This window comes from Leptidea sinapis, chromosome 10, assembly GCF_905404315.1.
Source record: "Leptidea sinapis chromosome 10, ilLepSina1.1, whole genome shotgun sequence".
Lineage (NCBI taxonomy): Eukaryota > Metazoa > Arthropoda > Insecta > Lepidoptera > Pieridae > Leptidea > Leptidea sinapis.
In genome coordinates this window covers 11,498,281-11,642,459 of record NC_066274.1, presented here as the reverse complement: position 1 = coordinate 11,642,459, position 144,179 = coordinate 11,498,281, and the positions used below count along the sequence as shown (strand labels likewise).

The 144,179-nt window shown below is 35.2% G+C and overlaps 4 protein-coding genes across 8 annotated transcripts in view; 2 read left to right on the top strand and 2 right to left on the bottom strand.

Annotated features, from left to right (window-relative positions):
* LOC126966379 (DNA-directed RNA polymerase II subunit RPB1) overlaps positions 1–7,642 on the top strand; it is a 13,755-nt gene extending 6,113 nt beyond the window's left edge. Inside the window, exons 5-8 of one of the 2 annotated variants that reach the window (XR_007729725.1) lie at positions 1–2,012; positions 2,178–2,369; positions 3,346–6,102; positions 6,375–7,642. The exon at positions 1–2,012 is cut by the window's left edge and continues 1,416 nt beyond it. Coding sequence is in view for 1 of the 2 variants with exons in the window: in XM_050810368.1 (XP_050666325.1) it covers positions 1–2,012; positions 2,178–2,369; positions 3,346–4,445 (3,304 nt within the window). In the remaining variant the exon portion in view is untranslated. Of the gene's footprint in view, positions 2,013–2,177; positions 2,370–3,345 lie in introns of both variants that reach the window. The other variant, XM_050810368.1, reaches the window with a different exon arrangement.
* Positions 7,643–9,934: 2,292 nt separating this feature from the next.
* On the bottom strand, positions 9,935–18,903 carry LOC126966392 (acetylcholine receptor subunit beta-like 1). Its single transcript, XM_050810391.1, has 9 exons — positions 18,836–18,903; positions 18,309–18,445; positions 17,988–18,142; positions 17,805–17,895; positions 17,378–17,725; positions 17,110–17,303; positions 16,748–16,906; positions 12,296–12,554; positions 9,935–11,044 (listed from the first exon to the last, which is right to left on the bottom strand). Exons 1-9 carry the CDS (start codon positions 18,894–18,896, stop codon positions 10,880–10,882), a joined length of 1,569 nt encoding a protein of 522 aa, XP_050666348.1. The 5' UTR covers positions 18,897–18,903; the 3' UTR covers positions 9,935–10,879.
* Positions 18,904–22,607: 3,704 nt separating this feature from the next.
* Positions 22,608–42,019, bottom strand: LOC126966394 (neuronal acetylcholine receptor subunit alpha-7). 2 transcript variants are annotated; one of them, XM_050810395.1, is made up of 11 exons: positions 41,655–42,019; positions 34,607–34,746; positions 31,469–31,513; positions 30,840–30,949; positions 29,220–29,400; positions 28,786–28,861; positions 26,733–26,927; positions 25,927–26,123; positions 24,817–25,061; positions 24,481–24,583; positions 22,608–24,398 (listed from the first exon to the last, which is right to left on the bottom strand). In XM_050810395.1, the coding sequence occupies exons 1-11, from the start codon at positions 41,731–41,733 to the stop codon at positions 24,246–24,248; spliced, it is 1,524 nt and encodes a 507-aa protein (XP_050666352.1). In that variant the 5' UTR covers positions 41,734–42,019; the 3' UTR covers positions 22,608–24,245. The 2 variants fall into 2 exon arrangements, with proteins under 2 accessions (XP_050666352.1, XP_050666353.1); XM_050810396.1 differs by having other exon boundaries at positions 24,850–25,061.
* A 10,245-nt stretch (positions 42,020–52,264) lies between these two features.
* LOC126966380 (uncharacterized) lies at positions 52,265–133,232 on the top strand. Of its 3 annotated transcripts, none has more exons than XM_050810371.1 (8): positions 52,265–52,624; positions 72,111–73,827; positions 111,140–111,201; positions 126,582–128,872; positions 128,983–129,108; positions 129,352–129,424; positions 130,058–130,234; positions 131,862–133,232. In XM_050810371.1, the coding sequence occupies exons 2-8, from the start codon at positions 72,152–72,154 to the stop codon at positions 132,029–132,031; spliced, it is 4,575 nt and encodes a 1,524-aa protein (XP_050666328.1). In that variant the 5' UTR covers positions 52,265–52,624; positions 72,111–72,151; the 3' UTR covers positions 132,032–133,232. The 3 variants fall into 3 exon arrangements, with proteins under 3 accessions (XP_050666328.1, XP_050666327.1, XP_050666329.1); XM_050810370.1 differs by having other exon boundaries at positions 52,270–52,624; positions 130,055–130,234; XM_050810372.1 differs by lacking the exons at positions 52,265–52,624; positions 72,111–73,827; positions 111,140–111,201 and adding an exon at positions 121,514–121,928 and having other exon boundaries at positions 130,055–130,234.
* The last annotated feature ends 10,947 nt before the right edge of the window (positions 133,233–144,179 follow it).

The window sequence follows — 144,179 nt, the reverse complement described above, 5'->3', positions numbered from 1 at the left end:
ATTTGGGTTCCGTAAAAGAACATTACCACATTTTATTAAAGACGATTATGGTCCTGAATCAAGAGGATTCGTAGAAAATTCGTATCTAGCCGGTCTCACCCCCTCTGAGTTTTATTTCCATGCTATGGGAGGTCGTGAAGGTCTTATTGATACTGCTGTAAAAACTGCAGAGACTGGTTATATTCAGCGACGTCTTATAAAGGCTATGGAGTCGGTAATGGTTCATTATGATGGTACAGTACGTAATTCAGTTGGACAACTTATTCAGCTGCGTTACGGCGAAGATGGCTTGGCAGGCGAAACTGTTGAATTCCAAAACATGCCAACTATCAAATTGTCCAACAAAACATTTGAAAAGAAGTTCAAGTTTGATCCCACAAATGAAAGGTATCTCAAGAGAATATTTAATGAAGATATTATCAAAGAACTAACTGAGTCTGGTTATGTGATTGCTGATCTAGAAAGTGAATGGGATCAATTAAGCAAAGATAGAACAGCTTTGCGTCAGATATTCCCAAGTGGCGAATCGAAAGTTGTATTGCCTTGTAATTTTAAGAGAATGATTTGGAATGTGCAGAAGATTTTCCATATTAACAAAAGGATGCCTACAGATTTAAGTCCTATAAAAGTGATACAGGGTGTGAAGGAATTACTGAAAAAATGTGTTATTGTGGCTGGTGAGGACCGTCTCTCTAAACAAGCTAATGAAAACGCAACATTGCTATTTCAATGTCTTGTAAGATCAACATTATGTACAAAGTTTGTTTCTGAAGACTATCGTTTATCAACAGAAGCTTTTGAATGGTTAATAGGGGAAATAGAAACTCGTTTTCAACAAGCCCAAGTAAACCCGGGTGAAATGGTTGGAGCTCTAGCAGCACAATCTTTGGGAGAACCGGCCACACAGATGACATTGAACACTTTTCATTTTGCTGGTGTGTCTTCCAAAAATGTAACACTTGGTGTACCCCGTCTAAAAGAAATCATTAATATTTCCAAAAAACCTAAAGCTCCATCCCTAACTGTATTCCTTATTGGTGGAGCAGCTCGTGACGCCGAAAAAGCTAAAAATGTTTTGTGTCGTTTGGAACATACTACATTACGTAAAGTCACTGCTAACACTGCTATTTATTATGACCCTGACCCTCAAAATACTGTAATTGCTGAAGATCAGGAATTCGTCAATGTTTATTATGAAATGCCTGATTTTGACCCAACTAAAATATCCCCTTGGCTCTTACGTATTGAATTGGATCGCAAGAGAATGACTGATAAAAAGTTAACCATGGAACAGATAGCTGAAAAGATTAATGCTGGGTTTGGTGATGACCTAAATTGTATTTTTAATGATGATAATGCTGAAAAACTAGTCCTTCGTATAAGAATAATGAACAATGAAGAAAGCAAGTTCCAAGACAATGAAGAAGAAACTGTTGATAAAATGGAAGATGACATGTTCCTCAGATGTATTGAAGCTAATATGCTTTCTGATATGACCCTTCAAGGTATAGAAGCCATAGCTAAAGTATACATGCACTTACCACAAACTGAAGCAAAGAAACGAATTACAATAACAGACCAAGGAGAATTTAAAGCTATTGCTGAATGGTTGTTGGAAACTGATGGTACATCACTCATGAAAGTTCTGTCTGAAAGGGATGTGGATCCTATAAGAACATTTAGTAACGACATTTGTGAAATTTTCCAAGTATTGGGTATTGAAGCTGTACGAAAATCGGTTGAAAAAGAAATGAATGCTGTACTGCAGTTCTATGGTCTTTACGTAAACTACCGACATTTGGCCTTACTTTGTGACGTAATGACTGCAAAAGGTCATCTTATGGCTATTACACGCCACGGTATTAATAGACAAGATACTGGTGCCCTCATGAGATGTTCATTTGAAGAAACTGTTGATGTGCTGTTAGATGCTGCCAGTCATGCTGAAGTAGACCCTATGAGAGGTGTATCGGAGAATATTATAATGGGTCAGCTGCCCAGAATGGGAACTGGTAAGTACAATGAGCACTGATAAGTACATTAAAACTTTGCAGAATTTTCAAATGTTCTAAACATTTAATAAGTGTGACACCTTAAAAAGTACTTCTGCTTGTTTTCTTACTTTGTATAATTAGAATATTATATATTGAAAAGTAATTGAACCTAAATATTTTCAGGATGTTTTGATTTGTTACTGGATGCTGAGAAATGTAAGCATGGTATGGAAATGGGAGGTTTGGGGGTTGGAATGGGAGTTGGAGGTGGAATGTATTTTGGAGTCGGAACACCCTCAATGACACCATTGATGACTCCTTGGTCAAATCAAAATACACCTGGATATGGTAGCAGTGTTTGGTCACCTGGTCAAGGTAATTTATTTTTAAATTCCATAGATATGTATATTAATATATAAATAAAAATATAATTAGATTATATTGACACAGTTTAACATAAATCTTGCCCACAAACTAGGCAAAGCCTGTGCTATGGGTTGCAAGACAACAATATATCTAATACTTACTTAAACATACGTACATACAAATAATTATTATGATTTGGAAACAAACATCCATATTTATCATATAAATGTTTGCACCTACTAGGATTCGATCCACTGGGCCATATAGGACGTCTACAATGTGTTTGTCTAAGCTTAGTATTATTTAAAGTTATATATTACGGTCTCAGCTCATTTAAATTAATTTTTAATTTAAACCCATTACCAGCACCCTACTACCCTAGAAAGTCATCGTCCAAGTGCATAATATAGTATATTTTAAGCATTAACAAATAGTTATTTATGATACTAAAGCTAGTAGTAGTATTAAACAACATGTTACTCATGAGATGTTAGTAAATAAATCCGTATGTGTGTCCAACACAATTTAAAATATCGGCAAGAAAACAGTGGGTACAGTAATAGGTGATATAACAAGAATGTCAGTTGGAAAAATAGCAATAATAATCTTAAAAGTTATACTATGGAGATGACGTTCGTGGTGATAATTGGAACTAAATGTTTCATTTCATTAAGGTGAGACATGTATTGAGCAAAAACGCTCCCAAAGGGGTTCGATTATTCAGCCTATTCTCTTACTCTTCATGTGAAACTATAGTGGGTGGAATTCATTTATATATTCTATTAAAAAAACCATTAACGATGCGCACGGCTCTATTCAATGGAACCTGCGGTAAAATTGGTACTTAGTTGAGTACTATTTTTACCGCACGTTTGGTAGTATGGTGCGTAAAATTGAACTTTTAACAATGAATTTTCAAATAATTAAATGCACTTGTGTTCAACTGTTTTTTTTTACTAATTATTATAAATTTCCTTTATTACAGTTGGCAGCAGTATGACACCTGGGCCGTCGTTCTCACCTTCTGGCGCGTCTGATGCTTCAGGAATGTCGCCTTCATACAGTGCTTGGTCGCCCCAACCTGGATCACCGGGCTCTCCGGGCGCTCCATTGTCCCCCTATGCTTCTCCCGCCGGTGCTTCACCATCATACTCCCCAACTAGTCCTGTTTACGCAGCTGCGTCTCCCAGTCTTACTCCCACATCTCCACACTATTCCCCTACTAGTCCATCTTATTCTCCCACATCGCCAAATTATTCCCCAACATCACCTATTTACTCCCCCACTTCCCCCAGCTATTCGCCAACGTCGCCCGGATACTCTCCAACGTCACCCTCGTACTCTCCAACATCTCCAAGTTATTCACCAACCTCACCCAGCTATTCACCAACAAGTCCTGCTTATTCTCCCACATCTCCCAGCTATTCACCGACATCGCCGAGTTATTCACCAACAAGTCCATCATATTCTCCTACAAGTCCCTCCTATTCGCCAACAAGTCCTGCATATTCTCCCACGTCTCCTGGTTATTCTCCATCTTCACCTAGTTATTCTCCAACAAGTCCCGTATATAGTCCTGCATCACTGAGCTATTCTCCATCATCACCTAATTACACTCCAACTTCACCCGTTTACTCCCCGACAAGTCCTTCGTATTCTCCGACGTCTCCATCATACTCGCCAACCTCGAATAACTACTCTCCCTCTCCGCCAAAATATTCGCCGACTTCGCCGAATTACTCCCCAACATCGCCATCGTTATCAGGTGGCAGTCCGACATATTCTCCAACAAGTCCCCAATACTCTCCCACTAGCCGCAACTCACAGTATTCACCGAGCCCGGCTTACTCTCCATCATCTCCTCAACATCCCGGCAGCACAAGATATTCTCCGTCATCACCGAACTATTCACCAACGTCAAGCAAATACTCGCCGACATCACCAAGATATACACCAACGTCTCCAAATTATTCACCATCCACGCCGGCTTACTCACCATCGTCTGCTGGTCCTTCTTCTACATACTCTCCAACGTCACCTAACTACTCACCTACATCGCCTACATATGATGAGGGTGACGATTAATTAATATATAATATATTATAATATTGGCTACATATTATACCATTCCTTTTAGTTCGGGTTCATTAACTCATAAAAATTGTATGCTGTTTCACGTTATACTAATTCTTTATGTTAAATAAGTACAAACACATCTATTATTGTTAAAATATGAACTCATTCGTTCATTCATTATTTGACTTATTATTTTTAAGTAATGTGTTTTCGTAATATTAATTTTCTTGCTAGATGGTGATAAAATATTATATAATTTAATATCAAATTTGAAAAACATATACAACAATTAAAATAATATATAAGTTTTATTTATGGTAAACTCCGTTAGACTCCGTTGAGCTTATTTTCAATAATATTGTTACTAAAATTATTATATAAATCGATAAGTTTGTATTCTGTATGTGTTACCTAATTAAGTTCGTTAGTCCAAGAGACTCCTTGTTATATATATATACAATATTTTCTATCTAAATCCTTATACAAAATAAATGAAAATGTTAAAAAAAAGGAAAAATAGAGAGTAAAGTAAGAGATGGAAAAAAAATTAGCTATAAAAATATATAGTAGTAAAAAAATAAAGTTTAATGTTATTTTAGTAAATTGGAAGTTATTTTACAGTAATTATTTCAAATCTACAATTCATATCTTAGCTGAACACACTATAATTAGTAAAACTTATAATAGTTGATCAAGTACAACACACTTGCGAGGAAAAAAAAATTAATAAAAGTCCAATCTCACCTAAAAATGGTAAAATATATTGATGTGGCTTATTTTAGTTATTTAGCAACTGTTGTGTAATAAGGGGATTTAAAACACAAATGTGGGTTTGTTAAAAGTATCACATGAGTGTTTTAATACCTAATTATCAACAGTTGCATACAAGATTTTATCTACACTTATAATTTGAATCCTGTATAAAAGATTCTGAAACAGTCAGCTTACTGTTAACATTGAAAAATCCAGTCCTAGTAACTGTTATGTCACCAAACGAGAGTTGTAATGAAAACGGATGATATAATGTTGTACTGAATTTCATTACAACACTCGTTTGGATGATGTAATGGTTACTAGGATATTGGGTGTTTTAATGTTGGCAATAAGCTAACTGTTTTAGAGGTTTTAAAGCATGGGTGTAGATAAAATAATTTAACATTTTCTTGGATAAAGTCACATGCCATAATAGGTTTTGTAGGTAATAATAATATTACCTACAAAAGTAATTGTTACTTTTGTAATAAGCGTATTCCGGATACCCGCTTAGAACTTCCAATGAGACAAAATTAACCAAGTTTTTAAAAAAAAAGTGCCTTAGCGCGGTATTATAAAGTAAAGCGGGTAGAATGCTGGATTATGAGTATAAAAGTAATAAGATTTATCTACACCCATGCTTTAAATCCTCTATTAAAGATAAAAACAGTAAGCTTATGGCTAACATTAAAACGCAATGTCCTAATAACCATTACATCATCCAAACGAGTGTTGTAATGAAATTCAGTACAATATATCATCCGTTTTCATAATAAACACTCTCTTGGGTGATATTATGGTTACTAGGACTGACTTTTTTAATGTTAGCAGTAAGCTAACGTTTCAGAATCTTTTATAGAGGATTCATATTATGGATGTAGATAAAGTCTTGTATGCAACTGTTGATAATTATGTTTTAAAACACTCATGTGATACTAAACCCACATTCATGTTTTAATATCCCTTATTACACAATAGTTGTTTAAATAACTATTACATTACCTCGGTGAAGTGCGTAACGTACCATTTAAGATTATTGATATTTATGTTACATACCTCAATGGTACACATTGTCGGTAACATATTATATACTTGCTTGCTAGCAGTAAGCTGTTTTACAATCTTTTATAGAGGATTCATATCATGGGTGTAGATAAAGTCTTGTATGCAACTGTTCATAATTAGGTATTAAAACACTCGTGTGATACATTTATCACACCAGATATGATAAACTCATATTCATGTTTAAATACCCCTTATTACACAACAGTTGCATAATTTACTATTGCCTTACGGCAAGTGTGTTGAAAATAATGTATCAATAACATTAGTCGTTTAGATGGTTAAAATTCCCACGACATGCACGATTCTGTCTGAGGCTGAGATCTATTAAACAAACTATTACAACACAAATAATACTAAATTATAACAGTATCCAAAAGATATTTGATTATTAGTTTTACTGAAATAAGTGGAAATTAATTATGATTTATGCGAAATACAGACTTGTTAAGTTATGAGTCAGCCTAGCAAAACGTAAGAAAAAAGCGATTCACTCGGTTGTATGAAACATGTAGTAATTGATAGATTGACAGATGACTGCTACAGTCTTGTAAAAAACGGATATAGCCGAAATCCACAACGTTACTGTTTGCTTTCAAACTTAGCCGGATAATATTTCGTCGCCCAATTGTAATTACTATTTCAAACATAAGTCAAATTCATAATCAATTGCACGTTTCATACTAAACTAAATTTAAATTTAGGCAGTCCGCCTCTATTATTTACATACTCTTTGGTATGAGAAACGGAACGCATTTCTAAAAATACGTGATAGCTATGGGTGACAGCAGCAACATATTGGAATTTTCAAAATTAGAATAACTGCAGCTTTTGTGATGACGCAAGGAATTGTTCATCTCCTTTTTGTTCGGATTATAGTCTGTGTTTTTTCTATGTTCGGTGGTAATTGTCGTTATGGTGGACTAATGACCGTTTTCAATAACCTATCCTTAGTTTAACTTACTAGAGGTAGACAAATCTATCCTTTTACGCTTACTTACATTTCAATAACCTATCGACATAAAGCATTGGACATAACTATGGATAGATAAGATCTTGTCATTAAACGGTGACAGCAATAGTAATGTATCCGTAACTAGAGATACGTTATTGAAAACGGCCGTTAAGCGATGCACTCAAAGCGATATTTATAAATACAGACTTCGACTCAATTCGTTAGATAAGTTTGAGCAAAGTCTAAGTTCGTTCTATAGATCACAGACTGAGACTTATCTGTACTAAAAATTTAAAGTTTTAATTAATGATTCATCGATGATGACTTATATTTATCAAAAAAATAAATATAATTAAGGTGAAGGTTATAAGTAAAGACATAAGTAATTAGGTTTAATATATATTTTTGTAAATAAAACCTGTAAAAAGTAAATAAATATTGTTTTATTCAACTTGACTACAAACCTTTAAATTTAAATGTTACTATGGCGGCATTCCGATTACTTTAAATTCAAAGAAGTATTTTTGTAATATTTTTTATTAGGTACTTCATGCACTTTTCTTACAGTATCGTTATAAAGTATAATACTAAATACAAGGTAGTAAAACATTTTAAAACGTAACTATAGTCGATGGGTTAACAATAACATAAAAACTATATTTTAAGATAAAATATAAACTATTCACTAAAACAGATTTAGCACATATTAAGGGAAGCTATTTATTTTTTAAATACTTGGCTAAAGTTAACTTTTAAGCACATTATAAGTAAGGTATACACACATAAATAAATTTAAAATGATTGCCTATCTAATAATGCTGAATCGTAAATAATTATTTAAGTAAGTACCTAATTTTGATGAACTGGAAGCCGATCTTTATATCGATATTGTTTCGTGATCTAACATCTATTGTACTATGTATGTAATGTATTCCTATCAATTTAATTTTTAATTAATTCGATTTACCTTATCGGTTATAAATTGTGTGTAGGTACTTATATTTTTTATTTATTTTATATCATGGATTATTCATTCCAATAATTAGGAAACTAGGTTTTCTGTTCTAATTCATTTTATAACGCCAACGAATGTATGTACGGCGTAAATATCTACTATTTATTTATAATATTGGAGAGGGGGGCTATTTTATATATTTTTAATATAAATATAATATTTCTCATGTTTATAAAGATAAATTAGGAGGAGGATTATAAAAGGAGAAATAAATAACTCCCTACCCGCACCTCCTTTCTCGCTCAGTGCTATTAACGCTCCATACATTACCGCTTTTAGGGATTATTTGATTAATTCAATATTTTAATAAAATGTATTAAAAATGTTTGAAATGCCCTTGGGGTAATTTTGAATAACCAGGATATCGCGAAATTTATTCAACCGAGAGGTTTGATAGGTTAGGTACCTACGTGCGTACAAAACTTATTCTGATTCGTTGAATTATATTAGAGAGATTTAATTATGGATTTAATTTTAATCTATCTCTTAGCCTTCATACTTATGACTGATTACGAAGTAGGTAACTTTTGGATTCGATGCCGTGCCAAAAAGCTCTATCGTGTAAAGCCATGGGGACTCTTAGGGTCCTACTTAAGCACCTACCTTGAACTAATCTAATAATACTAACATACAGTTACAACAAACAACTTATAATATAGGTACCCTTTAATTTTTCTAAATTCAGATTTTGAATAAATATGTTACAAACCGATCTTTGGCCGCCATTTATTTTTTAGGTTATGTAGGTACAACATTTTCCCGCCTTATGGACTCATAAATTGTTAGTTCAACTATTGGTTGTAAAATGCTCATAATTAGGGTTCAATGTTCAATTATAGGGAGAAAACGCATTTTTTTAGTAATTTGATATTTACAGGCATTTGTTTTATATTTTGAATAATCTTACGTTTTCGGGCGTTCAAAATAAACATTTTTAACAAACAACAAACTTGGTTTGGTGGGGTCCAGACTCCAGAGAAGGGTTTACTTAACAAGTTATTACCTATATTTATATATTTCTAGCATTACAAACCATCCCAGCTTAATTCGAAAATGACGTTCACGACTCCAGTCATAACCTAGTTACCTATTAAAATTGGAGTATAAAAAAAAATAACCAAGCATTGTTTATAATAGCATAACAATGAGTTTTTATTATTATTATTTATGATTATCAAATAAATTAATGTGCCCGATTCACAAAAAGACCATCATCCCAGAAAGAGATCCAAAGTTTTTACATCAAGTAGGTAGGTATTATATTAAATATTTAAGATTGAAACTTGTCTAACTAACACTGAATCTCCACAACTGACTAACAATGTTGAAAAGATGGTCAGTTTTAGATATATGACATCCTCTAGAAGTCTGGAAGACGTGTTTACAGTCTCTTAGAAGATCGAGCCATGGCGAAATTTCTCAATGTTGATGGAAACGATTGATGAACCAATCCATACCTACTCTATAGATATGTGTCTAAATCTGCTAAGTTAGGTACTTAATTAAAATTACTAATGGCAAATCATAGTGAAATGTGGTTTTTCATTAGCCAAATTTATATTTAATCAATTGCAACACCTACTTATAGCCAAGTTTTGTTGAAAATAAAATATTTCCTTTGTTAACACAATTTAGGAATGGCCAGATTAAGAACCTAATCTAAACTATATCTAATAACTATACCTAACAACCTACTTAATGAAATGCCCGAAGTTCTTTCTTAAAATGTTTATTACCAATTTTAGCATATATTATTATAATGTACTACATTAAAATTGTATAATTTTGGCTTGTTTTAACTATAATTGTGAGCTGAGTAACCTACAGATTCGTAAAAGTTTTCTTTGAGCCATAAATAATTTTATCATCGAAGGGTTGCAGCCCTGCCTACATTGAGGCTACACGAAACATAGTAGGTACCTATTTATAATACTTGTGAGATATAATTACATATATAAAACTATTGTATTAACCTAAAACAATCTCATAATTTCGCAGCTACTTAAAAGTTAAAACATCTTGAGCAAATAAGTAACCATTAACCACCTAGATACCATTACCTACATAATATCATATGAATGAATTATCTAGCACAGCAGAATACCAAATAAAGTAATTATTTAAGTAAATAATTTGACAGCACTGAAATATAATTGTTGAGTGCATATAAAGACGATATCATGCCAACTGGTAAAAAAGTACATTTCACATAACAATGTAGATACCTATATACTTATAGCTTATATTATAATACATAATTAAGAAACTGTATGTAAGTATATACATGATAATATTATTGTTATCTGTTTCAATAAAACGAACACAGCCATTCATTAATTCTATAAGTTGCCTTGTTTTTGTTCTACCCGTGGATCTCTACCCCAAACAAGGTAGTCGATAGATTGTCACAAGCCGCGAAGTAGACAGATAATTCTAATTTGTATGTTATGATACCTAATAATTATCATTTTATAAGTATCTTACAAGCATGAAGATTAGCAGACTAATATAACATTATGTAGTATATCATTTGTAATAACTTCAATTTTGTGCAATTGTTAAGTAAGTACCTATAGGAATATAAAATATTGTAGGCAGGTAACCCTACTAAAACACCGCGTAAAATATTATTATGAGGATTGTTGAACAAAAGCAATCTTATTTTCCTCTGTATATTTCAATGATACGATCCTGATCCACGTATTCGAAGATATGTGGAGCATCCATCAGAATGCCGATTGTGCCGGCTGTCGTTACAATGAAGAATATGTAGAGCTGCAGTCTATCAATAACCATGGCCACATACTTCCAGTCCTCTCGAGTCTGAAATAACAAAATGATGTCGAGTTATATGGTGCAAAAAATTATACCCTCGCCAACGAACTTTGATATGTATCAGATTAATATAAGTCAGTTTTTATTATTTAGTAAAGTTTTTTGCGTTGTATTCTATTATTTAACTGACTTCAAGGAGTCGTTTTTGGATTTATTGTAATTGGCACGCCACGCACTACCTACCCACTTATATTCGTACCAAAATATGTCCGCATGAGGTTATGTCGCCCACATAGCCGCGTGTTTTACTTAAATACGTGTACGTATGATATTCTCGTCTTCTTTTTTTCATGATAATGGAGGACAACCGAGCGTACAGGTCACCTTATACCAAGTGATCACCACCGCCCACATTATCTTGCAACACCACAGGAATTTCAGGAGCTTACAGGAGCGTTGAGGTTTATGCGCTTTTTTTGAAGGTATCCATGTCGTATCGTCCTGGAAACACCGCACAAGAAAGCTCATTCCACAGCTTGGTTATACGTGAAAGTCCTTCAGAAAAAAATGCTTAAAAATCCAATGCAATGTGGAGGACGCCACACATCCAGATGTTGGGAATGATGTCGTAATATGTGATGTGTCGTGTGACGGTGGAATTCGGCGGTAAGAGTCAGGTCGAACAGCTCTTCGGAATTCTTCCCGTCACAAAGGCGGTAGGAGACACATAATGAAGGAACGTCCTCTACGCAAGGCTACGTTATCTAGCCATTCATAGAGAACTGCAACCTCCTACAAGCTGAGCTCCTTCGAGCTGCTTTGCGTTGCACGCGGTCCAATGGATCGAGCTGATAGCTAGGGTGCGCCAGACCAGAGATGACAGCAATACTTCATATGTGGCTAGACCTGCGCTAGGAAGTGGGCCGGCTTGACGTATTGCCGTGCTCTATTTATGACGCCCAGTTTCTTCGAAGCCAATTTGGCTTTTCTCTCCAGATGGCCGTGGAATTGGCAATTGCTCGAGATTTCGAGACCCAGTATTCCGATACTAGGCGAGGCTTTAAGTAAACTTATATATTATATTGTTAGCTACCTCACAATTTTATCTCCGACCGCTATCTAGATTACTACGAACATTTTGACTTTCTTCCACTATTAAAGCGTCTAGAAATATCGGACTTATGTTTCTTATAAAGAATAGTAAAAAAATACACGTTTAAAGAAAACCAAAGTAAGAAATAGAAAATAATTTTACGGATAGTGTGATTAAGTAACAAAAAAAAGTTCAATTAACCTTACCTGTATATAGAGGTCCTCGTTTCGAAGATGTTCTGCAATAAATTCCACTGCTTCGGTTGCCTTCGCCGCCTCGGGTGATAAAAGTAAAGAATCTGAACTTTCCGACTCTCTCCTTTCTCCCAAACCTAGCCCGCCAAGAGCTCCAAGGCCACCAAGGTTTCCAACCTCCCCACCAGCTGCACGGCTAATTTTGCAATTTGGGTGATGTAGGTCCGATAGTTCCATAGCTTCCATTTTGCTTTGTTTAGCCCCAATGGCACTGTAAACAATTTTGTTCTCTATATAACACTGACGTGTATAAATGCCACTGGACAGGCTGTCATATCTTTGACAACAACTTTTTTGTGCCTATTTTAAGCGCCACTTGCGAGCGTCCGCGTCGAGAGAACTAATTTTGACGTATAATAGAATTGGCTGCGAAGGAACATATAATACTCTGAAGTATTTTTGCATTTTGAATTAATTTCGTTCGTTTTCCGTGTTATTTATGCTTCAAGAATCAACGTAATAAAGTACACATTTTTTTGTAAATAGTTTCCCACTATCTATGTTGTCGACTAGGTTGTCATCACTTGTTTTAGTACCGCAGACTCTCGCTACATGTCCAACAACGCCAAAATGGCGAATATCAATCAGTCACAAAAGCACTTTGACAGCCGCCAGTGGTATATTGTAGAGGTCAGTGCTATATAATATTTAAATATTGCGCGTGGTGTACGAAGGAATCTACGTATAACTGAGCGTTACCCTGAAAATAATTTTTGCATGCATTCTTATAAAACTACTTTAGCTGAGGAAACGGCTCATAGACAAATTTAAATACTACAAACTTTGAGTGAGATTCAAACATAATATAATAGAGCAACAATAACATGGCGTTAGAATCTGAGTTGAGCCACTCTTATTAAGTAAGAGGTTATTGATACTACAATTTTATTTTGTACCAGTTGGAGCCCCTCAGTACATGATGCCAGTTCTTGTGTTTGAAGTGGGAGAGTCTCGCAGCCGTCTTTTGACGTCAGCACAATCGGGCCAGACTCGTCCGGGTTAATTACCACACTCGCACAAAATACCGGCGTGAAGTAGCGGCCTAGTGCCGCTATGTTTCGCATAGGTTAGTGTCGAGGACCGGAGGCCATGTCCCATTTTGAGGGTAGGGACCTGTCCACTCTCTGGCTCCGCGTAGATTTAGAGGACCGCGTCCGCATCTATGCGTGTGTCTACAGGTCCCATAGTGGTAACGCAGAAACCGATCATCTCATGGGCTGCGTTCAAGCGGCAATTGACGACGTGCTTGCACAGATCCCCTCCGCTGAAATCGTAGTCTTGGGTGATTTCAACGGGCACAATGCCGAATGGCTTGGATCACGTACCACAGACTACGCAGGGCGATCTGTGCATAATTTTGCATTGGCGTACGATTTGTCCCAATTGGTTGAGTCGTCAAAGCGGCTCCCGGATGTGGATAGCCACATGCCGTCCTTATTAGATCTTCTGCTGACTACACATCCCGATGGTTACCAGGTCATTGTCGACGCCCCTCTCGGAACGTCCGACCATTGCCTGGTCAGGAGTGTAGTGCCTATACGACGCCCACGTCGCAGACCACCAGCGACCCGTCGCGTTTGGCACTACAAGTCAGCAGATTGGGATAGGATGCGTTCCTTTTTTGCATCCTACCCTTGGAGCAGGGTTTGTTTCCCTTCGGATGATCCTAGTGCCTGCGCCGTTGCAGTAGCCGATGCGATACTACAGGGCATGGATATTTTTATACCAAGCTCTGTAGTACCGATCGGTGGCAGATCACAGCCCTGGTTCGATGCGTCAGTTAAAGCAGCATCTGACTGCAAAAAACAGGCGTATCGAACTTGGGTTGCGGCGCTGCGCACAAAGGATCCGAACTGCATAGTTCTTAAGAGGAAATACAACCGTGCTTCCAGATTTTTTAAGCGGCAAATCGCCCGTGCAAAGTCAAAACACGTCGTCAAAATCAGCGAGCAGCTTTCCAGTTACCCGACCGGAACACGCAAGTTCTGGTCGTTGTCGAAAGCTGCTCTTGGTAACTTCAGCCAGCCGTCCATGCCGCCGTTGCACATGAGGAATGACACCCTGGCCCATACAGCAAAAGAGAAAGCCGATCTCCTGTGCGCTCTTTTCGCCTCCAACTCGACTCTTGACGACAACGGAAAAACACCGCCGACCATCCCGCGGTGTCAGAGCTCTATGCATGAAGTACAGTTCAGACAGAAAACTGTTAGGCGAGCTCTGTTTTCGTTGGACGTCAGGAAGTCGAGCGGACCGGATGGCATTTCTCCAATCGTGCTTAGAACGTGTGCCCCTGAGTTGACGCCGGTGCTAACGCGTTTATTCCGGCACTCTTATTCCAAAGGCGTAGTCACTGACTCATGGAAGTCAGCCCTTGTCCATCCGATCCAAAAAAAAGGAGACAGTTCGGATCCGGCAAACTACAGGCCTATTGCTATTACCTCCCTGCTCTCCAAAATCATGGAGAGCATAATTAGCCGTCAGCTCTTGGTATACCTAGAGGGTCACCAGTTGATCAACGACCGACAATACGGGTTTCGCCATGGTCGGTCGGCAGGTGATCTTCTGGTATACCTAACACATAGATGGGCTGCGGCTATTGAAAGCAAGGGGGAAGGCCTGGCAGTTAGCCTGGATATAGCGAAGGCCTTTGATCGTGTATGGCACAAGGCGCTCCTCTCTAAACTTCCATCATTTGGGCTTCCCGAGAGTTTGTGCAAGTGGACCTCCAGCTTCCTCACTGGGCGCAGCATACAGGTCGTTGTCGACGGACATTGCTCGAACCCGAAGCCCGTGAATGCTGGAGTGCCCCAAGGCTGTGTGCTATCTCCTACGCTGTTTCTTCTTATATCTTTATTGCTATGCAGATGACAGCACTGGTGATGCCGTATACACGGGCCATGCACGTCTCTCTCGGGAAATCGTCGACCAGTGCCGGGAGAAACTTGTGTCTTCTATCGAGTCCTCTCTTGAGAAGGTCGCGGAATGGGGTAAATTGAACCTTGTCCAATTTAACCCCCAGAAGACTTAAGTTTGCGTGTTTACCACTAAAAAAACCCCATTTGTCGCATCACCGCTCTTCGACAACACTTCCCTAAAAGCCTCGCCTAGTATCGGAATACTGGGTCTCGAAATCTCGAGCGATTGCCAATTCCGTGGCCATCTGGAGGGAATAGCCAAATTGGCTTCAAAGAAACTGGGTGTCATTAATAGAGCACGGCAATACTTCAAGCCGGCCCACATTCTAGCGCTGTACAAAGCGCAGGTCCGGCCACACATGGAGTATTGCTGTCATCTCTGGTCTGGCGCACCCCAGTATCAGCACGATCCATTTGACCACGTGCAACGCAGAGCAGCTCGAATTGTCGGGGACCCAGTACTCTGTGAATGGCTGGATCACTTGGCGTTGCGTAGAGACGTCGCTTCATTGTGTGTCTTCTACCGCATCTATCACGGGGAGTGTTCCGAAGAGCTGTTTTACCTAATTCCTGCAGCCGAATTCCACCTTCGCACGACACGCCACAAGTTAGGATATCATCCTCACCATCTGGATGTGTGGCGGTCCTCCACAGTGCGGTTTTCAAGGAGCGCTCTTCCACGTACTACAAAACTGTGGAATGAACTTCCTTGTGCGGGACGATACGACATTGGTACCTTCAAAAAAAGCGCGTACACCTTCCTTAAAGGCCGGCAACGCTCCTGTGATTCCTCTGGTGTTGCAAGAGAGTATGGGCGGCGGTGATCACTTAACAACAGGTGACCCGTACGCTCGTTTGTCCTTCTATTCAATAAAAAAAAAAAGTTTTATGGGCACCACAGCGGCGCTTTCTCTTACCATCAAATTAATCATCATTAGTGTGCAAATACTACTTGAGATATCATTGCTAGTGAAGTACTAAACAATCTCAAAAATTTGGTTTTACAAGAATCCTGAGCAGCTCCACCAGTGGGAGGCTCCTTTGCACAGGAAGCCGGCTAGATTATGGGTACCACAACGGCGCCTATTTCTGCAGTGAAGCAGTTATGTGTAAGCATTATTGTGTTTCGGTCTGAAGGGCGCCGTAGCTAGTGAAATTACTGGGCAAATGAGACTTAACATCTTATGTCCCAAGGTGACGAGCACAATAGTGGTGCCGCTCAGAATTTTTGGGTTTTTCAAGAATCCTGCGCGGCATTTCATTGTAATAGGCATGGCGTATCAATTGCCATCAGCTGAACGTCTTGCTCGTCTTGTCGCTTATTGTCATAAAAAACTTCATTATGTATACCTAAAGGGGAAGGTGTATGTATATCTCACCAACAGACAAACGTATCATAAATTAATTATGTATAAAATTCGTCAGATGAAATTCACTTTCGTTTTTCTGAACGCACCAAAAGAAGTAGATGTATCATCTGAAATAATACCTTATATGCTTTGGTAAGTCATGTGTAGCAGCTGCATGAGGCGGAGCACCCATTCCAGGCATTTCCATCATCCAGCGAAGACGAGTTTTACGTGGACGACGCATGATCAATATTGTTGGCAAATAGTTCAGGAAGACACTTCGTATCCACAACGGCATCCTTTAATTGTTATTAAACAAAACACAGAGAAATTTAAACAAAACTCATATACGACTAACTTAAATAACTAACAATCGAACAATTATTGTTTTAATGAATGTCTTGAGTTAATAAATGTATCCAATCTTTATATAAAAGTGTTTTGAATGGCGTTTTGAAATCATAATTTGGATAGAAAGGGTAGTAAATTGATCACGGCTTACCTATGAGTTCTAGGGCCTCGGAAGTTCCAATTAATGATTATCACCGTAACTAGAATACTAACTGTATTCATAATGAATGTAAATAATAAATATTTGGCAATCAGTGGCAGCACCAATGACGTCGGTGGAAGAATTTTGGACACTAGGAGCAAAAACACAACCAATGACAGAAGAATACTGATACCCAACGTTACCTGTAATTAAGATAGTGAATATTAATAATGCACCAATAATGATATAGCCAGAGTAAAATATTTTAAACACATACCTTTTCACCAGCCTCAGCAGGCAAGTAAAATACAAGGACGCAAAGGAACGAGATCAAAACAGTAGGTAATATCAAATTGACTGTATAAAAAAGGGTTTTTCTTCTTATTATAATGTAAAATGTAATGTCAGTTTCGGTTGGATGATTTCCTTCGTAGATATTTAAATATGCTGGCACTTCTATTATGTCCCAAGTACCTGACTTCCAATAGTCCGAAAGATCAACAAAGTTTTTGTTATTGTATAACGCTAATGATACTTGATCACCATTGAAAGTCCAGGAACCAAACTTCATTATGCATGTTTGTTGATCAAATGGAAAATACGTTACATCAATAGTGCAAGAACTCTGCAAGAGGTAATGTGTTAAGATTTTCATGAACAATTGAATAGAAAAAATCTGAAATAAGAATGGAATACGTATATACCTGATAAATAGCGGGAGGAACCCAAAGTACTTCTCCGTTTGGATATATCAAAACATTTGACTTGTATCGAACTTCATAATTACCATCAGCACTGTAATTAAAAAAAAGTAAAAGTTGATTTCTCTCAAGATCTATTTTTCAATGGTTCAAAAGTGTAAAAACAATATAATAATAGAAACTCACTTATTAAATAGAACGATATCTGGTTTCCAAACTTTGTCAGGTGGTAACCGCAAGACCCCGATACCTCCGTAGTCAGCCTCGTCCCACATTAGTTGGTAATCCATCCAAACCAATCGCAACCATACATTAGATTTCATAATCTGGTTCTTTTCATTCTATAATATAAAAAAATCATTGTATTACGACGTAGGGGTTACGAAAAGCAAAAGTCTTAATTGTTTCTGTTATCTCTGTAGATTTTATCATAATTAGGTACATGATGTTATGAAGGGATGGGCGGGAACAAACCTGAATGAGCTTAGAGCTGTTTTTTATACTTACAACATTGATGAGTTGAACAAAGGCAAGGCCAAAGCGGACATCCACTTTTTGTGTCATGTTCTGGACGGGTCTTATGAGCTTGTTGTATCCGCGAAACAGATCGCGAACCAAACGCTCTTCGTCTTCGGAACACCATCCTGTTAATAAACGAAATATTTAGAGCAAATCTGTGTGAATAAATTGATACCTGTTAAGTATATTTTTCGATGCTTTCAAAAAGTTCGGAATTCTGTTAATCAACTGTAGGTAATATATTTGTAAAATGATTTTTGTAAGCACTTTGGAGGTTGGCTCTTTTAAGATTGGTTAATGAGATCTCTTTTGAAGATTTCAATTATATTATAGTGAAAGGTATTTAATAAGAAGACCTGGCACCCCTTGGTAATGTCGAAAGATATACTGATATTAAGGCATCAATACCTAGAGTTTTGAAATATATAATCACATTTGGACAATGTTTCTGTGTAGAATTAATTAGATCTAGTGCATTTTAAGAAATGTAATGATTTAATGCCTGTAAATGATACCTGAATAGAAAGCTGTAAGTAGGGCTAACAGAAGGATCGGACCGCGCGAGCGGGCTCTCATGGCGGCCGCGGTTACCACTGCCGTCCGCCGGCTCCGCGCGCAACCAGTGTCGCGCAACCCTACCACCCCAGGCCTCCCTACACCGCGACCCGCGACTCCCTAAACTGCGCGGAACTGTGAACTCCTGTCCTTCGTTCGATGTATTCAGAAGTAAATTCTAATTCAAATACTTTTTCAATTCGAAATTCAGACCAGAGAACGGGAGCTAGAAATTCAGCAGATTTTTTTTCGTTACAATCTATGTATATTTTACAATAAACATTTATAATTAAAAAGCCAGATAGCGCTCGCTCCATTCTCAGTCTGTGGTATCATATTTTTGTTATAGATATTTTTTTAAACTCTTTTTAACAACTCTCTTAAATTTCGTAACAATTCTTTTTTGTATTTTTATGGGATCATCTTGTAAAGATATATAATATATTACGCGGATAGGTGTTACGTTACATACATCGCCAAGTTGACTAAACAATTATGTTAATATGATTTAAAAGATGGGCTCGGAGTTGCATCAGTTCTTCTCCCCATGTCAAAGCCCTTGTACGAATTAATGTAACTTCACGTTTACCAAGTGTTGTTGCAGTATGTTATTGTCACTCCCTATAGTAAATTAATATATTTATATTCCTTGACACTATTATAGCTATGAGTTTTTTTCCCCTAAGATGTTATAAGTCGGGATATGCAGCCTCTTTTACGTTATAGGCGTTTTTCTGCTTTTTTCTGGTGCCAGTTTGCATTAATGTGTTATAGTTTGAAGGACGCCGTAGCTGAGAAATTATTGGGCTCCCAGCATTCTTTTTTTTGCGTTCTTTTTAATGAAATATAAAATATTGTACTATCATTGCTATTGCTATAAAATAATCATAATCTAGTCCCAGGCTGTCGGATCACCTAGATATTAAGCTGTGGAGCTTGGATAACCGCTTTATCTCATACATGCTCTTTGGACTTTTAAAGATAATTTTTAACACGATTTTAATAGCTTGGTATGCGTCTTGGTGTCTATGTAACAATCTATGTGTGTTTAAAACGTCCGATTTAAGTGAAACTTAACGCATTTATCAAGCACCGACGAAAAGGAAATAATTTAAATAATCTATCTTACATTTATTAGCTTGGTATGTTTGTACGTAAACTTTGAACTTAATTTTCCACCATTTCATGGACCGATGACATTCAACTATATTTGAATCATAGTTTGTTCCATTTTCTTACCACGATCTTCAATAATAGTGTTTTTTTATTAGCATACATTGAATTACATGCGACACCAAAAGGTCGATTACCCATTGCTACGAAATTATCATCGTTTTAAGAAAAAATGTGGCTAAGTGCGTGTCGGACCCGCCCATGAAGGTTTCCGTAGCAGCAAGTAACATAATATAAAAGTTCTTGTAGTTCGTTGTAATGATTTATAGCGTATTAAAAAAATTGCTTACTCTCTCTCGTTCTCGAACTCGATCTCGTTTAAACCAATTTTCGGTGGAAGTTATTACATTTTACCACTTTGGAAGTGTCTCTAGCGTTTCAGTTTCATTCAGTTAAGAAAAAAATTATACTAGAAACGTCTATCTAGCTATCCATAGATACCCACTTGATTTTATGTTAATGCGGTACACAGAATACATCGACTTACCAAGTTTCAACAGCATAGATCTTAGTGTGTGAAAAAAGTGGCTGTGATATACAGACTGACAGACAGACAGACATGACGAATCTATAAGGGTACCGTTTTATGCCATGTGGCTACGGAACCCTAAAAACGCGTATTATAACAAAAAATATATTTTATTGTGAAAAAGACATATTTTTAAAATACACGACTTTTACCAATATCTGTCAACGATATATTTATAGGAATTGACATCAAACATCCCATGCTTTATATCAATAACATACATTTTTTCTGTTAATCACACTATTCCTAATTTAGACTTAATGAAAATTATTGTCTACTTTTTAGTAATAGTTTTTAAAAAATCATGTTTCTAGGGTTTCTGTATCTCAAACGGAAAAAACGGAACCCTTATACCTTATAGGATCACTCTGTTTTCCGACCGCCTGTCTGTTTGTCATAAACCTTTTAAATTAAAACGGTATACTACAGTTTCTTAAATCTGTAAAAAGTCAAACTTCTAAGTTAAAAGATTATGTTTGTGCCGCAAATAATGAATATTTCATCACTTTTAAGGGAATCAAAATGAATTGGATATTTTTTCTGTTGACTTAAAACTAAGAAATTTGTAAATACCGTCTTATACAACAAGTATGGTGAAAAGTGTGATAACTATATATTTTTGATTTAATAATAAAAACAGGGTCTTTATGCAAGGAATGACGGTCCAAATTATGAATTAAGTTAGACGTGTCGCGTGGGGTATCATATTAAGGAGTTTCGTTGGCACAAGCTAAAACAGATTTTATATCATTTTGTGATATATAGTTTGTTTTTATTATAGTATTATAATAAATGGTGTATACCAGTGGGAAGCTCCTTTGCACAGGATGCCGGCTAGATTATGGGTACCACAACGGCGCCTATTTCTGCCGTGAAGCAGTAATGTTGCATTTTTGTGTTTCGGTCTGAAGGACGCCGTAGCTTGTGAAATTACTAGGCAAATGAGACTTAACATCTTATATCTCAAGGTGACGAACGCAATTGTAGTGCCAATCAGAATTTTTGGGGTTTTCAAGAATCCTGAGCGGCACTGCATTGTAATGAGCATTATCAGTTACCATCAGCTGAATGTCCTGCAGACCATTCCTCGAGCATTCCTTGGAAATATTGAATAATATTTGTTTATGTGGCTCTTGAAAAGAAACTTTTTGATCTTAATTTTTACGCAGTTAGGTGGTTATGCGTTGTTGGGTATAAAAAAATCACAAAGTGAGTACCTACTTCTATTGCCGCTAATACAGCAAATATAAAATATATTAAAATACCTAAAGATAAAGGCCTCATGAAATGTTATAATGTGTATTGTAAGAAAAAAAATGGTATTTATTTTCTCAAAATTGATTCCTTTACAACTACCGCTTCGGAAACAAATGGCGCTCTGAGAGAGCAGAAGCGGCGCAAAAAACTCTAAAATATATACAAAAAATATGTTATGAATATCCAACTCACAATAACGTGTAATAGTTACGTAAGAGGTGAAAGTGCTTCCAGAAATTAGAAAATTCTACCATCAGATGAGCCCTCATATTATGCGAGTCCTACCATCGGCAGTCTTATCAATTCGTGCCGTGTCAATGTTAGTGCCAGGTACGCACTACAATCAGGTGATCCCCATCGATTTATTTGAATAAGAAGTAGCTGTTTAAAATGATGCGTTATTCGCATATTTAAATACAATGTAGTGACCGATGCAGTTACTAATTGGTCAAGTAAATCTTAATTCCTTCATTATTCTATACTCAAGTCATTTAAATACCAAAAGTAGAAGAATCTCAATAATGTACACAAAACCAGCCGGTGTAAGCTGGTCGGGTTGTAGCCTCAAGTTACATAATAATCTTGTTATTCACATAAAGGGACTCTCCGCGCATGTGCTGTTATCCCTCGGGACTTCATCGATTGTCTTCAGCTACTCAGCATGCTCCCATGCTTCCAGGGATATTTAGGTCAGGGCTAAACACACCAAAATTTCAAACATATAACCGAAAAAGGTTTCGTATTGCCATTAGAAATTAAATAAAACACACGCATATTTTCTTTGGTTTATATTTAATAAACAAAGTGCAATTCAGAGTATTAACCCTAACAATTGAACAAGTCTGAGGACAAACGGCGTCCTCTAAGATGGAGTTGGCCGCGCTTTAGTCGGCCATTCAACAGATTCACAGTCCCGTCGCAACTCAGACCAGACGATGCGCGGACTTCCTAACAGTCACACAACTGTGATGACCGTCGGTAAGAATGACGATAAATAAACAGATGACAGAAAACATTGGCGAACAATCATAACCGCTCCGCAACTTCCAAAGGAGCGTGTATGAATGCAGCAAACATAATGCGCTTCGAACCAGGAAAACATGGAGGGAGTTCTGCGAGGATACAATAAATCTCTCTAGTTTGTGTCATCGCAGTAACTCTTAAATCTATTTAACGTTTTCCTTTTAAGAAGACTACGTTTTCTATAAACTTGACATAACATGAAGAACGAATGGATGATACATGAGTTTGAATGGATAACAAAACTTGATTATAACAATGTGTCTCTCCGTTGTTGGCTTATATAACCAGTAACAGGCCTGCACCTTTATAGATCCCGAATTCGCAGGATGTGATCTAAATCAGAAACATGTTTTGCAGTACGATGAGGTGAGTGTTAACGCAAGGTAATACAGATTTGGATTCGATGTCATGAAACTGAAATTAATAACGTTCCTGTATGATCAATCAATTTCAAAAGGTTAACTTTACGATTGTATCGAAAAAATTATTGTACGTACAAACGTGATATCATCATGTATTGTATAACATTGTTTCGAAAGACCGAGTACGGCTTTAATAAAATAATCACTTTATAAACTACAATTTTAACGAGCGTCTTATTAAGCTATAGCTTTGGATATTTTATTATTAATAACAATATCGTCTCGTTCTCAACGAGGCATATCACAACCTGTACCAATTGAAACAACATTGTTTGTAAAGTTCTATACTAGCTAATGACACGAAAATGTCCATAAATAAAGTTAGGGACAATAACGACGATTCACGGAATCGAATAAGAAACAAAAAGGGTCTGATTTTCGCCCCATCACTAAACTGTACATAAACAAGAAAGTTCTAATAACGATATAATAAATTTCAACGTGACAGATTGTATAAAGGTATGAAGGAAGACATTTTTGTGCTACACTTTTTTGGTTTCGATCACAGTTACAATAATTTGTGATCATCTGTTATGGCATCTAGTCTAGCGAGGTTCTCTAAAAGCCTGATTCTCACGCTCGTCGACAGACAACATGTTTACTGCCACATAATAATTCAGTCATAATCAACAGCCTCTCATACTAAACTGAAGGAAATGTTAAAATCAAATTACGTCAATCAACATGAGAGAGCAGTATACACGTTATGCTGAAAGTAAAGAATGGCTAAAGCCATTGAAAGATATAAGTGAGAGGTTGGAGAAAAAGAAGATGAATAGGCAGCATTATAATTTAACGCGTAGGGATGGCAGTCAGCGGTTCCTTAGGTCTAGGGCGCGAGCGGCGAGGCAGGCGGCGGCAACTCCAGCGCCGCGGCGTCGCCGCTCGCGGTCGCACATCACAACTTAACAAATATTCGCGGTATCACAGAACGTTACGCATGCGCAGGCGCAGGCGGGCGGGGCGCTACGACACCATGATGTGCGGAGCCGACAGCAGCACGGCTAGCGTGGCGATGATGGTGAACAGGGTAAAGATAATAAGGCACAGTCTGTCCACGACCATGGCGGCAAACTTCCAGTCGCGCGAGATGTCCGCATCTTCGTCGTCTTTGCGCATCTGCGACAGTAAAACGTTTCCATGTTATATGTGCTATAAACACACCTGCAAACATTTTACATGCATAACAATATTTGAATACCTGGTCGGTGATGACTCGAATCTCTTTTAGTATGAGTGAGAGCTCGTAATCAACACCAAAACAGCTGTGTGTAGCGAGACCCGCGCCGTTTTCTTCTCCACTTCTACAACAAATGATAAATATGTAAACGCCACAACATATATTAATTTAATGGAATAAAAAGAACTGGTTGGTCCGAGGAACGTAGGGTTCTACGGGACATATGCTGACAGATGACTCGCAAGACCCAGTGATACAATGATTGGTAATGAGAACAAACACGATGCTGGTTAGCTGTTAGGGCCGGGTACTGCGGAATGTTCGAGGCGGGGGTTTAATATTGTAACCGCTATTTACGGCGAGTAGTGTTCGTGTAGATCGTCGAGGGACCTGTAGTATCGGCAGCAGGGCGGCTGCTGCGCGTGCGCGTGTCGGAAGTCGTCATCGATGTCGAGCACGTTGGCTAACAGAGACTTCGAGGAACGTTCTCGAAGCTCCAGGTCCGGCGGAGGAGGCGCACGCGCAGGAGGCGGCGTCGTGGCGGAGCCTGGCCGGGACATGCGCAGAATCCACGGCAGCCAGTACAGAAACACGCAGCGAATCTGTTGACAAGTTTTTTTATTAAAATAACAGACGAGACGAGCAGAACGTTCAGCTGGTGGTAATTGATATTACAATGCAGTGCCAATCAGGATTCTTGAAAGACCCAAAAATTCTGAGCGGCACTACAACTGCGCTCCTTATCTTGAGACATAAGATGTTAAGTTTGATTTGCCCAGTAATTGCATAAGCTGCGGCGCCATTCAGACAGAAACACAGTAATGCTTACACATTACTGCTTCACGGTAGAAATAGGTGCCGTTGTGGTACCCATAATCTAGCCGGCATCCTGCGCAAAGGAGCCACCCACTGGTTATTAACATAAATTAACTCAAACACAAAACTAATACTTAAAAAATCTTTATTCGAGTAGGCTTAAATCTAATGTAAGTTTTTTCGAAATAGTAGAGTATGTTACCTATTGTTGTGAATTATTTTTACTTAAAGCACTGGAACAGCAGTTAATAACACTACATATATAACTTGTCAAACAAGGTAAAAATTCATATTATATTTCTTAAACAATGAACTTAATTATTTATCACAGGCGATGTAATAACACAGAAATATATTTTTACTGCAACACTAGATAGATCTCTCGTTCTTTTACTTTGAACAAAAATAAACCTAATAGGACATCTGGATTCGAACCGGGGTTTTCTCCATTACGGATAACCCAATTTCCCATCTGAGCTGTAATCTAATGTTATTGTAGCTGTTTCTCATTAAAACACGGATAAAACTACATTTTTTTAAATTGAAACCTCGCCCCCGAAATCCCCTGTATACAAAATTTTATGAAAATCGTTGGAGCCGTTTCCGAGATTCCGATACATAAGATAATTGTATGAACATTGTAGGACATACCCAGTCGCTCATTTCGTGTGTGTCGGCGTGCCGATGGTGGTAGTTCAAAATAAGTATTGTAGAGACGACTGAAGATGCCACCATGAACATGATGCAGTTGAAATACGTGCCCAGCAGCGGCACCGCATCCGACGTCGCGGGCATTGTCTCCGCGACCATGTTCAAGAATACCGTGAGTGATAGTAGAATTGTAACACCTGCAACATTTGTACCGTTCACTCTAAGTTGTTCAGAGATAATAAATTACTGGGCTATTGAGTGTGTAATGAAATTCTAAGCAAAGTAAAAGGTATTAACGACCTATGAAACTATTAATTGGAACTTTCCTTAAAACGACTTGCAGACGAGTTTTATTGTTCAAATAAGGAAAAAACATTGTGCCTTCTTTAACGCATGTATCTCTTAATTGACATTAGATTTAAATTTGCTTAAAATTTTTGACAAATACAAGTGCTCGTTAAATACCTAAATTATGGATAAATAATGATATTTATCCATAATTTAGGTATTTAACGTATCATTGTATTTACGACTTTTCTATCACTGATAGTATAAAATGATAAACTTGAATTTTGTGCACAAAATGTTTTTCCTATGACTACATTTTAAGGCTAGCTAAAAACATTAGGAGATAGTGAATGAGCTTCAAAAAGGCCTTCAGAAAAATTTATAACTGCATATATATTTCCCAAGGTCACATGGTTGCTGATAATGACTCCGATTACACGCTTTCACCTTTTCAATGAATATGAAGGAAATACCATCAAGTACCTGATGTTTTTACCTCGTTATTTGCCAGGACTCACCTAATGATAGTTTTTCTCCAGAATCTGGAGGTAGAGTGAAACCAAGTAGAGCCATGGAGGCTATCAACACGCATGGAACTATTAGGTTGAAGAAGTAATACAGCGTCTTCCGTCGGATCACTACTGCAAACGTGATGTCTATATAAGGTTCAGGGCAGCAGTTGTAATAGATCTCATTACGTTTACCGGGCACACCTGAGGACCAACAAATACTTTAGATTGTATGCTCTCTTAAATATATATAAGAAAAATTTTGCCTATTACTTACCGATGTTATGATATTATGATTAAATGTTATGTTATTATTATTTTCCTTAAATTGAAAAGTGTATTAGTTACTAACAGATTTAATTTCTATTTAGCAGATTTAATTATAAATATTTAATTCTCGAAGTCTGTGTCTCGGTGTCTAGAGAATACCAGCGTTGAGAAGTAAAATTCCCAACATAATGCTGACTAGTCACCATTTTGGTTCTGTAATGTCCATAATATTGTTATTAGTAATAAGATTTTTGTATTTGAACCAAATAAACCCTTTAATTATTTATTCTTATTATTAAATAACTAACAAAACTTCAGTACTTATTTGATATTTTTGTTTCCACGGCATGGCAAAACTAATGGACAGGTGTTGCATATTATACATATTTGCAAATATGAATGCTGTAATTCATTCAAAGAAAACAATACTATGATTACATACAATTTAAAACTATCATTACGGAGAAGTGTACCAAGAATACTGGCAGCATTTTCACGTTGGATAGCTAGACTGATCCGTTGATTGAAATAGCTGCCAGCGCTTGGGTTTACAGTAGTTTTATTGAGGTGCGAAGATAGTACTTTGTACATTCTCCGCGCCTATGGGCCCCACGGGTCTCGACACCACACCGCATAAAGATGTATGAGGCAGAAATTATTTTAATATTACAGATACACATGGTTAAATGCACATGAAGGGAAGTGCGAACCACCGTACATCTGATTTACCAGAGGTCAGTTTATAGATGCTGATTTGAAGTGTTTTACTCAAACACGTAGCCATGGTGGTTTCAAAATACTGTGTAGCCAGCTGAAGATTACATGGAGTGATGGAGCAAGGCAAGAAGTATCTTGCGAATCGCCCGATTGTAGAATGCCAGACATCAACATGATGGTGGTGAAACGTCGCAAAATAGCCTTTCCGTTCCGAGAAACTCTGAACGCGGGCGGTATGCCTCAGATAGTCGTCATTTAGGCGCGCGCGCAGCGTTCTGTCAATGCGTATTATTTTACGTGTATAAATAGATTGCTTATAATTATGATGATTTACGTGAATGTATCTGAAACCTATTTAAACATGCTATAAGACCATGCAATTTAAACTATCTTAATCAAAATAAGGGCCAGAACTTGGCGAGGGGATTGGGTGCCGTACGGCACACTATTTATTTATTTATTAGGTTTATTTACAATCACTTACAATAATACACACAAATATAGAAAAGTAGAACTAAAAACTAGGAACTCAATGTAGTGATTACTTACAAATAAACACAGCATACACAGAAGTAATTAATTTTAGGTATTATATAAAATAAGTTACAAATAAAATATTTTTTTTAAAAATTAATAAATGAGTTTTACACAATTACATCAATTTTCCAATTATAACCTTATTAAAGATTACCAATGATGCTGCAAATGGTCTTGCGGTAAGGAATCAGCAAATGTATCAATATCAGCAATGCTATAAGAATTTAAAATTTTACATAATCGAGGGACTGGGGAATTGGTACCTAGGATCGTTCGTCGAAGTGGAGGACAAAGTGGAGTAATAGGCTTACATGGAATTCTTACTGGTACTCTTAGACGAAATTTATTTAGCAGTTCGAAACAGTCGATAAAGCCGTTCAATAGTTTTATTTACTATTATAGTCTCACTCACTCAACGCAAATTGTACGTTGGGTGTGATCTGAGACCTGCACGCCCTCCCCTAATGAGATCCTATTTTTGACTTGCGCGCCTTAAATGACGTCATTTAACAAACATGTAATTGTTATTAAGGCTTACCTATTAATTCCCATTCACCGTTTGTAACGAAACTGCTGATGTCGCCTCCACCTTCATCTTGTAATTGAAGATCAAGCTACAATAAAAAACCGAATTAACAATGCTTACAAAACTTTGAAAAGTTGGCAATTTCTAAGTAGTATTTAAAATACAAATATTTTTGAAAATAGATAAAAAAAATTGTTCTGATTCCCGCGATGACATTTCACACATTTAAATTATTTTTTTACGGGTTAAGATTGACGGATGCAACGTGTGCGTTGGTTAATTAATGTTAAAATTCAGTAATCGCACGAGTTTAAATAATTAACAAAAATATTTTTAAATATATCTAGTAAAGATATTTAAATAAAAGGGCCCAAAAATGATTTAGTTAAAGAAGTTTACCATAGTATGATCTCTAAAAAATGCGATTGCGAATCATTTGTACTTACTTGGTATCCATCGTAAGTCCAGCTTCCGAATTTCATCTCACACCGTTGATCATCAAAAGGGAACCACGTGATGTCAATTTTGCAAGTACTCTTAAATATACCAGGAGGCACGTACAGGCAAGAACCATTGTTTCGTACAACTACGTTGGTTGGATATGTGCTGTCAAACCCTTCGTCGGCACTATTGGTGAAATTAAAATTAATTATGTTAACTCACACGAATCGTATTAAAAATTATCAGAATTTGGTGATGTACGAAGTTACTCGTACCGCGTATGATAATTAAAGGTGCTATGCCAGACGCGTTTGGGAGGGAAAGTTAATGGTTCCAAAGATTAAAAATTACTACGGCAAAAGATTGAATGAATATGTGGTGCCAGTCATATACAACGAGATAGCGTGGCTGAGGAGTGTTCTCAAACTAAAATGCAGTTAAATTTAAGATGAAAAATGCGCTGTTGAATGGCATTGAATAACTCTCACTGAATGTTGTTCAATTTTATTCAACAATGCTATATGCTAATTTAGTATATAGATTTGGTAAATCTTTTCTTTTGTCTAATATTAATAATTCTAATAATGTTTAGTTGTAAGTCCTAATAGTTTAGTTTAAAGTAAGTAGTAGTTAAGTATGTACACATAATTAAATGTTTTTTAAGCGCATTAACATGCCAACAAACTGTTAAAGTTTGGCAAGATATATTAATAAGTTAAAAGTGTAAAACTTATTTAATTTAAAAAAAAATAAAAAAAAAAGACAAACGGAGTTTATTGATGTATGTTATATACATACAAAGCAGATATATTGAACGCGGTCGGCTCCGGGCTTGGAAGCAACTGCACGCTTTAGGTTAAGAACGCGGAAACAACGACCGCATTGTGTCTGATAGGACCTTAAGTTTTTACCTTTGTTTTATTAAATTTTTGAACAGATGATGTATCTTACGAAGTCCTAAAAGGGAATCGGGGAGGGAAAATCTTCGTCCGCTAAAGCCCGGTCCATATATAAGTACACATTACATATGCGTACACCTTCCTTAAAGGCCGGCAACGCTCTTGTGATTCCTCTGGTGTTGCAAGAGAATGTGGGCGGCGGTGATCACTTAACACCAGGTGACCCGTACGGTCGTTTGTCCTCCTATTCCATAAAAAAAAAAAAAATATATAACAAACGACGCTAATTTGATCTAACGACCGAAGGAGAATGTGTGATTTTTATTACAATGTTTGATCGTTTGCATATTGTTTTTATAATATTAAATACTATTGTACTCTAAAATTGTTGGCGACAAGCTAAGTAATTAGCAACCAGCAAATGCCTTTATAATTGTGTGCCACTTTTAGATATTGATTCATTAAAGTTGAGTGAAGCTCAATTAAGTGAACCTACTTCTAATAATATTCAAGACGCGGTAATTCTGTTAGGCAAAAATTATGTACATTATGAAAAAATATATACCAATAGGTGACACAAAATCAATTGTTTCATAAACATTTAATGTTTTTAGCACACCATTTTTTTAACACTTCAAACGAGCAGTGAGCCATTGTTTTTCGTATGTGAACACGGCCTAATGCGTGAACATTCTAGGTGGGTACTAGATGTTTAATATTACTTACCTATTGTACATAAGGACATCAGGTTTCCATAACCTGTGTGGTGGTACTCTTAAGTCCTTGACACCGCCGAAATCTGAAGTGTTCCACCTCAAATTCATATCATTCCATTCCTGAATGTTATTTATAATATTAATATGAGAGGCTAACGAGATTCGTCCAAAGCAATGCATTTATACAAAGCTACTTAATAATTGAATATTATTATATATATTATAATTGTATACTAGCTGTTGCCCGCGACATCGTCCGCGTGGACGCTATTAATGCAGCTAAAATATTATGCCTGTATCTAGAGTTTCTAGAGCGATAATTAATATTGTCCACTTAATAAATTGACTTCTCATTCATTCAAATTTAGACTATATGTAAAATGTATTCTTATTTTGCGTTTCGCCCAGACAGACATTTACAGAAAAACGGACAAACTGACAAAAATTACATACTGACAATTATAAGCCTTTTTATTTTCTTTATAGTTTGAAGAACACACGACAAGTACTATTTAAAAAAAATATTTAATGGACAAGCCTCACTTTATTACGATCCTATTAAATAGGTATACATAATAACAATTATCTATTAAATTAAAGTAAATCAATAATAATTGTGATATATTTGAAAATACTTACAAGTTTCAACCATATATTTGTTATTAACAGTTGGTTCTTTTCATCCTGCAAAAAGGGAGAAAATAAATATTTGTTAGAAATAATCTGCATTCCATAACTTGGAGGCTATTAGCATACCCCTCTGACTCGTGAGGGTGGGGGGGGGGGGGGGGGGGGGGCGCGGGACGGCCGCAGGTTGCAACGTTTTACGACGCGGATGACTGGGCACAAGGTTTGTTAGTAATTAAAATGTACCGGCCACATTCCATAGCATTGAATATAACACACACTTTTATTTTCTTAATCCTTTGTATTCATTTCTTAAGGAATTAGGACAGCGTGGGTGACGCAACAGGTAAAACCGTACCACGTACCGAACTGAACCGAACGAATTTACATAAACGTTTAAACGATGTATCATAAGGTCGGCAACGCTCCTGTGGTTCCTCTGGTGTTATGGGCCGCAGTGATCACTTGCCATCAGGTGACGGATCACCTTAATGATCGTTTATCCATCTCTAACATGAAAAATTACGTAAAATTCTTCCATTTCATTGTTTATATCCCATGAAACAATAACATAAACATGCTTTTTATTTATAACAGTGAGGGACGAGACGAGCACGACGTTAATCTGATGGTAATTGGTATGCTCTGCTCATTACAGGGTAGTACTCAGGATTCTGAAATTTTGAAAATTGAAAATCCGAAAAATTCTGATCGGCACCACAATTGCGCTCGTCTCGTTGAGACATAAGATGTTAATTTTGCCCAGTAATTTCACTAGCTACGGAGCTATTCAGATCGAAACACATTAATTGCTGCTTCACGGCAGAAATAAGCGTCGTTGTGGTACCCATAATCTAGCCGGCATCCTGTGCAAAGGAGCCTCTCACTCGTAGCTATGGTGCGGTAAACAACTGAATATATCAATAGAAAAGCGAATAGAAAGGAAACTTGATACTTCTACAACTAGTAAATCATCAGAACTTTTTCATATTATATACATGGGTGTTAGAGTACTGATGAGCTCACAGATCCTGTAAGTTATCACGGCCAAACTTGTTACTCTTACTATAGATATTTTTATATTCACCTATACAGAAAATAATTTGTTGGTCAGATAACAAAGATAGTAGATTATCCACTGTAAAGAATTTTTCATTTCTCATACTCGGAAAGTAATGTTGTTTTGATCTGATTATTGGGTGGAAAAGAGAGAGGGAAAAACTCATATAAATTACTTCCCACCTAAGAAGGGCCGGAATGCATTTAAAAAAATACAACTGTTGTCAGCTCGGAAGAGTTTTATGTAAAAAAAAAAACTAATTAAAAAAAATACTGCGGCTATGTGACTTTCTAAACAGGCAGTGTGAACTTAGCGCCAACTTCTTTGAGCGGAATAAGCCGCAACAATTACGCGGTGAGTTCCATATTTAAAATTTAAATTGTCCTAATTTGACAATTAATTTTAAATAGGTACTACTAATATTATTATGTATTATCAATAAATAGTTAAGATAAACAACTAGTTTTATTTTTTTTTATATTCGAAATGAAAAGTAGAGTGTTTAACACGGGTAATAGAATCAATTCCTAGTCAGACTATAGCCGCTCTTGCTGAGCTCGGGCGTCTAAATACCTCGGGAATTGATTCTTTCGACCCTCGGTTAACAATCTACTATTATTACGTCATGGGCGTCATGTTGGATCCGGAGCCTATCCAAATAAGAGCAAAGAGAGTTACGTAGAGTCCTGAGTGGCTGAGAAAGAGTATAAGATTCTAAGACAAGCTTCATTCCTGAGGGAAATATTCTACTTATCACGTTTTTCGCGAAGAAATCAATACAGGACGCCAGCCTACCACCTAATTCGTCATAATGACGTTATTTTCTGGCGTCAAGCAGTAATGAATTGACAGAAACACAAAAATGCTTGCAGCATTATCATGTTTCAGTTTGAGGGCGCTGTGGTGAAGGCGCAGGGCATCACTCAGTACCAGGTGAACAACTTACTTTTTTTATGGAAGAGGATGACAAACGAGCGTACGGGTCACCTGTGTTAAGTGATCAACGAAGCCCATATTTTCTTGTTAAACATCAGAGGAATCACAGGAGCATTGCCGGCCTTTTAGAAAGGTGTCTGCGATTTTTATTTGAGGGTACCCATGACGTATCGTCCAGGAAACACCCCCAAGGAAACTCATTCCACAGCTTGGTTGTACGTGGAAAATAGTTCCTTTAAAACCGCACTGTGGTGGAGAACACACATGCAGATGGTGGGGATGATATCCTAATTTATGGCGTGTCGTGCCAAGGTTGAATTCCGCGGCAGGAATATAAATCAAATCAAACATGACAAAAAGCTCTTCAGAACACTCTCCGTGATAAATGCGGTAGAAGCCACACAATAAAGCGACGTCTCTACGCAACACCAAGTAATCAAGCCGTTCACAGAGTTGCTCCCGAGTGACCCAGTGGTCCACGATAACTCGAGGAGCTCTGCGTTGCACGCGGTCAAATGGCCCGAGTTGATACTGGGGTGCGCCAGACCAGAGATGACAGGTATACTCCATATGTGATTGGACCTGCGCTTTGTAGACGCTAGAATGTAGGTTGGCTTGAAGTATTGCCGTGCTCCATTTATGACGCCCAGCTGGGAAGAAACTTCTTAGAAGCAGATTTGGCTTTGCCTTCCAGATGACCATGAAACTGGCAATCGCGCAAAATTTCGCAACCATTATTCCGATACTGGGCGAAGCATTAAGGGAAGTGTTCTCGAAGGGTGGTGATAGGACAATAGGGATTATGATAGTTGTAAATGCGCAAACTTGAGTCTTCTGGGGGTTAAATTGGACAAGATTCATTCTACCCCATTCCGCGACTCAAGATAGGATTCGATAGACGACACAAGGTTGTTTCGGCTCTAGTCAACGATTATCCGACACTTGCTTGTCTCTTCTTTCTTTTAAAAAAAAGTTATTACATTTTACTAGAAAATTAATAGTATATTGGACACATCATCCAATGATCATCCAATTTTCTTTCAAGTCAACAGTGGATAATTTACTATTTCTTGGGACTCTCTGAATAGGAACTCAATAGTCTTCAAGTTTCGGTTCAGTTATACGTTATAGTACCTACAATTACAAGTTCATACCACATCAATGATTTGCATGAGTGTGAGGCCGAAGGAGAGTTGAAGCGGGTCACTCTCGTTGACGACAGGCCGCTCCAGCACGTTGTAGTGATCCAACAGATGATGCAATAGCCGTTTCTCGTGGTAGCCGCACCAAACTTCTGGCATGAACAAAAATACCACATCATGGAATAACAAGATCTGTAAAGCTACTAATGGAGAGGTGATGAAAACTTAACTACACAAATAAAATTTGAAAACAAAATTTTCTAAACGATGCAGGATTCGAACCCGCAACCTCTCGCATTCCATGCGAGCGCTCTACCAACTGAGCCCACCGTTCGAGTGACGTATCGTTGATAAAATCTTGTATGCTTTGTTCAACTCTCAGGTTGTGGCTTCATCTGCAGGATCTAGTTTACAGTTGATAACCTGTTCAACCACAATATTTGCATATTAGGAAATTGACATTGAAAAAAAAAATTATATGAGCGATGCAGGACTCGAGCCCGCGACCTCTCGCATTCCGTGCGAGCGCTCTTCCAACTGAGCCAACCGTTCGAGTGACGTATCGTTGATAAAATCTTGTATGCTTTGTTCAACTCTCAGGTTGTGGCTAACAAATTGCATAGCATCTTGACTAACAAACAAGAGCAAGACGAATACTTGACCTGAGAAAGTGACGCAAGTAATAGGAAGCCAATTCGGTCATGATAGGGAGCCAATCGCTTGACACAGTCCGCCGCTAGTGAATAAGAGGTTCTGGGTCGTAGCAGAAGAAAAATATAGAAATTATTGAATTCAAGTAAAAGGAAATCGGATCGGAGCCTGTACACCAGTAATTACAGATTACAATCCTGACGCACACACGTAGATTGTCTTTTGCCTCAGGCTGATTGTTTGGCAATAGCGACTACTGCTCCGTCTTGTTCCTGTTTATTCTGATTGCCACAGAATTTACGAAGATTCTTGTTTAAAATAATTGTTGCTATATTAACCCTTAAATATACTCAAGGAGATATTATTCAAAACATACGGACAAAATTTTTCTATTTGTCAATTTTGGTCAAACTTTACACAAAAAGCCTTTGGCACCAATAGGGTGCATTATAATGATGCCTAGGATGATTGCCTAGGTACTGTAGTGCGTCCAGCATGTTTGCAGATGTCGGCATCAATAATTTCTTCGCAATTATTAGATTATGTATAGCTTCCTTGTGGTCTCGTATACACTGTTCTTACAAAAAAATTATTGCTTCTTTATCTGGGTACTAAAAAAGTCCCATTCTTTAATATTAGTTAATTGCGCAAAGAACGATAAGTAGTTGATATCGAATGTCTTTAATTAAAATTAATAAATATTAATATTCTTAAATTGTAACCGTGACTTTGTAAAATAATGTAATATGGGTGTGTGTTTGAAATCATCATTTATTATTATTTATATGCAAATATGTACAAATATTCATGTCATGTTGTAACTCGTCGTTAGAACACCTTAATTTCTCCGATTTTAATCAAATTTTGCAAAACTATGTGCAGTTTGATCCATCTTGCGGGATAGGATAGCTTTTATTTCGATTATCGTCAGGTATTGCAATGATTGAAAATTTTCAAATTTCGTAATTAACAAAAAAAAGATTTTAAATTTCGATATGAAATTTTGAATAAATGTTAAGAGACGCGAAGAAACAGAAAATAATATGTCGATGGATTTGTTCCTCTAAGAAAAGAGATAAAATGGGACAAAAGTCAAAACAAATAAACATAACTTTATAAAGATGCATGCACGCCTGTTTTCTAGAAGGAAGGCTTTCCACTTGCTATGATTCATACACACTTGAATGGCATCTTCCACTTATGCCAACCCTTTTTTTCAAACTCTATGACACTTTGTACGCTTGACTTTATCCTTTTCATTAAGCCTCCGACTCCACTCTCAGCTCCATTTGAATAATTTTCAGATTTTTCAGACTAATTTATAAAATATTTAAATTTAAGTATTACAGTAGTAGTGAAAAAAGTACCTATACAGTCACTAAAAGAAAAATTTAAAGAAATAAATATTATGTCTGTCAATACATTTATGAAAATTTAATATACGTTCACAAAAATTATCACCTTTTTGCTCCAAATAGCGATTTTCATTTTTATAAAACTAAAAATAAGGCAAGGTAACTAACTCTAGTAGGTTAATGTATACTTTCACAATGAAGTCCCAGCCACTATTCTGGCATTATCTATAAATAAATTTAAATGTTTTATTAAAAAATGGCTCCGTCGTAAATCCTACTACTCCACAGCTATATACGAATACATACGTGATCGGATAGCCTGGGACTAGATTATGATTATTTTATAGCAATAGCAATAACAGTTGTATATTTTATTGAAAAGATCGCAAAAAAAGAATGCTGGGAGTGTTTCTTGCACCGCTTCTTCTCTCTCAGAGCGCCATTTGTTTCCGAAGCGATGTTAGAAATGATATCAAAAAGAAGATTTTTGTTTCGATAAATTATATTCGCCAGTTTTAAAATGAGGACGTGAAGATTCTCGAAGCTGTTGAAACCACTCGAATACCCGAACGAGTAACAGCTGGCAACTCTCTCTTGGTATCATACGATAAACGGTCTTCAGATACCTCCAATAAAATTACACCAATTAAAAGCACATTATTAACGTGGAATTTTCAGGAAATATTGAATGGAACTCTTTAATGATACATGTACTCTGTTAATAATGCGGGTATAAAGTAATTTTGTTATAATTGCAAAGATACATTAACCGATGGGTTCCATAAGTAAGTCATAAAATAACCTTTAACGGCCGTTCCCAATATTCAGTCTATCTACTACTTGAGATAAAAATCGTAACTATCGTTGACTTAATACTCCCAATAAACTTATCGACTGTAGCTCACCTTACTCGTACATGCTTACTAGCGATATAATTTTGTATGGAAATTCCAATTCACGCGTCCCAATATAAGGCGATAAGAATGACTTTTCGGTTATATTGGGACAGCTTCAGATTATTTACAGCTAATTACTAACAGTAGAAGGTAGTAATTTATCTCTATCTGTAGATAGTATATTGGCAACGGCCGTAAGTGGATCGATACTTTCAATGGTAGGACAATAGAAGGCAATTTAAAACATTATATATTGCTTTATAAATATTTTCAAAAAATATTAACAGATAAAACCTCCTCACTCTATGGAGTTTTCAAGATGGTATTATTCATGACATACATGCAGATCTTTAAATAAATGCCGATTCGTTTTTAGAGGAACCTCAGCTCTACCATAAACATCTTTAGGATAATATGTCAAAGTCGCATATTTATCAGCGTTATCGTTCAGAATATTCTGCTGAGGAGTGATGATATTTTTTTTCTTTATTTCTTCAATTATTGCGTCTAGAATTCAAAAAATTATAATATAGTAGGTAGGTAGGTGGGTTTCATAAAATTTGCCTCGATTTGGTTTTGGGTTTCAATGATTAGATCATCATTCATATAATTGAAGTTATTCTTTCTCTTTTTGGATAAAATGTGAATTGTAGGTTATTATCATCTTCACGTTATTATTCCCAGAACAATCAAAACCTTGAATGATTTTTAAGTGTTGAAAGACAAATGATAGGATACTGCTATTGTATGTACATGTTGAAAAAAAAATCTGAAATAAACTGAGATGTGAGCGTTAAGCTCGAAGGGCTCTACATCACCTGCTTATCTAGAAGTCGTGCCTTCAGATGCTTTTTTTGAGGAAATTTAGAAAGATTGTATGCCAATAGATACCGATTCAACATTATTAATTGCAGCGAAAAAGTAAAAAAACAACACAAAACAACCCAATAAAAAATAAAATCCAAAATAATTTAATATGCACTAGAATTATAAAAAAATTGCGAATTCTTCTACAACTTAATAACCAACTTATTTTTAGAGTACTCCTAAGTAAGATGAAATGAAAAAGATTAGACTACCTAAAAGTCAATCAAATTTTTGTCGCTTTTAGCTTTTGATAGAGTCAACCACAGTATACTACTAAAGAAGCTTTACGCAGTTGGAATCAGAGGGGAACCTTCTTAGATGGACAGAATCGTAAATAAGAAATCGCTGTCAGGCCGTCGTCCTCGGTGGTTTTAGATCAGACTTTGTTGAGGTGACTTTTGGTGTACCTCAGGGATCGCACCTGGGTCCTTTGTTATACAATATATATGTATATGACATCAGTGATTGTTTTGCTAGTTCAAACTTCTTGCTGTATGCTGACGACAAAAAGATTTATAAAAAGATTTCACAAATAGACGATTGCTTTATGTTACAAGATGACTTAAATAGACTGTCACAATATTATAAAATAAATAAAATAACAGTTAATATTGCTAAATGTCAAATTATTACATTTTCACGAAATCATAATAACATAAAATTTTATTATACTTTAAGTAACGAAATTATTCCAAAAATTACTCAAATAAGGGATTTAGGTGTGATCCATGATAGCAAACTAACCCATAATAACCACATCGAAATAATAACACAGAAGGCTTATCAAAATCTAGGGTTTATTCTTCGCACTTGCGAACCTTTCAATGACATCTTGTGCCTAAAAGTGCTATATTATGCTTACGTGCGAAGCATCCTAGAATTCGCGAGTCCTATCTGGAGCTACATATCAAGTCCTATCAGGTCCTACATATCAATGTTATACTGACCGCCTTGAAAATATACAAAAGATATTTATGAAAATATTGAATTTTAAATCTCAATTCATTCCTTTAGACTACAAAGAAGCCTGTAATTATCATAAAATCGATACTTTGGAAGATATAAGAGATGTAATTGATATGTTGCTCCTTTATGATATATTACATATTAAATTTGACTGTCCAGTTATCTTAAACAAAATATTATTCCAGGTACCAACATTGCCTACTAGGCGTACTATTTTATTTAACATTCCCTTTGCTTCTACTAAGTATCTTAAATATTCACCTCTATTTCGAATTCCTGACATATATAATAAGAAATTTTCTTCCGTCGACATTTTCAACTTATCACGTCTGAGGTTCAAAAAACTGATATTAAACTGTTTAAATTGCAGGAGTTAATCATCAGTATATTCAGGATAAATTATTAGGCTCACATCGTAATTTAAACATTATTCGAACACTCACATTCACTCACACCACTCACATTCACTCACACCACTCACATTCACTCACACTACTCACATTCACTCACACCACACAACCTACTCACCGTTTCAGTTACTGAATATGGATACGATTTCTTCTTTTCTTTCTATTTAAATTTTTCTTGTAAGTTTTTCTAGTATTTTTCGTTTTTGTCTTAACCTACTTTGTCACATACTTATTGTACTGTTAATAGTATTCCTTTTAATTGGCGTATCTATTCTGTATTATTTTTAATATACTCTTTTCATTTTGTTAGTTGTAAGGAATCATAAATAAACAAAGATAAGATAAAATTATAACGACAATATAATGTAGTTACAATTATTGTTATTTTTGGAATCGTTGTCAGCCGAGGTAGGTATGTAAATGTAACTACAAACATATTTATAGGTGAGATGTGCTTGTATCGCAAGCGCGACGTGACGAGGCAAGAGGCGAGAAGGGGGCCGCGGCGTGTTAATAAGGGTCTGTTTTTTTCCTTTTGAGATACGGATCCTAAAAACTTCAAGTGAATTCAACAATAATGTGAGAGTGAATATAAGAAAACCTAAAAAGAAAACGATATTTTAAGAGCCGTCACATGGAATGAATAATCTTTAAAAAATACTGTTTTAATGCAAAGTAACATCTTCTTCTTCTTCAGCCGTTCTCAACCTCTAAGGTGTAGGCCTCCTTCAGCTTATGCCATCTTTTCCGGTCTAAGGCAGTTTCGAACCACTTTGTTCCCGCCAGTCTTTTTATATCGTCGTACCAACGCATCTGCGGTCTTTCTCTCGGGCGTTTCTCTATGTTGTTTCTTATCCAAAATAACGTTTTAAGAAAAAGAATCAGCCTGTAAGAACAAAGAAACGAACTTCTTGCATAGATAATGTTTCCAAAATGAGAAGATGAAGAACTATTTTATCATCATAATGTGCTAGGGATAGTTCTACTAAAGTGAGAGAGCACTGGCGAGCATGCATGCTCGCTAGCTAGCTAGAAAATGGTTATTTTTGAGCAGAAGACCCGAATGAGATTCCTGACAGAATGATCGTGGTAGTTACTGCAGGTTCTGTGGCTTGCTTACTCGCTGCCGTCCTAGTACATTCGTACATTGATCCATACATAGTTGCTTTATTTGGTCAGTCCATATCAATATCCCTGTTACTTAACATAAAAACAGTGTATTTTCTACAATTTAAAAGTAGTTAAGTCTCTTTTGTGAGTAACATCGGTGTTACTCTAAATTATGAATTTCTGTCAATCTACTATGCTTGCTGTAGAGCCTGAAGTTTTTATCGACTAGCTGCTGGATTCATCTTTCATACTTACTATGTTGTCAAATTTATATTGTTTTGGGTGTTGTTAGCTGATAGATACATTATTTATGGATTTCCGTAAATCAATTCAATAAAGTTATAATGCTACAATAAAACTAGTGGTTACTAGTCCTACTACGATATCTTTGTGGGAATTGAGGAGATAAACTTGCATGCAACACGAAATTTTACTATGGACCATTTTTCAGTACGCAGTATACCCGGGGGGCTTACCAAAACTGTGTCTTCCGGTACGTGGTCGCCATTCGACGACTTTACTGCCGCAACTACTGACATTACTGGCCATCTGTCCGTCGAACTATGTGCCCTGCCCACTGCCACTTCAGTAGGCCGCCGAAGATCGCCAGAATACCTTGGATGAGGGCAGCGCAGGACCGATCATCGTGGAAATCTTTGGGGGAGGTCTTTGTGCAGCAGTGGACGTCTTCCGGCTGATGATGATGAAACCCAGAGTTTCCACCATTCGCAGATGAAGAGAGTTTGTTCAACGGCTTGCTGTGGGAATGGCCCGAGTGGGTGGTCGCGGCGCCAGTTGCGGTTACCTGGTGGCCAGAGCAGGAGCAGCAGGAGCAGCAGGGCTGCGGGCGCCGCCAGCCGCTCGCGGCGCGCCCGGGCCGCCATGTCAGCGCCGCGAGCGAGCGCCGCGCGCCGCGCCGCCTCGCCGCGCCATGTGCGACACGGGCCCCGCCTCCCTCGCGCGGCTCCCTGCACTGATCCTTATTACACGATCGGTTCCCTAATATTACTAGTTATCATGTATCGAGGTGGACCTAGCACCGCTCGCCGACGGCCGCGCGTGCCGGCCGGTTCTCGAGCATCGCCGTGCGCCGCCGCTGGGAGCGAGTTACGTGCTGGTCGTGGGCATTGCTGTCCAGCGGAGTGCGGCCGACCGTGGCGCAGCGGAGCCGCCGGGGTGCGGACTGGCGGAGACGCCGCGGGCCCTCGCCGCCCGCGACCCGCTACCACCCTCCCCCCTACCCGCAACCTCCCCGCCCCCCGCCTCCCCGCACCTCCCATTGAGCCCCGCGCCGCACACTCGCACTCCCAGCGCACCCTACGCTCCCAAACAACGCTGCCGTCGCGCCTACAAACTCTTTTAACTATGTTAATTTTACAACCCTTAACATTCTCATATAACAAATTACTGAAATATTCTTAAATTATAAACTGCACTAAACATTTTGAATTATGATGACAAACAATACTCTGGGACATTTCGTTAAGAAGATAATCAAATAAGGAATAGCTCAAAAGTTAACGTCAGTCGTTACATGATTGTTAAAAATATCCAGAACGATTTGAAAGCGAAGAGTACACAAGTTTAAGCGATTCCAATTTGAAGTACAGAGTGTATTTAGTGGTAAAGTGAGCAGAGTAGGAGGGTTGCGGGGATGCTGCGCGGCTCCCGATCAATGAGGGACACCGGTCTGGCGTCCCCCTTCTCCCTCCCGTGAACCCGCACCGCGCCCCCTGCGCACTCTCACCCCTGCCTGTGTGCCACCCTCTATCTACTGCATCCTAACATCCCTACTTCAGCATTCCTCAATTCTCATTCATGCGGAATCAGTAGAGATAGCCAAAAGATCTCCCTGCATAAAATTATTCCGATCAAAATTTTATAACAACTTAACTGGCATGGTGTAATAGCTCACTCAAAACTACATAGAAAAGACGTCTTCTTATCACGGCAATCAAACTCCAAGCTAGATGCTACCACACATTAGCATCGTAGCGACAATCTGCAGTGTACCTATACACCCCATAATCATCAGATCACATGTCAGACGGAAGGCATACAAGTCTACTCACACTAGCTACACATACTCTTTCTCTTTCGTCGTCATACCTTCATTGAGTCGCCGTTCGTTGTATATGACCGGGCTTTATGGGAACCCTATTTAGGGTCACTCACGGAATATCATATATTTTCTGTAACAAGTCTGCTATAATCATAACAATTTTCCGCCAGGGTTAGAGAAGACAATAACATCAGGGATGTGCTTAGCATAATGGAGGAATCATTCTTTGTATTAAGATTCTAGAGACCCTAGGACTTTATAAACAGGAATGAAAATGACAATGAAAAATGAAAATTGTGGATGATATCTTGAAGAATTTCGATATCTTTGTGACAGAGGAATTTTGAGTATCCTGATGTTTCAGCCGCCCAGTGACTTTTGAAATAACGTAGGACAATCGAGAATCTCAATAATCTGTAGCAACATTATTTTGAATCCTTATAATTCAAACCCCTATTGGTATTGGTAATTGCTACTGTCACCAAACTCTTTGAAATAACTACTTAACCACGCGATTCTTTATCAAAAGCAACTCGGGATATGCGGAATCGAGATGAACCAGAATGTTCAATTGATTAAATATATAAATATTTTCTCTCTGGAGTCCGTCTCTCATGTCAGAGGATCTTGGTCAGCATTAGGGTTGCATATGGAGTGGATGATCTGCCTCCACCTGTTTTTCTCCAGCACGTCTCTTACAACCGTGAAGATTTTGAATGACGAGTCATTAATTTGGTTGTTCCATCTTATAGAATGAATGAATTTATGTCATGTCATGTAATGCTTATCGTCGCTCAATGGCTCTCCATAGCCCTATAGCTATGCTCGGATTTTCCCTGCGAGATCGAATCAGAAATGGGGAGATCCGTAGGTGAAGTTCAAAGTTACCGACATAGCCCAAATGATTGCAAAACTGAAGTGGCGTAGGACAGGGCACATAGTTCGACGAACAGATGGCCTTTGGGGAACCAAAGTCCTCGAATGGCGACCACGTACCGGAAGACGCAATGTTGGTAGACAAGATGGACCAACGATCTGGGCAAGAACGCCGGAATATGTTGGATGAGGGTAGCGCAGGACCGATCGTCGTGGAAATCTTTGGGAGAGGCCTTTCACCAGCAGTCGACGTCTTCCGGCTGATGATGATGATGATCTTGTTGAATAACGACCACGCGATCTTTTGAAACTTTCGTCGCCTCAACGCTTTGTGTGGCCAACATACAAAAAAATACTTTGTCTGGATAAGGTGGACAAGCGAGTTTTTATTCGGAGTTGGTTCAGGATTTATTTATTTTTTACTTTTTTATTGATGCATTCGTGCGTTACACCATCCAATGTATTTTTAGCTTTCGCTTCCAACACCACATCTTGAATACATCAATCTTTTGCCTTTGTCGGCCCAAGATTGGCCACGTTTCTACACCACACTCCAGAAGAACGTGAAGATTAAACCTGTACGATATTAGGCTTGCATGGTACTGTGATAACTTTTAATTATTATACGATCACTTACAGGGTTATAACCCAGAAATGCCAAGTGCCTTTATGGATCACGGTACAATAAAGGCCACCCCTCTTCTACTATCTTCTCATGGGCCTGAAAAATACACTGTACTTCCGAGATCAGATGGAAAGTGTATGTTCATAGGCACATAAGTGAATCTGCTAGAAACTGTCATAACCATATTGTTAACACCAGGAACAGACATAAACTTATAATGCCTTCTACTCGGCTAAGTCGAGTTAGTAAGTCTTTTTTGGGACGATTTTGACGAGGACTTTGCTGTTACAACAAGATCCCAGAAAATGTTAAAAACAAAAGTATTACGTTATTCAAAGGAATTGTTAAAAAACGTTTGTGTGGTAAAGGTTATTATTACATAAATGACTTTATTAATTATACCACAGATTGGGAATGGAGTGACTATTAAATAATAAGTTTAATTGTACAATATTACTTTGTAAACATATTTTTTCGATGAAAAAAAAGCCGGCTGAGTTTATTGCGCCCGTTCTTCTCAGGTGGCATTCATTTTGGAATGGGTGGTAGCTTTTGACTTTCAATAAGTGATGTTACATCCCATTTTGAATAAAAATATTTGAATTTGAAGTGGCCTCGACCTTTCCAGTCTCTTTCGCTGAGCCCTAGTAGGTGAAGGTTCCTTCTCTGCAGTTTATTTTCCAAAATTTTTAAGTTTGCCAGTTTGTTGAGGCTGAATACATCAAAATTAAACTTTGTTTATTAATATTTGTTTGCGCCCTATTTCCAAGACGATACGAAATGGGTACCTTCAGAAAAGCGTGTTTCCTTCTTCTTGTCCGGCAGCGCTTCTATGAATCCTCGGTTAATCACGTGACGTAGAACGTGGGCTAAGGTGATCTCTTAAAATCCCCCATAGAACGGCGCCCATTCTTTATTTAAAAAAAATATATTGAAGAAAATGTTTTTTTAAGAGCAAAACAATACTAGGAGCGATTACTTTGTCTTTTCTTGTATTACAGTATTTATTTTGTTTCTCGTGTTTAATTTACATCAAAAACAACTCCAAATGAATCAAGTTTGAGAAAATGAAATATTCTTTTACGTATTTAAAAGTTTAACGCCTAAGTGAACTTTATATATACGAAACTTCCACCCAGTTATTTATATAGTGTTTCGTATGTAATCGTTTCACTGCATAACTTACGTAATAGCAGTCCACATCCTTTGGCGTAGGGATTTCTAAACCCATTCGACTAATGACCCCAGTTATTCGGCTTTGTGAAACAGATCCACAGAGATATAGCATACCTCAGCATCCATTAACGTAACTCAGCCCATCATTAATTATTCGTTCTGTGCAGACCATAAAACAAAGGCAATTCTTGACATTTACGATCTAGTTTCGTGCTGGAATATAACCTTCCATATATATGAAATAGTGGTTAATGGCAAATGTGTTTAATGTCGGAAAGTTTGCGAAACTTCGAGAAAGCGGCTAGGAGTATTCCGAATGGCTGAATGGCATAATAAGAACAAAAGCCTTTCATTAGGTTTGATGTCGGTGCAGTAAAGAGCCACAAAATGTCAAATGTAAAGGTTACAATATCAGGGAATAGCGTTCGTTGATGTGTTGTAATATTGCGTAGGTATTTAAATTCTTATTTTTTTTATGAAAATAAGGGATGAGAGGAGCAGGATGTACAGCTTATGGTAATTGATACGCCCTGTCCATTACAACGCAGTGCCGCTCAGCATTCTTGAAAAACCCAAAAATTCTGAGCAGCACTACAATTTCACTCGTCACCTTGAGACAGAAGATGTTAAGTCTCGTTTGCCTTTCACTAGCTGAAACGCCCTTCAGACTGAAACACAATAATGCTTACACATTACTACTTCACGGCAGAAATAGACGACGTTGTGGAACCCATAATGTAGCCGGCATCCTGTGCAAAGGACCTCCCACTGGTACTTACTGGTGTGGACTTTTGAAATTATTTTTTATTTATGAATTACTTTTGCTACATTTTATATAGTTTTTGAGTTCGTTGACAAAGTTATCCAAAAATACGCTGAAGCTCGTGAACATAGACTTCACCATCACGTAAATGTCGATTCAATCGAGCTCCTTGACAACACTGATACAGTATGGAGACTAAAACGAACAAAACCATTTGAGTTAGTGTAAGGCTAGTGAATTAGTGTAATACAATAGAAAAATAGTGATATTATAAAAGACATTTTGCAGTCTTATGTATCTTTTTGTGTTTGTTACCGAGTGTGTCGTTTATAAGTTTCTTTAATTTGTTAGAAATTTGTTTCTTCTTCTTCTTCAGCCGTTCGCATCCTGTAAGGTGTAGGCCTTCAGCTTATGCCATTTTTTCCGGTCTTGAGCAGTTTCCAACCACTTTGTTCCTGCCAGTCTTTTGATATCGTCGTACCAACGGTCTTCCTCTCGGACGTTTCTCACCCCACGGTCTCCATTCAATCTCTACCTTGCACCACGAGCCATGCTTACATGACCAGCCCACTCCCATTTCAATTTCGCAACACGTTGTAAGAAATTATGTACTTCCAATTTGAAATATCAGATCTGATGAATAATTATTGAAGACAAATACATATATAATTTCCCGTATAATAGACCAGGGTCGATAATTTTTGAAACCAAAAAAAAGCGATCTGAGGTGGGGAAGTGGAAAAGGGGGGGTGTTATAGGGTAAAAAACGGTTTATCTCGATTTCCGGCAAAACTACAAGTCCTTTGGCAAAACGTTAATTGGCAAAGTTGTAGGTAATAAAGAGATCTACAACTTTTGTAATTACACTTTTTTCACATAACCTAAAAATTTAGGTGAAAAATTCTTTTTCAAAAAAAAAATTCTACGAAAAATGGTGAAAACTTACCTTATTGTGTCCCAAATACACTGTAATTGTATTTGATTTAAAATATTTATCTTTTCGCCTTATTTTAACTTAATATCAAAAAAGCACCCTAATTTTCAATCGAAAATTCTGACGTCAAAATATCAGCTTTTTTTAAAGTTCGGGGGCTTTTTGTTCGTTGAAATATCTAATCTCTATCAATATTTATACCCTTTAACAACTCTATTACTTTTACATATTTTTGTAAATGGAAAATTCCAATTTCGCGTTATAAGAATGTTATCAGATTAATAAGCCGAAATGAACGAAATCCGATTTAGGCTTCCGATTAGATTCCTATTTGAGATGAGTATTAACAAGCGGTCTGCAAATATTAAAAATAAAATAAATTAAAGATAATACGAACTAAGCAATTAACTTAGCCCACAATACTATCTCTTTACTTATTAGCCTAGATTACTTAGTCTGAGAACACAATCTAGCTTCATGTACAACCTTACTATTTATAAGACTTAGAGAATACGAAATCTACATAAAATTGAATGAGTTAAGTATTATTCACGTTATGTAATTACATTTTATGACGACTTTAAGAATGGGGCATTAAAAGCTTGTACGTAATGAAGAGGAACAATAGCTCGTCTCTATTATATAACGTAATTTTGATTTGATTTAAAAATGTAAAATACTACGAGCTATTAAATTTAAATAACACATTATGTCGTACATATTTAAACCTATATACATTACACAAATTAAATTTGAAAACAAAATTTATGAACGATGTGGGACTCGAACCCGCGACCTCTCGCGTATCGTGCGAGCTCTCTTCCAACTGAGCCAACCGTTTGAGTGGCGTAAGGTTCATAAATATTGATGAGTCCTGTTCAACTCTCAGGTTGTGGCTTCATCTACAGGATCTACTTTACAGTTGATAACCTGCTCAAACCCAATATGCATATTAGGAAATTGACTTGAGATGTCGCTCTTTCAAGTCTAAACAAGAAGGTTGATTGATTATCAAGATTTATGAACCTTCACTTAAACGGTTGGCTCAGTTGGAGGAGTGCTCGCACGGAACGCGAGAGGTCGCGGGTTCGTTTCCCGCATCGTTTATAAATTTTCTTTTCTTTATCACTTTAAAAAATAACAAATTGCCTATATACATAATATAAATAGCATAGTGTGAGTATTCTGGGTTTCCAATTTAGGTCACAGAGTATAAATAGTACTTTGTTATCTGTCGTTTCAATTTATTTGACAATTTCTAGACCTGTCTAAATTGAGATTGTTAATGAATTAATTATTTAATGCAGTTTTATTACAAAAATAGTTTATTTTTTGTGTAAAATACTTTATTCTTGTTTAATATATTTTGAAATTCTTCTAATAAGAGATAGTTTCGTATATATTTTTCATACTAACCGTCAAGTATGATCAATATTTTATAGAACCTTTTTACCAATGGGAGACTCCTCTGGACAGGAAGCCAGCTAGATTATGGGTACCATAACGGCGTCTATTTCTGCCTTGAAGTATTACTTATTATGTGTAAATATTACTGTGTTTCGGTCTGAAGGGCGCCGTAGCTAGTGCCACTCAGAATATTTGGATTTTTTCATGAATCCTGAGCGGCAGTGCATTGTAATGGGCAGGGCGTATCAATTACCATCAGCAGAACGTCCTGCTCGTCTCTTCCCTTGTTTTCATAAAAAAAAAACATGGAATAAAACTAGCCCATGGGTCACCTGATTAAAAAGGTCGCTATACTTGTAATAATGAAATGTTTCTAAGTTGTATGAGGCAATGTTATAAAAAAAAACTAAACATATGAAGTACAACTGTATTATAAAAATATTATGTGTGTCTTTATGTATACGCGTTAGAAGTTATACTTTGTCTTTCCAGTTCGTTGGGCTTTTTCCAATTTTCCGTTCTTTTAAACAGAGGCAGGGGCAAGCAAAGTGATGAAAGGAATATACGAATCAGCAGATTAAGTGACAATAAAGAGAGAGAGAGAGAGAGAGATAATTTGGACATATATACTGGTACAAAATAAACAACGACCTTCATCGTGACCTTAAGTTGGATTTAGTCGTAAAAATTCACCATCATGTGAACAACGTGTTAATACGAATGTTTCTACCTATATGTTATTATTATTATTGAACCATTAGAATGAGAAACCTCTATATTAGTGTATTTCAGTTATTTTCACAGCATCATGATGTACGGTATTTTGCTGTGGGGTCATGCTGCTGACATTGAAATAGTGTTTGCTCTAAAGAGAGCTGTTCGTGCTACATATCAGCTTGGTATTGACAGTCACTCAAAGAAACACTGCCAAAAACCATCAGCAAATACCACCTCCGAGGCAATAAATGATGCTAAACTTTATAATGACAACTATGACAAATACTATCTTGACTCATTTCATCTGCTGTCTCCCTGAAAACGAGATCTGGAAAGGTCTTGAAACGTCGGGTTAACTAAAATAATAATAAAAAAAAATAACTTTTACGCAAAATCTAATGTAAAACAGTTACAATAATTTTTTTTTTGGAATAGGAGGACGAGCGTACGGGTCACCTGGTGTTAAGTGATCACCGCCGCCCACATTCTCTTGCAACACCAGCGGAATCACAAGAGCATTGCCGGCCTTTAAGGAAGGTGTACGCGCTTTTTTTGAAGGCACCCATGTCGTATCGTCCCGGAAACACCGCACAAAGAAGCTCATTCCACAGCTTTGTAGTTCGTGGAAGAAAGCTCCTTGAAAACCGCATTGTGGAATGTGGAAGAATTCTTTAAAAAAGGGTTTTATTTAAATATTATGACTGTTGATTGTCAGTACATTTATGAAGATTTAATATACGTTCACAAAAATGGTCACCTTTTTGCGCTAAATAGTGATTTTCATTATTATTACACTAGAAACTATAACCAATTCTAGTAGGCTTCATAAGATACATAATAGCTTTAGGGATAAATGCATATACTTTATAATAGTCCCAGTCACTGTTCAGGCATTATCTATAAATAAATTTAAATGTTTTGTAAAAAAATGGCTCTGTAGTAAATAAAAATTCCACAGCTGAATACCTAAGTGATCGGACAGCCAGGGACTAGATTATGATTGTTTTAAATAGTAATAACAATGACAGTATAATATTGTATATTTTATTAAAAAGAGCGCAAAAAATAATGCTGGGAAAGTTTCTAGTGCCGCTTCTGCTCTCTCAGAGCGCTATTTGCTTCCAAAGCGATGGTAGTGCTAGAAATTACATCAAAAAGAATTTTAAAGGAATCAATTTTGAGAAAATAAATGTATGTATGCCTTTTATGTACTGGCTAATGGAATGAAAATCAATTCTAACTCTAGAAAATTAGTTACTTCTGTACAATGCCATTATTCATCAACACTGTAGCATCCAACTTTGTATGTGGTATTACCAGTGACACCAACATAATTTGCCTGCAAAAAGCACAAAACCCAATCTCGCTGACAATTGTTAATACTCCCTGGTATGCTTGCAGTGACGAGTAGGAACTTGGACATACCATAGAGGAGGAAAAAGAATACACTAGACGCAACGCCGAATGCCTCATCCCTTGGCTCCTACACTGTTTAACTCCTTACAAACCATGCAATTGATGACCAATTTCAACAAGACTCGTAAAAATCTCATTGAAACGAGGGTTAGTCGAGGCGATGTTCTCCAAGCCACCATTAAATAATGCGGAACTGATTATACCAGTGGGAGGCTCCTTTGCACAGTATGCCGGCTACGTTATGGGTAGCACAACGGCGCCTATTTCTGCCGTGAAGCAGTAATCTGTAAGCATTACTGTGTTCCGGTATTGCCACTCAGAATTTTTGGAGTTTTTCAAGAATCCTGAGCGGCACTGCATTGTAATGGACAGGGCTTATCAATTGGACATCAGCTGAACGTCCCGCTCATCTCGTCCCTTATTTTCATAAAAAAATACTCGCTACCGATTACTGGAAGTAATTAACAGAGAAAAGAAAAAACTGAGTTAAAAATATCTAAGTAGCGTGCCTAAGTTAATATAGAAGAAATCTCTTAAGTGTTGGTTGCGTCAATGCTATTATTAAGCACGTGAACTTAAGCGCACAAAGAAAACACCGTGACCTACGAAGCCAAGCAGGTAAGAAATTATCTAATTTAATTAAGCCGTGTGTGGCTTCCTTAAGTGAAAGGTTGAAGACGAACGTATGAAATAGGAGGGCCAGAGAACAATCAGTACGGACAGTTCTTTTAACATTTAATGCGGTACATAAAGTTTGTGTGTTTTTAACACGAGCAGTAAAAATTAGTCAGTTATCTCTGTTAAAGTCATTTGAATAGCTCACACATGTTTATTGAAGCATTATCGTTTACTATTTAGGTTGATTCATGCCTCAATTAATGCATTTGAAGCGCTCAAACTAAGTTTTTTTCTATCTATATGAAAAAATTTGTAACAAAATAATAATTTAATTACTTACTAACTAATGTTTTAACCAATTTCATTTATTTAGATATCAATTTACTGACATTGTGTGTATTCTTTAACAACTTGTTATTAATTATTATTTGTACGCCACAGCAGATCTGTAACATCTTATGTATACACATGACTACAAATAAATAATGAAATGAAAATGAAAAAAAGTATGTGGAATTGGCATTTAGCGGTATTCCCGAATGCTGGGTAACCATTGTCATGCCAATATCACACATTTTGGAGTCACGATATTATATTCTGATTCGTGCGGAAAAAGAATGAGATTTGATCGCTATCTAAATCAAAAACAAAGGTGCTGATGAGCAGCGGCGCAGCATTTATTCAGTTAATGTAATATGTATGTGAAAAAAGACTGCAATAGTGAGAAGTAAGCAGAAGCGACGCCATTTGTAATCCCATTAAATACCAGCCGCGCGGGCATGTCTAGGGCTCGCTCGGAGAGTGAGTGACACAGAAATGTGAAACTTTCTTTTATGTAGGAACACGGCGGCGCGGCGTGTCAAGTGCGACAGTGGCAGGTCGAGAGAGAGGCGTGCGGCGTGCGGCAAGCGGCGCGGCCCGGTTGCGACCGGTCGACCCCACCGCGCATGCGCAGCGGCGGCCGCGCACGCTCCGTCACCGCTCAACAACGACCAAGACGTCGCGACGCTCGCTCGCTTCCACAACCGCGGCCGCGCACTCCAACTGATTGGGACCATTCACTATTAACGGAGCTCGAACAACTCCGGCGATGTTATAAGTGCATTCATTGACTAAGTGACCGTTGAACGTGAACCGAACGTGTTTTGCTTGTGACATCTGATTTTAATTTGTTTATTGCAGTAAGTATTTCAGTTAAGAAATTTAAGTTATCGCATATACAATAAATAGGTGTTTGCGGGAAGAGAGTTCAGACGGGAGTAGGTGCAAACGACCCATATGGCTGAAGCGCGGGAGCGGGCGGTCGCGAGCATGCGTGCAATAGTCCTTCTCCCTACTATCCAGGATAACGCGCTCCGCGCTGTGTGGCGAGCCTTAAGCGACCTATATCAATGAGCGCACTCGTCTTGGTGTTTCTTCGTGCGCGCCAATAATTATGTCATTATATATTCTAATTTATATTTTCTTTTATTCCATATTATTGGGAGAGGTTGATACTATGAGAGAGTTGATATATTGTAATGTTTCGTTTCCTGTTTACATTTATTATAAACCATAATTTATTTGTTTTTGAGATAAGTATTTTAAGATACGATTACTAGTTAAAGCGAATTAATTGACTTTTATATCTACTTCATGAAATTTGTTTCGTTCGATAGAAAGTCATTTAGTTTACATTTATGTACTATCTGAATTGTTTATTCTTCATTAAATCATAACATCGGAATTAAAATGTCTCAGTAAGACTTTTTTAAATATATTATTTTTAAATCAATCAAAATATATTTTGAACAAATAATTTTTGATAATCTGTTGTGTGTTTACAATATATATGTACATAAGTAACGATGTAATTCAACAGATGTGTCACAAATTTAATACTCTGAGATGAAATCATCAGTCATTTGTATTCTAATAATGACACAACCGCTACGTTTATGTCATTTTTATCATAATATTTATGATGCTAATAGGATCTGGTATAACGATTTACTGTTTTATCACACGACTACAGTACGAGGTTAATTCGTGCTAAACCTGTTACTCGTTGCATTTTGTAGAATATCTTAATAGATATAAATCCAGTGTCCTGATGTTTGTTTCCAGTGAACTCCAAAACTAATGAACGTATTTTAATGGATATTAATTACTTCACGGATAAAACTGACACGTTTAGTCCAACTTGAGAGAAAGGATAGTTTTAATTTCGATTTGGGATTGATAATTATTTTTATTCCCAATATTTGTTTTGTATGGACATATTTTCTATGAGAGAATTTATTGACGCACGGTTTGACAATTCTGCTGTGAAACAATTTCATTATAATAACAGGCAGAGCTTATTTTACGAAATAATTCTAGATGAATGAAATGTTATTGACAAATTCGTAAAAAAACAGTATTTTATTTATTATGTAAAGAACAACGTCTGTCGGGTCAGCTAGTGTTAAATATATTTTTATTTTGTCATAGCGCTGTCTATAGAACTAAGTTTATTTGTCTTTAACGCTTTCACGACTTTTCTACATAACCGAATTTCATCATGATATTTTTCACATACATTGTCAAGGGTACAGAAAAGGATATAAAATTTTATATTCACATTTTTAAGGTTTCGTTAGCGTAATACTTACGTAGTTTAACATCGACGAGTACGGTTATAGTAGTGGATAATGTTAGGTGAAATTTTTAATTTACTTTGATGACTATTTAAGCTTTCTTAATGATACCACTGATTGAGAATTGAGCGACCGCCCACAGGCTATTAAATAAAAAAAAATAGGTATTGTACGATTTTACATTGTAACCATGTTTTTATATAAAAAAAGAAGCCCGCTGAGGTTGTTGCGCCCGGTTTCTTGGGTTCAGACCATTCCAAAATTCCTTTTGCAATGGGTGATAGCTTTTGACTTTCAATAAAATATTTCAATATTAATAGGGTTGCGAAAAATATTTAATTACATATTTATTTATTTGCCTTGTTTATGAGTTCGCTTTTATTTTATTGTATTATTATAATGCTCTATTAGTGAAAGTAAAGACAGACGCTGAAGTCTCTATTTTACGGATTTAAATGTTAGAATCTCAACAGCCAATTGTTATGGATGCCATGAAAAGATATCTATTTTTGTATGGGAAAGAGGCAGGTAGGGTTGCCAGCTCTGCTATATAAATTATTATCTTACTATTTAAGGTGTCTACATACTATTATTATAAAAATATGATACGTAAACTTCTATATTTTATCAGCTATCGAGTGCAAATTGCTGTGATGAACAAATTGGGAAGATGAACTGATAAAAGCAGAGTTAGTGGTGTTTTGTTATTTAAAATTAGATTGTAATGATAGTTACGAAGGGTTGCTTTAAAATAAAAACCCAACTATAAATGCTCAAAGCAGTAAAAATATTCATAGAAATGATTTAAAAATATATTATCTTAATAAGATCCCTGTCTACTATATTTTTAAGAGTACTGAATTATTCGAAGTAAATCCATCGAACAGCATTATATTACAAATATTGCTTAGTAGATAAAATTAATTATTTATAACCATTTGTTGCCTTTAGTAAGGCAGTACGCGTGTAACCATTGATCGGGCTGGTCCCAGTTACCATTAACCATTCGTCTATAACCATTACAGGACCGGTCCGAGTAACCATTTTAACCAATTAATAGTAGAGATCCGCGTACTCAGAAGTAGAAACATTAATTAAAGTTATTTAACGTTTCATATATTAATTTAGTACCATAAGTAAATAAATATTTTAACCATAAAAAACAATATATATCTACCCCTAAGTGCACCCCTTTTCATGGTCCTTCGAGCCGGATATGAAACTATTGAATTATTTGTGCTTGCATTAAACTGGGTTTTGTATTAGCTTATCAAATATTGCACCCGACAAACTTTACATACATATATCACATAACTAATGTTTAAAATTATGAGTATTGAATAGGTATATAGCAAATATACGTTCCGGAAGACGTAGTGTTGGTAAACCCCCCGCAAGTAGGACCGACGATCTGGTCAAGATCGCCGGAATACGTTAGATGAGGGCAGCGCAGGACCGGTCGTCGTGTAGATCTTTGGGGGAGGCCTTCGACCAGCAGTGGACGTCTTCCGGCTGAAATGATGATCATGATAAGTATTTATGTATCTTTATAAATTATGGAAAAGTTATTCCCGCATAATGTGTTCTTTATTTTATGTGGTAGTTTGTTTTGCTTGTGTCAATATTACTGGGTTAATTATAAGAGTGTGTTTAATATTTTAATACGTATATAATTAAAAATTTCCGTTATTTTTATATTCTTTAATAAACGATCTAGCTGCCTCATCAGCCTAGTGATTCGAATTGTGAAATCCAACAGTATGATAGGAGAGTGTTGGTACTTTGAGCATAATTAGCGAAATTTTACAAAAAAGGGACGCAGGTATTATTAATGTGTCAATAATCATCTTGTAGACAACTCTATGACATATTTTGCATGTCAATTGACGAACATTTTTTTTTAATGGAATAGGAGGACAAACAAGCGTACGGGTCAACTGTTGTTAAGTGATCACCGCCGCCCACAATCTCTTGCAACACCAGCGGAATCACAGGAGCGTTGCCGGCCTTTAAGGAAGGTGTACGCGCTTTTTTGAAGGTACCCATGTCGTATCGTCCCGGAAACACCGCACAAGGAAGTTCATTCCACAGCTTTGTAGTACGAGGAAGAAAGGCTCCTTGAAAACCGCACTGTGGAGGACCGCCACAGATCCAGATGGTGAAGATGATATCCTAACTTGCGGCTTATTAATAGTATTATGTTAACATCTTAAGTACAATGTTTCTTGCAAAAAAAATAATTAATTTTAAAATTAATAATTAATTAACACAATTTTAACAAAACTCTTTTTGCTAGCTTTGCTTTTTGACTCTTTTATGACTCAATTAGCTTTTTAGGATGATTATGATTTCACATCATCCCGGATATTAAAACGTGGTATTATGATGATGATGCATTCAATAACAGACACAATGAAAACATAAACAATAATAATTAATGAATGTATTGTTATTTATTAACATCGAGTAAGTACTGACGTACAAACATTAAGAATTAAACAATGTCCTACGTTCTTGGGGATTTCATTAGTTTTGAGCTTAGATCATTTATGCGTCTAGATAGACCGTGACAGCTGTGAAAATGTCGAAAAAAATTCAGGTTAACAGTTAACCTCTATTTTGAATAATGCACGCACACTAACACAAAGTGAGATACAAATCGCGAGTGTAAGACGTACGCACGCATTGTTACGTTGTCACGCACACTAATAAAACACCTGGCCTGTTTTCATCGGTTGTCTAGCAGCAAGGCTCTATCTAGACGTATAAATTATGTAAGGTCTTGAGTTATCAGCCCTTATTAAAACATTGACGACCCCTATATCCCAGTGGTTAGTGACCCTGCGTCCTGAGCTAGAGGTCCCGGGTTTGAGTGGTAGGTGCAAACATTTATTTGATGAATATGAATGTTTATTTCCGAGTCATGGATATATTGTAAAAAATATATCGTTGTCTTGTACCCATTGTAGGTACAGGCTATGCCTAGTATTTGGCAATTTACGGTGATATTACAAAAACATAAATTAAACATGGTTTAGACACGTCTTTTGTTAAACAGTGACCTAACTATAATAAGGTCTAAAATGGAGATTATCTTTTTCTATTACAAAGCAGTGTTTATCTCGTGCTTAACTAAAACATCGCTAAGCACAACATTGTACAGGAACAATAATTATTATTAAAGGAACGGAACGCAATTTTTGACAGCTGTCATCTATCTGTCATCATATAATCAAAATCTTCCATATAAATATTATCTATCCGTTAGACACACCTTAGACAAGCTTCGTCTCGTGTTTAAATGTAAGCAATGTCTAAAACTTGAACGCTAAACAAAAGAGATACACAGATTTGTAATGTAACTTTTTTAAAACAAGTGTTCAACACATGTTTAACTTTTTTGTAATAACACAGTTAATAACTCAATGGATACCTATAGCATGTTTAAGTACAAAATTATTGAAATTAACAATTCTTTGGAACTTAGAAGAAAATTCAAAAATTCTTTATATCCATTAGTTTATGGAAATTGATTATTACCTAAAGTATAAAGTAACATTTAAACGAAAACTATTGAATGTTGGTTTTTTAGTTTGTTACATACTATTTACTATATCTGTTAAGATATATTCCATTCACTTAAGTGCTGGAAAAAGAATAATATTTATTTTATTAAATCAGCTGTTAGAAAAAATATAATTGAACAGTAATTATATGTATATATATTTTCTGACCACTGATTTAACAACAATTATATATTTTTAATATTTATACAGCTAATATGTTTTTCTAACAGCTGATTTAAAAAGAAATCTTTTTCCAGCATTAAAGTGATTAAATATATCCATGATATAACAGATATAGTAAACAGTAGGTAAATGGGTCAAGCTGACCTAAGCCAGTAACCCACAAACGCATTCCTAACTCCTATATGTACTTTAGAAAATAATTATTAATATACATATTCTAATTCTATAATTTGATGATTCTATAAATGGTCCCTCCACTAATCCACGACGAATCCCTCAACTATCAAAAGTTTTATAGAATATTACTAGCCGATCCCGCCCGCTTTGCTGAGCGAAATTTCAAAAGGAATTAAATAAATTGACGTTGGAATTCGAAAAATAAGTAGCCATAAACTATCTAGGATAAATTTCGTATCGAATGGTGGTAGTTTCATGTAGATACGATCAGTGGCTTAGGCGTGAAAGAGCCTCAAACAAAGACCATTTTCATTATATACATCCCAAATTTATGGGACATGAAGTGAAAGTACCTTAAATATCGTAGATAGGGTATTTTACTCAAAGAAGACTTTATGTTATTTTTAAAAGTTAGTAATTCTGCATTCAATGATTTTCTAAAAATTACTTGCCTCATCTGGGACTCAAATCGACTTAAGTGTAAACACCCCTACTTTTATGATGCCAATCGAAAGAATGTCCAAAAACTAATAACTTCTTCTTAAGTAGCCTAGTATTTTAAAAGAAAGGAGCAACGTTAAATGTTTGAGTCGAATTTCAATAAAGTTATTTATTGCCGACGATGACATTCGAAAAGTGGAGATATTATCATTCCATAGATAGCATTGTTTATTCGTAAATAAGTACCTACTTCGTAATTGAAATACTAAAGTATTTAAATTTATAGCATAGTTTTCTTTTAGTTTAAAAGTGATACGAGAACCTGGGCGAGTTACAAACAGAATTGTGCCATATCATATCGAGTATTCACCATAAAATCATAAGAAAATCAAAAGGCAGCGGACTCATTAAAAGATTGGCGATTTTCGTAAGACAGGAGGGATCACATTTTGACCATTTCATTAATTAATTTACAAAAAAATACACACTTAATTGACTACTTTCTCATATCTACATATCATAAAAGTAGGGGTGTTTTTCACATTTGAGTCGGTTCGATTCCAAGACGAGGCAAGTTAGTTTTAGAAAACTTTGAATGAAGCATTACTAACTTTTAAAAATAACACAAAGTCTCCTTTCAGTAAAATACCCTATCTACGATATTTAAAGTACTTTTCCTTCATGTCCCATAACTTTGGGACACCTTGTATATATATTGAAGGTAAATATTTAATTATATGAGTTGAAAAATATTGAGTGAATCTGTTAATAAAGAAACACGAGATATTATTTGTAGAGTCATTTATAATCTAGGATAAGGTTATTCGTATTTGGATGCGGTATAAAGTTATAACGAATTTATGAGTTCCAGTATCCAATTAATAAGTAATAAACAGTTATTCGATAATTAATAACTGGCATATGTTTTATACGTATCTAGAAGATAGTAATGTAATGAATAGTAAATTATGTTTTGTATTTTTAGAAAATTGGATAATTATTCTCTGAATCCTCCTGTTTTTTTTTCTAGACAACACAGATCTTTCAAAATGTTTTGATAATAGGTACACGGAATTAGTGAAACGGTTAATTTTTCAAAAACTATCAAAGTCAAATATCTCTCAGGTCAGGTTAGTGAAATGACAGTTATGAATGTCAAAAGCTGTACATTTCATCATATACCAAAAAGAAAGAGATTTTAATGAGAACAAGATGTGATAAGCAACTCTCAAGCCTCTGTCCTACAAATAATTTGAATCACAGTCTATAAAAGTGATTCACCGTAAATAATCAAATCGAAACTTACACGATGAAACCTTTAAAAATAAATGTAAATTAATCCACAATAAAATTATTGTTCGAGCAATACATTAACACTTATGTAAATCTACATTGTCATAAATTAGTTTGGTGTAATTATTAACATACTACAAATTTGTTCAACTCTAAACAAAAAGTGAAAAAACTAATGTTGTAACTGTTGATGCGAAAATGGCATATAATGTATGTTATATAATTTGTTTTAACTGTTAACTATAATCTTTAACGGTCTTACAAATAAACTTGGTCTAAAGTTATAACTGATGATAAACAAAGAAAATGCAAAATGTTTACAATATCGTTGACAACACTGTCAATACAATGATAATTCTGAAGTTTTTCGAATGACAAGCTGCCTTGCTAATAAACGCGGGAAACGTTATACGTCCGAACAAACCATTCGTAGGCAAAATGTCTATTTGTAAACATATTACATATTCTTGGTTTATGCTTAGTTATAACTATATGGCAATATTATTTGTAAGGCTGTTAGACGCACTTTTATTCATTTTTATATTAAGTTATTTCTTTTAGAATTAAAATAAAATGTGATAATTTGTAGCCTTCTAAAAAATTAAATTACTTAAGTTGATTACATAACCATTATTTTTATTTAGTTATATGATTTTGGATTTAAATTTTACTGCCTAACCAAACTGAGTGATGTGTAAATCTATTATAGTAATATGTATCAGTGTTTGTTCCTTTATAAAGTAAGACTCATTAATTGTTAAATATAACACGATGTTGATGTTACGTATAAAAAAAATAAACATATTAAAGAGCATCTGAAACCTTATAAATTATCATCTCAAATTGTGGCGGCACGTAAAAAGATTTCGTTATTAAGTTTTGAAATAGATTTGTTCGACTTACCGAGTCGTGATAGGATAATAACCTTTCTGAGCTTGGCTTGGCTTGGCGACGTGGCCGAAGCGAATCTCTGATGTCATGCGAAACACGCCCACACCTCTCGCTATGTGGCCATTCGCGGTTCTGACCTCCGCTTTGTTTAGAATACGATATTTTATAAAAATATTATATATTACTAGTTGACCAGGCAAACTTTGTATTGCCATATAAAGTAATAAAAAAAAATCAATTATAAAATTTTCTGCGGTATAAAAAATAGATGACGACCGATTCTCACACCTACCAAATATATCGTACATAAAATTTATCGGACTACAATAATTATTATATTTAATTGTCATCTTGCAACTCTATTGCGTATCTGAGGATGGAATAGAACAAATAATATTATTATAATCGCGATACAACATACGTAGACGGGTGAAAATTTGAAGTTGTATGTATTTTCTAATGCTGAGTCATAAAAAAATAAGTATAAAATAATTAAAAAAAAAACATTTTGACAAAATAGATGTTGGCATCGGCCAACTGAGAATCGTCTCAGACCTACCTGATATACACACAAATTTTCAAACAAATTTGTTTTGCTGATTTGGAGGAGCCTGGTAACAAACACCGGGACACGAGAATTTTATATATTAGATATAACATAATAAACAAGACATTCTTTAACGCTTGTACTGGTTCTATACTGCTCTTACGGAGGAGACTTGAAGATAAATTTTTCAATAATTTGTTTTATGTTTTGCAATTTCATCTGTGTGGCCTTATAATTAATTTTATTTGTTAACCTAAAAAACTAAGCACATATAAAATAAATGTCAAGCTTACTACGAAACATCACTCAAAATCGCATCCAAATCGGTCCAAAAGTTTCATCTCAAAATATCTTTACGAAGTAAAGACACCCCGCGAGCGCTATCGCACAACGTCCTATCCGAATCCGATGCATACCCGTGAAAATGCGATCCGGAGTAGTCAAAGAACTATTTCTATGGTTTAGTTTATGCACTAGATCCGGCTTCCGTCATCCGATTTCATTCCGTCACCCACTAGAAATAGTTCTACTACACCGGACCGTGTTTGCACGGGTACGGATCGAATTCGAATCGGATGTTACATTAATGCATAAAATGTACAAGATAATAGTATTCAACTTTAATCAACATCAAATTATTTCAATATTTGAGTACTACTCATTCATCTCTTATTATTCTATCCATTGATTTATTATCCTTTTGACAGGATGTCGCCTTGAATGGATAACGATGAAAACAAATGAGATGATAATGTAGCTATATTTGATTAAGTTTGATTTAAATCTATGGCACAGTTATAATACTATTAATCCGCTCCGTCTTCACTCGTTTCTTCAACTTCACTCTTAAGTGCTGCTTGTTTTTAGTAAAGTATTTGAAAAAATTTAAACACTTTGATGCCTTAACTACTAACAGATCAACATTAAATTTGCACATACGTTGTTAAGGAACCGTAAAGGTTATGGGGTATTTAATTCAGAAAGTTTTGAAGTGCCATACAATCGAATTTGCGGACAGAAGCTAGTAAAAAATAAAAATAAAATATAATATTATGTGAAGCCAAGCTTAAACAAACAACTCATTTGGTTGTATTCTATTCACCAAAGCCTCTGTTCTTTTTTCTGTATTCAAAGCACAATGATTCAAGTTATTTGTGTCAGTATGCTGGTTTGACACATCGCACGAAGCTCTGCCCATTTCTATAAGTACCCCAAACAACATGTTATCGTATGTTTAATTTCATTATGTTCGGTTTCATAAATCGAAAAATACAAAATACGTAAAATCGTAATTTTATATTTTAATATTGGTATGTACTATAAAATGTACTTGACGGGGCAATGCCGGTCGTATAGTGAAGACCTTCATGGTTGTCCATTGTTGTGGACGTTTTTAACACATAGATACACGGACACATAATCAGCAAGAAATTCGCTTCACAAAGCTTATACTTCACAGTTATAATATATTACGTGATAAGAACGTAGTGTTCGAGGCATGCGTGAGAGACAACCACTTCGATCGATGGTTCTTCCCTCACTGCCTGTTCGGCGCTCGCCCAGCGCACGCTCTCGCCCATACTAGCACCGCATATACGCTTATACAAATACCAAATCACTTTGGTACTCGTTTCTTCTGCTCGATGTTCTTGACTATCATATAATATTAATATAATGATATTATATATTCAAAAAGATTCAACAGACTTGAAATAATTACCCAATTAAATAAAGAAAAGCCTCTTTAGAGCAACTATTATTTTCTCATAAGATTTAACAATAAAATGTACGGAGTAATTCACCGGAGATAACTCGACAGTCGGCTTGTTACTATATCTGAGAGTATTCAACCATCAGGAGACGCCATGTAATTATATATGATGTAACAAATAACCAATTGGGTCACTATATAAAATTTAATTGTGTAGTAAAAATTAAAAAGAAACACGGAGTGGAAGTTAGTTAGTTAGTTATGTTTGCAGATCAGTTTTACCTCAAATATCACCAAAAGATCTGTCACATGCATCATACAAATAATATTTAAGCATCTATACTTATACAATGTGTCCCGGCATATAGTAATAAAACTTAAGGAGTACTAAATTTAAACTATTTCATCGAAGAAAATACCCCATATAGGGGTTCAATTCCAAATCCCTACCAGTCAGCAGCTACCTTTTATTTTTGTCTTAATAAAATTCACCTTAGTTTGTAAAACAACGGTGGTTTAAGTTCTACGTAATGTAGGGAGTCAACATTGGTCTTATTTTAAAGGCAAAGGTGTAGAGTAACTAATATTAAAAAAAAGGCAAATACCGTTTTTTTTATTGCCGAAGGGAGAAAGTTTATTTGTAACAGTATTTTAGCACATCTGGGCTCTTTATTTTAAAATTGTGCGAAAACTACATAACCCTTCTTTTTTTTTTACTAATTTCACAATAATATTTGAGTAGCTGAGAACTTTGTGAAAATATTAAGATAAAAATGTTATGCAAGTGAAACTATTTTTATAAAATAACATATTAATATCAGCATAATGGACGCAACCAAAAATATCAGCATATAAAATCCAAATGTATCTAAATTATGCTTTACTTATTCATAAAAAAAAACTGCGTGAGATTTTGAACCCACGCTCGGGAGCCAGAGCTTAAATCTGGCGCCTTAGATTACTTGGCATACCTGATTCGAAAGCGAATATTGAAATTAACGATTAAAGTGATTTTCGAAAATTTGTGTAGTAAAAGTTTCATTTTTAAACCTTTGAAATTCTAAAGAAAAACCGAGTTATTCGCGGGTGACATACAAGGACCAGTTAAGTTTATGGGTAGATGGTAGGCTAGATTATGGTTACCACAACGGTGCCTATTTCTGCCGTGAAGCAGTAATGTGTAAACATTTCCGTGTTTCGGTCTGAGGGCGCCGTAGCTAGTGAAATTACTGGGCAATTAAGACTTCACATCTTATGTCTCAAGGTGACGAGAGCAATTGTATTGCCGTTGAGAATTTTTGGGGTTTTCAAGAACCCTGAGCGGCACTGCATTGTAATGGGCAAGGCGTATAAGCAGAACGTCCTGCTTGTCCCGTCCCCTAGTTTCATATAAAAAAAAGGAGACAGGTATGAGCCAATTGTTTTAAGTACAGATTGCTTGTAAATACAAATGATTTAAGTTTTCTTTAATGTTAATTCCGCCAATATTTGTTTTTAAAACAATTCGACACGTGTTTCGCTCCTACACGAGGCATCCTCAGGACGTGTTGTCGAGACACGTGTCGAATTGTTTTAAAAACAAATATTGGCGGGATTAACACTAAAGAAAACTTAAATCATTTGTATAATTATGGATTTCCGCAAACTAACGCCTAATTCAATAAATTTTGCTTGTAAATGCCGATTCCGGTCTGTTAAATGCTCTCAGACATTATTAGATTTCTACTAACGAAGTAGCGACATAGCGAAGGCAACTGACTTGCCGAACTGCTATGTAAATGTCGCGTGCCTTTGGAGTCACAGGTTCGAAAGCTAAATCAATAAATTGCAAAACTCCAACAATTATTATATTTTACATAATAAACATCCGTTATGTTGTTATGTTTTATTGTTATGTTGTATCGATTTCTTCCGATGTTTGTTTGAGCTTAAAACTAAAAGTTTTCTCATTTTTTATTATTATTATTTTTTTATTAGCTTCACCTGTATGTGTGTTTGTTTGTAACCGACTCATTTGGGCGCCATTTTGACCCACTTTAAACAGCCAGATTTCGTTCAAATTTCGTAGACTTATCGAGGACCGATGACAATACATTAATTTGATAGAATTATTACATTGTTCAATTTGCAAATAAGATTTTTGTTAATTTATATAATTTTCAACCAACCTCTATAAAGGCATTGATGTTTATTTTAAATTTCAAAGTAAATTTGCTATTTTTTAGTTCGGTTTTCTATAAAAAGCTTGTTTTTTAGTTTTTTTAACAACTATTTATTTCTTGAACGATTTTAAAGGAAACACTGCGTTATTTACCGTATGTATGCATAAATTGTATTATTCTTATTTAATTTTTATATAATAAAAATAATAAATTTACTTAACATTAGATTCTCAGTCAAAAAACCTTTTTGCTGTTTTTGATTGCAATTAAACTAACTTCACATCTTACAGAATTGTTAAAATTCTATTGTAGTTATAGTATACTGGGTTCCCGATTATAGACTTACGACTAACAAAAACTATTAATTTAAAACTTATTTGTAACAGACAACTACTTGTCTAATAATTTACTTAAATCCCAAAAGCTACAGAAGACAATCCCACAGAGAACAACCAATTTAGTTTTCTCGTAGGGAATTTATTAATAACATAAAATTGGTAGTCTATTATGGGGAACCCAGTATATATAAGTAAAAATACTGTAGCTTTGCAAATCGTCTGTGTGCATGCATATCTTATATATAAAATTCTCGTGTCACAATATTAGTTACCTTCCTCCTCCGAAACGGCTTTACTGATTTTTACCAAATTTTATATGCATATTCAGTAGGTCTGAGAATCAGCTACTATCTATTTTTCATCCCTCTAAATGTTAAGGGTGGTCCACACCTAAATTTTTGTTTTATTTTTTTGGACGTAACTATTTTTTTTATGATACAACATTAAAAAATAGATACAACCCTAAATTTAAAAACCCTCTACGATCAACCCCTATTTTTGTATCGCGATTTTATATTATTCTGTTCCATCCACAAATCCGCTATAGGATTGCAAGATGGCAATGTTTGATCCATTATATTATCCTTACAATATTGTTTATATTAGTAGAACGATAAATTTGGTAGGTCTGAGAATCGGTTGCATCTTCTTTTTACATCCCAAAAATTTTTTATTACTTTATATGGCAATACAAGGTTTGCTGGGTCAGCTAGTACATATCTATAATACTCCTTTTTATCAAACTTTTTCAAAATCATCCAATTGCATACATCGTTTACTTAGCCACGGAATAAGTACTAAACCACCAGCTGTCGATAGAATATAGATATTGTCATTTGCGAAATCATTCAATTATCTGCAAAAACAAATTCAATTCGCAACTAGTTTTCTATTTAAGTTGCCGCTATGCGTTTTGTAATACGATGTTCGCTATTTATTAGGAAAGTGTGAGTATTGCGCTATGTTGCAGTAAGGCAACGCTTGCATAAAGAAACGGAGATATTAATCAAAGTGGTTAATAGCGTGTTCTTGATACTTTGTACTTCTTTGTGTTTTGGACTTTTTACTTGGATTTTGTGTATTTTTTCATATCTGTAATTGTAGACACTTAATAGTAATATAGATGATTCCTGTGATTTCATTTGATTGGCAAATTGAAATTTGGTTGAATTTCTATTGAAGGCTTCGTTATGCTCGTTTGTATGGGCGTCGTGAGGCGGGTCGTTCCCTTCCTTAATCATGCATTATGTATAAGCGATGTTTGGGATGACTGGTAAATCTTGTCCTCGCAAATTCTGCTTTTGTTGGTAATAAGAAGTCGAAACGATCGAGTATTTGTGTTCTTTTTTAATGAAAATAAGGAGCTAGGCGAGCAGGACGCTCAGCTGATAGTAATTGATATGCCTTTCCCATTACAAGGCAGTGCCGCTCAGGATTCTTGAAAAACCCTTAAAAATTCTGAGCGGCACTACAACTCGTCATCTTGAGACGTAAGATGTTAGCGCCCATCAGTCCGAAACACAGTAATGTTTACACATGTCTGCTTCACGGCAGAAGTAGGCGCCGTGACGTCAGATTTCTGCATTGTATACTTAAATATTATTTTGTTAAATGCTTAAACTGTAAATGATATTTCAAAAGAGTGCCAATGAGATTTTTTGAACCCTTTTCACATTAAAACTCAACTTGTCTCAAGTGGTAAATTTTATTATAAAAGGTAGGTATGTACTCTGAGATTATTTTATAATTTTTATTTATTTACACACAATAAGATGGTTTACGATTTTATTATAATCTAAGTACATACATAAAGGCTCCCCCACACAGCCACGTTATCATAGGTCGATAATATCGCCTGCGTTATTGCGATAAAGCGTCCCGATTCCTTGAACACAGCTGCGTTTTTATCGTCCCATATTTCTTACGAGAGAGTGCCGCGCCGGCACTATACCATCTCATCAGGTCTATAACCAAAATCGACTTGCGGTCCGAAACGAAAGAACGACGAACTTCGAATTAAATCCTATTACGAAAGTACTTCGTATCCGAATAGTGCGGACAGATTTCGTTTCGGAACCATAGACACAAGTGAATTTGGGAATAAAGTAAACGAAAGACAAAATGTCTAATCGCAAACTTCGTTGCGATCTTTGGATCTGAAACACTTTCGTAATAAAAAAAAGTAAATCCGTGAACCGAAACTTCGAATTTCGATTTTCTAATAGGGCTGCAGATCTCAGGTATGCAAAAAAGTCAACGCAGCGCATGCACATGCAAGCAGGACTCCAACAAGTCAGTGCTTATTTATATCGTACAGATATCATAATAACGCATGCGATATCATCGACCTATAATAACGGGCCTGTGTGGGGGAGCCTTAAACCCATTCGCGTTTACTGCAATCGTCGATCGTTATAAATAACTAGCTGACCTGGCAAACGTTGTGTTGCCATATAATTTATATATGTAAACCTTCCTTGAGCTTCAACGAATCTATTACAAAAGATTTCATTGAGATCGGTCGAATATTTAAGGAGTTATTAGGGAACATACAAACATACATTATCTTTTATATACAAACTATCTGACCTGGCAAACGTTGTTTTGCCATATAAATTATAAATGTAAACCTTCCTTGAGCTTCATCGAATCTATTACAAAAGATTTCATTGAGATCAGTCGAATAGTTTAGGAGTTATCAGGGAACATACAAACATACACTACAATATGACTTCAAATCAAATCAAATCATCTTTATTTGCAAGATAAGGTAATAATAAGATGTTGTTGGCTTATAATTAACAGATGCTCTTATCCTAACCCATAAGGCATGCAAACTTATAGTGGAATACATAGTCAGTTCACGTTTTAATTTCTGTAACAATTATAATACTTAAATATATATTTATTATTATACCTTTACAAACTTATTATATTATATATGAACTGTCAATCCCTTCCTTTCCTTCCATTTACGTTTGTGTAATATTATTCTTTGTTGAGGGTAAGATGGTTTAGTTACGACAAATACAGGTTTGTGTTTCAAACTGATGAAATTCACTATCTTATTATTTGTACTGTTACTATCAAGAAAATACATTTTTTTTTATTTACCTTTTATTTTTTTTATTGTTATGTCTTCTTATAGATGTATGTCTCATCATTTTCATAACGCGCTTAATGAAGCATAACTTCAAAAATATTCCGATCCGAAAGTGGCGGAGATATGAGTTAAAAAACATTCCAAACGAGAACTTTCTCCTATTTTTGTAGTCTAGTTTGAAAACACATGATTCATGTTACATTACATAGTACACCTCTTGTCAAATTATGTATATTTATCATCACACTAATTATGAAGTTCTTGTAACAATCTTAACCTTGATTTAACCATCTGAGCCTCTTTAGCCTACTTACTCAGCCACTGTGAAACTATCATATTCTCATCTGAACAATACAAACACCAAACATAACAAATTATGAATATTTATGATTCAATGAACGACCATACTCAGTTGTATAGACCTTCATTTATATTGAACTTGATCATTAACGGCCGTTCCCAATATTCAGTCTATCTCTTACTTGAGATAAAAATCGTAACTATCGTTGACTTTTCTGTCCCAAGAAACTTATCGACGGTTCTATCGCTGGTAAGAAGCTTACCAGCGATTTAATTAATTTAATATAAATGTTTACATGGAACTTAAGCCAGAAAAAAAATTTCTGTTCGCGTTATCTTTTTCGAATTTTCAGACACATTACTCATATAGACAATAACTCAGGCTATTTTACACGCTTTTTATTTTTATTTTTATTTATTTAGCTTTACCTGTATGTATATTTGTTTGTTTGTAATCGACTCATTCAGGTGCGATTTTGACCCACTTTAAACCGCCACATTTCGTTCAAACTTCTTAGATTTATCGAGGACCGATGACAATACATTAATTTGATAAAATGATGACATTTTTCAATTTGTAAAACAAGATTTTTTGGTAATTTATATAATTCTAAATCTATCGTTGATAAGCCGCGAAATGATACTAATTTTAAATTTCAACCATTATCTTTAGCTTTAAATTTCGAATACCAAACAGAATTTTGTGCGTTTTATCTTCTTTTTTAGTTCTTTTTAAAACTAATTTGTTTAAATTATATAGTATTATTTAATTCATAAATTCAGATAATGATTCCGCGCAAGATAATATAGTAAACTCTCTACATTGTGATCAAGATACGAATCATTTGTCAGATTGTCATGTGAATGAAGTTTATGCAGGCGGTCGCGTGACATCTAATCCCTAATAATATACTTAAAAAAATCATATTAAAATAAGCCTTGATAAAGGTTTCTTTTCTGTTGCTGTAGTCTGCAGCACATGACGTTTTATATTGTTTGTTACCGATTAAAATGAAACAAATACAAAATGTAACTGAGGCCTTATCATCCAAGACATCAAACCAGTTTAGCCGTTTCTGAGATTAACGTACACACATAAACATACAAATAGACATGAAGACAAAAGATCTGAAACTTTTCAGCTTAGTTAAATAAAGGTCTTGATTATTTGATCAATTTGCTAACTTTTTTTTACAAATATAATAGAAGTGATGCAATTCGCGTATATCGGTTTCTATATATTTCTTTTATGACATCAAATACGTAATTAGTCATACGACTAATAATTCACATACGTGAATCATTTAATTTACCAGTGGGAGGCTCCATTACACAGGAAGCCGGCCAGAATATGGGAAACACGACGGTGCCTATTTCTGCCGTGAAGCAGTAATGTGTAAATATTACTGTGTATCGGTCTGAAGGGCGCCGTAGCTAGTGAAATTACTGGGCAAATGAGATCTTAGGTCTCACGGTGACCAGTGCAATTGTAGTGCCGCTCAGAATTTTAGGGTTTTTCAAGAATCCAGAGCGGCAAAACATTGTAATGTAAAGGGCGTATCAATTACCATCACCTGAACGTCCTGCTCGTCCCGTCCCTTATTTCATTAAAAAAAAACCATTCACGGATGTCAAGTATAACATTTGAACTTGAATTTAGATCGTCTTGACTGAATCTGTTAGGTGTACAAATATCTGAATATGAATTTTTAACAGTATTCATATGATAATAATAATATGTAAGTGACTCGTTTCTTTTCTTTGTTTATCGCGAAATATCAGACAACAGTGATTCAACGTTCCCATTTTGTCGAACAACAACCGAGGTCAGTTGTGTAGCACAGAATGATTTTTGCGCGAATTGTTTTTAAATTACAAACTTGCTATCGAATCCTACGTTCATGCCAAATATATTTTTTTTTATGAAAATAAGGGACGAGACGAGCAGGACGTTTAGCTGACGGTAATTGATGCGCCCTGCCCTTTGCAGTGCCGCTCAGGATTCTTGAAAAACCCAAAAAATTCTGAGTGGCACTACAGCTGCGCTCGTCACCTTGAGACATAAGATGTTAAGTCTCATTTGCCCAGTAATTTCACTAGCTACGGCGCCCTTCAGACCCTAACACAGTAATGCTTACACATTACTGCTTCACGGCAGAAATAGGCGCCGTTGTGGTACCCATAATCTAGCCGGCATCCTGTGCAAAGGAGGCTCTTCCTCCCACTGCTAAATATTACTTGACAATAAGCACGATAAATATTTCATAAAAGTCTAATGTCAGCTTTAAATTGGTATCATATACAATCTACAAAATTTAGTACAGACTGATCCATAATAACTGATTGCCTTCAGACAAAATTTATACAATAAATCTGCAAGTGGCCTTTACTAAAGGTATAGTTTTCCATCGAGCCATAACGTTTCACACAATCTAGGTTGAAGTAATAACAATAATTTACTGATGTAGATATGAGAGAGGTTCACGCTTACCGTGAAAACGATTGAAAGTCATGAGAAAAGCCCATATTGGAATCTGGATAACTGGTCGTGGCTCGCAGCCCCCGGCGATATGTTAATGTATCGATATCCGCAAACTTGCCGTGAGCCGGACAGTGTCTGGTAATGCCTCAGTGCTCAGTCCACTGACCCACATCTCTGCCATCCAATGAATGTTTGCGCTTTTTAAAATACGCTCGTTATACTTTCATTGAGCGATGAAAGTTTTACTCAGTCACATCACGCACGTTTATTTAATTGTTATTAATTACTAGATCCAGTATCTAGTAACCTTAACTGGCACAAATTGGTTTGAAGGCCGGTATAGATCCTTCTCGCAATGAGATGATATAGGTACTTACGGAATAACATTAGCTAATTGCTCTTAATAGTGATTCTAATTATTATATATTTAAATGTTTTGTTAAAGAATGGCTCTGTCGTAAATCATTCAACTCCACAGCTGAATATCTATGTAATCCGGCAGCCTGGGACCTTCTTTTTATAGCAATAACAATGACAGTACATATTGTATATTTCATTAAAAAGAGCGCAAAAAAAGAATGCTGCGGGACTTAATTGCTCCGCTGTTTCTTTCTCAGATCGCCATTTGTTTCCGAAGCGGTAGTAGTATACATGTAGTAGTATATATGTACTATACTAGATATTGGAAATGATATTATCAAAAAAAGTTCTTAAGGAATCAATTTTGAGAAAATAAATGCCTTTTATGCTTTAAATATGAAAATAAGAAGCTGCGATATGAAATGAATGCATTTTTTTATATGTAAATAGAACAATAGATATGAAGACTAATTTTAGTTAATTTTTTCTTTGCAGATTTGAGCTCACAGCCATTCAGGTGGGGTGTGTGACGCGGAATGGAGAAAAGTACAGATGTAGAGGAGTTCATCACTATAGTGCCAGTAGGGGAGAGTAAACCTGCGGAGTGTGATCCTGGATTTGTAACCGTTCTCACAGTTGGTGACGTAACTGGAGCCGCAGAAGTAATAGTTCATAGACCAAAAGGAGCTCGGCTTGGGCTTGGCCTAAAATTTGAAGGTGGTTCTGCTGCATCAGAAAACGTTCGGCGACTTCTTGTTCAGTCATGTGCGGAAGATAGTCCTGCAGCTAAAGCATGCGCTCCATGGGGTAAACTAATACCAGGAGATGAAATATTAGCTATTGATGGAATGCCAGTTTTTAACTTGACTAGAATAGATTGTGTGCGCAGGCTAAAAGAATCCGATGAAAAACTTAAACTATTAATAAGACATTTTGATTCTGACCAAAAAATGAGCTCGCAATCATCAAGTGAAAAGGAAGTACCCCATACTAATGGTTGCCTTGATGATATACCTAGACCAACAACATTACCTCCACCTGTTCCTCCTCGCAAACTAGGCAAGAAAAATTCGTTCAAGGATAAATCAAATCTCCAGATTGCTGGTGAACCAAGTATTGATAAGCATGTTGAAAACTCAGCAAATAACCATCAACAAATGACTAACTCCAGACCTACTAATCTATCAAGGAAATCATCTTTTGACAGTCATTTATTTAGACAAAGCAAGGAAGGCCTCACTTGCTTAAAGAAAGGTTCACCAGAAGAAGTTAGGCGATTGGTACGAAGACTATCAGATGGTAAAACAATTCCACCCGAAGCAGAAGTGTACCTAGATCTTTTGTCCAATGAGTGGGAACGTTGTCTTGCTTTAGCGGATGGCGAGTCTGATGATACGGGCAGCTCGATTTCCACAGTAATAGATAGATTAGGTTCAATGGCAAATTCTGTAGAAAATAGTATACCATCAACTCCGATTATGCAGCAAAAGTCTATCGATCTTAAGAAAGTTTTAAATAGTATTGAAAATATTGACAATAGCATATTTAGAGATACAATTGGGAACAAGAAAATTATAGAACAGATGTATATGTATGAAGCATGTAAAAAATTGGAAAACTCAGAATCGAAAAACATAGTTGCCTCCGAAAACATTAACTCTATAGAAGAATCGCGGAAGATACAGAATTTTCAAAAAAGTGAAGATAATAATAATAATAGTATCAAAGAAAATGATTTAAAGCTGGAGCCAAAACAAGAGAATGAAATTAAATGCGTAGAAAACGGTGATACTGAAGTTTTATTAGTGAAGCCAAAGCCAATGCCAAGAAATACAAAAGTTGAAAGATCTATGAGTGATAGAAGACGGAGACCACTTCCAATTCCTGAGGCATCGCTTCCCTCCACACCAGATCAACTTCTAACACCGACAAAAAAGAATTGCATTGAAACTTGGTTACAAAGGTCTGAAGCAGAAATGAATAATAAAATAGTTGAAAAGTTTGAAGAGGTTGCTGTACCAGAAATATTGCCACGCTTAATCGATTTCGTGCCAAAAACTCAATTCACTGAAGTTACTAATGAAACTAAGTCATGTCCTCGACCCACTTCTGCTCCGCCCCCTCCCCCTGTCGAAACAAGAGAAGATGGATCCGGTGCATCTCTTGACACAATAGGAGAGCTAGATGAATCCTGCGACGTCACTGATAATACGTAAGTACAATAAAAATTAATCATCATTAAACATCAGAGTTCAGCACTGTATTTAATTATAATTCAGGGTTTATTAACACATATAATATATCGTTTTCGCCATTTTATGTTTAACGTGTGAATTACGTTTGTTTACAAAATTTACGAGCAATCATATTTAATTGCTTTATCACGATATCAACCTCAAGGAGCTCTAGAACAGTCTAATATTATGATAATTTATAATTTTATGTAGTAACTAGCTGACCCGGCAAACGTTGTTTTGCCATATAAAGTATAATTCACACGATAGTTTTATAAGTAATAAAAAATTGCCTATATTATAGCCTGTACATCATTTTGTTCTATTGTCAATAGTTTTTGCAGCGCACGCAAAAATAGGTTTTCGATTTTACACCTTGTGTTACAAAATAGCACTTTTATTACGGATCCCTAATTTTGAAAAAAAAAACATAGCCTATAGCCTTCCTCGATAAATGGACTACCCAACACTGAAAGAATCATTCAAATCGGACCAGTAGTACCAGATATTAGCGCGTTCAAACAAACAAACAAACACTGCAGCTTTATATATTAAGTAAGTATATATAGATAATAAACTTAGCCAATCATTACGTATCTAAAAAGCGTTTCCTGATATACTACTGAACTTACGGCCGTTCCCAATATACTATCTACAGATAGAGATAAATTACTACCTTCTACTGTCAGTATTAGCTGTCAATACGTCGTCCCATTGACAGACAGCGTGTACGGTGGTAATAAGGTGAGTTACCGTCAATAAGTTTATTGGGACAGAAAAGTCAACTATAGTTACGATTTTTATGAAAATATATTGAAGTAGGCGTTACTTTGCGGAAATCCATAATTATACAAATGATTTAAGTTTTTTTTAGTGTTAATTCCGCCAATATTTGTCAATTCGACACGTGTGTCGCCTCTACACGAGGCGTCCTCAGGACGTGTTGTCTCGCCAAGACAAATATTGGCGGAATTAACACTAAAGAAAACTCAAATCATTTGTATACGATTTTTATCTCAAGTAAGAGATAGACTGAATACTGGGAACGGCCGTAGACGATCAGTTAAAAATAGTGCTTGAGGTCTACACTCTACGTGACCGAAATATTTAATTAGGAGAGGACTACTTATATAACTTTTTTAGCTATTAAAACTCAATTAATTTAATTGCCAGGTACACAAACATGCGCCTATACCAAGCGGTGGAATAGTTTAAAAAATTGCGTTTGGCTCCATACCTACTGTGTGTAATGATTAATGATATCACAGCAATCCAGTTCTCTTTATCGTCCCACTCCATTTCGATATCACAAGCTTATTTAATAAGGATTGGCGCGAAAATGAGAAATCACGACGAATATTGAATAAGAATGACAGGTTCTTGATGTAAACGCAATATTACCTATTGGTTTCTTTTATCGTAACGTTATTAATGGCCAGAAACTATAATATTATTCTAGCTAAGCCCAGCCATATTTCGCTGTGACTCAATCTTATGGAACTTTAATATTATAAAGAAGAAAATCCATACAATAGTGACTTAAAAAAGGTAATTGGTCATCCCAGTAAGTTCAATAGTTCTGACTGCACCTCAAAGGAAAGTAGTTTTTATTTAATATATACTAGCGTACCGAATTAGAATTCGAGAATAATGTAGTCTAAATCCATTGGAAAATTAATGATTTTATAATATGTAGAAATAAACTGTTCAGTATTAATATCGTATTCGTGTAAACAGCTTTCACATTACCGCTTTATATGTAATTGCTAATTTTTACAGTATTAACGATTTATTTTCAACGAGTATGTTATCCTTAAGAGATAGACATATTCCATCGCGTACTTTTCTGTAGAACTATGTAAGAAACACAATTCCATCATACATTATTATGTTATATCTCAATGGGTTTAGACAGTGTTATCGTTAAAACATTCCCAGACGTCTTATTTTGCTCTGACGAAAAAAATAAACATATTATATACTAAAACCTTGCTCGAGAATAACACAATGCATTTGTGAAAACAGCACGACAATCGATGCAGTAGTTTTTGAGTTTATCTCAGACAGAACAGACAGACGCGGCGGAGGACTCTGTTTTATAATATGTAGTTATGTAGATATAGATACGTATGAAATTCATTAAACTTTCTATTCTATCTAATGTACATAATATATACCTAATCCTCATAAATAATTCATATCCCATACTTTATTGAAGGAGATACACAATAATTAAAGATGTCTAAAGCAACTGTAACCCCACTATTTATCCTAGAATACATCAACCGAGTGCTATTTGATATAACTGTGTGAACGTAGCAGCGCCATTGATGTTATTATCTTTTCAAAGGAACTCTATTCATGAGTTTAAAGCTCGTGATATCGGCAGCACGTTGTACGCGTCTGTATACACGTCGGTGGGCACAATAGAGGTAAAGAACCGGCTGGGTACTGAAAACGAGGGGGTACAACCCAACTACTCCCACCATTGTACAAAAACATAGAAAAACTTTCCATGTGTGTCACCACTCCGAATCAATGTTGCTTCTACAGTGTGTTCTTCACGAGTGCACGATGTAGCCCATCTTTCATGTTTGTATTCAATAAATCGTCTTCGTATACCGTTATCTATATGCGATACATTAATTACACAACTCCAGCGTCTATCAATAAGAATAATATCCAGTTTTATAAACTATGAATATTTTTACACGTTGTTTATTAGCTTCACCTATATGTATGTTTGTTTGTAACTGACTCATTTAGGAGCGATTATGACCCACTTAAAGGGCTTTGGTTCAAACTTCGTAGATATATTGAGAACCGACGAGAACACTCATTTGATAAAATTATTTCATTTTACAATTTGCAAAATAAGATTTTTGTTGATTCACATAATCTTAATCTATCGTCTATAAGGCAGGAATTGATGTTAATTTTAAATATCAAAATGAATTTTCTATTATTTAGTTCGGTTTTCTACAAAAAGCGCGTTTTCTAGTTTTTTTTTAAATTACTATTTATAAATCGTGACAATGTTTCCCAGCCATTTTTCAAACGATGCCTGACCTTAACATTTTTTAAATTTTTATGCATACATTTATTTAACCTATAAAAATTTTTACTTACAATGTTTTCAAAACTTTCAAAACATATAATGAAAAACTGAAATACAAAATAATTATAATATTGATTTTTCTATATCCATTAATCGCACCTTGCGCTTGTTGCTTGCTGCACAGAGATTTTATATTAGGCTCCAATTTACTTAGCTTTAATCTCAAGTCTCCGTGTTGTGTTATATCAATTTAGTTATTTTTTTTTATCAGTAAATCATTTACAGTGCTAAATACACATTTAGCTACATATGAAGATAGAAATGGTAGTAAAATTTTTCTTGCACATTCTTGGAATTTGCCTTTTTTATTAAAGTAGCAACCGATATCTAACTTTGAATTTAAATAACCCAAAGCACAGTAGACATATGTACCAAAGTGAAAGGGTTAGAGTCGTGTCAAGTCCATTTTTAAATTGCCCCCCTTACAATCAAATTGCCCCCTCTTAGCATCTTGTTGTAAAAGCATATACATCGGGCCCCACAAAGGACTTTCTGACTCCAATTAGCTAAGTAGTAGGCATAATAACTTTATGTCTATTTGCTGGTGTTAATTTTAAAATAAATAATATAAAAAATTAAGGTTATGACAGTTTCTAGCAAATGCACTTATTTTTTTTTAATTAATATTATTTATTTACTTATTTTTATTTTAACTTATGTGCCTATGTACCTACATAACATTATGAAGAATATATTGAGAGGCAATAGTCCAGATGTTTATTTCTTTAAATTATGCTCTCAACGATTGTTTAGGACCTAGCTTATAAATAGCGCGAATAGCCCTCTTCTGCAGAACAAAGATGGTATTGATATCGGCAGCATTGCCCCATTGCATTATTATAAAACTCAATATTATTTTTATACGCAGACGCCATATCTTATAGTATTTAGTTGAATCATTTATATATATTATATTGTATAGTTTAATACTGAATAGTTTTAAAATGTCCGAAAGTTATATCGGAAGTTGAAACAGGCAGTGCTATACGAACGAATTGTAGCGTCAATTTTGTTATGCAAATAAAATACTGCGCTCACACAATGCGGTTTTATTAAAATTGGAATATGAATTTGGTTTTTGTTGAAAATTCATTTGGCTTTCGTTCGACAAACGTAAAAACTGATCGGTAACGCATAAATGACGCAATAGGGCTATTCACCTTCACGCTTGTCCGATTTCATCTCACTTCAATGTACGGGGACTTCGTAGTCTTAAACCACGTTGTCGCCTAGTAAGCTTTATAAGAATAAATAGATTAAATTATCATACAAAATGGAATAGAAAAAAGCAGCTTTGAAAATTTTTGCTCATATAATAAAGCTTTTAATATAATCTATAGGGCTTTGGAATTTATTTCAATGTGTCTAGTTGGGAGGCCATTTTAAAGCACTTTATGGAGTTCAAATTAAATTTATTTTAAAAATACTCTCTGTTAATATATTTTTTCAATAATGTCGTATAAATTAATTTTAAAGTGATATTGCAAGAGCTTCTAAAGTTAAAAAATTTTGAACAAACTTATTTTTATAAGATGGTCCATCGTCCGTCCTAATTAATTTATTTTTATTTCGTCTTTCAATATGAATTATCTATTAAGTTATATGTATACATGATAGTTTAGTACAATTCAGTCGTTGTAGTGTTCGTTTGACTTGTTTTTTGCGAGCTCGATCATTTATTTAACACTTAGATAATTTAAACGAGTGGGACGCTCATTTGCACAAGATGCCAGCTAGATTATGGGTACTACAACGGCGCCTATTTCTGCCGTGAAGCAGTAATGCGTAAGCAATATTGTGTTTCGGTTAGAAGGGCGCCGTAGGTAGTGAAATTACTGAGCAAATGAGACTTAACATCTTATGTCTCAAGGTGACGAGCGCAGTTGTAGTACCGCTCAGAATTTTTGGGTAACTGCGGCACTGCATTGTAATGGGAAGGGCGTATCAATAACCATCAGCTGAACGTCCTGCTCGTCTCGTCCCTTATTTTCATTAAAAAAAAAATACCGGAACAAATGATAACTAACATTCTTCAAACGACCAACATTGATTTCTATTTCAATGTATAAAACATAATATAGTTATAATGTTAAACAGCACTAAATATGTTATTTTACGATATCAAAGCACGGCAAATGGCCTTTTCAATTACGGCCAACAATTATTTGCAAAGTGAAAATATACTTTCTTTTTCTGGCCGCTAACTGGACTTAAAGAAAAAGTTTTCTCTTGAGAAATGCCATGAAATTTTACTGGAATATCTGTGATTAAGTTTGATCATCTGGTACGTTTTAACGATCGCAGTTGTAAAATATTATTACCAACTATGGGTTCTGTTGTACTTTAGAGTTCATAGGTCTATAGTATCTATTAAAATTAGTAATAAAAAGATTTTGTACTGTCATTTCTAAATCGTCTGTCTGCCTGTTTAATCCAGCTTATCGCAGAAATAGATGAACCAATTTTGACAGGACTTTTACTGGCAAATAGCTCATGGAGTTACTTTAGAAACAAAATTATTCAGTCTTATTAAATACCAGTAGATATTGAACTATGCGTCATTCACTAACGTTAACAGTAACAAGTTAAAAATTAAATCGTATAGATCTACCCATAGTACATACCTGTGATACAAACATCAAAATAACAAAAAATAGTTCACTAAGCGATTAGATGTATATTATGTACCTTAAAAAGAAGAAGAGTCCATTTAATTAATTAATTACAATCAAAACAATATCCAGTCAGGCATTCTGCACAATAAATACCCTGTAACACTTCTACAAATGGTTAATTCTTTGAATAGCAATAATAATAATATATTTATTTCCAAAAAAAACATAGTATACAATGGTGTTAAAATATTATAATAATGTGCTTATATGTTTTGCTAGCACTATTCCTATTATGCAAATATTTCCTCCTCCTCGCGTCGTTTTCCTCATTACTGAGGGTCGTGACTCCCCCGCTGCATCAGATTCTCCCGTACGATTCCCCTCCATCTGCTGCGATCCTTAGCTTTATGAATATGCAAATATTTAGCTTAATACAATTGATATCAGAATTTATTATCCATGAATTCTTTAACACTATAAAAATTATAAGCATTTAGCCAACTATAAAGCTTATTCTTAAGGCTGGGGACTGAGCCAACGGCCTTGAGGAATCGAGCGGACCTAGGTTACCTCTTCTGTACAAGATTGCCATAATTTTAATTCAGAATTAGAAGCATTTTTAATTAATTACATACATTATTTATTATTATTTACATACACGTATTTACTTTAGTTAGTTAGTTGAATTAGGGCTACTTTGGTGATATTTTCTGCAATGTCTATTAAAGAAAGAAATGTAAAAAAAATGAATTTTCTTCTTATATTCTGTAGACATATAATTATTCAAAAAAATAAAAACTTTATAGAAACGGTTAAATTTTAGCGATTTCTCGGGAAAATTTAAATGTTGAGGTAAAAACCCGCACACGTAGAGGTTTGCATTATTGTTAAAAAAATTCTATTCAATAGTCAATTTAATATGATAGTGAAAAAAAAAATATGTACAGAAGGTACCGACCGACGGACTGACGGACAGTGGAGTTTTATTAATAAGTTTGCTCCAAAATGTTAGCATAAGTTTTCATAGTATTTTTTTTTATTTAAGCGAGTGTTACACATTTAAAGGATTTAAACGCGTGTAATTGGTACTGTTTTTACATTAGTTTTTTGCGTAAAAGTTACATTTTTATTAATATTTTAGTTTTATGGGGACAGTCCCCCTGAAAACGAGATCTGAAAAGGTCGGGTTTACTAAAAAAATTGACTCGAAAATCTAATGTAAAAACACAGTTACAATTACACGCATTTAAATCCATTAAAAGTGTTTTATTTAAATAAGTTTCAATCCCAAATAAATTGATCGATAAACTTTAATCTTCTACCTCCCATCATATTATTCATATTTAAAAGCAATTTACTCCGCTTGCACAAAACTATTTCTTATCTTCTTAATATATATAAATTACGTGATACGTGGTTTGTCCGCGATGGACTCCTAAATTAACTATTGGATTTAAATTGGGATAACTTCATGGAGCGCAGTTTAGTCCAACTTGAGAGATACGATACTTTTTATTTCGATTTGGGACCCATAATTATTTTTATTTCCAATATTTGTTTTGTATTGACATATTTTCTGTGAGCGAATTTAGTGACGCACGATTTAACAATCCGGCTGTGAAATAATTTCGTTATATCAACAAGGAGCATACGTTACGAAAAAAATCTTGAGCTTGTGAAAAATTATTGACAAATTCATAAAAAACAATATTTTGTTTATTATTACGTACAGAACCACGTCTGTAGGGTCAGCTAGTTTTATTATAAACAAATAAAGGGGAACCTTTCATTCCAATAACGCGGAAGAGAAATAAATTGCGGATCAAAATCGAGATACCAACTAGACGCATACAACATGCACAAGGAGGTACAAATCAAAGTTGTAAGAATGCGATTGATTGTATCTCGCATTACAGAACCGCTATCTGTTCGCTGATCAGGTTTTGTTTTCGTTTCTATTGTAAATTCGACTTCGTGATGTGATTGACGAGTGACCGCCGTGACCCGACCTCACTCCGGCATAATGCGAGACTGAGGGATACTCAAACAGTTATTCTTGTAACGGGCTCCAAACAGGATCCAAACTGATATGCACATGATTTATCGACAATAGGATCATAGGTTTCCTTTACCAAAAGTTAATAAATGTGGATATTGTGGATTTTATGAAGAGGCGGTTAAGACACAAATAAAATTTGAAAACAAAATTTTATATACGATGCGGTACTCGAACCCGCGACCTCTCACGTTACATGCGAGTGCTATTCCAACTGAGCTAACCGTTCGAGTGACGTATCGTCATCAAATCTTGTATTCTTTGTTCAACTCTCAGGTTGTGAAAGCATAACGTGTTAACATTATTGAGTTTTGGTCAGAAGGGTGCCGTAGCTAGTGAAATTACTGGGCAAATGAGACTTAACATCTTATGTCTCAAGGTGACGAGCGCAAATGTAGCACCGCTTAGAATTTTTGGGGTTATTCAAGAAACCAACATACCACATTTTTATTTGTGAGCAGACAATTGTGCCGCACTAAATAAAAATTGGACGCTTTTTACAGCTATGCTCATCAATGAATCTAAATTATTTCGAAATAAGCGTGGAATTTGTTTACTTTATAATGTTTGAAGTGTTTTTTAAACTAAGGCTCGTTTGTTAAGACTGCATTTATATTAGTTATGTAACTTTAAGACTTCGTATATTTTTTGTGTTAGTATTTTACGAGAAAAGGAAGTCGGGTCGAGTTATATTCGTTGTGCATTAGTTGCACCTGCCTAACAAATAGTACACCTGCTCTTAACGTATCGTGGTGACCTTTGTGTACCTACACATGTAAAAATACCTTTGCACGGGATGCCGATTTTCTGCCGTGAAGCAGTAATGTGTAAGCGTTATTGTGTTTCGGTCTGAAGGGCGCCGTAGCTAGTGAAATTACTGGGCAAACGAAACTGAACATCCAGTGCCGGATTAAGCAAGCGCGGGGCCCGTAGCTAATTCTTTGAAAGAGCCCTTAATCTATATTCGAAATAGTCTGTTACCGAGTGTCTGACTATTGTCTTGGTAGAAAAGTTGTAAAGTTTGAAGTTTTTGTGATATCAAGTAAATTCAATATACCAAAATCTTAAAAAAATACGCTCAGTTAGAGATGAGTGGGTTTTAATATGCGGGGCCCCCTTTCTCGCGGGGCCCGTAGCAATTGCTACCCTTTCTATGCGATTAATCCGACACTGTTAACATCATATGTCTCAAGGTGACGAGCGCAATTGTAGTGCTACTTAGGGTTTTTGGGTTTTACAAGAATCCTGAGTGGCACTTCATTGTAATGGGCAGGGCGTATCAATTACCATCAGGTGTTCGTCCTGCTCGTCTCGTCTCTGTCATATAAATACATATTTTTTTTCAGTATAAGAAGAATCAATTAGGCACCTATGGGATGTTTTCATAAAATTGTAAAATAACAAATATTCAAAATATAATTTTACCAATAATCAGATAATATAGAGTTGAGTGAGTGTGTATGTATATACACACTCACGCCTTGTACGGAGAGACAATAGAATGCCATTTGCTTCTATCCTTATAAACCTCACGCGCTTCCTCTACATTCATTACTCTTTTCATACATGCTCGCCGGTTGCGGGTGCTTCGGACCTCTCCTTTTCTCATAACGTCCCCAATTTGGTCGACGAATGTTATACGAGGTCTCCCGCGACTGACTTGTCCACACACACTTGCCTTATATATTTGATGCGTCATTTTTTATTCACTAATTCGCTCCACGTGTCCAAAGCATTTCAGCATTCCTTTTTCAGTACTTGTCACAACATCCTCTTTCAAACCACAGCGCGCTCGTATTACCGCATTCGGAATTCTATCAGTCAGTCTTACCCCACACATACTACGCAGTGATCGCATCTTAACTGTGTTAATTCTGCTTTTATGCTTCTTCTGCCATACCCAACTCTCACTTCCGTAAAACGTGGCGCCAAGCACTCCATTATGTACAGCCATTCGCGCTTCTATTGGCACAGTCTGGCTGTTTATAAAGGCATGCAGCGCTCTATTCACACAGTTTCCCGCTGTCACTCTCCTTTCAATATCACCTTCATATCTTCCGTCTCTTGTAAACATGCTACCCAAATATACGAATTCTGTTCTACCCTTTCATCTTCAATCGTGATAGTATATAACAAGACAACGATATATTTAATATAATATACTTACTTAAACATACATAAATACATATAAACATCCATGACTCGCAAACAAACATCCATATTCATCATATAAATGATTGCACCTGCCGGGATTAGAACCCGGGACCTCTAGCGTAGTAGTCAGGGTTACTTACCATTCGTCTATATGAGAGTATTTTACGTGGCCTAATGCAAATACTAGAAAGAGACAAGTAATGGTCTCATGTTTGATATATCTCTTCACACTTTCAAACCTTTCTTTGGTTTACAACTGGTGGGAGTAAACTCGGTCTATTCTCTATGGCGAGTGTATTGATTAAGATCGTGAGGAATTTCATTAAGATTGAGTTCACTCCATTTAGGTTACACTTATGTGAAACGAGCTCTAGCCGACTTATTTTGCAAATTTTAAAAATCGAAAAACTTTATCAAATTAATATATTGTCATCGGTCATCGATAAATCTACGAAGTTCGAACGAAATTTGGCCGTTTAAACTGGGTTAAAATCGCGCCCAAATGCGTCGGTTACAAACAAACATACACACAGGTGAAGCTAATAAAAAACGTGTAGAATAGACAAAAGTTTCAAATAATAGTTGTTATTGCGTTTAAATATATTTTGTAATACCTTTTTTTATTAAAACAAGAGACGAGGCGTGTAGGATGTTTAGCTGATGGTAATTGATACGACCTGTCCATTACAATGCAGTACCGCTCAGGATTCTAGAAAATCTCCAAAAATTTTGAGCGGCATTACAACTGCGCTCGTCACCTTGAGACATAAGATGTTAAGTCTCATTTTCCCAGTAATTTCACTAGTTCAGACCAAAACACAGTAATGCTTACACATTACTGCTTCACGGTAGATAAAGGCGCCGTTGTTGTACCCATAACCTACCCGGCCTACCTGAGGGTAGTGTATATTTTTTCTGAAATATCTTTAATGTACAGGGACCAATCAATTGCATAGTATGTTTGGCTCATATCAATCCAAGTATTACATTTATATACATGTATAAACAAGTCTTATGTTTAGGCACTGTGAATATTTTTTATAAAGCAATTCCATCTATTTGCCAGCCCCGATTTAGAGGCGAGAGCTATTGAACCATCGCATACTGCAGTATACGAGCCAGCATTTCTAATTGCTACTGCGTTACACCTACTGACTAACTGTAAATACTCGTACACACTCAATACGGTTGCCGCGAATGTTGGCCAAATCTTATTTTGTAACCGAAGCCTACTTTCGATAAAGACATTTGGTATTATCTTAACACTGCATAGCTGCAGCCGTTTCCTTTCACATATTCTTGTGTATACTTCATGTGGTATTCCATTTATCTTAATTTTTTACGATCATGTACCTATACATAATATAAATTGTATATTTTGGATATAGTTGTGATAGTTTATTATTAATACTGAGAGAGAGAGAGTTCTCTCTCTTAGCTCGCCATTTGTTTGATAATGTTAATGGTGAAAATTAGTGGTAAAGGAATCAATTTTGACAAATAAATATTTTTTTAGTATTTTTTTTACGTGGCAAAGTGTCCAGTTACAGTAATTGATAGTATTATGCGTATTGCGTATGCAACAAAAATTATTTTACTAAAAATATAACATATTTTTATTCGTTAACTAAAATAGAACTCGACTAAATAATATATTAATTACTCCTAATAATGTGAGTTAGGTGCCAAAGTCTCGTCAAAATCCGTTCCGAGATCAACCAAGACAGACAGACGGTAAAAATAATTTTAAAAGTATAGATAAGTACGTACCATTCAAAATATGAACTAAGTGTTATTTTGATAATATACTGACACTTTAGTTTTATCAATATAACTAGCTGTTCTGCCAATAGACAATATAAGGGAATAATATCGTATTTATCCAATGGGTTTTTTATTACCGCTTTATAATTGCCAATTTTGAAAACATTAAAATGGATATAGTACATTACGTATAAGATAATAACAATTTCACTGTACATTATTTTGTTATACCTTAAAATCACCCAGACGGCTTATTTTTCCGACATCTACAAGAAATTTCCTTAAAACCAAAAATGTATACAAAAACTTAAGTAATATTATACTAAAACCTTCTTCGAGAACCACGCTATCCATTGGTAAAACAGAGTGAAGATATGAAGATAGGTGTAGTCGTTTTTGAGTTTAATGCGAACGGAGGTGCATTCGGGATAAATAAATAAGTTTATTTTATACAAATACTCGTGTAATAGGTACTTAACATGCTTAAAATAGGCTGTACAGTCTAATAAATTATGTTTTATAAACGAAACTTAGCAGCGAATTGATAAGTGCGAAGTAAAGTTGGAAACAATAGCACTGCAGTATTTGATCGATGGAGCTTCTCTCAAGAATGATTCTAAAGTCTGTAACAACTTTTGTACACTACACGTTATCTAACACCTACATTAATTTAATTGCAATTTTTGATTTGTACAACTTATAGGTAGAGAAACAGGTATAAAATTTTCTTCAGTGAAGACGAAATGTATCTTTGAAATAAATGTAATTTTTATAATTTGTAGAGATATAAAGTTTACGTATTTACGTAGAGTTTCTGATACTTTGTATTTAGGTAATTTTTTCACGCTTTTTGTGAGTTTCACCTGTATATATGTTAATTTGTAACTGACTCATTTGAGCGCGATTTTGACCCATTTTAAACGGCCAGATTTCGTTCAAACTTCGTAGATTTATCGAGGACCGATGATAATACATTAATTTCATAAAATTATTCCATTAATCAATTTGCAAAATAAGATTTTTGTTAATTTAAGTATATAATTTTCAACCATCGTCTATAAAGGCAGGAATTGAAGTTAATTTTAAATTTCAAAATAAAATTTCTATTTTTTAGAGCGGTTTTTTATAAAAAACAACTATTTATTAAATTTGTAGCATTGTAGAATCGATAGAGGAAGATTAGCAAATTTTGATGAGTATGCACGAGATAAAAACAATTGCAAAATTTTAATTCCGATTCGCTCCTTAAGACCGCTATCCCAAGGAATCGCCAAAATAGCGCATAATTGAAATTATTTCTTGACGGCTTATATTTTTACAAAAAATCATTATATTTAAATTTATTTTTTCTTTACATTTCTATTTTTTATAAACAGTGCGAAAAAAATCACTAAACTACCCCTAACTTTTAGAGTTGGAGCCATGCTAATCATTCAATCTCGATAAAAATTTTACGAAAATTTATTATTTAAATAAAACACTTTAAAAGGATTAAAACGCGTGTAATTGTAACGGTTTTACATTAGATGTTTGCGTAAAAGTTACATTTTTATTTTAGTTAACCCGACGTTGGACTCGGGGGGGACTCAACGAGACTACGAGACTAAACGAGATCTGGAAAGGTCTTGAAACGTCGGGTTAACTAAAATAAAAATGTAACTTTTACGCAAACATCTAATGTAAAACCGTTACAATTACACGCGTTTTAATCTTTTAAAAGTGTTTTATTTAAATGTGTAACACTCGCGTTATTCAAAGAAAATTTATTAATTGCACACCAATACTACGAGTATTTAACATCATATAGTTTTGTTAAATTTTTCTTCCTTCCTTCTAATTCTGAATTAAAAGTATGGCGATCTTGTGTGAGAGAGTTATTCTAGCTCCGATCGATTCCTCAAGGTCATTGGTTCGGTCCCCAGCCTTAAAAGGGTCTTTATTTGACGTATGGTGTCGCAATAATAAGAGATTAATTAATCTCGTTTCCGCAATGTTTGGTGTTTCTTTTTTATTAAAATAAGGGAAGAGACGGGCAGGATCATTCAGCTGATGGTAATTGATACGCCCTACCCATTACAATGCAGTGCCACTCAGGATTCTTGAAAAACCCAAAAATTCTGAGCAGCACTACAATTGCGCTTGTTACCTTGAGACATAAGATGTTAAGTCTCATTTGCCCAGTAACTTCACTGGCGCCCTTCAGACCGAACCACAATACTGCTTACACATTACTGCCTCACGGTAGAAATAGGCGCCGTTATGGTACCCATAATCTAGCCGGCTTAATGTGCAAAGGAGCCACTGGAATTGTCTCACTTATAAATTTTCAGCGAATCGATAATGTTGCGGCACTACATTCGAGTAGTTGTTGGAGGCGATCAGGTAACGTCTGTATCGTGACCAGGCCGTGGCCCACATTCTCAAATTTGAAAGAGAAAACGTGATGAATACGGGCCATTCGATATCAGTTATGATGAAGCTCGTAATTGATAAGTTTAATGTAATTGATCGTTAGAGAGAGAGGGAGGGAGCGAGCGCCCACTGCGGTATACTTCATAGCACCGTTGCATAAATTATAATAATAAAGCGCTTTTTGTTTGGATTTAGCAACCGCAATCATTAATGTGTATGTTGCCTCAAGTATTTGTGATTTGAAAATAAATTGCACGATTCACTGCAGCATACATAGTAATAAATATTTTTCCTTGTTAGAAATACGTTGATGGATGCTTGGATAGTTATTATACCTCGTTGTACCCTGCCAATGACTGTCTATTAAACGAGATATTTTTAAAATGCGTGATATTAAAACACCGCGCGGTGTAGCGCAAATGGAACCTTGTCATATTAAGATGCGTAACGTCCGTGCTTAACTTTTGTTCCGTGATTTTTAGGGTTCAGTAGCCAAATGGCAAAAAAGAGAACCCTTACGGATTCGCCATGTCTATCTGTCTGTCCGTCCGTATGTCACAGCCACTTTTTTCCGAAACTAAAAAACTATACTGTTGAAACTTGGTAAATAGATGTATTCTGTAAACCGCATTAAGATTTTTACATAAAAATAGAAAAAAACAATGAATTTTGGGGGTGCACCATACTTAGAACTGAAACTCATTTTTTATTTACATATATATTTTTTGAAGTTACAACGAACTACAAGAACAGTTTTAAATATTACATTTACATAACATTAATTACGTAAACGAAGTTACAGGAACCCTTACGTATTTTCAGAACAGAACCCTATGAAACAAGGAAAGCGACGTTACAACAACCTAATAAATAGTAACATTTTGCATATACTGTTCGTGATTTACATTAAATATTTTTGGGATTAATACGCATGCCGCTCACGGTGAGGTATGCTGCAAAGTAAACGAAACGTCGAGTTAAGTAGATAATGTTATGTATCCGCAAATACAAATGCTATAAATTCAGTTAAAAGGCATAAAAGGCATTTATTTTCTCAAAATTGATTCATTTTGAATTATTTTTGATGTCATTTCTAATATACTAAATACCACTACCGCTTTGGAAACAAACGGCGCTTTGAGAGAGAAGAAGCGGCCCAAGAAACACTCCCAGCAATATTTTTACTAAAATAAACAATATCGTACTGTGATATTGCCTGCGACCCAGCCTGTCTGATCACTTAGATATTCAGCTGTGGAGTAATAGGATTTACGACAGAGCTATTTCTTAAATAAAAATTTAAATTAATGTAATTTATAATAATGCCTGCACAGTGGCTGGGACTTTATTATAAAATTGTATAAATTTACCCTTAAAGCTATTATGTGTCTTATGAAGCCTACTAGAATAAGTTACAAGCAATCCCTAATATCTAGTGTTATAATAATGAAAATCACTATTAAGAGCAAAATTACATATGTTTTAATAAAAGAAAATATTATTACATTTTATTTTATCTATCCATATAAATATCTCGTAACTGAAGAAACAGAATATAGCTTGGTATAAAATGGAAGGGTCAGATGCAATAAATTTTATTGTCAAGGAGGATTGTGGAGTGCTTTCCATATAACAAGTAATAGTTTGCCAACAATCTGCTGACACAAGTCGCTATTTCTAGGACAATGGTGTGTTGTGGTGATCAATTGTAAATTCCGCACTTTATTACGAGGGGTCAGTGAACCAGGTGCTTGCATGTTTGCTGATAACACTGTGTGCCTTTAGACAGTGGAAGGATTTGCCTGTTTATATTTAGAAATACACAACTGGTGTTTGTTTCCTGTTGTTTATGTGGTCTATTTGTTGAACACGTTTCCTTTGTCTGGCTACGTCTGTGAAGGCAACAATATTTGACTGTTTTACGGCCGTTTTCAGTAACCTATACATCCTTAGTTTAACTTACTAGAGGTAGACAAATCTATCCTCTTACGCTTACTTATATTTCAATCACCTGTCAACAGATAGCATTGGACTATTACTAATAATATAACTATATTGGACATAACTATGGTTAATTGGATAGATAAGATCTTGTCATTGAACGGTGATAGTTGATAGATTGACGACCTGTATAGCCTTGGTTAGCGATCCTACCTACTAAGCTAGACGTCCCGTGTTCGAATCCCGGTAGGTGCAAGCATTTATATGATGAATATGGATGTTTGTTTCCGAGTCATGGATGATTATATGTATTTATGTATGTATGTTTAAGTACGAGTAAGTATATTGTATTAAATATGTCGTTGTCTTGCTACCCACAGGCTAATATATGCCTAATTTGGAGCAAGATAATTTGTGTAAAAAGTGTGTCAATATTATTAATATTATTATATTAATATATCCGTAACTAGAGATACGTTATTGTCAACGGCCGTTATTGACATTCGCCAACCGATAAGTTTTACCCTTAATATTACACTCTCTAAACAATTTGTTATGTTTTTAAAGTGATAACCCTCACTTCTAGGATTAATAAACAAATAATAGGTCCTATAGATGAAACCACAATCTGAGAGCTAAACAAAGCAAACAGAATTTTATAACGAGGCGGTACTCGAACGGTTAGCGCAGTGGTTTATAGAACCGGCACTGAACGCCGGAGGCCGTAGGTTTGAATTCCGCATCATTCATAAAATTTTGTTTTTCAAATTTTATTTGTGTATTACACTCTCGCTCTAGGGACTCTCAAAAGTTTGATAATCTGTTACACTTTTATAGATATTGTGTGCCTGGAAACCGGATTCTTATCAAAGGAATATTTTATGATTTGTTTCGGATTCTTGATCAATACAATAAATTAACTTCATTATTATTATGATGTAGGGATTTCAATGCACTTAAATTCTAGGATCTATTGTGCCCCATTCTTGGGCTAGCGCGCCTACCCTCATCTCAAAAGTTAAGGAGGAGAATCGAGGCTACTAACTAGGAAACGTGTTACTGTGCCGTGATTTTTAAAATAAACCTTATATGAAATTGGAAGTATTTACCTCGTATTATATAACTATTATAAGAAATATATTATCCAATTGTATTTAGGTATGTATACAAAAGCCATTTAAAATCGTAGAGTTGTAGTTTTTATACATTTTAAAGGCTTTATCATTACCTAGTTAATTTGTAATAGACTATCTACCTGGCGTACCTAAGCAACATGTTTTAATTAGAACGATGATATATCTACAAACAATCCAATAAAAGCCTATCACTGACTGTAAAATATTTATACAATAAAATAATTCTCGCATGTAACATGAGCTCGTAGACAGTATGAAGTAGGCGCCATCATCTCATTATAAAACCATGATCAATATTATCTGGCGTCATCTAAAGATTATCTCGAGCTAAGTAGTTTGATTTCAAAGCAGTGGCATATAAGTATGTGGCGAGAGGAGTGGAGAGGCGACCGCTAACGGTACCCATGTATGGGCGCCGGCCCTCGTGCCTCGTGAGGAGTGCGGAGTGCGGAGTGCGGACTCCTCCGACATCTAATACTGTTATTAAATTTATGCGTGTACCTCGCCGAACTTTCTCCGCGCTTAATAATCACGCGCATCGATCACAACGATAACGTGGCTGTTCTGTTGTTCTCCTCACATCCAAACACCCACGAAATCCACCGCAAGACTGTCTTACATTAACAATGCTGAGGAATGCCATTGATTCGAGCACTAGCAACTCTTTTTTTTAATGAAAATGAGGGAGGAGACGATAGTGACGTTCAGCTGATGGTAATTGATACGGCTTGCCCATTACAATGCGGTGCCGCTCAGGATTCTTGATAAATCCAAATATTCTGAGCGGCACTACAATGACCGTAACACAATAATGTTAACACATAGTAATGTATTTTTGCTTCACGGCAAAAATAGGCGCCGTTGTGGTACCCATAATCTAACCGGTGTCCTTTGCAAAGGAGCCTCCCACTGGACTCTCCCTGACTTAAACTCATTTGAATTTCAGAGTTAAAATGCTGAAATGGTTGAAAATTGGTGATATAAATTTTATAGGATTCACTATTCAGGCGTACAATTTGAACTTGAAATGCAAGCGGAGAGCTTTTATGATTCAGTTGACAAATGTTATTTTTTTTCGATAATATATAAATTTCGATCGAGAATTTATAAACTTTTTGGATGATTGATGATGACGGTGTTAATAAACTGTAAGATACACTAATAATTTTTTTATCGAGAAGGACAAACACACGGATCACCTGATGGTATACCTCACCACGGCCCCCACACTTGTAGCACCCGAGGAATCATAAGATCGAACCGGGAGCGGCGCGTGAAACAACGGTTCTATCTATTGCGCCATCGCGATCGACGCTTATTTCATTTGGGGGAACTTAATGAAGTGAAATTATATAGTATAAAAAAGTTTGTGTGTAGTTTATGTATGCACGCAGGAAGTTATACTTCTTTAGCGTAACAATGCAAAAATCCTCAAAATTATTTAATATTTATTCCTCATGCTATTCTACGTTTGTAGAAATAACAATATTGTAAAAATCTTGCAACGATGGCTTTAATTATTAAATAACGAATACGGCTGCACGTGCTTGAACCCTTTGCCTATCCTAATAATGGGCAAAGAAACCAAAAAAAAAAAAACGAAAAATTACGAATCTCGCAAACGTCAGAAAATTTTAGGAACCAACTTCACCCTGTTACTTCTGTGTTACAGTGATACGCACGCACGCATCTTAAAATTTCACTTTATTATTTTTTTCATAGCGCGCCTAAAGAAGTATAACTTCAATAATCGAGAAAAGAAAACATAATGCCAGCACATACGAAATTTATTTAAGAGTACTAAGATCAACAAATAAATATTGTACGTGTAGGAAGCTGTGTGGCTTGTAAATCCCAGTAGGTACTAGGTAACCATAAATACAGACGAGTTCTGAAGCTTTGTGCACGTGAGAGGCGGAAGCGACCAGCTAACAGCATGCCTTGATTTAATTACATTAAAGTTTGGAATGAACGCGTTGAAGGTGACAGCAATACTTGCGGCCCAGCACGACTGCTCTCGTTCGCACGTTTTGTGCCACTCATTATCGATCTATTGACTTATTGGGTGTCCGCTTATGAAAGTCCATTTAGATATTTGCTCATTGAACAGTCACCAAAGCCAACTAATTTACTAATGGAATGTTAACATGTTTACCTAAATTGTTAGCGGTGAACTTTATTATTATTATTATTGTAAAAAAAAATGAAATTTGTTTTCATTACGTGAGTTATTATTACCGATATTTTCGAGTAGGTACGTAGAGAACCCAGATGTAGATTAGGGTGAGTTGGGAAGAATCGCGAAATAACGGATAACTTAAGACGGGTTGTCCTTATTGTTAGAAAGTATTTAATATAAAATTTTGGAGAAAATGTTTCATTGCATTATATGAAACTCAAGAGTTTTTCCTTTCACAGTTTAATTACGGGATATATATGCCTTTTTCCGTTCTAGAAATTTTGAGATTTCTGATAAAAAACATGCGTGCAATTCATACTTGGTAGAAGTGAAACCTTAAAAAATTTTCGCTTCAGGATAATGAGACGAATGTAAAAATTCAGGAAGAGGATAGTTGTAAGTTTTAATAATGATCATACCATATACAAAGTTTAATAATTATTTTACATTTTATTTGAATATATTACATAAATTTATTCATACTGAGAGCTTACATTTTCGATAAACGAGTCTTATGTTAATGAAAGTCTGAAATAAATACTTTGGTCTTAATATGGTCCATATATCTTTGGAATACTGCGGCAATTACTGTTTTTGATCTTGTTGCTGGATACAGTGCTGTACATTTTCAAATTAAATTTGGCGTCCAAAAACTCAATCACCGGAATCGCAGTATACGATGCAAAATTTACATTAAACCTCTAAACTTCATATGAAGTCCTGGTGGATGCCACTTGCTAGGATGACACATGATTTCAATCGCTATGAAAGACATTGCTATCACCGCTACCATATTTGTATTCTCCTGGTCTATGTAGTAATACGTTGAGCGGATGACGTCAGAATGTATTAAGGTATACTCGCATCACACATAAGACAATCTTTTCTTCAACTATGGTCGCCTGGTACCAAAACACTATATAATGCTTCCTAACTCATTCCCTCGCCGGCAGAAACCTATGCATTTACCTGTTTGTGTCTCTATCGTCTCGCTTTTTCGTTTCACCGAGTTTCAAATCACAACTATTCTAAAGAAGTTTCACTTCAAAAACGCAACAACAGTTCTGGTAGTCCTTTCTTGATATTAATTAACCTGACATTAACCTAACACTGCCTAAAAGATTCTGAATAAAACGAAACAGGCGTGAGTCCTTTAATGCAAGGTCAGTCCTATTTGGCCGTCATCTTAATTATTACTGAGTGGCTAAAGATGTTTGTCTAGCGTGAGTTAGTAGTGTGGATCGTGATTATTTCGGGGTAAATCATAATGAACAATGAACTCCCAATTCCACCATTTACATCACCTTAATACCAGCTAACCCGGATTTAGTGAATATAAAAATAAGAAAACAGATTAGATTTTCTGTTTAAAAACCAGTGCTTTGGACACATATCTACGACTTTAATATCTCAAATGCTTTCAAAACGTTCTTTTACGAAATATCGAATACCAGTCCATACCAAAAATGAAAATGCATGTCAGATAAACTGTACCAAATCCTTATGATAATATAGACTGACTTAAAACTCATGTAGATTGGGTAAAAAACATTTATTATGTGTGTCAGAATCAATTAAAATGCATTGCTTAAATGTTACTTCATTTATACTGGAGTTCGTATTTGTGGGCATTTATATGTTAGTCGAGGTAGGCACATTAGCTTCAAAAACTCCTTGGACACACTCACAGGCTGTTTCTATTTTCAAATATTATGAAAAATGACGTATTTATTATTTTTGAAATAAATAAAATACAAAATAATATTTGAATACACATAATTCAATACTTACAATTTTTAACTTTAGTTATAATGGGCATTTTATTAATTATTTACCATCAAAAACATAACTTGTGAAAAAAACAAGTCTCGCAACTCATCTTCTCTTCGCAAGTTCTTCCACCCTAAAAAGTTGTGAGATTCATGTAATAGCAAGTCTGTCAATTTGTTTAGTCTCTGCTTAAGAGTCCTTCTGTCTTAACTTATTACATAATTAATTAATCTAACAACAACTTATAGTGACACTTCAAATTGAAATTCAAATATTTTTATTCAAAATAGGATCTAAAATTACTTAATGAACGTCAAAAACTTCATTCAAAATAGTGTGCCTCAGACCTGAGAAGTTCAAGAAGCGCAAGAAACTCAGTCCTTTTTCATATAAAAATATGGATTAAAATATAATATCGTTCAATATCCTTTCTAATAAAAAAAGAATCATCGAAATCGGTTGGCGCGATACTGCGTTATTCGTAAATATATCATCCACTTTGCTATACGTAAGTATAGCAAATTCAAGACTTTTATGGTTTTTTCATGGATGCCATTGTCAGATGTGGACCAATTACAATGGGACCACACGGGAAGCACCAGCTTTCAAATAAAAAAAGAATTATCAAAATCGGTTCACCCAGTCGAAAGTTTTGAGGTAACAAACATAAAAAAAACATATCGACGAATTCAGAACTTCCTCCTTTTTTGAAGTCGATTAAAGAGAACGATTTCTTAATAGAAATCGTCTGTTAAAAATTATATACTAACCTTTATCACACAAACGTTTTTTAATAATTCTCTTATTTTTGTAACACATTTGTTTTGTAAATTATCTGGGATCATATTTTAAAAGCATCGCCCAATAAAAGACTTACTTACTCGACTTAACCGAGTGGTATGCATAACGAGTTTATGTTTGTTTCTCGTGTAAACGATTGTCGCAGTTTCTAGCAAATTCCTTTATGTGCTTATGAACACACAGAAAATTATCAAGGATATATTGAGATGCAACAGTCCAAATGGTTATTTCATTAAATTGTCTTAATGATTCTTTCGGACCTAGGTTATAAATAGCGCGAATAGTCCTCTTCTGCAGCACAAAGATGGTATTAATATCGACAATTTACCAGTGCCATAACGTCTATTAGTGCCGTGAAGCAGTAATGTGTAGGCATTATTGTGTTTCGGTCTGAAGAGCGCCGTAGCGAGTAAAGTTACTGGGCAAATGAGACTTAACATATTATGTTTCGAGGTGACGAGCGCTATTGTATTGCCACTCAGAAATTTTGTGTTTTTCAAGAATCCTGAGCGGCACTGCATCGTAATACGGCAGGGCGTATACAATACCATCAACTGAACATCCTGCTCGTTTTGTCCCTTAATTTCATAAAAAAGACTAGTCACGCCGTATCTATGTCAGTTATTTATTGTCAAATGTTCTTAATGGAAAACTAAGACATAGTTCTGCAGCATACGCGTTGTATATTCTTGTCTTCTGTCTTGTACGTGCTATTATAAACGAGCAATTAATTCAACAGCAAAGCAAAACTTTCTATAAATGTATGTGAACTAATAAAGGATCGTCTTGTAAAAGGTCTTGTTTGTCTCATCTCAAAGTGTAGGTATCATTGAAGGCCAAGTACACCGCGATTAGTACGACAGTTACCAACCAACACGTGAGAGAACGCAATTTTTTTGCGTCGAACACAAGATAAGTCAGGCTTATATGTAATGAAGTGCAAACTGCAATGAGATTCTGCGAAGCTGTGCTAACGGTACGACTGGTCTCGTTGACCGATCACAACTATTTTTTACTAATCCTGGAAGTATGATTTATGTGAGACATAACGTGCCTCAATTGTTAAACTTGCTATTCCACCACCTGCGCTTAACTCAACAAAACATCCTATCCTATTTCTTAGTTTCTACAACTAACTGTATTAGTCTGCTACGTTTTTTTGTATGATATGAAAATAACGGACGAGACGAGCAGGACGTTCAGCTGATGGTAATTGAAACGCCCTGCCCATTACAATGCAGTGCCGCTCAGAATTATTGAAAAAATTCTGAGTGGCACTACAATTGCGTTCGTTACCTTGAGACGTAAGATGTTAAGTCTCATTTGCCCAGTAATTTCACTAGCTACGGCGCCCAACAGATCGAAACACAATAATGCTTACACATAACTGCTGCCGTAGTTAGTGAAATTACTGGGCAAATGAGACTCAACATCTTACGTCGAAAGGTGACGAGCGCAATCGTAGTGTCGCTCAGAATTTTGGGTTTTTCAAGAATCTTGAGCGGCACTGTATTGTAATGGGCAGGGCGTACCAATTGACATCAGCTGAACGACGTGCTCGTCTCATCTCTTATTTTTTTAAGGAAAAATACGGCTCGCATAGTTTAGATATTTTTGTAGCATTAGGAAAGCCCTAATGCATATTATTATGGGGTAACAGCAGATATTAAAACCATATTTTAGAAACTGTTTTTCTGACATCATAAAGACGACACTGCTGGACAAAGGCCTCCCCCAAAGATTTCCACGACGATCGGTCCTGCGCTGCCCTCATCCAACGTATTCCGGCGATCTTCACTAGATCGTCGGTTCATCTTGTGGGAAATTATTGTCCATCTCTTTTCCAATACATATGATAATCTTAAACACAGTAAAATTATGTTTCTTACAAAAAATATTTTGTCATAAAAATATTTAAAAGATAGTTAGCAAACCTATTTTCAAGTAATACTAAGTACACCATATTAGAAAGAATTTTGGTAGCTTGGAATATATAATATAGGGAATAGCTTATTTTATAAGTATCTTTTATTTTGTATTCCAGATATGGTATATTGTTACAAAGATTCCGTACTAATCGTTATCTTTTGAGAAACTTAATATAGATAGATACATTGATGATGGAGTTGGAAGCTGATCCCGCCAATAGACTAAGAAGATATATTTATTATATTATACCTGTATGTATATTGTAACGGAAGCTATGAAAATTCATGTGTGTGGAGATTAATACCCACTCCAAAGGAACTATTCAAATCAAAATTAACACACTTATCGAGGATCGATGACATAAAATATTTTTATTTATTTTGTGTATTATTCATAAAGCAATAACCGTTTGACGAGTCCATTGATCGGTTGTTTCTGCTTATTTAATAACGAGTTCGAACCCGACGGGGAACATTTCATATTTGTCTCGACCCATGATAGTCTTCGACTTGATAAAACAGTAGACTAACGGCCGTTCCCAATACACTATCTACAGATAGAGATAACTTACTACCTTCTACTGTCAGTAATTAGCTGAATCTGAAGCTGTCCCAATATACCCGATAAGTCATTCTTTTCGCCTTATATTAGGACGTGAGAATTGCAATTTCCATACAAACTTCTATCGCTGGTATTCGTCGTCGTCCAATTGACAGGCAGCATGTACAGATAAGGTGAGTTACCGTGGATAAGTTTATTGGGACAGAAAAGTCAACGATAGTTACGATTTTTACGACTGAATATTGGGAACGGCCGTAAGATGACGGGCTCGTCGTACTAAGTTCCGAACAACCGGGCACCAAAAAAGGTATCAACCTCAAAAATATGGTACAAGGATTGTTGTTTATACATGAACAGTTGTAGGTTTTTAAAAGAAGAAATTTAAAAGAACTGTTAGAAAATGTTTGTGTGAGAAAGGTTATTATAACATAAACGATTTTCTTAATGATACCACAGACTGGGAACAAAGCGAACACCCTGAGGCTCTTAATTTATAAAAGTTTGTTGTACGATATTACATTGTAATCTATATTTTTATATAAAAAAAGCCCGCTGAGTTTCTATTGCCTTTTTGAATAAAAATATTCGAATTTGGTGCATATGTTAGATGTATTTTAGAATACCCACCACATACACCACCATTATGGGTACCACAACGGCGCCTATTTCTGCCGTGAAGCAGTAATGTGTAAGCATAACTATGTTTTTGTCTGAAGGGCGCCGTAGGTAGTGAAATTACTGGGCAAATGAGACTTAAGGCGAAGAGTAAGCAGAAAACACGCAAACATGGTGTTTTTATACAAGTTTTGTGGTGAAAGTATAGCATTTCGAGCTATGAACACTACTAATCCTGTTACACATATCCTTAAGTCTTATTTGTAGGTTGCTAATGCTTGCTGTTTGGTTATAGTTAACACTGCCGAGCCTTTTTGAACTACCACCATTCTTTAAAGTTTAACAAGGTTTTTGGCATGGCGTGACGCATTTTATTTGGTACTTCTCTCAGAAAAGTTATTCTTATAGCTTGGACTTTTTTGTGTAGGTTTATTTATTCAGATTTGTAGTGAATAACGAGGATTGTAAGCATATAAACTGTTTTCCACCCAAGAATTTTGAAAATTTTGTCTTTGTTACATAGATGGCGGGCCGGCAGCCGTGAACTCATATCGCTCAAGGTCACTGGCATTTATTGTCGCCTTAACATCTTACGTCTCAAGCTGACGTAATTGTAGTGCTGCTCGGAATTTTTGGGGTTTTTCAAGAATCTTGAGCTTCACTGCATTGTAATGGGCATATCAATTACCATCAGCTGAACGTCCTGCACGTCTAGTGCCTTATTTAAAAAAAAAAACCTAGATCACCGAAACAAAGAATACCAAAACCTAGTTAGTTTCAAATAAGACTTATTATAGTGGTTACAATTAGTACCGAGTATGGCAAGAGTCTTCCAGCTACAACTTTATGGAGTGTATTAAAAATATTCAAATGTATTTAATATTTAAAAACCAATTGTAATAAACATCTGGTTGGTCTAAAGATATCCCCATGAGAACTAAACTCATAAGAACTTATAAACAATGGAAAAAAGTACAGAACAAGTATTTTATTTATAACTTGTGGGACTAAAAGGGAAGGTTGCAAACTCAATGTTATCTTCATGTCCCAACTAGATCTTGAATACCGGTTAGACCACGAGAATACTTTATAATGCCGAGCCAATAGATACAATATGTACAGTCTGGCCACATAACTTGTATTAAGTACATCATAAAGTCATAAATCGTTTATTTTGCTAGAAAACATTTTTTTTATATGTATATACTGTACATGCCTGTACTATGGTCACAAGACAAGGATAAATTTAATACAATATACTTACTTAAACATACATAAATAAATATAAACATCCATGGCTCGGAAGCAAACATTCACATTCATCATGTAAATGTTTGCACCTACCGGGATTCGAACCCAGGACCTCTAGCTCAGTAGGCAGCAGTAGGCAGGGTCACTAACCACTGGGCTATAGGGGTCGTCAACATACTATCGGCCATTTCTGGCATGCTAATTTATTATTAGACATTAATTCATTTTTCGCTTTATTACAAAATTCTAGTTATTATTATAATTGATTTAACATTAATAAACTTTACATTTTAATCACCAAGGTCAATTTAAATTATAATTATTATTAAAGTGAAACTGTTATTACATCGTCTCAAACTTTTTCGTCTGTGTGTTGCATGTCGCGTGACGGTCACGCGGCGCCTATAGTTCGCAGCAGCTGACCGTGTAGTGTATAGACTATTACTCATATGCCAGTGCTCCACGCTACTTTGTGTTTTTATTATTTCCCATTATCATTCCAATTTTCCAAGTATAAAATTAAGATTGATGAAGCGATTTTTATACCCTTATTGTAATATTATTCCAAATAAATTTTCACTTTTACCGTGGTTTCATAAAACACACAATTCTATATTTTTTAATGTCAATATTTAAAGACTAGATAGACTAGGATATTGTCAATCCATTATCACAGACGCCAAATCTGATGTGCATACTAATTAAATTAAGGATGAAACCGGAATTTCATCTCCGTCACTTTGTTTTTAAACACGCTCAGCTATGCAAATGATGAGTCTGTGAAACTATCAATTATGCATTCTGATGAGGCAATATCGTTCCACAATTTCGTCTATAAAATAAGATAAGGACATTGACCTCTTACAATTAATACTATGAATTTAATGTTTTGAACACATCGATGTACATTTGAGTAATGCTGATCATTCAGATGATTTATAATTGTTGAATAATGCATTCTTTAGCAGCAGTGAACAATACAATTCGTTTAAAATTACAAGGCTGTTATTATACTTGAAATGTAACGTTAAAGGACATTTCCTTGTTGACCTTATTAAGCTGTATATAAAATGCTACTTTTAAAGGTTATTGTAGATATAATATTAATATTATATATTAATACTAGCTGACCCGACAGACGTTGTACTGTAAAATAAATAAAATACTGTTTTTTATGTATTTGTCAATAATTTTTCATAACATCAAGAATTACTTCGTATCGTATGCTCCTTGTTGTTATAATGAAATTGTTTCACAGCAGAACTGTCAAACCGTGCGGCAATAAATTCTCTCACAGAAAATATGTTCATACAAAACAAATATTGGATATAAAAATAATTATGGGTAACAAATCGAAAAAAAAAATGTATCCTATCTCTCCAGTTGGACTAAACTGCACTCCATGAAGTAATCCCCATTAAAATTCGTTTACTAGTTTAGGAGTGCATCGCGGACAAACAATATGTCACGTAATTTATATATATTAAAGATATGACGGAATATAAGAACTTCTGAATGGAAACAAAATCTCACAATATTAATACGAACTTGTCATATCAGTTGAGGTGCTAGTTTTTATCCGAATCGAATGGAATGACCGTCGAGTCGTTTCCCGGCGAATTTCATCTGATATATTTAAATGGGGAAAATGCTGTCAAAAATTACTAAAAAAATAAGGACTACAATTTTGGACAAATAAATCTACATTAATATATTCGAGCTGTACCAAAAAGTTGAGCACTTTTCTGTTATTTTTTTATAAAAGTAAGGGACGAGACGAGTAGGACGTTCAGCTGATGGTAATTGATACGCCCTACCCAAAATATTACAGCGCCGCTTAGGATTCTTGAAAAATACAAAACTTCTGAGCGGCACTACAATTGCCTTGAGACGTAAGATGATGAGTCTTATTTGTCCATTTAAGATGTCAACATTTTGGGCATAGGATATATACAATAATCCAAAAAGGGGTTTTTGATTATAGCATATGTCATCATCATCAGTCAGAAGACGTCCACTGGACAAAGGCCTCACCCAAAGATCTACACGACGATCGGTCCTGCGCTGCCCTCATCCAACGTATTCCGGCGTTCTTGACCAGATCGTCAGCCCATCTTGTAGGGTGCCTAGTATATGTTTCATGTATCAATATAATCTAAGGTATGGTTTGGTTATAGATACTAAATTACCACGAGTTCATGGCAAACAACACGCATTCCTATTCTAAATACCCAATGAAACATCGTAAAACATAATTATATTTCGTAACATGACGGTTACCTTGTCTGAGATTCTTCAACCACAAAAATATCAAATTAGAACCTTTTTTATGTCTATTCTCTATATTATGTACATACTAGCTTTTACCCGCGACTTGGTGCGCGTACAATAGTTACTTTGGGTAGTGTTTTTAATTTTTTAATATACTCACTTTGCAATTAATACACAACAAACTGTGTTGGTAATACATTTTTATAAGCTACCAACTATAGAACTTTCATCCCCCTTTTTCATTCCCAGGTCTCAATTTTAAAAGTGCTAGAATAATCAATATTTATTTATTTCTATCAAGTGCCTAACTGCAAAGTTTCATGGTGTTATTTTCGATAATGACGAACTATTATGCAAACTTCCACCCCCTACTTCAACCCCGCTAAAGCTTATATTCGCGATAAAAGATATCCTATGTCCTTTCCCAAGCTGTTGTTATCTTTGTATTTAATTTCATCAAAATCAGTTCAGTGGCTTAGGCATGAAACAAACAAACTTACATTCACATTTATAATGTTAGTAGTGATATATAATGCTTAGTTTTAACGAAAGTTTTGTTCCATGTATGACGAAAATTATTTTTTTAATATTCGCTCGAAAAATCTTTGTAGTTTGTTAAATAGAATTTGTATTTTACAAAGATTGTAAATTTTTGAAAAATGTTTATATTTCTTCCCGGATAACACCTAACTAATACACGTAGCTAGTGAAATTACTGGGCAAATGAGACTTAATATATGTCTCAAGGTGACGAGCATAGTTGTAGTGCCGCTCAGAATTTATGGGTTTTTTAAGAATATTGAGTGGCACTGCATCGTAATGGGCAGGGTGTATCAAGTACCATCAGCTGAACGTCCTGCTCGTCTCGTCCTTTATTTTCATAAAAAAAACATAGTAGGAAAGTCTAGATAATCTACGCCATTAAATCAATGTACCAGTTTTATCTTCCAATAAAATGCACCTACAATAACAACCTTAAAATTCCAAACAAAAGATGTTTCCTGCTCAAGTTACTTTTACTTGGTTCGAACAAGGCCGTACCTCCTGATATCATTTATATTGCCCGTAAAAGAAATAACGAAACAACAAGGTTTTCTCGAGCAAAGGGTACGCGCTTGCGAATGTAGTTGCACGAGGGGTGGTGGTCACAGAGGGGGGGAGGGACTTGAGGCACTGGTCGCGGGGAGGGGAGGGGGTATCACGAAGTGGTTAACCTAGGTTAGAGCACGCTCCGAGATTCAAGCGTACTTTCGCGTCTCACAAAATTATTATTGTAACCACGGACGAGTAAAAAAGAAGGACTCCGGGGCGTGATATTAGCAAGTGAAGCACCGTTATGCTAGTGTGTGTACGGTAATGGGGGATACTAGTTACACCATGTTTTCTCCCTTAAATAATCATATATGGCCACAAATACTTATATAGTATCGTTTTTACACTTTTTCACAACGCACGAAGGCATTTTTAAAATATTTTATTGAGACGCAAACTGATCTGTCACAGACGATGACAATTCTCATAATGGCCGCCTATCGGCCTGTAGTAGTGTAAGTGTGTGCGTGTATTTACACGTTAATCGGCTTGTTTTGGTGCTACACGGAGTCCTTATTCTTTTACTAGTCCGTGATTGTAACCTGATTGTCAATTTTTCTTTATGACCTTAACCACAAGGATATTTTTTCTTACAAACAATATCATATTATTTCATAAAACTATCAAGCTATTATTACTTTATATTAATTAGTAGGGTTTTCCTTTCTTCATTAATAAATTAACATTCAAACCGTAAGGCCTTACAAAGAAATCATTTTAATTAATTTCACTCTTCGTATGTACACACTAAAATAGGTATGTAATTTATTTTAATGGATGAAATTGTTCTTTTTCGTAATTATATGAATGTATATATATTTGTCCTCGTTTTTCAAATACTAGTACGCGGTTCAGCCGAGATTAAAATTAATATTTGTGTATCTATGTTTCAATATGTATATATGTATATGTCTGTACAACACTACTATATGTGAATAGTCGATCTAATATTTCTGCAGCGGACCCTGACATTTTGAATAGCTTTGACAATTTGACATTTTGCATTTCGAGCCGTGTTCTATGCTGTTAGTACGATGCTTCCTTCGAAAGAATGATATCGAATAAACAAGTTCTTTGAGCTATGTAGGTGTCATTTTAACGACGATGTGTCTCGGTCCCAATAGCTGCAGAACTACAAACATGTACAGATGTATATGTACAGCCGTGTTTGTTTGTTATAGACATAATATATATATACAATATGGAATGACAATGTATAGAAGAAATGAGACAACCAATGAAGGCTCCTTTGCACAAAATGCCGGCTACATTATGGATATAAGTCAGAAGGGCGCTGTAGCTAGTGATATAACTGGGCAAATGAGACTTTATATCATATGTCACAAGGTGACGAGCGCAAATGTAGTGCCGCTCAGAATTTTTGGGGGATTACAAGTAAGCTGAGCGGTGTGAACCCCTAAAATTTATCGCTTTTTATTCTATTTTTGTGTGAAAATCTTAATGTGGTTCACAGAATACATCTACTTATCAAGTGTGACATACGGACGGACAGGCAGACAGACATTGCGAATCCATAAGGGTTCCGTTTCTTGCCATTTGGCTACGGAACCCGAAAAAGCTGTGCATAATATGAGTAATAAGTTATGATGACAACGGACTAGATTCGAGTGAAATACGTGATGATAGCAAAATGCCGCGGCACGTGCTAGTCTTCCTACTACAAAGGCTTTCATTAATTATTATAATTGTTTAGTTAAAAATTCACTAAATATAACAAAACATTAAACATAGTAAAGGTAACTCTGTCTAAGGTAACTTAGGATGCATCCTAAGTTACGTTTTCGTTAAAGTATCGACATGCGCTCCACTTACATCGTTAGACACTTATTGTTTCTTTCTTAGATTAAGGATAAGTCTCCGCTGCGCTCCAACTAGATACCGTAGGCGTAGTTGCGCGTAAGTGCGGCAACTAATACTAACGTCCAAGTGAGCTTACTCGAACAATGTGTGACGTTGACGTCCTACATGTACTGTTAAACTTTGCTAATAATTGAAACTAAAATGGCGGGTTGCATAGTAAAACTTTGTAAAAATAATACTACAAGAAATAAGAAAGAGGTTGGGATCACATATCATCAGTAAGTATTTTGTATTTAATTAGTTTAAATGTAAAATAAACGAAGCGTATGTTATAAAATTTGAAAGATGCCATTGAGTGTAACGATACCACGCACACAATCATCTAATAGTTGCCCTAATAAAAAAGCTATGGTTCTTAGGTAGTGCGGTATCTAGTTGGAGAGCAGCGGAGACTAATCCATACACCACCACCTATTTTTGTATCGCGATTTTTATATTATTCTGTTCCATCCTCAGATCCGCAAGATAGCAATCGAATATAATAATTTTTCTAGTACGACAAATTTTATCTACGATATATTTGGTTGGTCTGAGAATCGGTCGTCATCTTTTTTTTATACGCCATAAATTTTAATTATTGAATCTATTTTTATTACTTTACTAGCTGACCCAGCAAAAGTTGTATTGCCATATAAAGTAAAAAGAAAAAAATAAATAATTAAAATTTTGGGGTATAAAAATAGATGACGACCGATTCTCAGACTTACCGAATAAATCGTACTACAATCATTTTATAAGATTGCCATTTTGCAACTCTATAGCGGATTTCTGAATGGTTGGATACAAAAATAGTTGTAGATCGCAGAAGGGCGAAAATTTGAAGTAGTACGTATTTTTCAATGCTGAATCACAGTGAAAGAAAATTGTTATTTATATTTAATCCCCAGCATTTTCATATTTATTCACATTTTAAACCTTTTCTGGACTTCCACAAATAATTCAAGACCAAAATTAGTTAAATCGGTCCAGCCGTTCTCGAATTTTAGCGAGACTAACGAACAGCAATTCATTTTTTTATATATAGACTAGCTGACCCGACAGACGTTGTTCTGTATATAATAAATAAAATAATGTTTTTATATGATTTTGTCAATAATATATCATAACATCAAAAATTACTTCGTTAAATATGCACCCTGCTGTCGTAATGAAATTGTTTCACAGCAGAACTGTCAAACCGTGCGTCAATAAATTCTCTTATAGAAATTATGTATGGACACATCAAAGGAAAAACAAATTTGTTGTGTTTATTTAATTTAGCAGCATTTTTCTATTTATTCACCCTTTAAACCTTCTCTGGACTTAAACAAATAATTCAAGACCAAAATTAGCCAAATCGGTCCAGCCGTTCTCCAGTTTTAGCGAGACTAACGAACAGCAATTCATATATATAGATACGGCAATACAACGTCTGGTGTGTCAACTAGTATTTATTATAAATCAAATAATAACAGTTTTATAACATATAGGAAATTAAGAGTTATGAGCGAACTTTACGTTGCCTTATATAATTGCATAGCTCTATTCTGTGGCCGGGCTGTTATGTGTCAAAACTAACAGCCGTGCCTGTGAATGTTTGCCATAGTGAAATACTACATATTAAGCGGTAGGCGTTCCCTGCTTGCGTAGCGAGATACGCTAATTGTAACTATTACTGAAATTGGTCACTTAGCTCTACCACAGACATAGATCCAATAAGATAACGCAAATCCATCCGTCTGTATGAAAACCAAGCATGCCTTTTTTTTTCTACCTACTGTGACGTCGTTAAAAATGCCAGTGCGTCGAGCCTAACCTTTAGCCACTCACCTCATCATAAGTACACGTTTTCTGTACATCAATAGTTGGTATTGCTTATTACTAAATCGGCTTATTACTATATATTATAAATCATAATAAAAAATAAAGTAAAAGCGTAAAAGGAAAGCATTACTCCTCTTTTTGTAGTCTTTTTGACACGCGAAGTATTTACACTCGCGGCATCTATTTGGATCTATGTCTGTGAGCTCAACTGCCATGTACTACACGGCGCGTAGGCATTGTTTGTGACTTAGATAATTTATACGTCTAGATAGAGTCTCTTGCTGTTAGACAACCGTTTAAAACAGGCCCGGAATATTAGTTTTGTGTGCGTGACAAGCTACGTGTTACACTCGCGATTTGTATGACACTTTGTGTTAGTGTGCGTGAATTGCTCAAAATAGAGGTTAGTTCTAAATTGATTTTTTTTCGACGTTTTCACAGCTGCCATAGTCTATAAATGATCTAAGATTTGTGAATAGTCTTAACATTTAAACGTAAGGCTAGACTTACTACTAGTAGGTTATTAAAAATATGTTTTTTGGTTGGGATATAGATAACTCTTTTCCAACTAAAACAATTAAAACGCTAACTTAGTTATTAAGTACTTAGTTTCATTTTTCCTGCGTTTATAACAGTAATTATATCTTATACCGGATCTCTAAATCTAGATTCTAATGTGATAATGGTCATTCCTTTTTAGGGTTCCCTAGCCAAATGGCGAAAAACCGGAACCCTTATGGATTCGTCATGTCTGTCTGTCAGTCCGTGTATGTCACAGTCACTTTTTTCCAAAACTAAAAGAACTATACTGTTGAAACTTGGTAAGTATTCTGTGAACCGCATTAATATTATTACACAAAAATAAAAAATAAAACAATAAATTTTAGGGGTAATACTAAGAAATAAAACTCAAAAAAAAATTATCAGTTAGGGTATCTATGGATAAATCTTTAAAAAAATTGGTTTGGACGAGATCTAGGACGTAGTTTTTGTTTAATGCGTCATAAATCGTAAGCCGCAATTTACCCTTCATTTAATCAACTCAAATAAAAAAAATACATTATTATTAAAACAACGATCAAAGTTACAACGAACTGCTCTATTATGTTACTTGCTGCTACGGAACCCTTCATGGGCGAGTCCGACTCGCACTTGGCTGCTTTTTTATATTTAAGGCAATCAATAGTGCACTTACCATTATACCTTACCAAAATCATGTAAAGCGAAGATGTTCTGTCATCCTACTATTTATAGTATACAAAAGATCCGAAAGGGCCACAATTAAAATTAAAATGAAATGATAATCTGTTATATCAGACGCATTTATAATTTTCTAAGGTGCAGTTCATAAGTAAATAGCGATATACTTAGAACGCTCAGCGCGAATTATAATTTATGCGTCGTGCTTAATCTGTTTAAGGCCGGGGACCGAGACAACGGCCTTGAGGAATCGAGCGGTGCTAGGTTACCTCTCCCGTACAAGACCGCCATTGTTCAGAATTAGAAGCATTTTTGATGTATTATAAACACAATACAAATTTCTTTACAAAACTATGTCATGTTTAATAGTATTGGCGTAGAATTAATTAATTTTCGTACAATTTTTATTTAGATTGAATGATTAGTATGGCTCCAGCTGTAAAATAATGGGTAAATAACTGGTGATTTTTTTCGCACTGTCTATAAAAAATAGAATTGTAATGAAAAAAATAATTTTCTGCTGATATTCTGTAGATATGTAATTATTGTTTATAAAAATATAAGCTTTATGTAAACCGTGGAGAAATGGTTTCAATTATGCGCTATTTTTGCGATTTCTTGGGATAGCGGCCTTGAATGAAGTCATCATTTGTAGTATCAATATTATAACTTACTTTTTCCACTCCTCTACTTTTATCTGTCATTTATACAGCCACGATCACTAATATAAGTACATACTTTATTGTATCTTTATAAAAGTCTATACTCTAGGGCTTAAAAATGCATTGTTTACATACTAATGACGCCAAAAAGCACAATTGTTTTGCTGCCACAGACAACTAAATCGAGGTTAGGTATGGCAGGTTAATAGAAATATTAGGTAATACGTGGTACATACTTTATAACACGCATAATATTTTTATGTTTAAATCATAAATGCATAAGACTTAACATATTAATGTCAACTTAAAAAGATACACTTGTGTATATAATTTGCGAAGATGCTGCTAGGTACCTATATTTAGTAATTTTAAATTTTTCCCGCATTGGCTGTATCGGTGTACCTTTGCCATTTCTTGACGGAAAAATGAAACTACTAACCAGAGATAAATATGTATAACTCGAAAACTTAATATTTGCTTGTTTAATTACTGTTTAATTTGAAATTACCTAGTCGTAGAAAAAATATTGTATGCGACACGTTTAATAAGTGGGTTCACGCTCGTGGCGTCATTCATTGCGATCCACGACCCACGCCACTCATGTTTTTTAAGCCTCATTATACAACTGTTGCATAAAATTCTATTAACGTCTTAACTGTACGTTACTTTAATTGAATACTAGTTTTACGCAGTCAATCAAAAACGTCAAATCACGGAAATAGTCGCCAGAAGAAATGAAATAAACTAACAAATAAATAATATTTACTATGAGATACTTTAGTATACCTGAGCTAATAGTAGAATCTGTTTCACGATATTTATTAAGAATATAAAAAATATATATTTCATAATAAACGTAGACAGCTAATAAGACAATGAAGAAATATATTTTAATCTTGCTGATGGGCTTTCACAGTTGTGATGATAATGGGAACATAACTTAACAATTAGAGCGAGATCGAATCAGAAATGAGGAGATCCGTAGGAGAGACAAAGTCACCGACATAGCCCTGATGGTTGCGAACTAAAGTGGCAGTGGGCAGAGCACATAGCTCGACGGACAGATGGTCGATGGGGCAGTGAAGTCCTCAAATGGCGACCACGTACCGGAAGACGAAGTGTTGGTAGGCCCCCCACAAGATGGACCGACGAGCTGGACAATCTTTAGGGGAGGTTTTTGTCCAGCAGTGGACGTCTTCCAGCTGAAATGATGAATGATGAACAATTAGAGAAAAAAAAGTTAAAATACGTTAGCTAATATCCTGTGACTAGATACATTATGTTTAATAATATAAAAATATAAGTTCTAAAATGTCTCATAATAGTCTGCTAACTTAAAGCATTGCTAATTCTCACTCTGTCTTCTTCTATTGACCAAAGTCAGAATGAGAAAAAACACTCCTAAGCGGCTGTTTAAAGTTAGCGGACCATTATGAATAAGGGGGTAAGGCTTAAAAATTAGAATTAGCTTAGAATTAAGGAGTGGTTACGTTTAACAATAATATTGAAATTAATGTTGTTATAGGCTAAGATAATCTATAACTCTAGATAGAGCCTCTTGCTTAACAGCAAAAGAGCAATTAGAGAACCGATAAAAACAGGCCAGGAATATTAGTTTAGTGTGCGTGACAAGCTACGTCTTAGACTCGCGATTTGAATGACACTTTGTGTTAGTCTGCGTGCATTGCTCAAAATAGAGGTTAGTGCTAAACTCAATTTTTTTCGACGTTTTCACAGCTGTGATAGTCTATCTAGACGTATAAACGATCTAAGCTTATGGGTTTTGTAAGTAGTATGTACTTAATGTTATTATTACGAAACGTATGATTTCTAAGTCGATTATGATTTTGTCTTTGAAATAGTCTTACAATATAGCTTACTTTTACTTATAATTTGAAAGAAAATAAAACTGATAAAACAAAATGAAAAAACTCTAAGCTGTTGTAAATTTGTTAATAAGCGACAATGAGACCCTTAATATTGGAGCAGCAGGTATTAAAAGCGTTAAGGCTTATTTCACACTGCCTGAGTAAACAAAGTAACATTACGAACTTCAATTTAAAAAATCTATTTTTTCAGGAAACCGTGCAACGAGAACGATACGAAGGAGCGAAAGTCTTCTGACAAGGCCTACTGGAATGGTAAGTTATTGGTTTACCATTCTTTTTGGTTTCGTCCCCAAATATTTGTGGCAGTAAATGGTTGCAGAATGCACTGGAAACTCTCCATAAGTCTCCCTTTCTCACTTGTCCTCCTTTCAAGAAATGTTCAAGGAGTTTCTGTTACCCAACTGGGCAATAAGTGACTTACATACCCATTTATCCTCTATGAAATAAATATACATTACGCAGACGCTCATATTAATGGGTTCTGTCCGTATGCTAAGCCCGCGGGGTTGGACGCTGATAGAATGATGAACTGAAAGAAAGCTGAACTATCCTATCTCTCAAGTTGGACTAAACTGCACTCCAGGAAGTAATTCCTATTAAAATCCGTTAGTTTAGGAGTCCATCGCGGACAACCAACGTGTCACGTAATTTATATATATTAAAAGACTATACAGAAACATTGGAATAATTGAAACAAATACAGACTGGTAAATATTTATTGGTTACGGTCACATTCACAGACAGCCCTGCTGCCACATGCTAGAAGAAACACAGAAATATCTATCCGTTTATACAAACACTGTATTCACCTATAATAAAAATAAATAATATTATTAAATCAGTTGTGAGGGGAAAATCTCAAAAACACATGGAAATAAATAGTATCCACTTAGATAATTTATACGTCTAGATAGTCTCTTTCTGTTAGACAACCGATTAAAAAAGGCCAGGAATATTAGTTTATTGTGCGTGACAAGCTACGTCTTACACTCGCGATTTGTATAACACTTCGTTAGTTTGTGTGAATCTCTCAAAATAGAGGTTAGTTCTAAACTCAATTTTTTTCGACGTTTTCTCAGCTGTCATACGGCGGTTCGCAATATACAACCTATCTCTTACTTGAGATAAAAATCGTAACTATCGTTGACTTTTCTGTCCCAATAAACTTATCGACGGTAACTCACCTTATCCGTACACGCTGTCTGTCAATGGGACGGCGTCTAGCTTACCAGCGATAGAAGTTTGTATGGAAATTGTAATTCACGCGTCCCAATATAAGGCGATAAGAATGACTTATCGGGTATATTGGGACAGCTTCCGATTATTGATAGTTATTAACTGACAGTAGAAGGTAGTTATTTATCTATATCTGTAGATATTATAATGGGAACGGCCGATAGTCTATTAGGAAGTATAAATTATATTTTTACAATACGTCATCAATTAAGTACGATTTCCTCGTACAGCAAAAATTTAATGGTAAAATACTAAAATAATAGAATTTATCCTTAAATATAAAAAGAAATTTTAATTGTAGGTACTATAGTACTTTCTTTGATAAACGCGAGTGTTACACATTTAAATAAAAAACTTTTGAAGGATTAAAACCCAGTCCCCCTGAAAACGAGATCTGGAAAGGTCTTGAAACGTCGGGTTAATTAAAATAAAAATGTAACTTTAACGCAAAAATCTAATGTAAAAACAGTTACAATTACACGCGTTTTAATCCCTTAAAAGTATTTTATTTAAATGTAGGTACTACAATCTACTTTGTAGGTAATCAATCAATTTTTAAATAAATTAATGATGTGTATGTAAACCTCCCAAGCTTCGGTCTCGATCGTTTATTTGAAAGCTCGTCGGGTTGTGTTGCACCTGTTCAAGTGTTCAAGCTCTGCACATGTCGTAATGCACTTTCGTCGTAAAAACTTTTTCGAATTACTAAAGCTCTAAGCATTCCTTTCATTTTAAGCTCGTTACCGAGCAAACTAAAGGAAATGTGTATTTCACTTTAATTACACAAATATGCGCTTCACTTGGTACTTTTATGAAAGTAGGTAATTGTGTTTGATTTAAATTAATAAAAGTTGAACTCTATTTAATTATGTTTCATCTCAAGTTTAAATCATACAACCAACGTACGATCGCGGATTGGAACCGTGTGAGTTTGGTATTTTTCTTTTTTAAAATGTAATAGGTTACTTGTTTTTTAAATGGTTACTTGGTTTAAAATATAATTGGATTACGCGTAACTATTATTCGTTTCATATAAAAGCATACGTTACTCTTAATATAGGTGCCAGTGTAAGGCCATATTTTATATATTTAGGTGATTATCCGGAACAAACAAAAACAGAAGAAAAAATCTTTTATTTTATTTCTATTTATCATATAGGTCAACAACAGAAATCAAAAAGTTATTTTCCTTAATATTTATAAAGTTATAAATAAAACAAATCTTGTGACTATATTTACAATACTATATAATATTACATTAAATTAAAACTATCATTACGGGTAAGAGTACCAAGAATACTGGCAGCATTTCCGCGTTGGTTAGCTAGGCCGATCCGTTGACAGAAAAAGCTGCCAGCGCTTGGGCTTCCAATAGCCCTATTGAGGGGAGAAGATAGTACTTTGTACATTCTCCGTGCCTCTGGGCCCCACAGGCCAAGTGTCTCGACACCAAACGGCATTAATTATAATTGTGTGTAAATTAATCAGTTATATTTTACTTTCTGACTGATCGCACTCCATTAGTGTACACGAGCCCATCTAACGAGCGTTACACAGTCGAGCGTGACTGCTGAGTATCATTAAATAACTTTAGATAATTTATACGTCTGGATAGAGCTTCTTACTGCTAGGCAATCGATGAAAACAGGCTAGGTTTATTACTTACTTACACTCGCGATTTGTTTGTCATTTTGTGTTAGTGTTCATGCAATGCTGAAAATAAAGGTTAACTGTCCACCTCAACTTTTTTCGAAGTTTTTACAGCTGTCACAGTCTTTAAATATGATCGTTCCCTCCACTAGACAATGTCAAAGCAAAATCGAAATGTTATAATATGAGCCCCAGTAATATAATATTATATATGTCGTAGGTATATTCTCAAAGCCGTGATATTACAATTTCACTAGTGACATTATAATTAAATGGTAGATTGTCAATCGATTTCATTTTTTACAATTTAACGGCCTGGTTTTAGTGACATCGTAATGTCACGGGAACACTATAGTCTGAAGTGATATTATAATAAATGTAGGTATATTACAAATGATGTGAGCAGTGTGAGACGTCGAGCGTTCTGACGTGTATTTTTTTTTATACGCAATTAACAAAACAATCATAGCAAACATTGGAGCGTGTATGCAATTTTCCATCTGAAATTATTGTTGAAAAAGTAGTGAACAAGGTTCGATTTGGTTCTGGCACTCGCTGGTCGCTGCCGTGGCACGCAACGCTCAGCTCGTGCGTTTTGATAGTGTTAGTTGTTTTTGGGACGTACTAGTGAACAAAGGCCGATTCGCTTAGATAAAAATTATTTGATTACACTCATGCATAACTAAAAATAATGACTACACAATAAATACAAGAAACAGACCAATCAGAGATGGCCTCATAAACTAACGACCAGTAAAATTGTAAAAATATCATTGCCTTACAATATCACTACAGTGTACCTGTGACATTACAATGTCACTAAAACCGTGCCGTTAAATTGTAACTAATGAAGTCGATTCACAACCTACCGTTTAATTATAGTATTACTAGTGAAAATGTAATATCACGGCTTTGACAATATACCAGCGACATATGTATCTACCTGTATTATAGTATCATATTATGTAAAATATATCGCTAATATCAATTACTGTGTTTGTGTTAAATATAATGGAAGTAACAGTCTCCCTATCTCCTAAGAATAATTTTATTATAAGTAAGGAGCCATTTGCCAAGACATAATACTAATTATTAATTGAATTTCTCACACTGACTTACTTTATAACTTGGCAATAAGATAATATGTACGAGAAAACAATGTAACATATATACATATTTAATAGGCTTTAAATCCTGTTTTATCGAGACTATATCGATCAATAAGTGTTAAGAATGTTAAAGAAAGTACATTGTGCTAAATTCCTCGCGTCCCTGGTACAAGTAACAATAATATAAGAGACCTGCCCGGCGGCTTTCATTGTTCAACATGTTGCATGGTGTGCACGCTGCAAAGTGCAAATACAATTTCAGATTGGAATTCGCCGATTGAAAGTGACTGGCTATTCTTTCACCTTCATTCTTATCGAACGTTGATTCATTTGGAAACCGAGTCGCAAAAACATCGGACTGTCCGAACAAATAATCACGAGTTGCAAGAAATTCAGGAATGCCATCAGCGGCGGAACTTATCCGGCTGCCGTTTATAATTGAAGTCGTGGAATTTCCTTGAAGAAGCCAACAAAAAGCTTTCGCAGTTGTCATCATCACGATATGAGGTTCTAAGGTGGACGGCTTAAGGTTGATAGGCGGCTGCCACAGACGAGATTGTAACGCCTCGAATGATATTATGGTTGTGTAGATGGCGGAGAACTCTTGCGAGGCTATTGCGTTTTATCAATAATATTTGTACACACGACTAGCTGCGGATCGCGGTGTCATCAACATGAAATATAACTATTATGGCTTATATATAAGTATTTTATGTATGGGAAGAGGCACAGAATGCATTGGACATATTTGTGATTTGTCTAAAGCATTTGACTGCGTCCATCATTAAACTTTATTCCTAAAACTAAAGCATTATGGAGTAATAAGTAGAGCCCTAATACTGATGCGATATTCGGGACTTATTAATGGATGTACCTAGAACCAATGTTTGTAATAGCCAACCAATAGAACATTGTAATTAGGTACCTAAGTAATTGCTATTTCGTTAGCTTCGCGAGTTAAGCAGTTTAATTCGCGCGCTTTTCTTCCACTACTTAATATTTTTGTCCTGATTTCCAAAACGTGTCCAAATCCGTGATTGAGTGTGTTTTGTCTCTGTCTTCATATCAGTGCATAAACTAAATGTGTACGTAAAAAATAAAATCAATAAAACCAGTCAAATAAATCAAATTAATTAATTATTTATATATTTAGGTTAATGAAATGACATTTATAAATGTCAAAACTTATACATTTTACCTTCAACCACCACTTCGGAAAAGGTTGAGCTTTAATGGGAAGAAGTGGAAAGACACACCTTACACGCTTCTAATTCAAAATTTACAGCTTCACCAGCTTTCAAATTCTTTTAACAACAATATAATATGTGGAACGATGTCACAGAAATACTCAATTGTCCCTCTCTAACTCAACTTACACAGTATGTTACAATGTTTTTTTATAAAAATACGGAACCAGGATACTAGGACGTTTAGCTGATGGTAATTGACACGCCTTGCCTATTACAATGCAGTGCCGCTCAGGAGTCTTGAAAAACCAAAAAATTCTGAGCGGCACTACAATTGCGCTCGTCACCTTGAGACATAAGATATTAAGTCTCGTTTGCCCAGTAATTTCACTAGCTATGGCGCCCTTCAGACCGAAATACAGTAAAGTTTACTTCACGGCATAAATAGGCACCGTTGTGGTATTCATAATCTAGCCGGCATCCTGTGCAAAGGAGCCTCCAAACCTCTCGCTAATAGGATTCATAATTCCTACGTTCATTTACAATTACTTTTATCAAAAAAACACAAACATGGTGAATCGAGCAGTGGGCTCTTGTACTATGATGATGGTTCAACACATTCTACAGTCTATCTTAAAGGCAGCGTTACTGTTAACGTTAAATTTGAGTTAAACCTTACATATAACTAATATGTTGCAACCCAGCCTTAGTGTTTGTTTTATTCAAATCGATTGACAAATGTTAAAATCACTTATTTTCAAAGTCGAACAACCTCGTATAGCTTTTGGATTAAATAACTTAAGATTAACATGGTAAGGCTTTTCTTAATTAAATAGTGAGAAAAACAGGTTTAAGAATACTTATAGTTACAATGAAAGGGGAATTAGCTCGATTAGATATTAGCAGTTGGTCTCACAGACTACACAAGAGTTGGCCTCGCGACCTTTACACTGAAATGTTTCGGTGAAGCCTTGTTTTATCTCTAAAATATTATGTAAGACATGTCATCGGTGAAAGTTAATTTAGATTGAAAGTGAAATCGATTGAACGTTCTTTCACTTATCCATTTCATAGACTCGCTCTTCGTCTATTATTTGAATAATCAATGAATTTGATTATTATTATGTGTTTCTAATATTTGAAACGGCACACGAGCACCACAACCATAATATAACAATTATTTCTCTTGCCAAACGTGTTTTTGTTTCATTTTAATTAGTCAGATTTCTGACATTGGAAGTAAGTATATTTACAATATATAACATATATCGAGGTATGTATATCTCCTATTGAATTCAAATTTATATAAAAACAAAAAGCAAGGCATGTATAAGGCATTACAGAAAGCAGACATTAATTTAGGCAAATAAAACTGAAAACAAAATTTTATGAACGATGTGAGACTCGAACCCGCGTTCAGTGGGAGCGCTCTTTCCAACTGAGCCAACCGTTCGAGTGATTCAATGAGTATGCTTTGTTCAACTCTCAGGTTAAAGAAGGTTTTTCGCGGGTTAAGCAGTTTAATTCGCCCGCTTTTTCGAGTTCGAGTCCCGAACTCGAACTCGAACCTCTAGAATCGTTCATTAAATTTTTTTTCAGTTTTATTTGTGTAATTATTATTCCCAGAAGTGAGGGTTATCACTTTAAAAACATATCAAATTGTTTAGACATTAATTCACTCAACATTATTTCCTTTGAAATTTTTTTTTGACGTCAAAGCACTATAAATAAACACATGGCGCTCCGAGACAGAAAAAACGCCGCAGGAAACACTGCCAGTATATTTTTTTGCTTTCCTAAAATGCAATTCATACTATTTATATTATTATTAATACTATGTCATTTGCTATTTCTGAAAAATTATCGTATATCTGTTCGTTTGTTTAGATTTTCGTTATAAGGTAGTAAGGTATAGTATTAAACAATGAAAGACATCCGCTGAATTTCTTGAGCCCGTTCTTCACATGTCTGAGGCGTACTACTTCGAATCTGTGTTTTTTTTTTATGAAAATGAGGGACTAAACAAGCAGGACATTCAGCTGATGGTAATTGATATGCCCTGCCCATTACAATGCAGTGCCGCACATGATTCTTGAAAAACCCAAAAATTCTGGGCGGCACTACAATTGTACTCGGCACCTTGAGACATAAGATGTCATATCTCATTTGCCCAGTAATTTCACTAACTTCGGCGCCCTTCAAACCGAAATAGAGTAATGCTTACATATTACTGCTTCACGGCAGAAATAGGCGCCGTTGTGGTACCTGCCCATAATCTAGCCAGCATCCTGTGCAAAGCAGCCTCCCACTGTGGTATTTTCCGACGTGCAATAGTGATTTTAAATCCTATTTTGAATAAAAATATTTGAATTAGAACGTGGTTGGGTCTAGTTAGCATGCAATAGGCTTCTTAAATAGGAATTTCTGGTCAGCGAGCCGCCCTCGACTACGGCCAAGCAGGAACATTGAATCGGATTTTATACACAATTTTATGGGCTTACAATGTTACGAGAAACCCTCATACATTTCATATAGTGAAAGCCAAAGCCATATAACTCCATGAACGACAGCTATAATCATGTTAAAATCAGTCGATCCGTTTTATAGATTAGCCCAAAGAAACCGACGGACAAATCATATTTTAGTTCCATGTTATTCACATTATGCATATATTAAAAACATTTTATTTTGATACTACAAACAGGCCTTTTAGTTTCGTGTAATTTTGCTTTTTTTTAATGCTATTTTTTTGCATAAATCAAATGTTATTTTCGTAAAGGTTTTTAATTTTGATAACGCGTTATATTTCGTGTGTTGTTGCACTCAACACAACTTAGTACTGAGTCAGCTCCTTTTAGTAATGAATCAGTCGCCGGACTGTTTCTTTACTTGTTTCATATTATTCTTTTATTAATTATTATAACATTGCTGTTTCTTTTGTATTTAACTAAGTATATAATTTTTTTTGTTCTTCTCGAATGTGATTTTGTATTGTAAGATGTAATTTGTAGATAAAATTTGTGTGTGGCGTTATAATTATTGCTAAGAAAGATTTTTCTATTCTAGTATATTTAGGCATGTGTTCATTTAGCTTGTTACATCTTATATATAAAATTCTCGTGTCACAATGTTCGTTCCCGTACTCCTCCGAAACGGCTTGACCGATTCTCATGAAATTTTGTGAGCATATTGAGTAGGTCTGAGAATCGGCCAACATCTATTTTTCATACTCCTAAATGTTAATGGTGGTCCACACGAAATTTTTTTTTGAATTTTTTTGTCATTTTTTTTTAAATTTGTTGGATTATGAGTCAGCATTAAAAAATATATACAACTTCAAATTTTCACCCATCTACGATCAACAGTTACTTTTGTATCGCAATTTTCATATCGGCAATACAACGTTTGCTGGGTCAGCTAGTATCTAAATAAAACTATGACAAATTTTAGTTATAAATTACTCTCTGTTTATTCAAAATGTTCTAAACGTGCACGAACGGGCGTTCGCGTACATTTCACTGCTAATAATATGATTCATGAACATGAGTCCACCCATCTGCCCATCCGTCCGTCTCTCTGTCTGTCTGTCTGTCCTCGGTTTGTATCTCACAGCCGCAGCTAGTTACCTGTAATTCTGATAATGTGTTCTAGTATGTCGCAACAGCATCAAATATTAAAAACCATAATGGTGATTTTCAAAATGGCCACTCTGTAAAAATATGTTTTGTTTTATAAAAGTATCAAACGTTAGAGATGGCAATGTGAGTTTGTTTCTTTGATACGCTTTCACGCTGAATCTACTCATACAGTTATCACGAAACTTTGCACACCGTTGCAAACGCAGTCGAACTTCGTTTTTTACACGTTTTTTTTATAAGCTTTACCTGTATGTGTGTTTGTTTGTAACCGACTCATTTGGGCGCGATTTTGGCCTAGTTTAAACTAGATTTCGTTCAAATTTCGTAGAATTATCTTTGATAATATTATCCCCGTTTTTCAATTTACAAAATAAGATTTTTGTTAATTTATATAATTTTTTCATCTTTCGTCGATAAGACAGGAATTGATGTTCATTTTAAATTTCAATCATTATCTTTTGTGCGTGTTTTTTAGATAATTTAAATATGTATGTGGACACTGGAAATACGAAGAAGTCACGGGATAGTATATTTATAATATATTGTATCGATAGACAAGGTCTTAAATGAAAAGTCGTAAACGTAAAAAATGTGCAAACAAGTCTGAAAACACGTCGGGTGGGTTTAAAGGCCGTGTTCAGATTGCGAGGGGAGAGGGCAGGAGAGTGGAGACAACATTCCAATCTCCGCGACCGACCTAACTATGACGCGGCCCCGGCTCGACCACGGCGCGCTCCCAACGATGTTAGTCCTCTTCTATGCCTCAATTATTAAAATACTACGAAGCCTTGCCAAATTTATTTCGATGCATAAACAATTCACTTATTGTAGAACGTTTCGGAGCCAACTTATTACATAAATTGGATTTCATTAATCCGCTTTGCAAAATTGCAACTCGGGTTTATAATTGAGTTGGATGGTCTTTGAAGAAAATTTAACGTTCTCAATAAATACTTTAAAGTTTTAATAGTATTTAATGGTTGTAGCAGGTTTCTGTTCTCAATTCAAACTTAAGTTGAAGAGCATAGAGTTTTTAATGCAGGCATGGCTTTAACGGAAGTAGAGCGAACAGGGGGGCGCGACCCTGACTGTTGGAACATCTGTTGCGCGCGCGCTGACCAAGAACGATGGTATTAATAGAAATGTTTTGTGGTGAGTGGCGAGAGTGCCCAACCATCGTGGCGAGCTAAAGAAACTGACTTCCATAGTTTAATTAGTCTTAAATATATTGAGGATATTACTTGCACTGCTAGCAAGGATATTTGATTTCAATGTGGACTGTTTTGATTATTATACTTAAAGATTTTTCGCGATTTGATGATTTGTGGTCATGACACTTGAAACAATCTCCAAATATGGAAAAACACAAATTCTTAGAACTATTGTAAATATTTCTTTAAGCCTTATGCTAATATTAAGGTATTTATTTATACAGGACTTAAATTACTTTCTTACAATATATTTTATAATAAGACGTGATATTTGTGCGTGTGTGGTTTGGTGAGAGTGCGCGTGTGTGTGTGTGTTTGTGATATACTTTTAATTTATACCTTCCATTAGATTTTTATTAACATAACACGTTTCGTTGTGATAGAGCTCCGCAGTGTTATAGTTGTGGGTAGGCAGCCAGGTCTTGTACCCGGGTGCGGGGAGTCGCCCGCGCCGGGTCCCTGGGCCAGAGCAACGCCCCCGTCAAGGGCGGCGACGCTGCAAAATTCTGCAAGTCGTCGGCGAACTTGCGACGAGCGCGTCGGCGAGCGGCGACTGGACTCAGTGCATCAGCTCCGCGCTCCGCTCACCACACGTGTGGCTCGCGAGCTCACAGCGCCCGGCCACCGGAGCCCTACTCTCCACAACTGTTATTTCGGACTGAAATGGAAATGTTCCGCATTCCATACAGAATCCAGCGCCACGCTGTGCCAGAACGGATCGCGATGTTAACATCCTTTGTGTTTTTCGCTGCCATTGTTTTCGTGGATTTTTTCCCGAAAGCAATGAAAGTAAATGTTTTGTGAATGAACACGAACTCAAAACTGGTTTTTATAAATGAAAGTGCCGTGTTATGAATTAATGTAAATTGCTTTGAACACTGGGATTATTTAAAAGTTACACAATGTTTGAGACGAGAAGAGTTCCGCGCCGGTCAGTGTCTCTACTCGGTGGGTTAACAATTATTTTATAATTGATATCAGTGTGAATGATTCTATATTATGTAATGTTTCGTAGTTTCATATGTGTGATTTGATCACAATTATGTTCTTGTAAAATATTTATGTTATATCTTTAAACGAGCAATTCTTGTATATTTATATATAATCTGAATCTCGAAAACGGCTCTAACGATTTTCATAAAAATTTGTATACAGAGGGTTTTGGGGGCGATATATCGATCTAGTTAGGTTTCAATTTTAAAAAATGTAGTTTTATCCGTGTTTCAATCAGAAACAGCTACAATAACATTTCGCTACTATATCGAGACTATAATAGCTCAGATGGGACATTGGGTGATTCAGAAAGCAGAAGACTCCGATTCGAATCCACATGTCCTATTAGTTTTTGTTTTTGTTCAAGTTTTGTACTTTCTTAAAAATCCCAGCAAGACTCAATCGTCGGGATATTTAATATAAAATGACTTGGCTTTTCTAGATAAATATATCCGCGACACACTTAGTCATTTCATTACCAATAAATAATAAAGATTTTCAGTTTCAAATAACACAATTTTATTTAATTAATGTCAAGGAAGTGAATTGGTCGAGATTGAATCGCTCTAGCAGCGATTCTTGAGATGACTATCAGAGACTACGTGACAGGTGATTTATATTTGGAGCTGCCCGTCAGGTTACACTACCTTGCAACAAGTGTCGACAAAACTATTCCGTTCGATTTTTTTCGGAAATACTTGAATAACTACATAAAATTTTATAAATACAAAAAATCTTTGTGTTATATATTTAAAATATAAAGAGATATATATATATCCAGTATCCTGATGTTTGTGAACTCCTTAACTAATGAACGTATTTTAATGGGGATTACTTCATGGAGTGCAGTTTAGTCCAACTTGAGAGATAGGATAGTTTTTATTTCGATTTGGGATCCATAATTATTTTTATATCCAATATTTGTTTGATATGGACATAATATTATCTTCTATGAGAGAATTTATTGACGCCCGGGTTGACAGTTCTGCTGTGAAACAATTTCATTAAAACAACAGGGAGCATATTTTACGAAATAATATTTTCTATAAATATTTTTGAAAATTTAAAAAAAAAACAGTATTTTATTTATAATCTATATTGTTATATGGTAGGTAGGTTGTAGGTGATAGATAGGATAGGTGTAATCATTTATGTGATAAATATAGATGTTTGTTTCCGAGTCATGGATGTTTGTATGTATTTATGTATGTTTAAGTAAGTATATTGTATTAAATATATTGTTGTCTTGTGCACATAACACAGGCTATGCCTAGTTTGGGGCACTGCATTTTTTGTAATGGGTAGGGCGTATCAATTACCATCAGCTTAACGTCCTGCTCGTCTCGTCCCTTCTTTTCAACTAATATTTTTATTGAACTCTGTGTCTTAGACCTGGTTAAAAATATTGATTGAAAAGAATTAAAAATGATGAAAGAATACTGTCAGCTGCTGCGAACTATAGGCGCCGCCCGCCGTCACGCGACATGCAACACACAGGCGAAAAAGTTTCACTTTAAAAAATGTTTGAATTCAACCTTGCTTGTATTTTTATAATACATCTTTTACTGCTCAAGAACGGCTTGATTGATCTTAAGAAATTAGTAACCCTATGCATAATGCCTCAAAGATCGCCACGACGATAGGTCCTGCGCTGCCTTCATCCAACCTAATCCGGCGATCTTAATCAGATCGTCAGTCCATTTGTGGGGAACCTACCAATACTGCGTCTTCCGGTACGTGGTCGCCATTCGAGGACTTTACTGCCCCACCAGCCATCTGTCCGTCGAACTATGTGCCCTGCCCACTGCCACTTCAGTTTCGCAATCATTTGGGCTTTGTCGGTGACTTTGGTTCTCCTACGGATCTCCTCATTTCTGAATCGATCTCGCAGGGAAACTCCGAGCATAGCCCTCTTTGCCCTCTGAGCGACCATAAGCTTTCTCATCAGGCCGATAGTTATCATCTGTCCGTCGAACTATGTGCCCTGCCCACTGCCACTTCACTCAAAATTGTCCCCAATGTTCTTAATTCATTTATTAACGTAACACGTTAGTTTCACACAAATATATAAAATTTTATCTAAATCGGTGCGGTACATTCGGAGTAAACCCGCATTCAAACATACAGAATCCTAAATCACGAAAATGAAGCCATAAATCGGCTGCAGCTAAAATAATACGAAAATTACAATAAACATTATTGAAATAACAAACTAATAAATATATTTCCTGTCACGTGGCTAGCCTCATTTTATCGTGCTTACAAACGCATATATTTTAAAGTCGTATAATATTTTTAAATAGGTTAATATTGCAAAAACTGCTATGTAACAAACATATTCGACAGCATTGACGCGAACGAAATTCCTCAACACACAGACTGTTCAAATTAATTCAATGCCTTATTAAGACAAACATCAATTCAAATGATAATTTAAAGTGTGCTTTATTATAATAAACATTTGTGCAAATAAAACAGAGTGTGCCATGTTCGCACAACATTCTACAGTGTGCTTCAACATGTGAGACAATACTCGTGTTTAAGTTAAAATTCGTCGTTTATTTTAACAACAAAATAATGTACACTAAAAATACTATAGTGGTGGATACTAAGACATATACTATTCTGAAAATACATCATTCCCGATGCCTGCATTCTATTAATGACGGAAATAAAGAAGGTAATACTAAGTAGCACACTTTAATTTTGGCTTCATTAAGACACGTGCTTACTTCCTTAAATGCTGAACTAAATTGTTTATCATGAACCATTCAGATATTTAATTTTTTTATGAACTTATGGGACGCTTTGCTAATGGTAATTGATACGCCCTGCCCATTACAATGCAGTATCGGTCAGGATTCTTGAAAAATCCAAAAATTTTGAGGCAATTGTAGTGCAATAGTCACCTAAATTACATTTTTTATTATTTGTAGGAAAATATATAGCGCTTTAGCGTTATCTTTTACTTGAATTAATAATATGGGAAAAGAGTTATATATTATCATAACGTAATTTCAGAGTTAAACTTATTTGCGGTAATTACATAGAAATCACTATTATATAATAATCATAATATTGACACACTTTTTACACAAATTATCTTGCCCCAAGTTAAGCATATATAGCCTGTGTTATGGGTTACAAGACAATGATATATTTAATACAATATACTTACTTAAACATACATATATTCATATAAACATACATAAATACATATTATATAGGAATATCTTATAAATATCATTCAATTTATTTTAATTAAATCGTATTTGTGTGAGTTTAGAGGTTGAGATACAGATACATAAAATACTGAATTGGAATGCAGAAATGTACGTGTCATGTTACTTAATGTTGAGTTTCATTTTTTTTACCTTATTTTGACTCAAATATCGAAAAAGAACCCTTATTTTCAGAACAGCATGTGTCGGGTCCGCTAGTGAATAATAAAATAATAGTTTAATTTGATCCCAATTTGATATCTTCATATAAAATACAAATTACATATTATATCAATCAATTTATTTCAATAAAATCGTGTTTGTGTGAGTTTAGAGGTTAAGTTTTTTTTTTAAATTAAAATACGAGCCGGACGTTCAGATTATGATAGGTCCTGCTCAATGCAGTGCCGCCCAGGATTCTTGAAAAGCCCAAAAATTCTGATCGGCACTACAATTGCGCACGGCACCTTGAGACATAAGATGTTAAGTCTCATTTGCCCAGTAATTTCAGGGGCGCTGTTGTCTAGCCGGCAACCTGTGCAAAGGAGCCTCCCACTGGTTCAGAAACAATGAAATTATACATAAAATTCTAAATTGGAATGTGGAAATGTACGTGTCATGTTATTTTATGTCGAGTTTCATAATTGAACGTTATGTTTGTGACACATTAACTTAGTAATGGGTTGGTCCACAGTGAATCATAATGTTCTAACATTTACGATCGCCAATATTGTTTCTGTAAATATCACCGTCAGTTCAAGGATTTCTTTATGTCCAAATCGCAGTAGAAGCGAGTCTGCCTTAAAATATAAATTCAATAATGTAAATCATGTATTTTTTAATAGTAACAGAAATAGGTAGGCTATTTTTCCTATCATTAGTTTTATTGGTACTTAATGTTTGAATAGCATATAAATATATTTCTACGAATACTTCAAGTGGTGGTCTTTCGTATGGTAGCACTAGATATTGCTTGCGAGTTTGTTCAAATGATATGTCGTTTTGATATAAGAAGGAGGACAGATTTTGTGACTCAACTTTAGGTAGATCACCCAATCAAATGAGCCGTATGTTGCGCTAGCTATCTTCAAGATTATGGCAGACGTGCTTAACATGGTAAATTGTTCACACATATCGACAAAAATCATGACTATTATCGTTAGTACTCAAGCTAAAATAAGCATTATTCAAATCATTTTCAAGCTATTTCCAAATAAAAATCATTTGCATAAGTTTTTATAACATAGGAATATAATTATTTTAAAACTAAAATCGAATACCAGCTAGCAGCATTATTATAAACCTGATCATTAATCACCGAAAATTTATTTACTTCGCAAATACATTTTTTAAAACAAATCTTAACATACATTTTTTTTTATTTCAGAGCGCATCAGCAGAAGCGATATTGAAGAAAAAAGTCTTTCTAATGATGAGACTCCTGTACCAACATGTCCACGGCAACCACCTGACGGCGTTGAAACCCCATCTGAAACAATTGAGAAAGTTCCCGAATTACCGAAAAGACTACCTCCAAGAGTACCAGGTAGCTGGCTTAGTACTCGTCCCCGACCATCTTATAAGTCAAGATCTCAAGATGCAAGGAGTGAAGCTAGTGTTAAAGATAAAATTGCAATGTTTTCGATAGATCTCGTAGGATCTACAGACCGTATTGATAAGTGTGGTAGTGTCCCTATGCGGTCAAATTCTACAATCCGCAAAAGTGTCACCCCATGTGTTAAAAATTACTCAGATATAACTTCACTTGATAGACGTTTAACAAAATCGCAAGACAATCTTGATGAGACTCCTCGGTCCTATAATAGACTTTCAAAAAGACCAGAGGCAGTTGGAGGAATAGAACATAGTCCAGTTGAAGTGAAAAGTATTACAACAAAGTCAAAACTACAAAATGTTCCTCAAAAACCATTATTTTATGGAAGCACTACAGCGTTAGCTACCGAGACGTCGTATGCACGACCGATCTTTCACTCAAGAAGTATTAGCGATGATAATAGTACAAAAAATGTGGAGTCACATAAGTCAAATTTAGAGTACTTAATTGAGCAGAGAAAGAAATCTATGTCAAAATTAAGAGGTCTAGCCATTCCTGAGGTCCAGGCACCGATTGTAGATTTACCTGAAATAAAAGTTAAAGATAGTATTTCTAAGTCATTTTTACAAAAACTGCCTTACCCAGAGATTAAAAGGGAAAGTAAAGTTAACTCAAAACCAATATCATTTAATGAAAATAAATGGAATACAAACTTCTTACCGAATAACATTCCAAAATATTCACCTGCATTTAAGAGAAAGTCTTTACAAGTTTACACGCCCTCATGCTTATCAAAGGAATCTACACCTGAACGCAAGTTTGCTGAAAAAGTTGAAGCAATAAGCAAAATGAAAAGTAATATCAGCTTGCAAAAACCTTTAAAAACCACTCCCGACTTGTCTAGGGCGTCATACCTTAATTCATCACCCATTTATAAGCAAAACAACAAAAGTAAGCTTAACAATATTCAAGATTATAAAAACTTTGAGATTAAAATATGCACAGCCACTGAAGTAGTCGATAGTGATAATGACTCTGCTATGAGCTCTACTCAGTCTAGTTACCGGTCATCCGCATCTTCACCAATGCATACGCATGATAATCTGGAGTCCGATAGTTCACGTCTATCTCCAAGAGTGTCACATTATTCGACTTACTTACATTCAAAGTCAGAATACTTAGCAAAGCCAGTGAACATTTGCAGTAATGGTGATGAATGTGTAAAACGCAAAATATGTCGATCAATGTCTTCTGATACAAATATATCTCTCAGTTCATCTGCAGGTTCAGCAGCAACATCGGGCTCCCAAGCAAGTTGTAGTTCATTAGAAAGTTCTGTTGCTGACTCAGAAAAGAGAAAAGTTTCAAAAACTTACAATGTTGATACACTTAATAGGCGAAACATACTTGCTTCAGCTAAGTGTAGGAGTGGAAGAGATACCAATCTGAAGTCTCCAGTTATTGAAGCTAAATTCTCACATGAGTCTCGCAGCAGAACCCCGAGTCCACCTAATATATTGTCTGAACGCCTTTCGACACTCCCGACTTCAGGGAGTGCGATAGCGAATAAAGGCGAAAACAGACGACGCAGTAAAGTGCTCATTGAAAGTGACTCAGATTCTGATAATGACGTCAACATACGACAGCGTAAACCTGATTTTAAAAACTCCAGATTGAAACGTAATTCAAGTTACAAAGGCAGACAAAATGGTACATCTAACGAAAATGAAAGGCACGATGAAGTTCCACAGGCAATTAAAGACAAAATACTGAAAGAAATAAACAAGGCTGGTTTAGATGACTTTGATGGTTCTATCAATAAAGTAGCCGTTAAGAGTAGCAAAAGTGCTGCCGAATCTAACAATGTCCCAAAAAATGGTGAAAAGGTAGAAGTTATCATTGAAAGTATAAATAATGTAAAATGTACAAATGTAAAAGTAAACTCTATAAACGGTGTTGTCAATGGCTTGAAGCCAACGCAGCTTTCAAAACCAAGCTTCTGCAGCAGCAAATCCAATGATCTTAATATATCTACAAAATGTTTCCGCCTTATGAAAAGCAATGGTTCTGGCATAGGCCTTATTTTAGCTGGTGGAATTGATTGTGAAGCTAAAGACGTAACGGTGAGTTCAAGGATAATGACTCTATGTGTACTATTATGTATACTTTACTTAGATGACTTACTTGAGATGAGTCTCGTAAAGATTTGATTTTAATACATAAATAATTTTAGGTTCATCGAGTTTTGTCTGATAGTGTTGCAGCTAAAGCAGGGATAAAAAAAGGAACGAAAGTACGAAGCATTAATGGCAATACCATGGCAGGTCTTACACATGCACAATCTGTTTCAATTTTGAAGGTAAACTTAAATTAATAAAAATTTTATTTTATTACCAGTTATACACTGACGTTCCTATTGTGTATTTTCCTATTTATCTTTCTAAACTAATGCATTTCGATCCTGGTCCAGTGCAGAACATGAAAATTAGTGAATGGTGTGTTTCCAAACCACATCCTTATTATTTTGTTTTACAATCAGAACGCTAAGTGGTTGATAATTAATTGAAATACATAATTAATTAACGTATTAAATATCTTTCAGGAACAACGCCCTGAAATTTTAATCGAAATAGAAGATGAACCAAGAGGCTTTAAAGACAGTTGTTCGGATAATGGTTAGTATTACATATACATAGCTCAAAATTAAATAAATTTAATATAAAGAAGTACAAGTATGTATAAATAGTTGGTTTTGTGTTGATGACTTAGATTATTTAAGGCATAGAATATATCAAACTAATGTATAAGATAGATAAAAGATACCAAGGCAACCAATTAAACAATTCATTCATGTTATTACTGATCATTTCTAACTAGAGGAAGCTGCTAGTCTGCGATCTCTCATATCAATCTCGATCTCGTCAAACAATTCAAATCAAATGAAAAAAAAATATAGCCTATTCGTATAAAATATAACCTCTGGGCAACCACTTGTTATTGTAATTGATTATTTTATTATGAGATTTTGTAAAAACATAAAAATTTAGATATAAATATAAAAAAAAAAAATATATTAAGCTAGTTTCGCGCCAACTTCACCAGTAGTAAATTTGAAGACAAAAATGGAAAAAATCAGAATATATTTCGTGTATTATATTGAGTCAGAAAACAAGAGGATAATAGGTGCCAACACAAGCGCCACCTATCGTGTCTAACAGTAAATATTTAATTAGGTTAAGCACATCATAATATAATTAAATGAACATGGATAAAAATAATCCTAATAATAATGTTTTTATTTTCAGCAGAGCCAACAAGTCTAGAATCTAGTGATCTCAATAGTTGCGACAGGAATGCAACCGGATCTATTGTGACCGTGTCGCTGGAGAAGGCTGGCGGCGGCGCTGGTCTAGGATTTGGCCTCGATGGAGGGCGAGATTCTCCAAATGGCGATCGACCGCTAACTATCAAGAAATTGTTTGCAGGTTAATAACTTCTATAATTACTGACTCAGCCTTGCCTTGGTTGCGAGTATTTGTTTATTTGCTGGTAAACACGTTTAGAATTCTTTACCACGTTCTAATTCTGACGAGCTTGTTTTTCAAGTGGTGGGTATATCTGCTGGAAACATTGCACATTTTCCAACGGGTGTTGTTCACGTTACTCGATTGTGGGCGGGTGGATTTATCGGATATTAAATGATTATGAATGTATTAGCCGGGTCATCAGACGACACTTCACAAAGATAAAGGATTTTTCAATCTAATCAAAAGTTAAACTAAATTTAATTCAAGGCATATAAATGTAATGACAAAAGATGAATGTTACCTATCTAAGCCAACTCTCGTACCTATCTAATAAATATTTGTCCATTAATTATTATTACAATTGTCTGAATATTTACTTATAAGATAATATTATCACTGATTTTTAATGTGGAGTAAATTCATCCTACAAACATAATAAAATTAAGATTTATTTTATCTAGACTTTGCCTGTTGAATGTTTATGGATACAAATAAAACATCGAAGGCGCCTGGCAAATGTAGTAACAAAAATTTGTCAATAAATGGCATAAACTACATTGTTTTAGGATGTTGAAATTTTAAAATTCAAATGTTTTTATTCAAAAAAGGATGTGATATCACTTATTGTAAGTCAAAAATTACTACCCATTCTAAAAAGTATACCTCAGAACTGAGAAGAACGGGCGAAACAGACTCAGCGGGCTTCTTTTATTTTCATAATAAATATGGTTACAAAGTAATATTATTTATTTAAACTTATTATTTAATAGCCTGAGTGTGGTCGTTCCATTCCCAATCTGTGGTAACATTAAGAAAGTCATTTATGTTATAGTGACCTTTACCATACAAAAGTTTTTTAACAATTCTATTGCATTTCGTAATACATTTGTTTTGAACATTTTCTGGGATCTTCTTGTAAAAGCATATACATCGCCCCACAAAAGACTTGCTTACTCGACTTGGTAGGCATTGAGTTTTTGTCTGTGTATTAAAGTAGTAGGTTTATGTCTGTTCCAGGTGTTAACATTATGGTTATGACCGTTTCTAGCAAATTGACTTATGTGCCTTACGTATTATATGTTTGTGTAAACGTTATATATTTTGTTTTCTTGCTATTTAACATTAGGTTTTTAGCGCTGAAACAGTACACGATATCAGATAGAATGTCGTTCACGTCGTCATATACCTATAACTTGGTTTCTTTTCACTTTGTATATTAGTGAAGTGCCATCCGCGAACAAACCTTATATTTTTTTTCTATAAGATTAGGAAAGATATAAACCTGCTTTAATATTTAAATATGTTTTAATATTTTAAATTTAACTTTGATCAGGATACATTTACATCCACCCTTAAGAATTTGCCAACAATATAGTTATGAGATTTTCACTGAATTTAAAGATGGTGTGTTATCAACTGATGTCTCTTCCTTGATGGTGTTTCTCTATCGTATTGCGGGATTATAATATCATGTACGCCATTTGCCCATTCCATCGCTTATCTCCATTAATTCCTCTTAATCGAATTTAAGCTTTTAAAAATATTAATATAGATAGAAATAAACATTCTTGAAATATTTTAATAGGTGGCGCTGCTGCTCGAAGCGGGCAAGTGATGGTGGGAGCGGAACTATTATCTGCCGGGGGGCAATCTTTTGAAGGATTCACTCGTACCCAAGCGTGGGCAGCTCTCAAAGCATTGCCGAATGGACAAGTAGTATTAGTACTGAAGAATCCGATGGAAGTGGTCTCGTGAATGTGCTTAGGAACTTATTTATTAAGGAATTTATTATTTATTTTGATAGATATTTTATAGATTTTAAACTCAGTGAAATCAGGCGACATGAAATTTGCAAGATAATATTTTAATACGACTGTTTTATGAAAGTATCAATATTTAAAAGTGATATAATCAGTAATTTTAGCTTATTAATACGTTAATACAATTTCTTCGCTCATTTATAAGGCAGTCAATTTAATATTGGTGATACCGAAATATTTATTGCATTATTTTTACTTTACATTAAATAGCTGGTCTTCATAAGGTATTCTTTAAATTTGAGGTCGGTTCACAGTCCTTAGATAATTGTAAAGAAAATAATGCTTACAGGTTTTTTATTTTGTGCTACTCGTATTAGGTTCTTTGCTACTTGCTACTGCTTGTGTCATTCTACTCACGACAGCTAATGAGAGCTCGTAATATGACCATAGAAGACAATAATAGATTTCGGGATATTGAGGAATGGTAAATATATTAAGTTTACTAGTTATAATTATATCGTTATAGACTTAGCACTTCTACTAATAATAACAACTGCAGTGGTTGGTGTTGTAAATAGCATAACTCGACATAATAAACAACGAAGACTGTCCGAAGCTTGGTGGAAATATGTATCTAGCTAATTTATATTTGAAAATACTAGTCTCGGTAACGAAATGAAGTAATTTATAAGAAATTGATTTAGAATACTAAAATTTGTGTATCATGGGTGCCATTATTATAATGATAGAAGTAAAACGAAACTTTGTGCAAAATTATAAAGTTGTGGTAAATTTAAAGATACTGACTCCAATGTCGCTGTTATTATGTTGATAGATAAATAAGTTATTTAAGAATGAAACATTTGTGTTATCTAAACAGCGCTACTAATGTTAAATAATGTAACATAACTTCGGAACAAGACGAAACTGATATTCATTTTTATGTTAAAACTATAATATTATGGTTTCTCGAGTTGGTTTATGATCTTCAAGGATTTGTTATCTTTATGCTTTTTTTTAACTAGATGCAATTTGAACTTGCCTACAAGGTGCATTTTCGATAAAGCCTATCTTACCATTAATATTAATTTCTGTAAATAGTTGAACGTTAATGTTTTCTGTACATTTTCTCACACTAAAAGTGTACTCGTAAAATTTATAACCTATGTTATTTTATTAAATATTTTTAAAAATTATACGCATATTTCATTTAAATACTTACCCACAATATAAATATATATAATAAAATAAACAATAGACCTTTCGAAGGCTTTTGATTGCGTAGATTTTAGTATCTACCTTTTTACTTAAGCTTAAGTTTAATTTTTAAAGTATTTGAGACAATCTTTTTAAATTAATGACATCTTACTAGTGAACGCATATATAACATGGAAGCAGTCTTGGCATACTACCTGCCGTTGGTTATTAGCGCAAAAAATTCACACAATTAAGAGTGTTAACGTTATTGAATCTAGGTCGATATTAGAATGTGTTTTGTCAGTTACTTTGGCATGCGCAAAACGTGATTTAAGTAAGGCCGACGATTGTTTCATTTAATATTTTTTTAGGTAATCATTTTTTTATCTATATATGATAGGTTACCTAGACAACATTCGGTGTTTGTAATTGATACACAAACGCACACATGAATAATTTAACATTGCAATAGCACACTACAATACGATTACACGCCAAAGAAGGATAGTAAATGCAATTATCGCAAGTGAAAAAGAGATAAGTATAACTTGCTAATTGCTTCGTATTTGCATAGCAAAAACACAGAATCATTCACCAGATAAGATTATTTTACCGTACACCGTGATTTATGCTTATATACGATTCATTCATGAGTTCATGTAATAAAAGTTATAAAGTAGTAAAACTACATTTAAATTAGGTAAATTAGGTGCTATTGATTTAAAAAGATATATTTCATATTGATTTAATAAATAGCCATTTTGATGATTTAAAATATTTGTAGATAAAATAATAAAAAACATACAGACATATCAAAACAAAACCGAAATGTACTAACAATAAGGGTTCCATTTTTACAATTTTACTAACGACAGCTCCCAAAAATTTTAAGTTTACAATTATTAATATATAATATATATTATAAATTAATGTATTTTTGCTGAGGGTTTATTACAATAAGATAATGGGAGAAACAGAAAATGATCCATTGATTCTTCTGCAGTTAGCAAGGGATATACCGAAAGAGCAGTGTTACTGATAAAACTCCTACGCAAGCAGATAGCATTTACTGTCTACGTCCGCTACCTACCCTAAAACTTGTTTTTGTAGTTTGATAGTTCAGCTATACGCACTTGTTTATTAAAAAATATTAAATTTCGTATTACATTCACTGCAACAACGCCTTTTTTACATCATTTCCTAAATTGTCCTAAAATATACTACCTCGATCATCCCGCAGCAGACAGGGTAGTTGCGATATATTCGGAGTATTATCGTATCGTTCCAAATGTGTCGTTGTCGATTTTGCGAATAGACCTTTTTAGGTAATCATTCTGTCTCGACAATAACCAAGAAAATATCGAAAGCTTTCTCTGAATTCAAATCTTTTTTAAATCGGTCCAGAAATGGCCGAGAATCAATTTAACACAGAAAGGTTCCACCGAGTGACTCCAATTGGAGTCACTCGGTGGAAGCTCCGCTCAGCTTCGCTTAAAAAATAGTACTTTAAGGTCAAACAAGGGCGTTCGAATTAACGCACGCAACAATACACATACACATGATTTACACGTATACGATAATTATGTATTTAACACGTTGAAGCTATGTAGAGACTTGGCTAAAGATCCCACGTCACAGGAATCGATCCATTAAGAGGAAAAAAACATAGGGTTTTTTTTGAGATTGTATCAGCCTATCAATGATATGTTGGACACCTCCAACATACATTGCTATGCAGACGACAGCACTGGTGATGCCGTATACACGGGCCATGCAGGTCTCTCTCGGTCGACCAGAACCTTGAACCTTGTACACCAAAAAAACCCCATTTGTCGTATCACCGCTCTTCGACGACACTTCCCTTAAAGCCTCGCCTAGTATCGGAATACTAGGTCTCGAAATCTCGAGCAATTGCCAGTTCCGTGGCCATCTAGAGGGCAAAGCCAAATTGGCTTCGAAGAAGCTGGGCGTTATTAATAGAGCCGGCCCACATTTTAGCCCTGTACAAAGCGCAGGTCCAGCCACTCATGGAGTATTGCTGCCATTGTTGGTCTGGCGCACCCCAGTATTAGCTGGATCCATTTGACCGCGTGGAATAGTTATTTTTAACCTAACAAGTCATTATATTGAGTCGCCAATCGTCCACTTTGTGAAAAATATCTAGACAAAAATTTATGCGAAAAAAAAATACTAAAATTAAATGCCGTTTAGAAGTAGTTACAAAAATTCAAACAAAAAAGGCTCCACTTTGAGATTTTTCTTCATCTATTTATAACATTATAAGAATAATATGAAACGTTAAAACTATAAAATGAATTCACAGAATTCAAAAATATTTATTAACTGAATGAACTGCTGACATGGAATAAAAATTAGTAAAATTAATAATTTTACAAAAAAACTCATCCTCTCCGGACGTATCTGGCAGTATGTAAGTACCTAATTTTTGCGGTTAAAGAACGAATCAAATGGTAAGGAGCCGGTATGGTTTTTTTTACACAAACTATTTAATCTTTATTTATTTTGATCTTTTGTTATAGTTAACGCACTGTAATGTGCAATGTAATGCAAGTTTTATCTCAACTTGAGAAGGTTCCATTCGATTTACCCGTTACGTGGTGACGAAGAACGGTTAGAAGTATCCAGTATGCCTTTTGGTTCAAAATTTCATTTATAGACAATAAATACCAAATAAACTAGGGTATGCTTTATTTCTTTAGAAAGCAACAACCAACTATTTCTGCACTCTACCCCATAAGCCCAAATTCTGTATTCTGTTGAAATAGATTTAAAATCGTAAATGTTAGATTGATCATCTTCATTCATTATACCGATGAACTTCTTATGAACCCTAGAATTAGTTATAACTTCGTACAACTGATAATGCGTATAAGTACTTTTATTTTTCAATTATGGGGAATGCATAACATTACCACGGCGTACCTATTAGTAAAAACCTGTGCCCAATATGTTTTTTAAATTTTAGTGAACCATTAAACATGTGCATTAAAAAAATCATAAATTATAGAAAATAATTAAAAATAAAAGAATCATAAAGTACAGTAATCGGAATAGAAAGAAAGCTATTCTCTATCCCGTTTAAGTTCTTCGCCAAAGAGTGATAGAAGTAAGTAGTTAGAAGTAAATAGTGAGAAGCAACTTGAAATTTCATCGGGACCTCTGTTTGAAATAACCAATATTAATATTATAACAAAAGCCGTGAAAATATACACAGGATATTTACTTTCTGTTAAATTTTTTTCTAAATCTTAAACTGCAACTCTTTTAATGCTTGGATCTGATATATACATTTCTTGATCTCTTATTTTTCTTATAATAGATTTATTTTGACTTTTATCTATCCTGTAATATAATCTTACCTTCGTTATCAACTCTATACATATTTGTCACATGACATGTTTCTTCGGTCAATGAAGATAAAGAATAATTAATTTAATATTGAAGTCTCTGTGTGTATTGATATTAACTGGCTAATTGTATAGCTTGTAAATGTTCAGCTTCAGACATCCACCCCCTTACATATTTGAAATATCTAAAAAGTAATGTTTAGTAGATTTATCTCTTAAATTGTTTACGGATGAGAATTTTTTTACAATTGAGCAACAGTTTAACAAAGAAAATGACCGAATTTATGCTCAAAGCTCTAAGGAAGCTTCCCAATCAATCGACAGAGTGCAACGTGGGCACTATCAAACATCAGTGATGGTTTGGTGAGGTATTAGCTAAGAAGGAGTGACTGAGCCATAGTTTTGTGATAAAGGTCTCAAAACATCGGCACAAGTGTATCAAGATACAATTCTTGAGAAAGAAGTGAAGCCCCTTATGACACCGTGTTCAATAACCAAGAATGGTCCGTCCACCAAGACTCGGCGGCGGGTCATAAAGCTACGCAGTCTTGGTTCTTACTGATCAGATTCTGATCGATCGGAACTAAGCCCGATCTTATCTCGCTGGATTATGATTTATGGTCAGTTTTAGAGAGTATTGCTTGCTCTAATATATAATAATTTGGAGTCCCTAACACAATCCGTACATTGGAAGTGAATAATTTTTCCATGGAAAGAGTGCGTGCTTCTATTGATAACTGGCCTCAACGTATAAAGGACTGTATTGCAGCCAATGGAGACCACTTCCAAGTAGCTTTTTATATTTTAAATTATTTTATATTTATGTATTTAACTAACACACTGTAAAAGTAATAAATATTATATGCAATAGTTTTTCTTTTAATTTTTTTGGCAAGACTAGATATACATAGTTAGGCACCTTATGTATCCATTTAAATTTATATAATATATATAAATCCACTTGCACTTGCACATGTACTTGTACTTTTTTTTATTGAAACGTACTTGGAAAAGTACCTGGCGAAGTAATTGGCATAGTACATAATCATAATCAGTGCAGGCGACAACGGTGTCTACGGTGACAACGGTGACAACAGTGACAACAGTGACAACGGTGACAACAGTGACAAAAGTGATAACGGTGACAACAGTGACAACAATGACAACAGCGACAACAGTGACAACGGCGACAACAGTGACAACGGTGACAACGGTGACAACGGTGACAACGGTGACAACAATGACAACAGCGACAACAGTGACAACGGCGACAACAGTGACAACGGTGACAACAGTGAACACAGTGACAACGGTGACAACGGCGACAACAGTGACAACAGTGACAACGGCGACATCAGTGACAACGGTGACAACGGCGACAACAGTGACAACGGTGACAACGGCGACAACAGTGACAACGGTGACAACAATGACAACAGCGACAACAGTGACAACGGCGACAACAGTGACAACGGTGACAACAGTGAACACAGTGACAACGGTGACAACGGCGACAACAGTGACAACAGTGACAACGGCGACATCAGTGACAACGGTGACAACGGCGACAACAGTGACAACGGCGACAACAGTGACAACGGCGACAACGGCGACAACGGTGACAACGGTGGCGACGGTGACAATGGTGATAACAATGATGCATGATTGTATGACAATCAATATCATCATAAAATATCTGTTGACGGTGACAATGGTCTTACTCCTTTGAAAATATTATACTTGATACCTTATATCACCATCATCAGCTGATAATCATTTTAAACCATCAATAGTGATCTTCTTTGGGTAAATATCTAAAAGAGATGCAATAAAATCTGCCTACTCGAATGAGACATTTTTATTTTTTGGGGAACAAGGCCGTAACCTATATTACGCTTTAAAATGTAATTAAGTTTACAGCAAATTGTGTAGTAATCGCGATAGTTTGTTGGGAACAATAATTTCGAACAAGGTAAAGTGTTGTTATAATGTTTATCTATCTAGATTCTGAAACAGTTAGCTTATTGCCAACATTTAAACACCCAATGTTCTAATAACCATTACATCACCCAAAAGAGTGTTGTAATGTTGTACTGAATTTCATAACAACACTCCTATTTTTTTTCATTCCCTTCATGCTCAAAGAGTTTTAACAGACAGCCACATTCTTATTGCTCGATGCGTGGCATCTGTATGAATTTCAAAAAAAGAACATTTTGGTTTACGCGCGTTCCAGTTTTTCCCCGCCATTTTTCTTCGATATTTTTACTGTTTTGTTTACAAAAAATGAGCGATTAGTTTCCAAAAGAACATAATATTCAAGTGAATTTTAATTATTGCACTATACAAAATGTAAATTACTACTAAAATAAATAATACTTTCATTAATACTTAGATTATTTGTATAGAATTAGTAATGGGTACTACTAAGACTGGCTGCTTTAATGTTAGCAGTAAGCTAACTGTTTCAGAATCTTTTAGAGGATTCATATTTTGGGTGTAGATAAAGTCTTGTATGCAACTGTTGATAATTAGGTATTAAAAAACACTCATGTGATACTATTATCACACTCAGCTTCGCATCGTGAGATAAATCCGCATTCGTGTTTTAATACCCCTTATTACACAACAGTTGCATAAATAACTATTACTTAAGCTACAACTTATAACATTTTGTGACAAAAAAGCTTTCAAAAGTTTACTTACATAAATAAAAACATTTAATTAGGTATAAAAAGGTGTCAAACGATTTACGTGGATATTAGTGTACTTTTCTGTGTAATCCATAAAACTACTTTTTTAGTCAATATAATTTCGTCAAACGTAAAAATACACAAAAACCAAATTATTACACTATTCGCTTACTGCTTGTAAGAACACTCTGAATAAAATTGATCTAACGTAATTTGAGTTGCTCTTTACTATAACGTAAAAATAAACAAATCGACATACGACCACTTACAGAAAAATTTAAAGAAATAAATATTATGACTCATGTACATTGTCAGTACATTTATGAAAATTTAATATACGTTCACAAAAATCGTCACCTTTTTGCTCTTAATAGTGATTTTCATTGTTATAACACTAGAAATATGGGATTGCTTGTAACTAATTCTAGTAGGCTTCATAAGATACATAATAGCTTTAAGGGTAAATGTATACACTTCTATAATAAAGTCCCAGCCACTGTTCAGGCATTATCTATAAATACATATAAATGTTTTATAAAAAAATGGCTCAGTCGTAAATCCTATTACTCCACTGCTGAATATCTAAATGATCGGACATCCTGGGACTAGATTGTGATTATTTTATAGCGATAGAAATGACTGTACAATATTGTATATTTTTATTGAAATGAGCGCAAAAAAAAGAATGCTGGGAGAGTTTCTTGCGCCGCTTCTTCTCTCTCAGAGCGCCATTTGTTTCCGAAGCGTTAGTAGTATCTAGTAGTTATTAGAAATGACATCAAAAAGAATTCTAAATGAATCAATTTTGAGAAAATTGATTCTTTAGAATTTATGCCTTTTATGCCTTATGCTTTTGTTCTTCTCAAGGTACGATTTGTACCCTGGTAGGCTCAAGGGCTAGGTCCATTATTTTGATATTAAATACTTATCAATCAGTTCATATGAATACTAGTAGATTGTTGTTGACCCAATCTTGTTTTTGATTCAAAGTCGACATGAATAATTTACAATTACTTAAAGTAGACTACTATTTTAAGTAATTGTAAAAGTAAGTAAGTAAGTAATTAAGTAAAGTTAAGTAAGTAATTAAGTACTTACCTACATTGTAACAAGATTTTTTTATCAGTTTATTATCTATTAATATATAATAGCAGAGATTTTTTATGTGATAATAAGGGGCATTACGAGAAGCAGTTCAGTTGATGGTAATTGATACGTCGTGCCCATAACAATGCAGTGCCACTCAGGATTCTTGAAAAACCCAAAAATTCTGAGCGGCGCTACAACTGCGCCCGTCACATTGAGACATAAGATGTTAAGTCTCATTTACCCAGTAATTTCACTATTTACGGCGCCCTTCAGACCGAAACACAGCAATGCTTATACATTACTGCTTCACTGCAGATTAGTAAAATTGTTCACCACCTGGGTTATGTTTTTCGTACTTATAACGCCAATAGCAATACGATGCTAACATACAAACTGTCGATATTTCAGCTACTTAACTATTGTGGCTGACGGACGGACAGTCGCACAGATGAGTCATAGTCGCTTCATTGTGTGTCTTCTACCGCATTTATCACGGGGAGTGTTCCGAAGAGCTGTTCAACCTGATTCCTGCCGCCGAATTGCACCTTCGCACGACACGCTTCAAGTTAGGATATCATCCCCACCACCTGGATGTGTGGCGGTCCTCCACAGTGCGGTTTTCAAGGACCTTTCCTCCACGTACTACAAAGCTGTGGAATGAGCTTCCTTGTGCATTGTTTCCGGGACGATAAGACATGGGTACCTTCAAGAAAAACGCGTACACCTTCCGTAAAGACCGGCAACGCTCCTGTGATTCCTCTGGTGTTGCAAGAGAAAGTGGGCGTGATCACTTAGCACCAGGTGTTTTTCCTCCTTTTCCATAAAAAAATTATTCATAGTACAAGAGCACTTGTAATACAGGAACGAAAACTTATAAAAACATGTGAATAGAATAAATATTTTTATATTGTCTTTACACTTCGATGTTTTTACATTCGCTGATACTAAAAATAATCTATTATTGTGCGCTTACAATAAATTGTTACTTACGAAAATAGATATAAACTATGAATCATAATATAATGTTAAAATATATTTCATTGTTTTTAAATATATTACAAACTATATTTGATTGACCTTATTTTGGCTTCGTAAATATTTTTCATAACATACTTATTCCTAGAACAAATTTTGGTCAAAATACTACTGAAATGGTTATTATATTTACAATCTATTTAATTTAAGAATTATAATGAATTTATTTGTTATACATATCTTTTTTACACAAGAAACACCGATTCAGTACTAAAGGAAGGTAAAAGTAAAAAGAAATATATCTACCGGGCAACATATTGAAGTTGGTGCCAAGTTAGAAACCAAAATTAATGAAATGAATAATGATACTGAAACAAAAACCTACTGGTCACTGGTATTTTTATGTTTTACTTGATACAATCTTCAAAATGTTGATTAAAGAAATTTTATTTTACTTTTTACACACCTAAACCTTACCATTTGGCCTTATTGCATACTTATGCATTACATATAGCCATAAGTTTCTCCTTTTGAAGTCAGTTTAGTATAACACCATTATAAGTTTGAGGAAAATATTGCAACAACTAATGAACATTTTAACACAATTATTTTGATTACCATGACTATGGTAATCAAAATAATTGGCAAATTAAAAAAACCATAAAGTATTCACAAAAGACTTAAGTTATTGAATAATAAGGTTTGAATTGCAAGTTGAATACGGGGCCCTGACTGACTGTTACAAATATTTCTGTCTTATGTCTTGTATCTCATTCATAACTTAATTGATGTGGGAATTAATAACTTTGAAGATCACCAATGGGAGAATCCTTTGCACAGGATGCCGGCTAGATTATGGGTACCACAACGGCGCCTATTTCTGCCGTTAAGCAGTAATGTATAAGCATTACTGCTGAAGGGTCTGAAGGGCGCCATAGCAAGTGAAATTACTGGGCAAATGAGACTTAACATCTTATGTCACAAGGTGACGAGCACAGTTGTAGTGCCGCTCGGAATTTTTGAGGTTTTTCAAGAATCCTGAGCGGCACTGCATTGTAATTGGCAGGGCGCTTCAATTACCATCAGCTTAACGTGCTGCTCGTCTCGTCCCTTATTTTCATTAAAAAAAAGATCTATTCTATTTTTAGAATCAAAGATAACTTATTAAAGCAAGAACCAAATTCATGTTGGACTGAGGGCCAGGTATAATTATTAACCAAAATCTACTTTTATTCGTTGTCTCTTTTGATTACTTCTAAAGAACTGAGACGACCGTATGTTGAGCTCACAATTCGATGTTGATGATGAATGTTCGAGAAGTACAAGACTTGCACCTAATTGTCAGTAATTAGTTCTGCCAGCTGCGAACTTGTATCGCTCACGATTCTTGGAAACTCAAATTCTGGAAGTACCGCAATAATGGTGAATAGATATCCATTACTGATAATGGATAGTAATATATTAAGACATACAATGTAATAATTATTTCTTTCATGTTATACAAGAAACTGTTTGTGTACATCAGATTACTTTAGGATAAGTGAACTAGATATCAGAAGACGAATTCACATAGACACAGGCGCGATGAGTAAGCCAATCAGAATTTGGCAAATCAGGAAGATATCTAATAAAATCAAAAAGACAATAGAGAGGTCTTTAGTCTTCTCAATCTTCCAAGCGGCAGAGAGGAAAAGGATTGACGCTTTTGAGAACTGCTGTTGGAGACGGAATGCTTCGCATACCTTGGACGGCTAACGACCGTTTTCAATGACGTATCTCTAGTTACGGATACATTTCTGTCACCGTTTACGGCCGTTCCCACTATACGATCTACAGATAGAGATAAATTACTACCTTCTACTGTCAGTAATTAGCTGTCAATAATCTGAAGCTGCCTCAATATACCCGATAAGTCATTCATATCGCCTTATATTGGGATGCATGAATTGCAATTTCCATAGAGACTTCTATCGCTGGTTAGCTATACGTCGTCCCATTGACAGACAGCGTGTACGAATAAGGTGAGTTACCGATCGATATCGATAAGTTTATTGGGACAGAAAAGTCGATGATTTTTATCTCAAATAAGCGATAGACTGAATATTGGGAACGGCCGATAATGACAAGATTTCATCTATCGATAGCTATGTCCAATGTAGTTATAGTCCAAAAGTTGAAATGTAAGTAAGCGTAAAAGGATAGAATTGTCTACCTCTTGTAAGTTAAACTAAGGATAGATAGGTTATTGAAAACGGCCGTAAGAGAACAAACAAGCCTATCCTGGAGCAACTTCGCATTGGCACTAGATTCTCTACAACCTGCTATCAAAAGATCCTGGGGTATTTTGGCCACTTTGCCTGACACCTTCCCAGTAATTTAGACAAATTGATAGTCACAGGCAAGGTGGAGGGCAAAATACTACGAGGACTATCACCCAGCCGTTGGTCGGACCAGATCAAGACACACGCTGGCCTACCACTTGCGACCGCAATAAGGAAAGCCAAGGACCGAAAGAGTGGAAGGCTTTAGTAACGTTACAAAAACTTTGAAGTACGGACACAACCTTCAGAAATGAAGAAGAAACTAAAAATATCTAACTCTCTTGATGACACCTGATACTTCAAACAAATAACGTGGATCACGTGACAGAAGTGAAAACTTTATCACAGCGAGGTTATTAATACAAAATAGAACCATTTTTTTGTTCTATATTCAGAAAGTTATAAAATTACGAATATACTTATAATGTATATTTTATATTATGTACAATTACTCTGGTTGATCTGACCGTTCGCGTTCCCTAAGTCGACTCGGATCAACT

What these genes read in the sequence shown, in the direction of transcription:
- LOC126966392 (XM_050810391.1), bottom strand. Translation starts at nt 18,896, where the DNA reads ATGAGAGCCCGCTCGCGCGGTCCGATCCTTCTGTTAGCCCTACTTACA. An exon ending in TTCCTCCCGCTATTTATCAG is followed by an intron (nt 17,726 to 17,804) that starts GTATATACGTAT and finishes TACCTCTTGCAG; the next exon opens with AGTTCTTGCACTATTGATGT. An exon ending in ACGAGGACCTCTATATACAG is followed by an intron (nt 11,045 to 12,295) that starts GTAAGGTTAATT and finishes TTGTTATTTCAG; the next exon opens with ACTCGAGAGGACTGGAAGTA.
- LOC126966380 (XM_050810370.1), top strand. Translation starts at nt 72,152, where the DNA reads ATGGAGAAAAGTACAGATGTAGAGGAGTTCATCACTATAGTGCCAGTA. An exon ending in TGCGACGTCACTGATAATAC is followed by an intron (nt 73,828 to 111,139) that starts GTAAGTACAATA and finishes CTATTTTTTCAG; the next exon opens with GAAACCGTGCAACGAGAACG. An exon ending in GTGAAGCTAAAGACGTAACG is followed by an intron (nt 128,873 to 128,982) that starts GTGAGTTCAAGG and finishes AAATAATTTTAG; the next exon opens with GTTCATCGAGTTTTGTCTGA.
- LOC126966394 (XM_050810395.1), bottom strand. Translation starts at nt 41,733, where the DNA reads ATGGCGGCCCGGGCGCGCCGCGAGCGGCTGGCGGCGCCCGCAGCCCTG. An exon ending in GCTCCTGCTCTGGCCACCAG is followed by an intron (nt 34,747 to 41,654) that starts GTAACCGCAACT and finishes TGTTCATGCCAG; the next exon opens with AAGTTTGGTGCGGCTACCAC. An exon ending in GATGTCCTTATGTACAATAG is followed by an intron (nt 29,401 to 30,839) that starts GTAAGTAATATT and finishes TTTCACCAATAG; the next exon opens with TGCCGACGAAGGGTTTGACA.